This window comes from Zea mays, chromosome 1 (genome assembly GCF_902167145.1).
Source record: "Zea mays cultivar B73 chromosome 1, Zm-B73-REFERENCE-NAM-5.0, whole genome shotgun sequence".
Classification (NCBI taxonomy): domain Eukaryota; kingdom Viridiplantae; phylum Streptophyta; class Magnoliopsida; order Poales; family Poaceae; genus Zea; species Zea mays.
In genome coordinates, this window is record NC_050096.1 from 200,061,366 (window position 1) to 200,204,944 (window position 143,579).

The window sequence follows — 143,579 nt, forward strand, 5'->3', positions numbered from 1 at the left end:
TATATAACTAGCTCCATTAACATAATAGATAAACCAAAATGCAGGGGATACCCACACTCTGGTGACAGTCATTACAAAGATCCAAACCAAACATAGTTCATCATGACAAACATAAATGCACAGGATATAGCAAACTACCCTGTCTAACTAAGACTAACTAAGACCGAGACTAACGCTAAGACTGAAGCTTCTACGTATATATTTCGTATTAATTACAAGATCCAACTCTAACGATCTATGGCTCTAGAGTTATCTTGGTCTTGCAGTCGGGATTGCCATAAGACTGGTGTCCACGCTGAGGTGAGCGGTACGGGTGCTGAGTCCCGACGGGAGCGGGGGAACCACCGTCCAGGTGACGACGTTCCGCGCGCTCAGCCCGCAACAGGGCGATCTCAGCACGAGCCCTACTCAGCTCGTCTAATGCATGGTCCAGCTCCGTGTTTAGCACGGCGGCTAGGTTGACTGTGCTGCTCAACCTAGGATTGCCCTCACCGATAGGTGAGACAATCACGCCTCCTGTGCTGCCAGATGGACGGCGGGGGTAATACTTCAGGTCAAGACCATCAGCTGCCCCACCGAAAACTGAGCAGTAGTGCGAAAGCGCACGCCGTGCAGCATCTTGCATGGCTGCCTCAGCTGAGTCCCGTTCAGAGATAGAATAGTGCTCTGAGCAGGCCTCCGCACCCTGGAGACTGTTCTCCGGGCAGCACACCAAGCAAGTTGCCTCCCAGCGGTCCGGGTAGACCCCGCGACTGTGCTGGTAGACCACACAGCGATACTCGACGGACCAAGTATGCCGGTTAAATGCCCGACGTAGCAGGGTGTCGAGCGCATCGTGGAAGTGACACCCGCGAGCAGCGTCGCGAGTGATGGGTCGAGCAACCCATCCTTCTGGCTCAGGGTTAGCAGAGAAGTCGGTGTCGTGGCTCGAGCTGTCGTCGCCATCTCCGTCGTCTGGGTCTCCTCCAGCAACTACTCCAGAAGCTGGGGCGCCCAGTGGTGATGCAGGGGGCGCCTCCAGAGGAAGCACAGGGGAGCAGCTCCTCACAGACTCTATCTCCTGGTGGAGCGAGAAGGAAGAGCTCTGCTGCTCCTGTCGTCGACGTTCCTGCTCCTCATGCAGGCGGTGGTGCAGTCTCTCCAAGTGGCTGGACTGTCCGGCCACGGGACGGCGAAGCGGACGCTCAGCAAGGCGGGAGGGTAAGAAGGGGATGACTGACTTTCGTGCAGTGTGTCTAAGTCGAGCCATCTACAAAAAGACATCGCAAGCAAAAGGGTGAGAACAGAATTAATATGACCAGCAAATAATGAATCATAAGTAAATGAAGGATTAGAATAAAACATGATTTTCAGCAAGGTATTATATATAGTAGAACATAGGTTTGGTCGGTATGACCAACTTTTGAAGGGATATCAAAGTCAAGGCAGAGACAGAGGTCTATAGTCCTTAGAACGACCATTCTATTCTAGGTTAGCGGTCCTACAGTCAGCACGGCTTTGATACCACTTATGTCACACCCGGTTTTAGAAGGCAAACCGAATGCGAACCATGTACGTGCCAGGATCAGTTATTCACGTACACAGCAGTTACATAATATGGACATCATCACACAGTGCTCAAAATAGTATTAATAAGGGAAATAGTCGATTACATCATACGTCTGAGACGTCCATATAGTTCTTACAATAAATCAAAGTGCGGAAAAGAAACGTAGATAACCGCGGCCTTCACAGGCAGCCGACTGGGGGTTGTCGCTAACCCACACCTAGAACTCGTCGTAATCTTGGAACTCCTGGAAGTCTCCTTCCACAGCTTCATCTTCGCCTGAGCAGTGGTTGCAATGCTGACAACCTGGGGATGGGGGGGTTTGGTGTGTAGAGCAAGGGTGAGTACACATCAACATACTCAGCAAGTATCCTGTTTGGCTGTAGTGGACTAGCTTTATGTGGGGATAAGTCAAGCAGTTGCTTTTAGTTGGTCAGATTATTACTTACTAGTAGAAAGCCAAGTTTTAGCATTAACCCAAGTTATTAACCCGATGTACCCTTTCCAAACGGAAAGAATACCACTTACCAGCACCATAGTCATAACCAGAACCATCGATCTCATAGCCACCTGTACCAAAGTATCTCTGATCAAGTACCACTAATCACTGGAGCTCCCTTGGCCGCTCATAACCGCGAGCACGGCTGATATATCAGTTTTCAAACACTCTACAGAGGTTGTGCACTTTACCCACAAGCCGTGATTCCCATTCTGCCCGGAGATCATGACTCTCCATTGATCACTACCAAGGTGACCCAGCAGGGCATCACTACGTAGCCTTTACAAAGATTCCCCGGGGCTGTAGCCACCCGTTAGGTTTCCTAAATGCACCGCACTCCTCCCCAAGGGGCGAACCCAAACTTGGCAGAGCGAGCCGCATACACCGAGCCCCATTGACGGCACGACGGCTAAGTGAACTACACCCCGGATCCTCTAATTATTCAGCTAAGGGCACCCCATTCCACCCTCATGGTTGCACTGTTTTCCCGGGCGGTCATCCATAGAACAGGTCCTTACGGAGAGGCACTCGAGAAACCGCTCGAGCCCCCTTGATGACCACAAGTACCACATCATAATAAGAGAGGGGAAAACAGCGTATCATAGATAATCTCATCATGTTCATTGATTAGAGTTTGAGCAATAGCATAAAGCTAAACAGTAATAATCCAACCCAAATAGGTAAACAAGGACATGGATAACAAAAGCTAGTCAATCCTTAGGCATAAATGTGTAAAGCGGGAGGTGAATTAAATAATGAATAGGACATAGATAGGTCAAGGGACACTTGCCTCCACCAACCGACTGCTGCTCAGGGGCTTCTCCTGCGGGTTCCTCGGGCTCTTCAACTGGATCGTTCTCTATGCGAGCGCAAACATACATACATCCACATATTTAATACCAAAGAACAGTACACCATACAATAGAATGCAATAAGTAAACAGACGTTCTACGCAGGCTCGCGAGTACGGTTAAGAGAGAAAGAGAAAAAGACAGTCGAGAAACGATCACGTTACATGATTATAAATTAACCACTCGCTTAATAGAAGGAAATTTAATGTAGACACTATGTTTAGCGTAAAGTAAAGTCATGTTTCATGTCTAATTATTATAAGCAGGTGGAGATAAATAATAGGATGGTCGCACGGCGAGACGCGCGACCAAGCTCTCTAAAACAAATTAAGAAGCTAATGACTCGTCGCACGACCGGGCACGCAACGAGACACTTCGCCTTAGTTACGAGGAGACGTTAAGCGTCGCGCAACGAAGCGCACGACGGCATACGTCGACTAAACTGAGTCCAAAGTGGAACGTCGCGTGAATACACACGTGGCGTTACACCTTAAACAACCTGAAACAAAAATGGATCGTCGCGCGACGAAGCGCACGACGCAACACAAGATAGAATCTGAATTTAGACAAATCCGTCGCGCGGCGAAGCGCGCGACGCAACACGCTAATTAACGAATAATCACCGCGAGCGCGGGCGAGCGGGGACACGGTCGGGCGAGGCCGGGACGGGGAACGGGCGGCCGAGCCGAGGCCGGGGCGGTTGAACCGGCCAGGGGGGCGGTTGAACCGGCCAGGGGCGGCCGAGCCGGGGGCGGGGGCGCGCGGGCGAGCGGGGCTCGCCGCGCCGCGGGAGGGCGCCGGGCCACCACGGCCGGCCGAGCCGAGGGGCGGGGCCGCGCGCAGGGGCCGGGGACGGGGCAGGGGGCGAGGCCGAGCGCCGCCGGGGGCCGGGGACGGGGCAGGGGGCGAGGGGAGGCCGGGGACGGGCGCCGCCGCGCCGAGGAGGCCGAGCGAGGGCCGCGCCGCCGGGGAGGCCGGGCGGGGCCGCGCCGAGGGGCCGAGGTGGGGGGGCCGAACGCCGCCGCGGGGAAGGAGGCCGGGCGGGCGAGGCCGAGCGCCGCCGCGGGCGAGCGCCGCCGGGGCGGGGACGGGGACGGGGTCGCCGCGCCGGGCAGGGGCGGGGACGGGCGGGCGGGGCCGCCGCGGGGAGGGGCGGGGGCGGGATCGCCGCGCCGGGCAGGGGAGGGGCCGAGCGGGCGGGGCCGCCGCGGGGAGGGGCGGGGGCGGGATCGCCGCGCCGGGCAGGGGAGGGGCCAAGCGGGCGGGGCCGCCGCGGGGAGGGGCGGGGGCAGGAGCCGCCGCGCCGGGGAGGCTGGGGAAGGGGTCGAGCGGGGGCGGGCGCCGAGCGGGCGGGCAGGGGCGCCGCCGCGGGAGGGGCCGAGTGGGCGGGCAGGGGCGCCGCCGCGCCGGGCAGGGACGGGGTCGCGCGCGGGCAGGGGGAAGAGGGAGGGCGCGCGCGCGGGGGAGAAGATGAGGGAGAGGGAGAGAGAGAGAAGAGAAGGGGAGGGGAGGGGAGCTCACCTCGGGGTCCAAAATCCGGTGATCGCCGTCTCCAAACCCTAGGGCACCACGGGGAGAGAGAGGTGGAAGAGGGAGAGGAGAGGTTGTTGCGCGGGAGATCCAAATGAGAGAGAGAGGGGGAGGGGGCGCATAGGGGGGGGGGGTTGGGCGCCAGGGGCGCGCAGGCCGGGGAGGGGGGCGGGGCCGGCTGGGCTGGGCTGGACTAGGTTGGGCCGGGCTACTTCGCGGATCGAAAACCCACGACGAGCGCGGACCACTAAACGGAATTAAATCGCGAACCGAAATCCGGAACGGAACGAGACGAACACTCAACATCAGACAAAGAAATGCGCTTCGGCATGATGCAACACCCATGACACTTAGGCTTTGGTTTATACATGACACGGACACCTGCCGCTATACTGGTTTGAAATTGGGAAGAAGGAGCAAACGGGGAAAGAGAAAAGAGAGTAACGCCCGAATTTGGTGAGAGAAAAGAAGAAAAAATTCTACCCCCAAATTCAGGGCGTTACAGCATATTCTTTCCTAAATAGCACGCAGCCCTTCGAACAAGCATGAATCTGCTCATACGTCATCTTGAGTGCACAAAGGAGTTTATGTGCCTCGTACATGCTCTTTGGCAGAACGTGATCATCCGGAAGCAGGCTCCTAATAACCATCAATAAGCCATCGAATGCGTCTCTACTCATGTTGTACTGCGACTTGAACGCCATTACACGCCCAATGGCATCCAGTTGAGAAACCTTTGTCTGGTTGTGAAGGGGCTTCTGTGCCGCGTCGAACATGTCGTAGAACGCCTTTGCAATCGGCTCTGGCTCATCATCCATACATCCTCCCGTGTACTGTGCCTCCTGATAGTCGTTCAACATATCCGCTACCCCTGCATCCGCGTCATAATCCTCGACACGTTGTCTCAGCACCTCCTCTCTCGTACGATGCGCTTCACCATAAATGATCCACCGAGTATAGCCCAGCGTAAATCCATTCTTCTAAATATGTTCTACCATGGCCTTCTTTGGTTTTCTTTTCTGGTTGGCACATTGAAAGTCGCCTAGAGGGGGGGGTAAATAGGGCGAACCTGAAAATTTATAAACTAAAGCACAACTACAAGTCGGGTTAGCGTTAGAAATATAAACGAGTCTGAGGGAGAGGGCGAAAAACAAATCGTGAGCAAATAAAGAGTGAGACATGATGATTTGTTTTACCGAGGTTCGGTTCTTGCAAACCTACTCCCCGTTGAGGTGGTCACAAAGACCGGGTCTCTTTCAACCCTTTCCCTCTCTCAAACGATCACTTAGACCGAGTGAGCTTCTCTTCTCAATAAAACGGGACACAAAGTCCCCGCAAGGACCACGACACAATTGGTGTCTCTTGCCTCGGTTACAATTGAGTTGATCACAAGAAAGAATGAGAAAAAGAAGCAATTCAAGCGCAAGAGCTCAAATGAACACAAGTCACTCTCTCACTAGTCACTATTTGATTTGGAATGAACTATGGACTTGGGAGAGGATTTGATCTCTTTGGTGTATCTTGTATTGAATGCTATAGCCCTTGTAAGGTGTAGGAAGTTGGAAAACTTGGATGCAATGAATGATGGGTGGTTGGGGGTATTTATAGCCCCAACCACCAAACTAGCCGTTTGGTGAAGGCTGCTGTCGTATGGCGCACCGGACAGTCCGGTGCGCCACTGGACACTGTCCGGTGCGCCTGCCACGTCACCTGGCCGTTGGATTCCGACCGTTGGAGCTTCTGTCTTCTAGGCCACCGGACAGTCCGGTGGTGCACCGGACAGGCACTGTTCACTGTCTGGTGTGCCATCTGTCTCTGCTCTGACTCTGGCGCGCACTGTAGCGCATTTAATGCCTTCTGCAGACTACCGTTGGCGCGAAGTAGCCGTTGCTCCGCTGGCACACCGGACAGTCTAGTGCGCCACCGGACACTGTCCGGTGCTCCACCGGACAGTCCGGTGAATTATAGCGGAGCGGCCTCCAGAATTCCCGAAGGTGAGCAGTTCGGAGTTGGAGTCCCTGGTGCACCGGACACTGTCTGGTGGCACACCGGACAGTCCGGTGTGCCAGACCAGGGCACACTTCGGCTGACTTTGGCTCTCTATATTTGAATCCTTTTTCGGTCTTTTTATTGGTTTGTTGTGAACCTTTGGCACCTGTAGAACTCATAATCTATAGCAAACTAGTTAGTCCAATTATTTGTGTTGGGCAATTCAACCACCAAAATCAATTGGGAAAAAAGGTGTAAGCCTAATTCCCTTTCAATCTCCCCTTTTTGGTGATTGATGCCAACACAACCAAAGCAAATATAGAAGTGCATAATTGAACTAGTTTGCATAATGTAAGTGCAAAGGATACTAAGAATTGAACCAATAAATTCTCATAAGATATGCATGGATTGTTTCTTTATTTTTAACATTTTGGACCACGCTTGCACCACATGTTTTGTTTTTGCAAATTCTTTTGTAAATTATTTTCAAAGTCCTTTTGCAAATAGTCAAAGGTAAATGAATAAGATTTTGAGAAGCATTTTGAAGATTTGAAATTTTCTCCCCCTATTTCAAATGCTTTTCTTTTGACTAAACAAAACTCCCCCTCAATGAAATCCTCCTCTTAGTGTTCAAGAGGGTTTTAGATATTAGTTTTGAAGAGGTTGTACCAATTTGAAATTCTATAAGATATCGATTGAAAAATCATCAATTGAAAAATCTTTTCTTAACTCAAAATTTTTGAAATTGGTGGTGGTGCGGTCCTTTTGCTTTGGGCTAATAATTTCTCCCCCTTTGGCATGAATCGCCAAAAACGGATACTTGAGTGAAATATAAGCCCTTTTAGTTTCTCTCCCTATGGTACATAACATAAGAGTGAAGATTATACCAAAGTTGGAGAGTTGCATGGAGCGACGGCGAAGGGTGAGTAATTTGATGGAGTGGAACCCTTTGTCTTCGCCGAAGACTCCAATTCCCTTTCAATCTATGACTTGGTTTGAAATACACTTGAAAACACATTAGTCATAGCATATAAAAGAGATATGATCAAGGTATATTAATGAGCTATGTGTGCAAGACATCAAAAGAAATTCCGAGAATCAAGAATATTTAGCTCATGCCTAAGTTTGTTAAATGTTTGTTCATCTAGTGGCTTGGTAAAGATATCGGCTAATTGTTCTTTGGTGTTAATATAAGCAATCTCGATATCCCCCTTTTGTTGGTGATCCCTTAAGAAATGATATCGAATGGCTATGTGTTTAGTGCGGCTATGTTCAACGGGATTATCCGCCATGCGGATTGCACTCTCATTATCACATAGAAGAGGAACTTCGATTAATTTGTAACCATAGTCCCTGAGGGTTTGCCTCATCCAAAGCAATTCTGCGCAACAATGGCCTGCGGCAATATACTCGGCTTCGGCGGTAGAAAGAGCTACATAATTTTTCTTCTTTGAAGCCCAAGACACCAGAGACCTTCCCAAGAACTGGCAAGTCCCTGATGTGCTCTTTCTATTTATCTTACACCCCGCCCAATCGGCATCCGAATAACCAATTAAATCAAATGTGGATCCCCTAGGGTACCAAAGGCCAAACTTAGGAGTATAAACTAAATATCTCAAGATTCGTTTTATGGCCCTAAGGTGACCTTCCTTAGGATCGGCTTGGAATCTTGCACACATGCATACGGAAAGCATAATATCCGGTCGAGATGCACATAAGTAAAGTAAAGATCCTATCATCGACTGGTATACCTTTTGATCTACGGATTTACCTCCCGTGTCGAGGTCGAGATGCCCATTAGTTCCCATGGGTGTCTTGATGGGCTTGGCATCCTTCATCCCAAACTTGTTTAGAATGTCTTGAATATACTTTGTTTGGCTAATGAAGGTGCCCTCTTGGAGTTGCTTCACTTGAAATCCTAAGAAGTACTTCAACTCCCCCATCATAGACATCTCGAATTTTTGTGTCATGATCCTACTAAATTCCTCACATGTAGATTCGTTAGTAGACCCAAATATAATATCATCAACATAAATTTGGCATACAAACAAATCATTTTCACGAGTTTTAGTAAATAAAGTAGGATCGGCCTTTCCGACTTTGAAGCCAGTAGTGATAAGAAAATCTTTTAGGCATTCATACCATGCTCTTGGGGCTTGCTTGAGCCCATAAAGCGCCTTAGAGAGTTTATAAACGTGATTAGGGTACTCACTATCTTCAAAGCCTGGAGGTTGCTCAACATAGACCTCCTCCTTGATTGGTCCGTTGAGGAAGGCACTTTTCACGTCCATTTGATAAAGCTTGAAGCCATGGTAAGTAGCATAGGCAAGTAAAATGCGAATTGATTCTAGCCTAGCTACGGGTGCATAGGTTTCACCGAAATCCAAACCTTCAACTTGTGAATATCCTTTGGCCACAAGTCAGGCTTTGTTCCTTGTCACCACACCATGCTCATCTTGCTTGTTATGGAAAACCCACTTGGTTCCTACAACATTTTGGTTAGGACGTGGAACTAAATGTCATACCTCATTTCTAGTGAAGTTGTTGAGCTCCTCTTGCATCGCCACCACCCAATCCGAATCTTGAAGTGCTTCCTCTATCCTGTGTGGTTCAATAGAGGAAACAAAAGAGTAATGTTCACAAAAGTGAGCAACATGAGATCGAGTAGTTACCCCCTTTTGAATATCGCCGAGGATGGTGTTCACGGGGTGATCTCGTTGAATTGCTTGGTGGACTCTTGGGTGTGGCGGTCTTGGAACTTGTTCATCTTCCTCTTCTTGATCATGGGCATCTCCCCCTTGATCATTGCTCTCCTCTTGAGGTGGCTCATCTTCTTGATCTTTTCCTTCATCATCTTGAGCCTCATCCTCATCTTGAGTTGGTGGAGATGCTTGCATGGAGGAAGATGGTTGATCTTGTGCTTGTGGAGGCTCTTCGGATTCCTTAGGACACACATCCCCAATGGACATGTTCCTTAGCGCGACGCATGGAGCCTCTTCATCATCTAGCTCATCAAGATCAATTTGCTCTACTTGAGAGCCGTTAGTCTCATCAAACACAATGTCACAAGAAACTTCAACTAGTCCAGAGGACTTGTTAAAGACTCTATATGCCCTTGTGTTTGAATCATATCCTAGTAAAAAGCATTCTACTGCCTTAGGAGCAAATTTAGATTTTCTACCTCTTTTAACAAGAATAAAGCATTTGCTACCAAAGACTCTAAAATATGAAACATTGGGCTTTTTATCGGTTAGGAGTTCATAAGATGTCTTCTTGAGGATTCGGTGTAGATACAACCGGTTGATGGCGTAGCAGGCGGTGTTGACCGCCTCGGCCCAAAACCGATCCGAGGTCTTGTATTCATCAAGCATGGTCCTTGCCATGTCCAATAGAGTTCTATTTTTCCTCTCCACTACACCATTTTGTTGTGGCGTGTAGGGAGAAGAGAACTCATGCTTGATGCCCTCCTCCTCAAGAAAGCCTTCAATTTAAGAGTTCTTGAACTCCGTCCCGTTGTCGCTTCTAATTTTCTTGATCCTTAAGCCGAACTCATTTTGAGTCCGTCTCAAGAATCCCTTTAAGGTCTCTTGGGTATGAGATTTTTCCTGCAAAAAGAACACCCAAGTGAAGCGAGAATAATCATCCACAATAACTAGACAGTACTTACTCCCGCCGATGCTTATGTAAGCAATCAGGCCGAATAGGTCCATGTGTAGGAGCTCGAGAGGCCTGTCAGTCATCATGATGTTCTTGTGTGGATGATGAACACCAACTTGCTTCCGTGCCTGACATGCGCTACAAATCCTGTCTTTCTCAAAATGAACATTTGTTAGTCCCAAAATGTGTTCTAGTCCACAAGGTTTGTGATGGTAGTCAAACACCAAAATCGATTATAGGAAATGTTGAGACTATTTCCCTTTCAATCTCCCCATTTTTGGTGATTGATGCCAACACAAATCAAAGCAAATACAAAGTGTATAAATGTAACTAGTTTGCATTTTGACAGATATGCATAAGTTATTTTGAAATGAAAGCATTTCTAAGCAGATAAGTTTGATATGATAATTTTTAACATTTTGGACCACATTTGCACCACTTGTTTTGTTTTTGCAAACTCTTTGGAAAAGTCTTTTCATAATCTTTTTGCAAATAGTCAAAGGTATAGGAATAAGATTTCAAGAAGCATTTTTAAGTTTTGAAATTTATCCCCCTGTTTCAAATGCTTTTCCTTTGACTTAACAAAACTCCCCCTGAATGAAATTCTCCTCTTTAGTGTTCAAAAGGATTTTACCATTTTTTGAAAACTTTCTCCCCTTTTGAAAATGCATTAAGATACCAATTTGAAAACTTCTTTTTAAAATATGGTGGTGGTGTGGTCCTTTTGCTTTGGGCTAATACTTTCTCCCCCTTTAGCATTAATCGCCAAAAACAGAGACATTGAGAGCCCTATACTTTCTCCCCCATTGGTACAAGTAAATAGGAGTGAAAGATTATACCAATGTGAGGTGTAGTGGAGTACGACGAAAGATGATACCGATAGAGTTGAGTGGAAGCCTTGTCTTCGTCGAGTACTCCATTTCCCTTCAATCTATGACTTAGTATAAAAATACACTTGGAAACACATTAGTCATAGCAAATGAAAGAAATATGATCAAGGGTATATAAATGAGCAATGTGTGCAATGTTTCAATCAAAATTCCGAGAATCAAGAATATTTAGCTCATTTCTAAGTTTGCTAAAGGTTTTCTCATCTAATGGCTTGGTGAAGATATCGGCTAATTGTTCTTTGGTGCTAACATAAGCAATTTGGATATCCCCCCTTGTTTGGTGATCCCTTAGAAAGTGATACTGAATGTCTATGTGCTTAGTGCGGCTGTGTTCAATGGGATTATCTGCCATGCAGATTGCACTCTCATTGTCACATAAGAGAGGGACTTTGCTCAATTTGTAGCCATAGTCCTTGAGGGTTTGCCTCATCCAAAGTAATTGTGCACAGCAATGGCCTGCGGCAATATACTCGGCTTCGGCGGTAGAAAGAGCTACTGAGTTTTGTTTCTTTGAAGCCCAAGACACCAGGGATCTTCCCAAGAACTGACAAGTCCCTGATGTGCTCTTCCTATCAATTTTACACCCTTCCCAATCAGCATCTGAATATCCTATTAAATCAAAAGTGGATCCCTTGGGGGTACCAAAGTCCAAACTTAGGTGTATAAACTAAATATCTCATGATTCTTTTCACGGCCCTAAGGTGAACTTCCTTAGGATCGGCTTGGAACCTTGCACACATGCATACATAAAGCATAATATCCGGTCGAGATACACATAAATAGAGCAAAGATCCTATCATCGACTGGTATACCTTTTGATCTACGGATTTACCTCCCGTGTTGAGGTCGAGATGCCCATTAGTTCCCATGGGTGTCTTGATGGGCTTGGCATCCTTCATTCCAAACTTGTTGAGTATGTCTTGAATATAATTGGTTTGGCTGATGAAGGTGCCCTCTTAGAGTTGCTTGACTTAAAATCCTAGGAAATACTTCAACTCCCCCATCATAGACATCTCGAATTTTTTAATCATGATCCTACTAAACTCTTCACAAGTAGATTTGTTAGTAGACCCAAATATGATATCATCAACATAAATTTTGCATACAAACAAATCTTTTGCAATAGTTTTAGTAAAGAGTGTAGGATCGGCTTTGCCGACTTTGATGCCATTAGTGATAAGGAAATCTCTTAGGCATTCATATCATGCTCTTGGGGCTTGCTTAAGCCCATAAAACGCCTTTGAGAGTTTATAAACATGGTTAGGGTACTCACTATCTTCAAAGCCAGGAGGTTGCTCAACATAGACCTCTTCCTTGATTGGTTCATTGAGGAAGACACTTTTCACATCCATTTGGTAAAGCTTAAAGCCATGGTAAGTAGCATAGGCAAGTAATATGCGAATTGATTCAAGCCTAGCTACGGGTGCATAGGTTTCACTGAAATCCAAACCTTCGACTTGTGAATAGCCCTTGGCCACAAGTCGGGCTTTGTTCCTTGTCACCACACCATGCTCATATTGCTTGTTGCGGAATACCCACTTGGTTCCTAAAACATTTTGGTTAGGACGTGGAACTAAATGCCATACCTCATTCCTCGTGAAGTTGTTGAGCTCCTCTTGCATTGCCAACACCCAATCCGAATCTCTTAATGTATTTTCCACCCTATATGGCTCAATAGAAGACACAAAAGAGTAATGTTCACAAAAATGTGCGACTCGAGATCGAGTTGTTACCCCCTTATGAATATCGCCGAGCATGGAGTTCACGGGGTGATCTCTTTGAATCGCTTGATGGACTCTTGGGTGTGGCGGTTTTTGACCCTGTACTTCTTGATCATCTTCCTTGTCTTGATCATTGTCATCTCCCCCCTTGATCATTGTCCTCCTCTTGAGGTTGCTCATCTTCTTGATCTTCTTCTTCATTGTCTTGAGCTTGATCCTCATCTTAGGTTGGTGGAGATGCTTGATTGGAAGATGATGGTTGATCTTGTGCTTGAGGAGGCTCTTCGGATTCCTTAGGACACACATCCCCAATAGACATGTTCCTTAGCGCGACACACGGAGCCTCTTCATCATCTAGCTCATCAAGATCAACTTGCTCCACTTGGGAGCCATTAGTCTCATCAAACACAATGTCACAAGAAACCTCAACTAATCTAGTGGATTTGTTGAAGACTCTATATGTCCTTGTGTTTGAGTCATAACCAAGTAAAAAACCTTCTACAGCCTTAGGAGCAAATTTTGATTTTCTACCTCTTTTAATAAGAATAAAGCATTTGCTACCAAAGACTCTAAAATATGAAACATTGGGCTTTTTACCGGTGAGGAGTTTGTATGATGTCTTCTTGAGGATTCGGTGAAGGTAGAGCCGGTTGATGGAGTAGCAGGCGGTGTTAATCGCCTCAGCCTAAAATCGGTCCAGAGTCTTGTACTCATCAAGCATGGTCCTTGCCATGTCCAGTAGAGTTCTATTCTTCCTCTCCACTACACCATTTTGTTGGGGTGTGTAGGGAGAAGAGAACTCATGCTTGATGCCCTCCTCCTCAAGAAAGCCTTCTATTTGAGAGTTCTTGAACTCCGTCCCGTTGTCGCTTCTTATCTTCTTGATTCTCAATCCGAACTCATTTTGAGCCCATCTCAAGAATCCCTTTAAGGTCTCTTGGGTTTGAGATTTTTCCTGCAAAAAGAATACCCAAGTGAAGCGAGAATAATCATCCACGATTACAAGACAATACTTACTCCCGCCGATGCTTATGTAAGCAATCGGGCCGAATAAATCCATGTGGAGTAGCTCAAGCGGCTTATCGGTCGTCATGATGTTCTTGTGTGGATGATGGGAGCCAACTTGCTTTCCTGCTTGACATGCGCTACAAACCCTGTCTTTCTCAAAATGAACATTGGTTAGTCCCAAAATGTGTTCTCCCTTTAAAAGCTTGTGAAGATTCTTCATCCCAACATGGGCTAGTCGGCGATGCCAGAGCCAGCCCATATTAGTCTTAGCAATTAGGCAAGTATCGAGTTCAGCTCTATTAAAATCAACTAAGTATAGCTGACCCTCTAATACTCCCTTAAATGCTACTGAATCATTACTTTTTCTAAAGACAGTAACACTTATATCCATAAAAAGACAGTTGTAACCCATTTTGCATAATTGAGATACAGAAAGCAAATTGTAATCTAAAGAATCTACAAGAAAAACATTGGAAATGGAATGGTCAGGTGATATAGCAATTTTACCAAGTCCTTTGACCAAACCTTGATTTCAAGCCCCGAAAGTGATAGCTCTTTGGGGATCATCGTTTTTCTCATAGGAGGAGAACATTCTTTTCTCCCCTGTCATGTGGTTTGTGCATCCGCTGTCTATTATCCAGCTTGAGCCCCCAGATGCATAAACCTGCAAAACAATTTAGGCCTTGTTCTTAGGTACCCAAACGGTCTTGGGTCCTTTCACATTAGAAACAAGCACCTTGGGTACCCAAACACAAGTCCTGGAGCCCTTGCGTTTGCCCCCAACATATTTGGCAACTACTTTGCCTGATTTGTTAGTGAGCACATAGGAAGCATCAAAAGTCTTAAATGAAACATTAGACTCATTTGATGCAATAGGAGATTTCTTTTTAGGCATTTTAACATGGGTAGAATGCCTAGAGTTAGATGTCTCATTCTTGTACATAAAAGCATGATGAGAAACAGAATGAGACTTTCTAGCATGAATTCTCCTAATCTTATGCTCAGGATAACCAGTAGGATATAAAATGTAACCCTCGTTATCCTGAGCCATGGGAGCTTTGCCCTTAACAAAATTATACAATCTTTTAGGGGCATTAAGCTTGACATTGCTTCCCTGTTGGAAACCAATGTCATCCTTAATGTCAGGGCGTCTCCCACTATAGAGCATGCTTCTAGCAAATTCAAATTTTCATTCTCTATCTCATGTTCATTAATTTTACTAGTTAGTTGTGCTATGTGATCATTTTGTTGTTTAATTAAAGCTAGGTGATCATGAATAGCATCAATATTAATATCTCTACATCTAGTACAGATAGAGACATGATCAACACTAGATGTAGAGGGTTTGCAAACATTTAATTCATCTATCTTAGATTTTAGCATGGCATTTTCATCTCTAAGATAGGAAATAGAATCATTGCAAACACTCAAGTCTTTAGCCTTAGAAATTAACTTATCATTCTCAGTCTTAAGGCTAGCAATTGATTCATTCAATTTATCAATCTTAGTAATCAAACTAGCATTATCATTTTTAAGATTGACAATTGAATCATGGCAAACATTTGATTTTTCAACCTTAGCAATTAAATTAACATTCTCAGTTCTAAGGTTGGAAATGGGGTCATGGCATATGCTGAGCTCTTTAGTCAATTTTTCATTTTTCTCTACTTCCTGAGCAAAAGCATTCTTTACCTTAACATGCTTTTTGTTTTCCTTAATAAGGAATTCCTCTTGGCTATCCAAGAGTTCATCCTTCTTATGAATAGCACCTATTAATTCATTTAATTTTTCCTTTTGTTGCATGTTAAGGTTGGCAAAAAGACTAAGCAAGTTTTCTTCATCATCACTAGAACTACCCTCATCACTAGATGTAGTATACTTGGGGTGGTTCTAGCTTGTACCTTCTTTTTCTTACCGTCCTTTGCCATGAGGCACTTGTGGCCGACGTTGGGGAATAGGAGTCCCTTGTTGACGGCGATGTTGGCGGCGTCCTCGTCGGAGGAGGAGTCGGTGGTGCTTTCGTTGGAGTCCCATTCCCGACACACGTGGGCATCGCCGCCCTTCTTCTTGTAGTATCTCTTCTTCTCCTTCTTCTTTCCTTTCTTGTCGTTGTCCCTGTCACTATCACTAGATATAGGGCATTTAGCAATAAAGTGACCGGGCTTACCACATTTGTAGCACACCTTCTTGGAGCGGGGTTTGTAATCCTTCCCCCTCCTTTGTTTGAGGATTTGGCGGAAGCTCTTGATGATGAGTGCCATTTCCTCGTTGTCGAGCTTGGAGGCATCGATGGGGATTCTACTTGGCGTAGATTCCTTCTTTTCTTCCTCCGTCGCCTTGAATGCGACGGGTTACACCTCGGATGTGGAGGTCCACCTTGCTCGACGATTTGTTTGGAGTCTTTGATCATCAACTCAAAGCTCACAAACTTTCCTATCACTTCCTCGGGAGACATTAGTTTATATCTAGGATCACCATGAATTAATTGAACTTGTGTAGGATTGCGAAAAACAAGAGGTCTTAGAATAACCTTGACCATTTCATGGTCATCCCATTTGGTGCTCCCATGGCTGCGCACTTGATTCACCAAGCTCTTGAGCCGGTTGTACATGGCTTGTGGCTCCTCTCCTTGGTTGAGGATGAATCGACCAAGCTTCCCCTCGATCGTCTCCCGTTTGGTGATCTTGGTCACCTCGTCCCCTTCGTGCGCCGTTTTGAGGACGTCCCAAATTTCGTTGGTCGTCTTTAACCCTTGCACCTTATTATACTCCTCCCGACACAAGGAGGCGAGGAGTATAGTTGTGGCTTGGGAGTTAAAGTGCCGAATTTGGTCGGCCTCGTCTGAATTGTAGTCCTTATCCCCTACCTTCGGTACCTGCGCTCCATACTCAATAATATCCCATATGCTTTTATGGAGTGAGGTTAGATGATGCCTCATTTTATCACTCCACATACAATAATCCTCACCATCAAAAAATGGTGGTTTGCCTAGGGGAACGAAAAGTAATGGAGTGTGTTTGGAAATGAGAGGATAGCGTAGGGGCATCTTACTATACTTCTTGTGCTCATGGCGCTTAGAAGTGACGGATGCCGATTCGGAGCCGGAGGTGGAGGGTGACGAAGAGTCGATCTCGTAGTAGACCACCTTCTTCATCTTCTTCTTCTTGTCACCTCTCCGTTGTGACTTGATGGAGGAAGAGGATTCCTCCTTATGCTTGTGGCTGGACTCCCTCGAATGAGTTCTTCCCGAGCTTGCGGACTTGTCACCGCCGGTCACGATCTCCCTCTTGGCGTGATCTCACGACATCACTTTGAGTGGTTAGACTCTAATGAAGTACCGACCTCTGATACCAATTGAAAGTCACCTAGAGGGGGGTGAATGGGCGGAATCTGAAAATTATAAACTTTAAGCACAATCTACAAGCCGGGTTAGTGTTAGAATAAAATCTGAGTCCGAAAGAGAGGGTGAAAACAAATCAACCAAGAAATAGAGCGGCTGACACGGTGATTTGTTTTACCGAGGTTCGGTTCTTGCGAACCTAGTCCCCGTTGAGGTGGTCACAAAGACCGGGTCTCTTTCAACCCTTTCCCTCTCTCAAACGATCACTTAGACCGAGTGAGCTTTCTCCTTAATCAAACGAGTCACTTAGACCCCTACAAGGACCACCACAACTTGGTGTCTCTTGCTTTGATTACAAGTGTCTTGAGAACAAGAAAGAGGAAGAGGAAAGCACGATTGCAAAAGCCAAGCAACAAGAGCTACAAATAATACACGGATCACTCTCTCTCTTAAGTCACTAATCACTAATGATCACTTGTCTTAATTGTGGAACTTGGAGAGATTGGAAGCTTTGATTGTGTCTTTGAATGGATTGCTAGCTCTTGTATTGAATGTAGAGGATTGGAATGCTTGGGTGTTGTGAATGGAGGTGGTTGGGGTTGTATTTATAGCCTCCAACCACTTCCTAGTCATTGCTCCTTTTCTGCCGACCGCGGACGGTCCGCGCCCTTGGTCCAGACGGTCCGCCCCTGCACATCAACGGCTGAAATCGCAACGGTCAACAGTAACGGCTATATCAACGGTTATATAGCATTTAATGTGTCATCAGATGTCAGATAAAGGCAGTCGCGGACGGTCCGGTCGTGCACCCCGGACGGTCCGCAAGGACGCTATAATTCATTTTACTGAACCCGTCACCTTCGGGTTTTTCGGTTCTTCACTGACCGGACGGTCCGTGTCTGAGGCCGGACGGTCCGCGCTTGGTCTCGGATGGTGCTTGCTTTTCCATCGGATGGTCCGTAGTGTAGACTTGTGTTTTTGCATTGGTTCTATCCAAGGGTCACCCTGGTGTCGCGGACGGTCCGCGCTTAGGTGATTTTCCAAAAACCTTCTCCTGTCCGGAATAATCTACTGTATTTCGGACAGTCGACTTTAGAATAGTTGTAGATGAACTTATGCACCTGTAGAATGATCAACTAGACAAATTGGTTAGTCCACAAGGTTTGTGATGGTCGTCAAACACCAAAATCGATTATAGGAAATGTTGAGACTATTTCCCTTTCAATCTTGCTAGAAATGTTTGGAGAATTTTTTGCCTTAAATTTTGAGAAACCCATCAATATTAATCATTTAATAGTGTCTTAGATTGCTAACAATAGAATGACATATAGACAAAAGCTCCTAATTAGAGTGGCGGCAATATTTTGGTCTATTTGACTTTGTCGTAACGATGTTATCTTTGCTTTTAAACCAAATCTATCAATTATGCAGGTCTTTTTCAGGAAAACATACTAGCTCAAATTCTGGAGATTGTTTCATAAAGACCAAACTTAACAAGAGGTCCTCACGGTATATCGATCTTTAGAGGTGGTAGTTATGGAAATCTTTGCAAGACACCGATGGAAGTCCAATGTCAGATTAGAGGGAGCTTAAGTCGTTGATGTGTTTCTTTTTTGGAGAATGTTTATGGTGGACGTTTGTTATTTTTCGATCTATAAAGCTGTATGCAAAAATTGCAAAAGGTCGAAACATTTTTATTTTCTAATAAAAAAGAGATAAGGTTGAGATCAAGCCCTTCAAAAACTAGCTTCTCCCTAGAAGCTATTTTTTCTAGCTAGCTCTTCTCACATGTAAAGAATCATCCAGGTAAAGCTGAAATAATTAGCTTCTCTCTACTATTCTTCCGAGAAGCTATATTTTACCGGCCCTGTTTGGCACAACTTATTTTTAATTTCTTCATAGATTTAAGTAGAAGTTGTACCAAACAGATAACTTATCAGTTCAGCTACTTCTCATAATGAACTAAAAGCAGTCGACAAGCAGAAGATGTTTTTTACCAACTTCTCAAATAAGATGTTTTTTCGACGCGCAGCAGCTATGCTAAACAGTGTCCAAATATTAAAAAAACAACTTTAGCTTTATCGGTGAAACTATTTTTATGAAGCCAAAGAAAAAAATGCTTCACTAGTACAACTGACTTGTACGTACCAAATAGACCAGAAGTCGCAGATTTTAGGATGTGGTGTAGTGATCATTAACCAGCAATCACTCAAGTACTCAACGTTTTACAAAGTTCAGCTTGCTACTCATGGTAGAAACTCTTCGATGCCGCTGTGTATGGGTGGGACAGGGGTTCGAGGGTTTTCTCGACCTGCGTGAGAAGGTCTTCTTCTTATTAAAATGCCCGGGGGCTGGGCAGGTCGAGTTTTTTTACTCATGGTAGAAACTCTTGAAGTCTTGATACAATGCACACATGGTTATTCTATTCATCCGGTCATCCCGTCAGAGGTTTTAACATTTAAGCATATACGCACAAAAACAAAATGAGATAAGTATGCAATACAATACGCACTCTGTACCAAACATCATAAACTCCCAACATCATATATATGGATGCTTTTGCAAAGTGCACATGGAGATCTTCTGCATCCCGGCAACTCGGAGATACGTCAACGAACAGAGGACGCAGTTGAAAATACCAGATACTGGCTACTCAAAATTTCCATGAAGATAACGGTGGGGTCTCGGAGTCCTTCCAAGTGTTGGCCAATTGATCGCCATACCGGTCACCCAAGACTTCACCAGCCGCGGCATACGACTCGAGTTCAGCCATCTCATCCGGTGTAAGCTTCACAGACAGTGCCCCCACGTTCTGGTTGAAGTTGTCGATTTTTGTTGTGCCAGGTATGGGGCAAACGTCGTTTCCTTGGTGGTGAACCCAGGCCAACGCGAGCTGTGATGGCGTGCATCCTTTCCGTGCTGCCATCGCGCTCACGCGCTCGAATATCTGAGCGTTCTTGTCGAGATTCTCTGGCTGAAATCTAGGCATATGCTGCACACGTATGAAATCCTCGTTAGACAGACCATATTTCTGATTCTTTTTCTTTGAGTATGTTATCATGTGATGAGACCATTCCATAAATTCGCCTCTACCTCGATATACATCTACACACTTTACCAACTGAGCTAGTTTAGCTTCCTATTCAAATAGATGACCAGAATCTAAAATTGTATGTAAGATCAAGGAAAGACACACATCAATGATAACCTAACCATGTATTATGCGTCTTATGAAGAGGTTGAACCAAAGGATAACAATAAATTATCAGTGTTCAATATGTAATAGTGTGAGTGTTCACCTTGCGGAAGTCCTGCTCAGATAGTGAGTCAACTAGTTTTGCTCCACTAGAGAAGAAACCTCTGCCTAGTGGACTGTAAGCCACGATTCCAATTCCAAGTTCTCTGGAATTGTCACAGAAAGGTGAGAATAAAGCTAATTCCTACTTGTTGGCTTCAAAACTCTAGCGTTCATGAAATTACCTGCAAGTGGGGATTATATCTTCTTCTGCATCTCTAGACCATAGCGACCATTCAAGCTGTACCGCGGTGATAGGATGGACTGCATGAGCTCTTCGGATTGTTGATGCAGATGCTTCGGATAACCCAATGTATTTTATCTTTCCTTCCTCCACTAGCTTCTTGAGTTCACCGATCTAGCAGCAGAAAAAGGAGGCAAACTCAATTGTCCAGAAGGAAATGGTTCATGTCTTACAAAGGTGAAGTATGGATTCGAAGAGAAAGTAACAGCACAAACAGGACTTTATAAAACAGGCTATAGCAGCGCTAGCCCCAAGCCCCCAAATAGAAGTATGCCATGTAGATAGGAAAGTAAGCAACCAATTTCCCCAGCAGAAGCCAGTGGTAGTATCTCCTGGTCATGCGAGTTTCCTGATCACACAGCAGAAAAGCTAATGTCGTCCTGATCATGCGAGTGGTAGGTTTGTGGGTGCCATGAGCCCATGACCCAAAAAAAAAGCATCATGAGGTTTTGCTGTTGCCCCAACACGCACCCTGGTGAGCGCTGAACCCTTTGTAGATAGAGAAGATAGAGCACTCAGCACCTCTACAAGCTGCTCTAACGCCCTGCAAGACTACTAATCGCCTGGTGAGCGCTTCAACCTTTCATCCTATAGAGCTCTCGGCCAGGGTTCTTCGGTTCGAAACGAATTTTGTGCTTCGAATGTCGAAAATTCAGTGTATTGCGTCCAAAATTTCATGAAATTTATCCATTTTGGTTGGGTTCTTCGGTTCGAAACGAATTTCGCTCTGGCGCCTCCGCTGGCTGCTCTGACTCCCTGCGTGACTACTGATCCGTGTGATCTGAACCCTGGCAGCCTGCATATGTGGGGTTCGAGACCACCAGCCACCCTCTTGTGTTGGGAATTGGGATACTCTAACATGAATGATCCAGAAAGCACAGTAACTAGTGCTTGCTGGGGCGCAGAATTCCGGATACAACTTCGGATCTGATTGATCCAATTGTTGTTGCCTTGGGCTATATGCAATGGTGCCTTAGAAAACCTCCTAGAAGTTAGTACTCCAGTAGTTCTTTGGGTTTGAGTTCTGCTATAAGGCTACTCTCACTCTCAATATGAGTTTCGTCTGAGTTTTATTTGCAACTATAAAACATCAGCAAAATTGATGACTTAGCAGGTTAATTATGGAGAGATAGAGAGAGTTTCATTAATTAGGATGAAACCCATCGGCAAAGTTACTAACACAAAAGCTGATGTGACAGTGTTAGTGCTGTGCTATAAGACTGGCCTAACATGAACGTTGGATTAAAAAGAATACGTTTCTTTTGTTTCTGGGTTAAATTCACGATGGTGATTGAGTTTATAGAAGAGAAAGCCTTGCATCATATAAATGCCATCAAACCACCATCGATCAGTCTCACAGTCGCTGTCATGCAAGAAAATTCCCCTCACTTATCCAGTTGTTAATAGAACACATCAAGCCTCCACAGCTACCAAACAAAGAAATCGACGGAGTGCACAAGGGCTACTCACCGTGACCTCGATGGGCACCCTCTTGTCGATGCGGTGCTGGTAATAGAGGTCGATGCAGTCAACACCGAGCCGCTTGAAGCTGCCCTCGCACGCTGCCCGCACGTAGGCTGGGTCGCCGTGGATCTCCCGCTTGCCATCGGCGAAGGAGACGCCGAATTTGGTGGCCAACTCGACCTTCTCCCGCACCCCGCCTTGCAGCGCCTGTTATTCAGAAGCATCACGTCGAACACCTTCAGTGCAAACTAGAAAAGAGGCCAAAAAGATACCCAAAAAATTCGAAAGGTCCGAGAAGACTGACCTTGCCCAGGAGGACCTCGTTGGTGTGCGGGCCGTAGACGTCGGAGGTGTCGAGGAAGGTGACCCCGGCGTCGACGGCGTGGTGGATAAGCTTGATCATCTCAGACTCGGGTTTTGGCGGGCCGTAGAAGGCGGACATGCCCATGCAGCCGAGGCCCTGCGCGGAGACCTCCAGCCCCTGCGAGCCCAACTTGATGCGAGGCACAGACACGAGAGCGGCAGCCATGGCAGGTGCAGGGAGTCGGGGTGGCACTGCCGGGGTGCTGATGAATGGTGATTGCTACTGACACCGGACAGAGCTATATATATAGGGTGAGCTATATCTGATAACGTCACTGCACATGTCGCATATAACCATGCACGTAAGAGGTGACGTCTTATATACAAAGTCTTACTATATGGTACGTAAATTTTATTACGTGTTTATACATTGACATATACGCCGGTCTGGCTAACAGTTACAAACAAAGTCGTGAAAGATTAGGCTCTCCCCCTGCGCACCATGTAGAGTACAACAGGTGGCAGAGCGAAGCCAGGATTCAAATTTGGGGGAACAAATCAGATTGAGAGGCTGCTAAAGTATACTATTTTAGATTTTTTTTAAGTTAGAGAAATTAGTAGTTCCTATAAAATTTGGGGAGGATTAGGGATGTTTGGTGACCAGGTAAATAGAGGGGATCCATGGAGAGGAATCCCTTCCTATTCAAATTGAGGACATATCTAGTGCATATGGTGCATATATTAAATTACAACTATCCATCTCAGATCTAACGTCTCTGGTTGATCATTGTAATTTACAAATAACACCTTCCATCACTAAAGCCCACCATGTCGGAGGGTGTCCTTAGCAAATATACCAAACAACTGCAGACGTTAGATCTAAAATGAGTGGTGATGATTTAATATGTGTATCATGTGCACTAAAATTCCATGTGCATTACATATGTTCTCATTCAAATTTGAATAGAAAAGGGTGGATCCTCTCCATTTCCCTGACCAGCCCTTACGGGGGACATTGCCCCGGCATCCTGATTGGTGGTTTAGATATTGTGTTTCGTAGACTAACAAGTATATTTGATAGTTTAGATATATTATGTCTCATAGATTGGTCTATATACTTATAGGTTGTCTTATCTCATAAGTCATGTATTCTATATAAACTGTCTAAACAATCAATGTAATACATTCATCCAATTACATCGTAGCTTCATTGCTCATGCTCTATGTAGTATATATTTAATATTAGTCTGTTGGGGGCCCACCTGTCGTTGTTGCTCAGCACCCTTGTAACGTGCCGCCCTTGGACTATAAAAGAGATGGCACATGCAATACAAGGGACAAGCTCTCTGACATCTTCACTTGGACCCATCTACTCCACGGTCCACACTCAGGCAATACAACTCATAGTGGATGTAGGGGTATTACGCTCTGGTGGGCCCAAACCACTCTAAACCTTATATGTCCTTGTGTTCTTGCATTCTGCTAAACCCTAGGCTATCCCCTTATTCTTAGGATTAGGAGGGTGCATTCCATCACCCGGCTGGAGTTTACCTCCAACGGGTATTCTATACTTGATGGGTACCCACACCCGTCTAGAGTGGAGCATGTGCCTTCCCGCCCGACTTGGTTTAGGGCGATGGCGAGCGCTGAGCGACAGTGTTCGACCTTCCGATTTCCAGGTGCGAGCATGTCGCGTACTCACATGCGGTATGGTCGTTTGGATTGTGCAGTAATAAAGAGTCATCGGCAGACGCTTAGAGGCTTGGACATGCTTTACTATTTAGGATGACTGTCTGTATATTGCTGTCGTGTGGCCAAAGACCTATGTAGCATGTAGTTGTACTTAGGATCTAGGAGTCTATGACCAATCATTGAGCTGGGCTAAAATTCTAGAGAATTATTGGCTATATTCTGGGTATTTTATACTCATGGGTATACGGATATAGGTTTACGAGTACATACCCTAACCCGCTCTACCTGTCAGATCCTCTTTTTCACTCATTAATAGACATCTGGCTATAAAATTGTAAACAAGTGGTACATGTAAATCGCTATCGAGTAACTTAGGGCCTTTTAATTTAACAAAAATGTGTAATAACCTCTTAGGATCATTCTCACCAAGTGGTTTAAGCAGATCCAACTCGAGCATGAAAATCTAACCTTTTGACCAATTTTGAGAAAATCTTGAGTTCAAAGCTTTTTTTCAATCTGTGGTTAAAGCTTTGATCTTCTGTAGCTTAAATTTTGTAGACACCTTTGATACTTCCATGTGAATATATGCATAAGATTTCAGCATTTCAGCTCAATCTAAGTTCGTTTAAATCGTTTTTGTCTTTTAAAGCTTTGGTTCAAACTGCTGGCAGTAGAGCGCGGCACTGATACGTGTGAAGCAGCACTGCGGCAGTGCCACGACAATACAATTTATTCTTCAAAATGCATATGAAAATATCCCTGCAACAATGCAATATATTCTGATTAAGCAAGCACAACTTTCGTATATACCATCCACACCATGCCAATATTTCATATATGCCACAACAGCACATCTCAATATGTACAACCATCTTTCATTAGAATGCCACATCTACTTCATGATAAAAGATGACTAGAAAATTAAGAGAAGCAACTCCATTTACAAGCTTACTATGCATCACCTGCAGCAAACAAAACCAAACCGTTTGCCAGATGACTAAATAAGGACCACTGATGCTAAACAAGCAAACGGCGGGGAAAGAAACAACATGCGCATCATGATACTGAAGCCCTAGAACGACATGTACATAGGTTGCTTTCATGCCATGAATTCGGATTGTCTGCACGACAAGCTAGGACCGAGCGGGGCTGGATCCCTGTTAGGTCTTGTTCGGTTATTCCCATTATACATGGATTGGATAGGATTGGAAAAAAATTAGAAGAACTTTGACTTGTTTGGGATTTGAACCCACCCAATCACACTCAATCCACATGGATTGAGAGCTAACCGAACAAGGTCTTAGTTGAGTTGACCACACCAAGAGAACCTCAATTTACTGAAGGTGTGGTTGCAAGATCATCTACTATGATCCTCTAACAATGCAAGAATGTCTTCGTCGCTTGTTCCACCATCGATTGCATACTGCAATGCTGTCCTACCATCTCGATCCATGGCTTGTGAATCAGCCCCTCTGCATACAAACAAAAAAAGAATATCAGACTTTGTATTCATTCCTGCCGCTTTGCTGGATCATAAGAAAAGCAGAAAGCACATTTCGCTAAACAAAACAGAGTTCTGACGATGATTACATAGTAATAATACTAGCAGTGATTTGAATAAACCTTGTTGACAAATCAAACATGTAGTTTAAGATCAAACTCCAGAATAATCAGGTTCTTGCATACCTGGAGAGGAGAAGCTTTGCATGCCGATGTCTTCCTTTCAAAATGCAGTGATGAAGGGGTGTCCGACCCCTAGAATCATTCATATTTACACTAGCACCATACTGCAAAAGTAATTCAACCATCCCAACGTCTGCAACACGGCATGCAAGATGGAGCAAGGAAAGACCTTCGCAACCGTCCTCCATGTCATCTGTGCGTGAACTCGTGCTAGCAGGGGAAAGGGGCTCCCGAGGAGAAATCTTGTCATGTGAATTGCAATCGAAAAATTTAGGACTTCCATCAGGCGGTGAAACCGGTTGCTCTTGCTGAAGTGCCTTTCCAAGAGTCAAAAATGGGCTAGAAGGCATCTCTCCGTAAACTAAATTTACATTGGCACGTGATCTCACAATGAGACTGTATGCTGTTTTCTTGTCATTTGCAGCTACACTATTCCACATCTGCTCAGCTAATTGATTCTCATCCATGCTACGCTTCCGTATAAACTCTTTGTCTACATACTGCAATATTTACACCGAAAAGATTAAAAAATGCAGCAACCAAATTGGGATACATGACACTAAATATATGTTCAAACTGAAGATCTTCAAATAGGCCAATAAAACATGCATTGGACCTATACGTCAAACATTATACGGATTCTAGTTCATGCAGTGTTGTTTTCTGATGGTTTCATGGGCATGTGATCACGAATGAGCATTGGGTAGATCCTAAAGTAATTTCTCATGAAACTTCAAGAATCTTGCCAAGAATGTAGCCCCTCCAATCACTGCTAAGTGTCATTTCAGAATGCATCATATCCAGACACATATTTTGCCACGAAATTCTACTGTAATATATTTTTCAAACCAAAAGAAACATTATAGAAAGCTAGTTTTGAGACAAGCTTATTTGTACTATTTCTGCATGGTCTATTAAATATATGAGTAAAATTCACGGTGGCCCTTAAACTTGTCAGGCTGTGCCATCGAGGTTCATTAACTTATCAAGTGCATTTTATGGACCCCTAATCTTGGAGGTGAACCGCTTAAAAAGGTTGTGACTAAAACTGCAATTCGTAAGTTGGTGGACCTGACAAGGGTCGATGGTTGGGACTGGAGTTCTCTATTTAGTTAGTAAACTGTTAAGGAGTCATATTTGCACAACCATTCTTTGCATGGAGATTCTTTGAGACAAATTGATTTTTTAACACTCCATCCATTGCTAAAGAACAAAGGAATACAAGCAGTTGTGATTTGTGAATGTAGTGAATACCTTGGCATGAATAAACTTCTCCTTGGCAGAGAATACATCTTTGTGTTTAGGCTTGCTAACAGAGAGGTACTGTGATGTGTCTGATCCATCAGCACTGCAAAAGAAACAATGTTACAAGTTTGTTACCTGGAGAGCAATAGAGAAAGACATTGAATTACTTCATAAAAAGATTCAAAACAGACATAATATATGACCTTGAATTATCATCTGGCAACATGTCTTCCCAAATATTGTTGACAAACATGTTGCCTAATGACTGAAAGAGATTGATTACTGATGGCTCCCAAACTCTGACATCAAGTGTCAGAGATCTAACCTGAAATAAGATGCATTTGTTTAGGGTACTATTCTATCAAAATAAATATATCATTATCCTAAATTAGAAATACAAAAATGATACTCAGCTATAAGAAACCCTATTTACAGAATTTGGGAAAAAATGTTTTGGTGAAAGGCTGATTTTTTAGATTCTTTAGCAATTTAAGTTTCAGAACTCTTTTTTTGGGCAAAAGTACAATCATGTTTCACTTCCTTCTCTATGCAAAACATGTTTTGTAGCTTTAGGTGTAGCTGTCGGTGTGATAGCACCACTGCACCAAAGCCCAATTTATTTGATATTATGCACACACTAAAACAACCTCTAGACTTCAAAGAATAAATGAATGCAGAAATCAATCTATGTGCATGACCATCAAGAGAAACTAGCATCTATTAAAAAGAATTAACAGTTAAAATTTTCGTGGTTACCTTTGATATATGCACTCCAAGATTTCGGTGCACCCCAGAACACTCTATGCATAGAAGTGCGCCAAGGTTTAATGATGCCCAATCAGGTTCCAAAGCACCACAGTCAGCACACATATTATTGCCATCAACTTTCCTAAGCAAGTCAATTGGTTTTTCAGGTTTCATGCTGGTTCTGTGATGATGTGTGCCTCTTATTACATCATGCTGCCCATTTCCAGAGTACTTCTCCAGTACTAAATCATCGATTACGGAAGGTTCAAATTCCACTGAACTTGTAAAGGAGCTTCCATCACTGGTACTCCTATCATGACCACTGCCCTTAGGGCTTGACATAAAACACTGAAACAGAACAGCCAAGTATTGTAAACTGAATATTCCAGAATACATGCAATCCAAACAGAGGCCATCCATTACTAACCTGTTCTGGCGATTGTGAGCTCAGTAAAGAGGCAATAACACCAGTTATCTTTTCAATCCAGTCCATCTGATCTACTGCACTCTCTGCCTGTATAAATAGCAGATATGTTCATGAAGTATGGAAGTCTTGATCATATTCAATATGACAGACCATAAACTTGTGCTATACCTGCAATGTGTAGATCTTTGTGGGTGAAATAATTCTGAAACAGAACCTCAAATCTGATTGCTCAGCATCAACTTTAATGGTCGATGTCAACAAATTTACAGTATGACGTGCGACAGACTTTTCATCATGTATATGGTAATGAGAAGAGAACAATCTGCTCAACAACCCAGAACCATGTTCAGGGGGGTTAACGTTTCTTTGCATGGAACAACCAGCCTATATGATCAAAGGCAAATGGTTGAGGAAAATATCTGAATTAAAATATATCATGCATCGTGGAACAAAATATTATGCCAACTTAATGAGCATTTCAACAACAAATGTTACATCGGAGACCTACAGGTGGCCGAGTAATTTGTTTTCGATAGTAGTACAGCATTCCTCGACTATCAAGTACGAAGAACCTTCTTTTCCAGTCGGCTCTCAAGTTTGAAGATCTTTTCGAAAGATAACCTTGACGGATGGTCTCTACCTGGAAGTAGTACATCACCATTTAACTTTTTTTTTTCAAACTGTAAACCTGCTTTGGATCTCCAGTGTATTGGACTATCGGTGTCTTACCTTGCCTTTTGAAGTTGACTGCATAACTGCCTCGATCTGTTTATGTGAACTTCTGCCAATTGTCTGCATTCGATCACCATTATAAGAATCATTCAAACCATTTATAGAAGACCGACTTTCCCGGTCTATCTGCCTTTTGTACTCATGCATCCTCTCTACGAGAGAAGCTTGTTCCTTGTTTGCTCTTTCTCGTGATTGCTGTGCATAAGCAAGAATCTGAAGAACAATTTAAAAAACAGGTCGAAGGAAAACTTTTTTGTCAATATTTATGAGTAGTTTAAGTAGAAGAAAAGAAACATTAAAGAAACAAGTAAAATTGTGCTGCATCTTCATGAAGTAAAGCAGGGTAGACCCAGTGCCCGAGGCTCCCACATGAGTGGGATCTGGGGAAGGGATAAAACGAGGTAAACCTTCCCCGCAAATGCGGAGAGGCTTCTTCAAACCCGTGACCTAGTGACTTAGGTGCTGTTTGGTTCAAAAAATGTAACGCAAATGGTAATGGTAATGGTTTCGGCTCGATTACTGACGGTAACAAATTTGAATAGGCTGGTATCAAATTTTAGTGTGGTATCTGATTACGGTTGGACTAAAACAAACATGATTTAACGTTATCCGTTACCCATTGCGTTACAAATATGTGAACCAAACGGCACCTTAGTGAGACAGTTCTCACTACTGCACCAGGCCTGTCCTTAATGAAGCAAGGCAGAAACAAACAAATCTCAGTGAGCATGGCTGGTTGACATAACAAAAAATTTGCTATAATGCCAGTAAAATATTAAGAAATTGCAAAATAAAGCGACAGAGTTGATCAATTAGGTAAATACTAGCCAGTAAGCCATCTAGATAATATTACTGTAAGCCGAAATCAACAGAGCCTTTTGTTATTGAACTGGTCCATGTACTAGAATTTCGTTTTATTTCAAAAATGAAGTGGCAATTCTTAGTTACATGGGGATAACCCAGTCCAATTATTTTCTTGTAATAATCAAGATCATCATCAGTATATATAGAAGTAACTGCAAAGTTGCACTGAGCACTGAGAACTAGACTCATGCAAAGATCACTTGTCCCAACTAGTGAATTGAAAGCAGAAATGCAAGGTGCTAATATTTACATGTTAAGATATCTAACTACAAGAGCAAAGCATTAACAGCATAATACAGAGGAAATGTTTAAAAGTAACCTGATTAATATATGGCTCCATTTGATGCAATAGTTCATATCCCTGACAAGTAGCAATTGACAGGATCAATCTCATTCATTCATAACATAGTTACACCAAGGTAAAATATGCAAGGAGGTACTTGTTTAAAATAACGAAGATGTGAATCCATTGTCGCACTAACAGCCTCCAAAAATTCAAATCTCTTCTTTGCCTCGACATGGGAAAGTGAAGTGACCTGAGAAATTAACATGGATATGACAAACAATGGCATGATAAGCATATAAGCTCAGAAACTAAGAAGCAAAGTAAGGGACGATGCAAATCATACCAGGTTGAAACGAGCTTGCTCAAATGAAGATCTAGCACTGTGAAGCTCCTGGTTATTATCAAATGCTATTTAGTTAAGGGGGAGGGAGAGATGCCTTAATTTGTGTTAACACTGTGAAATGTTGAATAAGAATGGTTTTTACATCTTCAATTGCTGTTGTTATGTCCGGTCGGGTACCTTTCTTCAATGATAGGTACTTTTCACGAATCTATAACCAAACCAATCAGATCACAAGTTTAGAGCATATCTCTTAGAAATTTAGCAAGCAATAATATTATAGTTATGCAGCAAAGCAAGTATGGCGGAAAATATGAAAGAATAACAATTTAGCAGAAAAATAACAGAAACATAGCGAAAACATTGAGGAATGAACAGTTCTAAATTTCGATCAGGTGTCTCGTTATCAATCATTAAACAGACAGCATAGGAATTGCATGTATAAAGGGCAGGCCTGGTGCAACGGTGAGACCTGTCTCACTGAGTCGCCGGATCACGGGTTCGAAGCAGCCTCTCTGCATTTGCGGAGAGAAGGCTTGCTTTGGTTTATCACTTTTCTAGACTCCACTCATGTGGGAGTCTCTGGCACTAGGTCTGCCCTTTTTTATATAGGAATCACATGTACACGTTATTTTTTTTTCTCGAACACACAGGAGACCTGTGTATCTTTATATTGAGAAGAGAGAAAAGAGGAAAGAACCCCAGGTACAAGAGACACAACCACCACCGCATCTCACATTCTCACACTTATCATCTAAGGAACCAAGGTCTGGAGTGCTGACAAGCCCTTAGCTCCAGCCATGGTCGCAGGGAGAAACTTTCAAAATCCACAAATATTGATGGGTGAGGAAAGATAAAAAATTTGTTGTTATATATGAAACGATGCAAAAAGAAAATACATCACACACGAGGAACAACATGATAAGATAGCTTACCTGGTCATATGAGAGGCTAGCCTTGTCAAAGCGCTTATGAGCATCCTGAAAATGTGTTGAACAGAACACTATATCATTCAATTATTCTCAGTGCAGATTTTCGTGACTTTTTGTTAATGGAAAATAATACCAGTACCTTCACATCATGCAAATCAATGTCAACAAAATTCAGTAATCTGTCATTTAACATGTGCTCAACCTGTCAGGAAACCGAATCAGAGATTAGAGCAGGTAAATTACTAAAAGTTAGATGTGTCATGGCATGATATAAATTTGTTAGAACTAGGGCGGAGATAGTACGAGTGGTAGGTTTGTGCGCCATCGGGCTGTTGGGTGGAGAAGGTGTGGTACTGTTCACGCAATGAACAGTGTTTACTTGAACAGTAGATAGGTTAGGGGGAAGCACGGACAAGATAATTGCCCGCTTGATTTCTTCCTTAACCAAAGGGATACAATATATAGGCTGTGATAGCAGCCCCTAACAAACTAACCAACTCTATCCGGGAGTTCCAAACTAATGCTTATCCATCTAAACAAAATAGTCGATACTTATCCATCTAAACAAACTAATTGATTTTATTAGGGCTAGGGCTGCTGGGTGCCGGTCATAACATCTCTCCCGACCTCCAAAAATAGCTTGGCCTCTAGCTGGAAGGCAAGATTACGGGGGTGGGGATCTTCTGCAGCAGCTACCCCGTCATCGTCGGTGGACACCTCAAGGTAGAAGAGGCGTTGCCAGTGATGGCCTCGCACAAACGGTTTGTCACAGTTGTAGCACAGACCCTGGCGGCGTCGCTCCGCCATCTCTGTTGGGGTGAGGCGCTTGAACGTTGGTGCTACCAGGGCGGAGGCCGCCGTCGCTGGCCCGGTCGACGTAGGGGATGGCGCAACCGGTAGACGCGGAGAGGGCTGGGGACACCCGTCGGAGAACTGGGTGCGCCGCTCGTACGCCCGAGCGAGCGCCATGTCCTGCTGAAGGTCGTCGGGCGCGCACAGTTCGACGTCCATTCGGAGATGCCCGAAAAGTCCAGTGGTGAAGAGTTGCGCTTGTTGGTGCGGTGGTGGCATAGGCTCAGTGTGGCATAGGAGAGCCAGGAATCGATTCTGGTCGGAACGGCAGGCGTGCCACCTCGCCCAACGTATTGCTGCGTAGGGGAGACCCAAAACGTTGTTGGCACAAAGCTTTGAAGCGCGGCCAGTACAATGTGGGATCGTCGCGCCGCAGCATAAAGGACCACTGTTGTGCAATGCCCGTGAGATGGTACGTAGCCAACCAGACTTTGTCCATCTTCGGTGTCCCCTGATTGTAGAAGAAGCTCTCACAGCGGGACAACCAGCCAACAGGATCTTCCTTGCCATCGAAGTTGGGAAGAAAAGGTTATGGTGGTGCAAGTTGTGAGGGTGCTGTTGTGGGAGGTATGCACTATGGTGGAGGTCGGGAAAGCCTGGGGTTGGGGATGGGGAGTGGGGGAAGGGAATTCGGTGGATGGGCAGGGGGCAGAAGGGTGGATTGACGCTGTGGAGACAAGGACAACGGTGGACGATGGGGCGGCGGCGGCGTGGGAGGTCGTGGGCACAAGGGCAGGGGTGGCGGATGGAGGCAGTGCCATGGGCAAGAAGGGCACCGGAGCGGGCGCGGTGGGGATGCCCCCATTGTCAGGAAGGCCGTAGGGGTAATCTTGCGCAGTAGAGGGGAAGACGTGGGATGACGATGAAGGATCGATCACGGACGAGGCCGACGCGAGTTGGACCTCGATCGCCACCAACTGGGCGGCCACCGCCGACAGGTGGTTGATGATCAATGTCTGGGAGTCCTGCACCTGCCGCTGGAACACCACGAAGGAGTCGTGCGACACGTGCGCAGTGGGCAACGTGTTGGTGGTGGCTGCTGCCCCGAAGGTCGCCGGGATGGGGCTCGTCGCCGAGGGAACAGAAGGCTAGGGAGGGTCGCCCGACATCCTAGGATCGACGAGGTCTCCCGATACCAGATTGTTAGAACTAAGGTTACAAAGGTAGTATGAGTGGTAGGTTTGGGGTCTAGGACCAGGACCATGACGCTTGTGCGTCGTCGGGCTGTTGGGTGGAGAAGGTGCGGTACTGTTCGCGCGATGAACAGTAATGGCAGATGACAAGTGCGCGCGTGAATAGTAGATGGGTTGGGGCAAGCACGGGCAAGATAATTGCCTTCTTGATTTGTTCCTTAACCAAAGGGGTACAATACATAGGCTGCGACAGCAGCCCCTAACAAACTAACCAACTCTATCCAAAAGTTCCAAACTAATGTTTATCCATCTAAACAAACTAACCGATACTTATCCATTTAAAGAAACTAACTAATACTTATCCATCTAAACAAACTAACTGATTTTATTAGGTCTAGGGCTGCTGGGCTGCCGGTCATAACAAAATTAGACTTTTAATAAGGGAACATCAAATATCACATTCCACCCTAATCATATGACTTGTAGTTTCAACATGAAATGATGCTTGGGAGATCAAATTCTTACATAAGGTGCACGTTCAGAAGAAAAGAGAAAAAGGTATAAAAAACGTCCTCGTCATAAAATATCATATGATAATTGGCATTGACACGTTGATATTTCAATAACAGACTATAAAGGGATGGTTCAAGGTGCAGTCACTTTCAGGCCTTCCTTCTATAAGCATCTCATTATGAGGGAAAACAAGAATTTGGCCCAGGTAATACATATAATCACATTTTAAAATGAAATGCACTACCTGGGAGCGCAGGACTTCCTTGTATGTTCCAATTTCTCTTAAGGCAATTGTAAATTTGGTCATTACAGGCCCTGGAAAGAAGATGAAAATTCAGTATGCTCAGTAGAGGAACTGACGACATTGAGCTCAACTCTACTCTTATGTGGGGAAAGAGTAATAAATAATGAGAAACAAATAATATAAGCAGGTTCAAAAAAGATAAAGAAACAGTATAATCCTAAAGAATTGAACATTACATATTTTTTCATGGATGATGACATGGTGGCAAGAAAATTAAGCAAAACAAAACAATAAAACAACGTGCTGCATACTTGCATGATATGTTTATAAATGTTGCTGGGAAAAGCAGACAAAGAAAATAACATGACTAACCACCAAAAGCGACACTCATTGGATCATTGTGGCCTCCTCCAAATGTTTCAAGTGAGCTGGCAAATGCAATATCTCCATCGTATGCTTCCCCTAGTCCTTCACTGAAACAAAAGGGCATATCAGCATATGGCGCAGGGAGTGACTTACAGCTCAACCATACTCCGGATTACAAAATAAATGCATGGGCAATGGATGGTTACTTACGTATACTTACGGCAACCTTTATGGAACTTCAAACATCTCTCTCTCAGCAATTCAGCACTCTCCTCAAGTGATTGTATCTTTTTCAAATGAACAAAAAGATGCATACAATTAGTCATCAATCCAAGAAAACAAAGTTTCATTCAAGACTGCAACCAGTAAGGAAATTCGTTTCTTCCACATTGATAAGTAAAGCTTGAATGTAAAACATACAAATCCTGCAAAGGCCTTCTAAATTGGACAGTTCATAAAATATCTACTTGAAGGAGCATTTTTTACACTGTTCAACCGAAAATTTCAGAAGTGCTGTGCAAGTTCATTAACGCACTCAAAAAAAACTACTGGGAGCGTTCTCATTTCATTTTAAAGCCGTCAAAACAAACAATGGGGAATATATGAAGCAAGGCTTGCCTACTTTTATGAAATGAAAAGAGAAGAGACCAAATTATTTAGGGAAAATAATGCAGGAACAGAAAACAGAAGATTCACCGACAAAACCATTGTGTTAGTTCCATGATTACTGAAAAGCTAAAATAATTGAGAAGTAAGCATGAACTTGGACTGAAACGGATAAACCAGCTGACCTACACCATAACTTATTCCAAGAAGCACATCTGCTTTAGTGAGAAATTGAAACCCAACTGCAGAAAATAAATTAAACTGCTTCAAACCTCATTCTTTTAATTGGTAAGTAGAATTCACATTGTGCGTCAAGTTAGTGTCAGTGTACGACAAAAGATATGCAGCAGACAGAGATGTGCCTACAGCCGCAGCACTATGCAGCATTAGTTCGTGATGCCCGTTCATAGAATGGGGAAAAAAGGCCAGCTTTGAAAATAAACCAAGCTAATTCCGGACCACTCGTTGTGGTGCCATGGGAAAAAGTCGCAAAAATAACGCCAAAGAAGAAACCAACCTGACTAATTGACAATTCAACAACATGGCCGTACGATGCAGACGCACATCACACATGCGCGCGCGCGCACGGTAAAAACTAGTACAGTAGATGCGACGATAGAGAGAGGTCGTAATAAAACACATGCCGATCCACGGGAGGGCAAAATCACGGCCACGGGGGAGGAATTACGCTTTCCACGTGCATTCACAAACCAAACGAGCAAACAAACGAGGAGATTCCGGGCACGCGCCGCGCATCAGCCGTGCAGAGAGGAGAAGCAGCGGCGTCGAGTCAGCGACGTTCCCCTTCCCGCAGCCCACCACGGGCCATGTGCAACACCGCCGCCAAGGAGGTAAAAAAAAATGGGGGCGGAGACACGCGCGCACGCATCAAACCTGCCCAGCTGGCCGGTACCCAGCGCGGCAGAATCCAGGAACCCGTACGAACGAATCCAGGCAAAAGGTGGCACGCGCCCACGCACGCGCGGGGACGCTAGGGGCGGAGATCCGCCGGGATCACGTACGACGGTGCGGCTCTCACCTGCGTCCGGAACATGGGCGAGTCATCGAGTTTGGCGAAATACATGGCTGCCGCCGCCGCCGCTAACACAGTCACCGCCGCCGCCGCCTCCTACCAGCCCATCCGCGGGCACGCTGCGGCGCTCTCTGGCCGCCGGCTGTGGCTTCCTCCGTCCGACCGACCGACCGCCAGCTGCGGGGAGGGGAGGACGACGGGAGGGAGAAGGTGCGGTGGCAGCGGGATCGTCGCGGCAGGGCGGGGAAGGGAATGGCGGCGATCTGGGCGCGCGGGGGGCGGGGGAATTGGTCGGGTGGCTCGGCGAGAAGCGAGGCGAGCGAGGAGGGGAGCGAAAGGGGGAGGGAAGGGAAGGAGAGGAGTGGAGCCTGGTGCGAGGTGGTGGAAATGCGCAAGAGGAGGGAGGGATGGATGGAAAACGCTGCATTGAGTCCCACTCTCTCTCTCTCTTAGTTCGGAGAGGGAAGACTGGTAGTAACTAACTGGCGAGTCCAAATTATAACGATTATTTACGGTGGGGCCGGGACGCAGACACTGCTAGAATCCAGCGAGATTGTTTTTTCTGCAAGGAGCCGGCAGAAAATGCGGAATTTTATTTTTTTTAAAACAAAAACAATTGAAACGCGCATGTTTAATTCCGTCGTCAGAAATGATGCCCTAATGATGGCGTTCTGTCGCCGTTAACTAAAGCGCGGTGGACCAGGAGTCAGTGGCAGCCTGACAAATGGACCGGTTGGTGATCTGCCAATTTCGTCGCTGCGTTTTGACGACTGCTGTTTTCAGAACAGAACAAGAAAGTGAGTGCGTCACTGTCGCGTCGACTGGGCGCTGGGCCGGCCCCGGACGAACCCGCACCACCGTGCACTGTGCGGTATATGTCTTGTTGGATGACTAAACTCTACTCGCCACTCGACAAGCTAAAAAGAGGCTCGGCTCAACTGGCTCTCGGTTGACTCAGTTTAAACTGAGCTACACCTTAAGGCTGAGTCCAGTGCACAGCCTCCCTCTCGCCCCTGCCACATCAGCTCTCGCCTTCACTCTCGCCCCTGCTGCTCCAGTGCACAGGCTGCAGCAGGCTACAGCCTCAGGCTATAGCCACATCAGCTTTTCTATTTCAGAATTAAGTAATTCACGCGGATTTATTTTAACGCTTAGAAATCACACAACATAATACTTTTTATTGAATTAAAAACTACAAAGTGCATAATAATTTATAGATGAAATTTGTGATTTTTTTGTATTTTTTTCAAATTTTTTGGAGTCCAAACGGTAAAAAACGGTTATCACACGTGGCGCTGATGTGGCCAGCAGAACCAATCGGAAGCCGCCACCTCGCTCTCGCCCCACACTCTCGCCCGCACGCCGCCCGCGCCAGTGCGTAGCCCGCCTCACCGCCTGCCTCTCGCCCGTCTCTCGCCCGGGCGCGCGCTCCAGCGCGGGCGAGAGCGAGGCGGTTTCGCCTGCTCTCGCCGAGCGCGAGCGGCGTCGCCCGGAAACGCTCTCTCACCTGGCTCTCGCCTTCGGTCGGGCGAGAGGAGCGCCGTGCCGCCCGTCTTGCAGCCTGCGTTGGCACCAGCCTAATAAGTACTTCCTCCAGTTCTAGTATACAAGACGTAACCCTTCTGCTTTAAAAAACAAGAAATATATTTAGTTCTCTCTATATCACTGCATCGATATAGGTATACATAAAGAAAACACGTCTTATATTATGGGACAAGAATAAAAAGTGGTTACGTCTTATATTATAAGACGGAGAGAGTAATATTGTATTGTACGGTAACCTAATAGTATATAAATATAAGATACATAGTCATCATTCAATATTATCAATAATCTAAATTTTAAATTGACATATATCCATCATCAAAGACTAAGATTAAGGAACAAGTCTGATATTTATAAAATTATTTAATATCTATTATTATTTTATAGGTTGATTAATTTAGCATAGCTCGTGAACCAACTCGGCTCGTTACACAACGAGCTCAAAAACTCTCGAAAACTTGGCTCGACTCGGCTCGATTTTTTTCAGCCCTAACCACAGCTACAGGCTACAGCTAGGTCTCATCTTCGTCGTGTTTTTTAACAACTGTGCGCATGATGTCCGTGAAGCCTTGTTCCCGCCTAGGGATGGCAACGGATCGGATTCGAATCGGATATTGCAAATATCCGTCTGCAACCATATCCACGGTTGTAACCAATATCTGCTCGTGTCCGTACCCGCGGGTAGAAATTTATATCCATGCCCATGCCCATCGGATTTCGGACAGGTTTCGGATATCCATCGGATATGACAGACACAATCATTTATTCAACAATTCAATAGCATAATTAGTCAAATTTCTTCTCAATTCGTCATCATACACAATTAAAAATTAATAAAAGAATTATTATGGGCATGTGGGCCTCAGTTAGGAACACTAGAGCTTGGAAGGGTCAGCTGTCTGTGTTGATATGGTCTATGAGACTTGGAAAGGGCCATGGGGCACAGCGCAGGAAGCCAGCAAGGCTATAAGGGGCAGCCAACAGTGAGAAATTGGGAGCGTTAGGTGTGGGGTTTATGGTGTTAGGATTTGTTCTTTGATATGTAATATGGGCTAGGCCAAAAATACATTATGGGTCGGTTTCGAATATCCAACGGATAACCCGCGGGTATAAAGTAATATCCTAATTCGTGCCCACCTGACTTCGGGTCGGATTCGAGTTTGACCCACGGGTCAAAACATGTATCCATACCCAGCTCCATCGGGTCGGATATCCGACGGATATTCAAATCCACGAGTCAAATTGTCATCCCTATTTCCGCCACCGCCGGTCCTAGTCCCCACACCCCTCCCACCACCATGATGACCCATCCCCCGCCACACCAAGATTTTGTTTGTGCTCGTCAGATTATGATTGTTTACCCGTACGCCACGCATAAAAATTGCGACTAATCAGCTACAAGGTTTCAAACAATTTGGCGCCATCTGCCTGCCACTTATTAACTCCCTCATCCTCTAATCCTTAACCAAAAAAAATTAGAACGCACGCATAAGACGCCTTCTTCCCCGGAGGAGGATTACATCATTCTTGCACAATTAGTTTGGTTTTCGTTGCTTGTGAGGAACTGAACTGCGTGGTCCGATCCAAGATTGGACGCCTCCTCCTCCTTGCTCATATGAACGAAGCATGACCGCTGTCTTCCGAGGATATGAACGAAGCACGATCGCTGTCTATCTATCTCCTTGCGAGTTGGATGGCGTGACACGGGGAACCTACCTAAGCAGCGAAAAGGGCCCAGAACGAAAAGAGACAGAGAGCAGCAGCACTCCAGCAACACCCAGCCGGCCAGCCACCCAACCACCCTGACTGTGGAAACAGAAAGATAGACCACCAAACGGAGTCGAAAATGTGCTTGCTTCTTTCAGGTGCCGGGAAGGCACAGCGTACTTGGCAGCTGACTAGCTGAGACCCGTTCTTCATTCTCGCCTCTGCTGAGCCCCAGACCAATCGCAAGGCCATGTCTTCGTCAAACTGATTGATCTGCTGCGTCTCTTTTTTTTTTTCTTTCTATCACAAAAAGTCTCGAGTACGGTAGAAAAAACTTTGGGTGACATGCTATGTCTCTAGCTGAAAGCTCATGTCCTTTAGAAGACAGGCTGGTTAGTATTCCAGACTAAAATAAACAAGTTGCAACTTAGTTAACTTTCCACATAAAAATCAGCATATCTGAGCCTCGAAGGATTGACAAGAAGCATGCACATGCACCACAGTAATCCAAACCAAACCTGTTCTACAGATACAGACTTCAGACAGCTTGTAAACCAATTCATCTATGCAAATACACAAAAAAATCATCTGGAAACGGTTGTGACAATTAAGTAGACAAACCCACAAACAGTAGATAATGTAGACAAATAAACTGGAAAGCCGCCCTAACAGAAAACGTATGACTCAGAGAAATACACAAAAAATAACCACTGAACAAACTTACCGCAAAGAAATCCTCAAAAGTGAACTCAATATATCCAAGAGACAGGAGTGTCTTCTTTCTTGCATTCCTCAATTTTTACCATGATGTGATCAACCTCAGCTTTGTCTTGTCTCTCTAGGATGTGTTCCTGTAAGCAAATATAAGAAAGGATCATAGCCTGAATTATGAACGATAATATTTGTGAAAAGTACACTGCAGATACTACCAGGTAGGAAAACATAAATAAAGCTTCGATAAAAGCAGTTTCCATCTCCACGTGCCCGTCTTAAAGCACCATATTGTTCGCCGAGCAACTACAGACAAAGTAGGAGACTAGTTGAACAAACTAGACAATGGCATGTTGCATAACCACATAAAAATGCAGTAATTACATATTAGATCAGCCTGACACACAAGAACCTTAATTTTCTCTTGTAAAATGGGGCTGCCAGACTGAAACTCGGCTGCTGAAGAGGAAAGAGGCTCCTGCAACATTTACACGATGTATAATAATTAGTATGGAAACCACCATGGTAACCAGAACATGTTAGCCTTCGTAATAACTCAGAAACGTTTTTCATCATTCAAAAAAGGTGTTTAACCATCATCACAATATGCACTTTTTTATATATAACCAGAAACAAGGCACTCTCCGATTTTATTGAAATGTGACATGAGAACAGCAGTTTCCATCCAGTTCAAACAGACCACCTACTAACTTGGTGCATCCTACAGATAACACCAACCAACAGGTGAGCATAAACAGCATAAGCAACACACAACCCAACTTAATCCTGGTACAAACAAGCTCAAATCAGAGTGTCGACTTAAATACCAGATCAATCTTAAGTTCTTAACATACTATTTCATATGCTAAAAAACTCCAAGATTAGCCACCTCCTCCTACAGATAACTGTATTTGACACTTTCTGAACTTAAAAAGGAATAGCATACTTTAGTGGGAACCCTGTGGTGTTTGGCCAACTTATGGGACAAATTCTTCAATTCACTTGTTACAAGAATATGGTGAACCAGTTTCACTGTCGAGTAGTTCCCTATCAACAAATATGCGAGTCCAATCTAAAGGAGAAGTAAATGCAAGGTTCTCACCCAAATCACACCTTTTGAGCAATAACCACCTTTTCGTCCTAGACTAGAACAAAACACTACCAATCATCTCCATATCCACATCATTCATGCTTACCAGCACAACTTGAACACCAAGTAACCAACACTCAACTGCGCCGCTGCACTGTCTGATCCCCCCAGAGCGGTACAGACGGCCACGACTAGAATTTGCACTAGATCAGTGCAAGTCTGTAAAAACAATAAAGTGCGATGGAGACCCGTTCCACCACAAGGCGGGCTAGCCAATAACCGATCGTAGACAAGTGAGAACCTCACCTTGTCCCCAACGCAGGGCAGCTTGGGCCCCTCGGGGATATCGGAGTCGGGCTCGCCGCAGCAGGCGCGGTAGTAGTCCCCGCCCATGGATAGCTCCACCAACACGGGGTCCGAGCAGCCGCCGAAGCTCGGGCTAGGGTCCAGCCCCGCCCCCATCCTCCTCGTCCCGCGGCGTGCGGCGCCTGGGGGCACGCCATGACCGCGTCCTCTCCAGGGGCGAGAAATTTGCTATTTTGCCACTCTCAATTTTGGCTGCTTGTTATTATGCCATCCCGTGTCTATGACTGGTGGGACCGTCTGTGTCTATGATTTGTGGGTCCGATGGCATATTGACGAAGCCCACAAATGATAATGGCAAAATTGCCAATGGCTCCTCCAGGGGCCGGCACCACGACCCATGGCGAACCTACGTGTCGTTTGGTATTGGTAACCGATAATATTAAGGTAACGTTTCGTTCACAAAATATAATATAAATGATAATGGTAACTATTTACACTTAAATAATGGAGCGATAACAAATTTAAATAAGGTGTTATCTATTTATATTATAGTATCGATTATAGTTAGACTTAAACAAACATGATTTAATGTTATCGGTTACCCATTACATTACCAATATGTGAACCAAACGACTGTTTAGGTTCAATCATAATCGATACTATATTAAAAATGGATATCAGCTTATTTAAAATTGTTACGCTGGTATTCGAGGTATTCGAGTGTGAATCATTATCATTTACGTTATATTTTATGAACCAAACAGCACCCTAGTGGTGTTTTGATATGCCTCCTCCGGCTACTCGAATTACAAACTACTCCTTAGCATTTATCTAAAAGAAATAAATCTATGTAACTGGTAACCTAGTTTAATGGTAATATATTATATGTAGGGGTGGATATCGAGCTGGCTCGACTCGAGTTGGCTCGTTAAGATAACGAGCTGGATCGGCTTGACTCGTTATGTTAACGAGCTGAAGATCCAACTCGCATCGACTCGTTTGCCAACTTGAGCTGGCTCGTTTAGCTCGCGAGCCAGCTCGATAATACCATGTCTAGTGTCTACGAACGGATGTAAAAACATGAAGCAAAAGAAATGAAGGAGATCTATTAAGAAAAAATAGAGTTTGCAACTTAAGATTCCACACTCAACAAAGAACAAGATTAACTATAGTAGAGTACAAGATTAACTATTTTGGATCTGAGATTATTGTAATTCGATTAATTACTCCAACTCGTTTGGCTCGCGAGCCAGCTCGAGCTAGCTCGCTATCGTAACGAGTTGAAATACAAGCTCAACTCGTTATAAATTATAAACGAGTCGAATCGAGTCGAGCCACTATTGAGTCGAGTCGAGCGAGTTAACGAGCTACGAGTTTTTCGTCCGGCCCTAATTATATGATATTTTTTCTCAGTTTTAGTTGTGTGCTCACATATATCTTTAGTCGTGTTTTTTTCTCAGCTGTGCCTTTCCAGTGTTATAGAACAGAGAGGCACAACTGAGAAAAAACACGATTAATGGTACAACACACCACTAAAACCGAGGGCAACAATTTAAAAAACTATTTTTTTTATTTTCTAATCATATATCGCGGCTTCGGGTTTGGGTTGGGGTGGGGCCGGGCCGGCGGGGGCTTGGCGGCTTGGATTCGAGCGGGGCCGGGGAAGTAGCAGCGGCCAGCGGGAGCCTCTTCTGATCCTACGCTACGGTGCGTCTCTTCCGAGATCTCGGCGCAGGTGGAAGCGAAACACTGTCACTGCCGTGTATGACACGTGGGGCCCGCATGGGCCTGGAACCCATTTTTTTAATTTGCCAAAGGGGCCTGGTGCGACTCGTCGAATTTCTCACTCCGATGTGCTAACCTAGTGGGATTTCTTTCTCCTCAAATCACACGCTGCCGCCGGCTGATCAGATCCAGCGCCTAACCCGGCGGCTCCGGCGACGGTGAGTCGCCGGCGTCCATGACACCGGCCGCGGCGTGGTGCGCGCAGCACCGCCTCCGGTTCCTCCTACCGTCCCTCTTCCTCGCGCCCGTCCTCTTCTTCCTCCTGTCGCCGCCGTCCTCTCCGCCCTTCGTCAGCCTCCCCGCCTCCGGGTACGCGCTTCGCCCCTCCCGTACTCCTAGATCGTTCTGGCACATTCCTTAGTCCCGCGTTCGGTTTCTGGCAGAGAGCTGCCTCCTTTAAGCTCGCGGCTCATATGGGCGCAGCGGTGGTTGGTGGAGTGGCGCCCGTGCGGGTGGTGGCGGACGGCGCCATTGCAAGGTAATGCCTCGCAGTTTGTGTGTGGAATCTGGAACTGGATGCGCTGATGATCGACGCTTGCCCTCTGTGTGCAGCTCCGTCCAGGAGGAACGGGTACATCCGAATAGATTGCTACGGCGGTCTCAACCAGCTGCGACGTGATGTACGTTAAGAGACCTCGGTTAGAGTTTTCTCCTTCCTGTACATTTAGCTCTGGTTGTCAGTATCGCAGCAGCACTGCATGGAGTAGTGAGTAGTGAGACTCGAGGCTGAGAGCGCTGAACTTTCAGTCTGAAGCTCTTGATAATCTTGATGTTCCATAAAGAAATTGTGCTTTCTTCTGCTCATAACTTCATATCTTGTGCTTCTGGGTTCTGGATGGGCCATCAATTGATCCCACTGTGATGGATCTGCAGTTATGTGACGGAATTGGGGTTGCACGACTTCTGAACGCAACAATGGTTCTACCCAAGTTTGAGGTTGCCGCCTATTGGAATGAATCTAGGTATGCTGATTGAAGGTTTTGTAATTCAGTCCTGTTTGAAATAAGATTACAGTAGTTCTTATTGTATTGTTCTGTCAGTGGCTTTGCAGATGTTTTTGATGTTGATTACTTCATTGAGCAGACTAGAGGATATGTGGAAGTTGTTAAGGACTTGCCTGCAGAGATAGCGTCCAGAGAACCATTTAAGGTTGACTGCAGTAAACGGAAAGGACATTTTGATTACGTTGAAACGGTACTTCCAGCTCTCTTGGAGCATCAATACATCTCATTGACACCTGCCATGAATCAAAGAAGGGATAGGTAGTGCTCCTTATCTCATAGATCCTTAGCATTCACCGTCCATTTCTATAATACTATTGCTCTTATTCATTCTTACAAGCAATTTGTCTCACAAAATATATTGAGCTTTGCATGACGTCGAATAGAATATGTTATTTTATGTTCATTGTATTAGTATGTTGGAAGGGGTGATAATAAATCAGTTAGCAATAAAGTTCTGTAGGGCTACAAGATTGGCATCTTTGGTGCACTATATTATAGTGTATATGAAGTTTATATTTCCTACCAAAGGAAAATTAGTTTATGAAATATAATAGTTTTATCACTGCTGAATTCCTGAGTGGTATATGTGAAAGTACTACAACTAAGCCGTGATGAAGTATGAATCAGTATTTTTTTTGTCATTTATGCTTTAGACTTTAACATTTGATATGACCAAGCAGTTGGTAATTGCTACTTTCCATGGACGGGTGTGTTCATTGATTTCATTATTTAAATATAACTTTCTTACTTCTAATCAGCATAGAATATTTTTGTAAACCTTCAAAATTTGTTAGCTACTGGATTTCCTTAATTTCACAAGTTACTGTAAAAAGCTGTGGTGATCTGCATTCTGCATTTGTACTCTCTTTATCCCTCTGCAGTAAGGCACTAAGGCCATCTCCAGCGGAGCATATATATGGACGTGCAAAACAATGTTTTGCACTGTAGACTGCACTGTTTACAGAGTGAAATTTGAAATAGGTAGTGAGATAGGGAGTGATATAGGGAGGTTGCTCGAAAAGCCTAAGTGAACCTGATCTTTATTAGGCCCCCTTTAGTTGGGTTTTTTTTCAAACTGGTTTGGCTTCCCAAAATGCCAAAAGACAACAAAGGGTTGACTTTCCCAATGCAGCTTTTGTCTAGTACAAATTTTACAGCACCCTAGCTCATGATTTTACCTGTTGTTCTTCTAAATTTTCGCGAAAATTACCTACCTGTCACTGATTATGTTGGAGTTGTATTGGTCTTTTAAGACCACCCCTTTTTCTGTTTAAATATATAATGGGGCGCAGTTCTCCTGCGCGTTCGAGAAAAAAAAAATTATGTTGGAGCCAACCCTTCTTTCCCGTCCACAACTTTAGTTTGACTGTACACACTTAGTTTTGATGGCAATGATGCCTGCCTATATGTTATGAGAATTTGGGTACCATTTATTTGTTGGTTATATTTTTTTCCGTAACAGCGACCACTTCAATTTACCTAATATTAGTTTCCTATTATCTTCTAAACATTGTCATCGTCGCAATAGTCCTTTATGCCCAACCGTAACGTCAAAGATGTAGGTTGAGTGAGACAAGATATTTAGGCAACGAGTTGTTTAGTCCTTCCAGCTTATGTATGTACCAAAAAATTTGCATGATTAACTATTCTAGGCTTCACGATTGTGGCAATAACAATGTATATCCTAGAAATCATATTATTAACTCTTATATTCTTCATATTTGTATCATCAGTCGTATTAGGATCTTTGGTGATAAATATTTATTTGCAATGTTATTTATTCATCTCGAGGCTGATTCGGTGCCAAACTGATATATGTCTGCGTGTTTTCAGAAACCCCGCATATGCAAAAGCTTCATACTGTCAAGGCTGTTACAGCGCTCTCAGGTTGAATAAGAATGTGGAATCCAAAGCTGTTGAGCTCCTCCAAGCCATACCAAAACCCTTCTTATCCCTTCACCTGAGATTCGAACCAGATATGGTCGCTTACAGTCGGTGTTCATACACTGGCCTTTCTTCCAAATCAATGGACTCCATTGAAGCTGCACGCAGGGAGGGTAGGAAGGTATTGACCGGTGACGCTGCCCGCCTGTGGAGGAACCGTGGCAAGTGCCCTCTGACACCAAGCGAAACAGCATTCATCCTCCAGGCGCTAGGCATTCCTACAAACACAAACATTTATTTAGCTGCTGGTGACGGGCTAATGGAACTCGAGGGTTTCACGTCCGTTTACAAGAACACGTACACCAAATCGTCTCTCCTGACCCATGAAGCTTTCGAGAACATGCATGGCAACACAAAGGCTGCTCTCGACTACTATGTTTCGGTCAACAGCGACGCCTATGTCGCCACATTCTTTGGAAATATGGACAAGATGGTAACTGCGATGAGAACAATGCAAGGTCTCCAGAGGACACTGGTCTTGAGCAGGAGGGCCTTCGCAAACTACACTGCCGCTGGGCTAGCAGGGCAGCAACTGGCTAAGGCTATGTGGGACGCTCATCGAGAGGAGTATGTCAGAGGCAGGGGGTCGGCTCTGCCCGAGTACTGCTTTTGTGAGTTCAAATTGTAGCGCTAGTGGCTAAGTGATATGAGGTTTACCTAGACGGACACCTGTTGGCTTGGCGCAACTGTTAGATCTCGCTGTGATTGTGTAGACATGAATGAGCTGTTACTGCAAACGAGATTTCAGTCAGATGAGCTTCAACTGGGTACAGCTGAGAGACATTGATGTGTTATGACCTGGCCTTCTGTGCGAGTCAGCTGCGCTGTAGTATCTAGACCAAGTGGAAATGCTCTTGTCATATCCCATAACAGAGATGCAGTTCAGGTGCTGCCGGACGTGAAACAGTAGTGTGTGTCTGTGAGCTACAACACGCGGGAAGGTTCGAGTATGATGATCCATCAGCCGAGCTAAGAGGAAAGGGGTACTTAACTGGTTTGGAGGACAAGCGGGCGACAGTTTTGGAAATTCTGTTACTCTTCTCTAACAAACTGTATTCTTCTCCCTTCCAGTCTCTTCATCTGTTTTCGTTGTAATTCTGTATGCTGTTGAACTTGTGGAGAAAGAAGAGGAACAATTTTCTTCTGAGATTTGTGTGTGCGTTTGCACCGTTTTATCACTGGTGATCCTGTCAGAGCTCTCTGGTTGGCTTCATTGGAATTGGCTGCCTTTGGGTTTGGGGGACATGTTCTGCCGCACACACCGGCCAGAACATTTTCCGACGTCTGGGTTTTTGCCAAACTCTTTGATTTTTTTTTATTTTAGCTCATCCCTCCATCCTAAAATAGTTGACATTTCTCTGTTCTGAAATAGTTTTTAATCTTACCTTCTAACGACTTTTTTTTTTAATATACCTTTTCTTGTGCTAATCTCTCTCTATCTCTATTTTTTCTATGTTTTTATTTATTTTCTGTGTACTATATCTTTTTACTACTACTAAATTTCCGTGTATAAACTTGAAACGTCAACGGAGGGAGGAGGAATTTAAGCACATGATTTGCACAAACTAATGTGCCAGACCGAGCTCCAGCTAATCTAGTGATACGTGATGATGGGATTGTTTTCTCAACCGCCACGTTGGTGATGTGTTTGTACAGGTTTTGCGTGATGTGCCAATTCAAAATTATGGTTTGGGAGATATTTAAGAAATATCGCCTTTCCCATACCACTAGATTCGGTGTTAGTGGTGTGAAATGGCTAATACCTGATATCCAGGAGCAAAATCTGTCTTTCTTTTTTCCTACCGAAGACAATTTGTTCCAGCAGACTATGGAAAAGGTCTCTTGATTGGTCTATTTATTAAAAACTATAATCTAGTTATCTAGATTATATAATCCACCTAATAATTGGTGTTGTTTGTTTGTCTCTTAAAAACTGGATTATATAGGGCATGTTTGGTTCGTGACTAACGTGTTTTGTTTAAGATTAGTCGTTTGAATTAAATAATTAACCTTAAATAGAAAAATTAGGTAAAGTGTGGTAAATTAGGCAGCGATCCAAACAACTCTATAATATTTTAGGTAAACAAACAGGGTCTCAGAGCATGCGAAGTTGCGACAAAAAAGTATAAGCATGCTTCGTCCTTTATTATGACATGTTCTTGTTTGATATTAATCATATTGACCCTTTGAATCGACCGAGTATATTTTAATCTCCCTTCCTCTCGGCACCTTTAAAGGGAAGGACTTAAATCAATAACCATGTTGGCATGTTGTGCTTCTTGAAATCCCGATAGGTCCACAATATAGTAGCTTTGGTATTCAGTGCTATGATAATGCATATCTATCGGATACGTCCGGTGAGTATACCTCTTAAGGTGCGGAGTTGTAGACTTCTGAGTGTCGTGTCTGATATCGTATCTGGTGCCTTACTGAACATGTTCAGTGAGTGTTTTGTCTTGCACACTTATCTGTAACCCTCTCTATGTGCCCAATATAATATCACTAGTCGGTTGTCCGTGCGTTACGACGGTTTACAATAATATCAACGTAAACTATCTAAAAAAATCAAGATTTTTTATTAATTGTCTTCGCTCTCCGTATAATATTTTTTTATTTGGCTAACTAATGTTATTGTTTACTCCATGCAATATGTTTTGGTACAACACGACCAATGAAGTGAGCGATTAGAAGAGAGTTCACAATAACTGACTGAATGAACAGAGATTATAAAATGACATAATTCCACCATACAGAGACCAAATAAGAGAAAGTTTGTGAGCTCAAGTTTCTAACATAAGTCACATGAACTCAAACTTATAAAATAGATATATCAAAATATGGAGTGATTGCTAAAGCTAGGCATCAATAAAAGTTGGCTGCGCTCCATATAAATTATGCTACTTCGTAGCAATTACTAACGTTTAAAACCAACAAATAACTTTTTATTTACTGTTAGTGTGACAAATCATTGTTGTTCCATCCAATTCAGCGACCTTAAACAACATGGAGTCTATTGCACAATGTGGTTTCAAAAATGTCGGTGTTTCGAGACAGGGGGGTCCCTAAGCCGACGAGTGAGTGTGCTGCGTGCCCCAGCCCAGATGGGTCGAGCGCGGGGGCGAGCGCGAAGGGGGGAGAGGCGAGGTGGCCGGAGCCGAGCGTGAGAGAGGTGGAAGTCCCGTGGCCTTCGTGTTCGTCCCGCGCCCAGGTCAGGTGCGCTTGCAGTAGGGGGGTTACAAGCGTCCACGCGGGTGAGGGAAGCGAGCGGCCCCAAGAGAGCGCCTGTCCCGTCCTCGGTCCCGCGCGGCCAACCTCCTCTGAGAAGGCCCTGGTCCTTCCTTTTATAGTCGTAAGGAGAGGATCCAGGTGTACAATGGGGATGTAGCAGAGTGCTACGTGTCTAGCGGAGGGAGAGCTAGCGCCCTAGGTACATGCCAATGTGGCAGCCGGAGAGATCTGGGCACCCTGCTGGCGTGATGTCGTGGCTGTCGGAGGTGCGGCGGAGCCTGATGGAGGGACAGCTGTTGGAGCGGTCGAGTCCCTGCTGACGTTGTCCTGCTTCCGTAAGAGAGATGGGGGCCGCCGTCGTCATAGAGCTTGTGGAGCGCCATCATTGCCTCTCTGGCGGAGCTGGCCGGATGAGACGTCGGTCTTGTTCTCCGTGACCCGAGTCGATTCGGGGTGGGATGATGATGGCGCCTCCTGTTGACGTGGCGGTCTGTGCCCTAGGCAGGGCGACGTGGGGTTTCCTCCGAAGCCGAGGTTGAGTCTGCCTTCTGTTGCCGTGGCCGAGCCCGAGCCAAGGGGTCGGGCGAGGCGGAAGTCGTTCGGCCGAGGCCAGGGCGGAGTCCGAGCCCTGGGGTCGGGCGAGGCGGAGTTTCGTCGTCTTCCGGGTCTTAGCCCGAGTCCGAGCCCTGGGGTCGGGCGGAGCGGAGTTCGCCGTCTTCCGGGTCTTAGCCCGAGTCCGAGCCCTGGGGTCGGGTGGAGCGGAGTTCGCCGTCTTCCGGGTCTTAGCCCGAGTCCGAGCCCTGGGGTCGGGCGGAGCGGAGTTCGCCGTCTTCCGGGTCTTAGCCCGAGTCCGAGCCCTGGGGTCGGGCGGAGCGGAGTTCGCCGTCTTCCGGGTCTTAGCCCGAGTCCGAGCCCTGGGGTCGGGCGGAGCGGAGTTCGCCGTCTTCCGGGTCTTGCCCGAGTCCGAGCCCTGGGGTCGGGCGGAGCGGAGTTTCGTCGTGGCGCCTTTGGCAAGGCCTGACTGCCTGTCAGACTCACTCTGTCGAGTGGCACTGCAGTCGGAGTGGCGCAGGCGGCGTTGTCCTTCTGTCAGACTGGCCAGTGGAGCGGTGGAGTGACGGCGGTCACCTCGGCTCTGCCGGGGGCGCGTGTCAGGATAGAGGTGTCAGGCCACCTTTGCGTTAAATGCCCCTGCAATTTGGTCAGTCGGTGTGGTGATTTAGTCAAGGTTGCTTCTGAGCGAAGCCAAGGCCTTGGGCGAGCCGGTGATGTGTCCGCCATAAAAAGGGGGCCTCGGGCGAGACGGAAGTCTCTCGAGGCCGGCTGCCTTTGGCCGAGGCTAGGCTCGGGTGAAGCGTGATCGAGTCACTCGTGTGGACTGATCCCTGACTTAATCGTGCCCATCAGGCCTTTGCAGCTTTATGCTGATGGGGGTTACCAGCTGAGAATTAGGCGCCTTGAGGGTACCCCTAATTATGGTCCCCGACAGTAGCCCCCGAGCCTCGAAGGGAGTGTTAGCACTCGCTTGGAGGCTTTTGTCGCACTTTTTTGCAAGGGGACCAGCCTTTCTCGGTTGCATTTCGTTCCGGTGGGTGCGCGCGAGCGCACCCGCCGGGTGTAGCCCCCGAGGCCTCGGAGGAGTGGTTACACTCCTTCGAGGTCTTAATACTTCGCTTAACGCTTCGGCTGGTCTGGTCGTTCCCTCATGCGAACTGGCCGTAGCCCGGGTGCACGGTCGGGGCCCAAGCTCTCGGGCTGGTATGTTGACGCTGTCAACGATTTGGCCGGAGCCGGTTTTTGCGAGAGCAGCCCCCGAGCCTCTGCACAGGGCGAGAGGACGATCAGGGACAGACTCGACTTTTTACATACGCCCCTACGTCGCCTTTCCGCAAGGAGGAGGGGGGGAGTGCGCCATGTTACCCTCGATGGGCACCGAACATGGTGTCTCCGGTGAGCTGCAAGCGGGTAATCCGAGTGGACGTCCGTGCCCCGTTCGTTGGGGGTCGGCTAGGGGCCCAGAGGCACGCCCAAAAGTACCTGCGGGTGATTTGCCGGACCCGGTCCCCTGGCGACGGGGTCCGAGGGCTCGATGCCTCCCTCCGATGGGATTCTGTTACAAGATCGTTCCCGCTGGTCTCGGAAATGTCCTAGGGTACCTCGGGAGCGCAGCCCGAGCCTCGGTTATGTATCGAACGTACCCCTGGTCATCCCTCGCTCGGTGTCTGAGGCGACTGTGAACCCTTCGGGGGCCAGCCTTCGAACCCCTGATCAGTAATGGGCGCGGATCCCGAGTAGCCTGAGGCGGCCATGGAGCCCTTCGGGGGGCTGGCCTTCGAACCCCTGACCAGTAGTGGGTGTCGGGCCCACGCGATCTGAGGCGACTGTTGAACCCTCGGGGGGCCAGCCTTCGAACCCCTGATCAGTAATGGGGGGCTCGGAGCCCGGTTCCTTCGCGGAGAAGGATCCCTTTCGGGGTATCCCCCTTTCCCGGTCCCTGTTGCAAGAGATAGAGAAAGAGGAAAACGGAAAAGGATACGAAATCGGACGACGTGGCGTACCTTTTCTGACGCGGTTATTGCGGCGAAGGTGAAGCGTCGCGCGCTCCTCCTACCAGAGGCGTCGCGTGTCCCGCCGCGGAGTTAATGCGACGGGGCGAGTGGTTGGCGGGGCGGCCGTTGCGCGCGTGCGATCCGTTTGAGGAACGGGTCACGGGTGCACCGTCTTCACGCCGTGAGAGGAGGCTCTCTTGCTGTCTCAGGATGGGACGTGTGCCTGGCTGACGACGTGACCGCTGCGCCCGCCCGCCTGCCACCGCTATTACTGCCGGCCCACTTTCGGTCGCTTTGACCGACGCGCCAGTCTGGCGCTGTTGGGTCGCCTCGAGTCGTGGCATAGGCTTCGCAACCGAAGAGGCGCGATGGTGGCACAAGTGGCGGTGCGGTTGCTTGCATGCAGCAACTGGCGCGCCGATTGCTCGACGCGTGGGCCTGGGTTCCAAGCTGGCGTGTCAGAAGTCGGAGAAGCGCGTCCATCTGGCACGGTTGCATGCCGCCTGCATGGCTGCCCGCTCCTTCTGCCCGTTGGTCTGGGCGAAAATGGGGGGTCGCCTGTAACCGCTGGACGGTCGTGCGCACCATGCACGGCGGTTTGGCTTCTTCTGCCCTGAGCCGGCTTGCATGACATGCGGGACCCAGCCCCCGAGTCGCAGGGGAGGGCCTTGGAGCGTGTTGGAGAAGACTCGGCCCGCGGTGCCTGGGGGCGCACGTAGGGGGAGTTGCCTTTAAAAGGAGGGGGGCTCCTTTCGTAAGGCAACCATGTTTTCTTCCTCCCTTAAGCGTCGGGTCTTCCTGTCTTGCAAGCCCCCGGATGGGGGGTATCCGCCGCCTTTCTGCCTCCTCGTTGGAGGAACGCAACTCCATGGGAGTTGGTACCTCTCAGCCATCGTTCGGCTTCAAGGATTTTCATCACGCAGCCTGGCCACACCCCGCCACCGGCGGTCACCCAAGATGGTGACCTCTAGTTCGACGGTGGGGAAAACGGGCCAGGCCGCGGCCTCTACTCCTCCCTCGGCCTCAAGGATTTTCGTCATCCGGGCCAAGATGGAAGATGAGGCGAGTCGGGGGGCCGCCTCCGCGTGGGTCGGCTGCCCCCTTCTTCCCCCTGCGCCCGGGGGTGAAGGGCGTCCTTGAGCCCCACGGAGACTTCCTCCAGCCATGCCAGGATATGCAGGGCGCTAGGGGCCCTGGGTCCCCGTCTCCCTGCCTGAATGGCTGGTTCTCGTCCTCAGCGGGGGGGGGGAGCCCTTCTGCCGTGACACCTCCCCCAAAGCTGCTGCTTACGCTGCTTCGCTGTCTGGGGCAGGGGTGGTGGCCGTCGCGGTTGGAATGGGCGGCAGCGAGCCGCCCATCGTTCTTCAGTTACTCCGCAGGCCTTCCCCTTCGGAGGGGGGTTGTTCGTACCTGCGGAGGAGGGAACCGGAGTTCCGTTGGTAGTGGCATCTCGTATGCCAGTGAGTTCGTTCATTGTGGCTGTCGAGGCCTGAACGTGTATGTAATTTTGGCACGGAGCCGTGTTTTTTCCTCATTTTCGAGCACTAAGTCTCGCCTGTTTGATTATCTGAACCGCTTTACCAAGCATGAGTTGCCCCGTGTCAAGGTGACGGGTGAGGTATCCGTATCCCGGAGGCGTAGGAATCCCTCGGCCCGTTCGGCCTTGTTATGTGAGGCTCCTCTAGCTTAGTTGAAGAGACCCCTCGGCCGCCCTTCGGTGGATCGAGGCCGGGGGTAGCGATATCAGTATGAACAGAGGCGGAGTTGGCTCGAGAATGGGGAACCTGGTTGGCTGGAGCCTAGCCGTGTTGTCCGTCAGCAGAGCCGACGCCAAAGTCAGTCAGTCGAGGCCTCGGATCGGGCTGGTGCCCTTGGAAGCCGGTTGACCGAGGCCCCAGGGGTAACCGGTTGAGCCGCCTGCTCAGGCCGGATTCCCGGAGGAGCCCCTGGACCGCGGCGCCGCCCGAGGCTGGGTCGGGTTTTGCTGAAGACGTCGTCGATGCCGAGGGTGCTACGGCTCCCTTCGGCGTGAAGACCCGAGCCTGCAGGATCAGATCATCTTGTAGCGTATGCTTTCTACGGCCGCCGAGGCCAGAAGAAAACGCCCTCGCCGCGCTTGCGAAGCTGCGTCTTTTTTCCTCCTGTTTCAAGCATCTGGACTCTGTCGGTAACAGGGATGTTTGTGTGAGCGAGAGTTGCTTTTCGCGGAAGGGACGAGTGAGGTATCCGTATCCCAGAGGCGTGGGAATCCCTCGGCTCGGTCGGCCTTGCCGCTTACGCGTACTTTCACCCGTCCATGAGGCCCTGTCCCCGACTTAGTCGAGAAAGCTTGAAGGACTGCTTCGGCAGGAGAGCTTCCGAACGTGATGACTCGTTCGGTCCATGGAGTCGCTTTACCCGAGCGCAAGTTACTTATCGCAGAAAGGGACGAGTGAGGTATCCGTATCCCGGAGGCGTAGGAGTCCCTCGGCTCGGTCAGCCTTGGCTGCTTACGTGTACCTCGTCGTTTCCAGGATCCGCTTTCCGAAGTAGTCAAGAAGCACGAAAGAAATCCTGCTAAAAAGAGATCCTTTTTCGAGGAAAAATTCGACGCAGAGGGGGTCTCCCCCCTTTTAGCCCCCGAGGGAGGGTCGGGCTTTGCCGAGGCTAGGCCGACCCTTCCTTGACAACTAAACTTTGCGTAGGTGCGAGGTATATGAACAACTTGAAAACATCTTAAGGGTAGAAGCGACGTAGCTGTTTGATGTTCCAAGCGTTGCCATAGATCTCGCCTTGATTGCTGGCCAGCTTGTATGTTCCGGGCTTCAGAACTTTGGCGATGACGAATGGCCCTTCCCAGGGGGGCGTGAGCTTGTGCCTCCCTCGGGCGTCTTGTCGCAGCCGAAGCACCAGGTCGCCCACCTGGAGTTCTCGGGACCGGACCCCTCGGGCGTGGTAGCGTCGCAGGGACTGTTGGTACCGCGCCGAGTGTAGCAAGGCCCTGTCCCGAGCTTCCTCCAGCTGGTCCAGCGATTCCTCTCGGCTGGCTTGGTTGCTTTGTTCGGTGTAGGCCCTCGCCCTCGGGGAGCCATATTCCAGGTCAGTGGGCAAGATAGCTTCAGCCCCGTAGACCAGGAAAAACGGCGTGAAGCCCGTGGCACGACTCGGCGTCGTCCTTAGGCTCCAGACCACCGAGGGGAGTTCCTTCATCCATCGCCTGCCGAACTTGTTGAGGTCGTTGTAGATCCGAGGCTTGAGCCCTTGTAGAATCATGCCGTTGGCACGCTCTACCTGCCCATTCGACATGGGATGAGCCACGGCGGCCCAGTCCACCCGGATATGGTGATCTTCGCAAAAATCCAAGAATTTTTTGCCGGTGAACTGGGTGCCGTTGTCGGTGATGATGGAGTTCGGGACCCCGAAGCGATGGATGATGTTGGTGAAGAATGCCACCGCCTGCTCGGACCTGATGCTGTTCAGAGGTCGGACCTCGATCCACTTGGAGAATTTGTCGATGGCGACTAGCAGGTGCGTGTAGCCCCCGGGCGCCTTCTGCAAGGGACCGACGAGGTCCAGACCCCATACAGCAAAGGGCCAGGTGATGGGTATTGTCTGCAGAGCCTGAGCGGGCAGGTGTGTTCGCTTCGCATAGAATTGGCACCCTTCGCAGGTGCGGACAATTCTAGTGGCGTCAGCCACCGCCGTTGGCCAGTAGAAGCCTTGCCGGAAAGCATTTCCAACAAGGGCTCGGGGTGCTGCGTGGTGGCCGCAAGCCCCCGAGTGTACTTCTTGCAGCAGTTCCCGACCTTCGGCGATGGAGATGCATCGCTGGAGGATGCCCGAGGGGCTGCGATGGTAGAGCTCCTCTTCGTCGCCCAGCAAGATGAATGACTTGGCGCGTCGCGCTACCCGCCGAGCCTCGACTTGGTCGAGGGGTAGCTCTCCTCGACGGAGATATTGCAGGTACGGGGCCTGCCAATCTTGGTCTGGCGTGGCCCCGCTCTGCCCTTCCTCGACGTTCAATGCCCCGCCCTCGGGGGCCGAGGGTACCTCGGGCTGGGCCGAGGGTGCCTCGGGCTGAACCGAGGGTACCTCGGGCTGAGCCGAGGGTACCTCGGGCTGAGCCGAGGGTACCTCGGGCTGAGCCGAGGGTACCTCGGGCTCGGGCGCGTTGTCGAGCTTGACAGAGGGTTGATGCAGATCCCGGGAGAAGACGTCCGGGGGGACTGTCGTTCGCCCCGAGGCTATCTTAGCCAGCTCGTCTGCGGTTTCGTTGTAGCGCCGAGCGATGTGGTTGAGCTCGAGCCCGAAGAACTTGTCTTCTAGGCGCCGAACCTCGTCGCAGTAGGCCTCCATCTTCGGGTCGCGGCAGTGGGAGTTCTTCATGACTTGGTCGATGACGAGCTGCGAATCACCGCGGGCGTCGAGGCGTCTGACCCCTAGCTCGATGGCGATCCGCAATCCGTTGACCAGAGCTTCGTACTCGGCCACATTGTTGGACGCCGGGAAGTGGAGGCGCAGCACGTAGCGCAAGTGCTTACCGAGGGGCGAGATGAAGAGCAGGCCCGCGCCGGCCCCCGTCTTCATCAGCGACCCGTCGAAAAACATGGTCCAGAGCTCCGGTTGGATCGGAGTCGTTGGCAGTTGGGTGTCGACCCATTCGGCCACGAAATCCGCCAATACTTGGGACTTGATGGCCTTCCGAGGGGCGAACGAGATCGTTTCGCCCATGATCTCCACCGCCCACTTTGCGATCCTGCCCGAGGCCTCTCGGCACTGGATGATCTCCCCCAGGGGGAAGGATGACACCACAGTTACCGGATGGGACTCGAAGTAGTGTCGTAGCTTCCGCCTTGTCAGGATCACAGCATACAGCAGCTTTTGAACTTGTGGGTAGCGGATCTTAGTCTCGGACAGCACTTCGCTGATGAAGTAGACCGGCCTCTGAACGGGCAATGTATGCCCTTCCTCCTGCCTTTCGACCACAATCGCGGCGCTAACCACCTGAGTGGTCGCGGCGACGTAGACCAAGAGGGTTTCCCCGTCCGCCGGCGGCACCAAGACTGGCGCCTTTGTAAGGAGCGCCTTCAGGTTGCCGAGGGCTTCCTCGGCCTCAGGGGTCCAAACGAAACATTCGGCCTTCCTTAAGAGGCGGTACAGAGGCAGACCTCTTTCGCCGAGGCGTGAGATGAAACGGCTCAGGGCCGCGAGGCATCCCATGACCCTCTGTACCCCTTTTAAGTCCTTGATGGGTCCCATGCTGGTGATGGCCGCAATCTTCTCCGGGTTGGCTTCGATGCCTCGCTCAGAGACGATGAACCCTAGGAGCATGCCTCGGGGTACCCCGAAGACACACTTCTCAGGATTAAGCTTGACTCCTTTCGCCTTGAGACACCGGAATGTCACTTCAAGGTCGGAGAGGAGGTCGGAAGCCTTCCGTGTCTTGACTACGATGTCATCGACGTAGGCCTCGACTGTGCGACCGATGTGTTCGCCGAACACATGGTTCATGCACCGCTGGTACGTCGCGCCTGCATTCCTCAAGCCGAACGGCATGGTGACATAGCAGTACATGCCGAACGGCGTGATGAAAGAAGTCGCGAGCTGGTCGGACTCTTTCATCCGGATCTGGTGATACCCCGAGTAGGCATCGAGGAAGGACAGGGTTTCGCACCCAGCAGTGGAATCCACGATTTGGTCGATGCGAGGCAGAGGGTAGGGAACCTTCGGACATGCTTTGTTGAGACCAGTGTAGTCTACACACATCCGCCATTTCCCCCCTTTCTTCCTCACAAGCACAGGGTTGGCAAGCCATTCGGGATGGAATACCTCTTTGATGAACCCTGCCGCCATTAGCTTGTGGATCTCTTCGCCAATCGCTCTGCGCTTCTCCTTGTCGAATCGGCGCAGAGGCTGCCTGACGGGTCGGGCTCCGGCCCGAATATCCAGCGAGTGCTCGGCGACATCCCTCGGTATGCCGGGCATGTCCGAGGGACTCCACGCAAAGACGTCGGCGTTTGCGCGGAGAAAGTCGACGAGCACTGCTTCCTATTTGGGGTCGAGCCCGGAACCGATCCGGATCTGCTTGGTGGTGTCGCCACTGGGGTCGAGGGGGACGGCCTTGACCGTCTCCGCTGGCTCGAAGTTGCCGGCATGGCGCTTCACGTCTGGGACCTCCTTGGAGAGGTTCTCCAGGTCGGCGATGAGGGCCTCGGACTCGGCGAGGGCCTCGGCGTATTCCACGCACTCCACGTCGCATTCGAACACGTGTTTGTACGTGGGGCCGATGGTGATGACCCCGTTGGGGCCCGGCATCTTGAGCTTCAGGTAGGTGTAGTTGGGGACGGCCATGAACTTCGCGTAGCATGGCCTCCCTAGCACGGCGTGGTAGGTTCCTCGGAACCCGACCACTTCGAACGTCAGGGTCTCCCTTCGGAAGTTGGAGGGTGTCCCGAAGCAGACTGGGAGGTCGAGTCGCCCGAGGGGCTGGACGCGCTTCCCAGGGATGATCCCGTGGAAGGGCGCAGCGCCTGCTCGGACGGAGGACGGATCGACGCGCAGAAGCTTGAGGGTCTCGGCGTAGATGATGTTGAGGCAGCTGCCCCCGTCCATCAGGACCTTGGTGAGCCTGACATCGCCGACAACGGGGTCGACGACGAGCGGGTATTTCCCCGGGCTCGGCACATGGTCGGGGTGGTCGGCCCGGTCGAAAGTGATGGGCTTGTCGGACCAGTCTAGGTAGACTGGCGCCGCCACCTTCACCGAGAAGACCTCCCGGCGCTCTTGCTTGCGGTGCCGAGCCAAGGTATTCGCCGCATGCCCTCCATAGATCATGAAGCAGTCGCGGACCTCGGGGAACCCCCCTGCTGGGTGATCTTCGTTCTTGTCGTCGTCGTGGGCCCTGCCACCCTCGGCGGGTGGCCCGGCCCTGTGGAAATGACGCCGAAGCATAACGCACTCCTCGAGGGTGTGCTTGACGGGCCCCTGATGGTAGGGGCACGGCTCCTTGAGCATCTTGTCGAAGAGGTTTGCACCTCCGGGGGGCTTCCGAGGGTTCTTATACTCGGCGGCGGCGACAAGGTCCGCGTCGGCGGCGTCGCGTTTCGATTGCGACTTCTTCTTGCCTTTCTTCTTGGCGCCGCGCGGAGCAGACGCCTCGGGAGCTTCTTCCGATGGGCGGCCCTGGGGCTGCTTGTCCTTTCGGAAGATAGCCTCGACCGCCTCCTGGCCGGAGGCGAACTTGGTGGCGATGTCCATCAGCTCGCTCGCCCTGGTGGGGGTTTTGCGACCCAGCTTGCTCACCAGGTCGCGGCAAGTGGTGCCGGCGAGGAACGCGCCGATGACATCCGAGTCGGTGATGTTGGGCAGCTCGGTGCGCTGCTTCGAGAATCGCCGGATGTAGTCCCGGAGCGACTCCCCCGGCTGTTGCCGGCAGCTTCGAAGGTCCCAGGAATTCCCGGGGCGCACGTATGTGCCCTGGAAATTGCCAGCGAAGGCTTGGACCAAGTCGTCCCAGTTGGAAATCTGCCCCGGAGGCAGGTGCTCCAACCAGGCGCGAGCAGTGTCGGAGAGGAACAGGGGGAGGTTGCGGATGATGAGGTTGTCGTCGTCCGTTCCACCCAGTTGGCAGGCAAGGCGGTAGTCCGCGAGCCACAGTTCCGGTCTCGTTTCCCCCGAGTACTTTGTGATAGTAGTCGGGGGTCGGAACCGGGTCGGGAATGGCGCCCGTCGGATGGCCCGACTGAAGGCCTGCGGGCCGGGTGGTTCGGGCGAGGGACTTCGATCCTCCCCGCTATCGTAGCGCCCCCCACGCCTGGGGTGGTAGCCTCGGCGCACCCTTTCGTCGAGGCGAGCCCGGCGGTCGCGTCGATGGTGCTCGTTGCCGAGGTGGCCCGGGGCCGCAGGCGCGGTGTTGCGCGTGCGCCCGGTGTAGACCGAGGCTTCCCGCATGAATCGGGAAGTCGCGACATGAGGTTCCGAGGGATATCCTTGCCTCCGGGATGCAGTGCTCTCGGCCCGCCGGGCCGCAGCGCCTTCCAGGAGATTCTTGAGTTCTCCCTGGATTCGCCGACCCTTGGTGGTTGACGGCTCCGGCATCGCGCGGATGAGCATTGCTGCGGTTGCCAGGTTCTGACCGACCCCGCTGGATGCGGGCGGCGGCCTGATCCTGACATCGTTGGCGACGCGGTGCTGGAGACCTTGGGGCAGATGACGTATTTCTCCGGCCAGGGGTTGGCCCACCCATGCCTGTCCGACGTCCCGACGGATCGGCTCAAGCGCTCCTGTTTCCTCGTTGAGCCTGGCCTGCGCCTCGCGGACTTGCTCGAGTTGTGGGTCGTAACCCCCCGCCGGAGCGGGGACCACAGCTAGCTCCCGTGGGATGTCGGCGCGAGGCACCGGCCTGGGGAGGTCACCATCCTCCGACATGCCAAGATGGTTGCCTTCGGTGGGATCCCCTAGCTCGATGTGGAAACATTCGCGGCTTGGGCCGCAGCTCTCGTCGCCAAGGCTGCGGCTTCCATCGGAACAGTCGGATAGACAGTAGTCACATGCGGTCATGAAGTCCCGCACGGCACTGGGGCTGCCAAGTCCGGAGAAATCCCAACCGATGCTGGGATCGTCATCTTCCTCGGACCCAGAGGGCCCGCAGGTCGAGACGTCCGTCAGTCGGTCCCAAGGCGACCGCATACAGGACCTCAGTGGGGTTGCACTCGCCTCAATGAGAGCGCCCGCCAAAACGAGGTCGTTTGGCGGGTTGAGGCCGAGTCGAAATGACGCAAGATGGGAGTTAGTCGTTACCTTTTGGTCGACGAGGAGCGACGTAGTCACACCGGGGACTGGTTGCGCCGTCATCCCTGGTTTGAGGGCGACGTCCTGCAGGCTTTCCGCGAGCGCGCCGGCGTCGTCTTCTTGCTCAAGGTCAGCGTGCCGCGGGGGGACGGCGCTCGCCTCCGTCTCGAACGCGAGGTCGACGTCCGGCGTGCCTTCCGTCGGGGCGTCGGGGGGCGTCGATTCGCTCGACGACCGACGAAGCGCGGCCTCCCGTCTGGCCTTGACGGCTCCGCCTCCTCCTCCGTTGGCGGGGGAGAGAACGGAGCGAGCCCGAATATTGTTCTTCCACCACGCGGGGAAGACGTCGTCGATTCCGCCGCCGGCGGGCGGGTTGTCGGCCGCCATTGTCGTAGTCGCGCGGCGGTGGAAGAAGTGTCATGTCGTAGCTGCCGTCGAAGGACATGAACTCGAGAGTCCCGAAACGAAGCACCGTCCCGGGCCGGAGATGTTGCTGGAGACTGCCCATCTGGAGCTTGACGGGGAGCTGTTCGTCAGCACGCAGCAGGCCCCTACCTGGCGCGCCAACTGTCGGCGTTTCGAGACAGGGGGGTCCCTAAGCCGACGAGTGAGTGTGCTGCGTGCCCCAGCCCAGATGGGTCGAGCGCGGGGGCGAGCGCGAAGGGGGGAGAGGCGAGGTGGCCGGAGCCGAGCGTGAGAGAGGTGGAAGTCCCGCGGCCTTCGTGTTCGTCCCGCGCCCAGGTCAGGTGCGCTTGCAGTAGGGGGGTTACAAGCGTCCACGCGGGTGAGGGAAGCGAGCGGCCCCAAGAGAGCGCCTGTCCCGTCCTCGGTCCCGCGCGGCCAACCTCCTCTGAGAAGGCCCTGGTCCTTCCTTTTATAGTCGTAAGGAGAGGATCCAGGTGTACAATGGGGATGTAGCAGAGTGCTACGTGTCTAGCGGAGGGAGAGCTAGCGCCCTAGGTACATGCCAATGTGGCAGCCGGAGAGATCTGGGCACCCTGCTGGCGTGATGTCGTGGCTGTCGGAGGTGCGGCGGAGCCTGATGGAGGGACAGCTGTTGGAGCGGTCGAGTCCCTGCTGACGTTGTCCTGCTTCCGTAAGAGAGATGGGGGCCGCCGTCGTCATAGAGCTTGTGGAGCGCCATCATTGCCTCTCTGGCGGAGCTGGCCGGATGAGACGTCGGTCTTGTTCTCCGTGACCCGAGTCGATTCGGGGTGGGATGATGATGGCGCCTCCTGTTGACGTGGCGGTCTGTGCCCTAGGCAGGGCGACGTGGGGTTTCCTCCGAAGCCGAGGTTGAGTCTGCCTTCTGTTGCCGTGGCCAAGCCCGAGCCAAGGGGTCGGGCGAGGCGGAAGTCGTTCGGCCGAGGCCAGGGCGGAGTCCGAGCCCTGGGGTCGGGCGAGGCGGAGTTTCGTCGTCTTCCGGGTCTTAGCCCGAGTCCGAGCCCTGGGGTCGGGCGGAGCGGAGTTCGCCGTCTTCCGGGTCTTAGCCCGAGTCCGAGCCCTGAGGTCGGGTGGAGCGGAGTTCGCCGTCTTCCGGGTCTTAGCCCGAGTCCGAGCCCTGGGGTCGGGCGGAGCGGAGTTCGCCGTCTTCCGGGTCTTAGCCCGAGTCCGAGCCCTGGGGTCGGGCGGAGCGGAGTTCGCCGTCTTCCGGGTCTTAGCCCGAGTCCGAGCCCTGGGGTCGGGCGGAGCGGAGTTCGCCGTCTTCCGGGTCTTGCCCGAGTCCGAGCCCTGGGGTCGGGCGGAGCGGAGTTTCGTCGTGGCGCCTTTGGCAAGGCCTGACTGCCTGTCAGACTCACTCTGTCGAGTGGCACTGCAGTCGGAGTGGCGCAGGCGGCGCTGTCCTTCTGTCAGACTGGCCAGTGGAGCGGTGGAGTGACGGCGGTCACCTCGGCTCTGCCGGGGGCGCGTGTCAGGATAGAGGTGTCAGGCCACCTTTGCGTTAAATGCCCCTGCAATTTGGTCAGTCGGTGTGGTGATTTAGTCAAGGTTGCTTCTGAGCGAAGCCAAGGCCTTGGGCGAGCCGGTGATGTGTCCGCCATAAAAAGGGGGCCTCGGGCGAGACGGAAGTCTCTCGAGGTCGGCTGCCTTTGGCCGAGGCTAGGCTCGGGTGAAGCGTGATCGAGTCACTCGTGTGGACTGATCCCTGACTTAATCGTGCCCATCAGGCCTTTGCAGCTTTATGCTGATGGGGGTTACCAGCTGAGAATTAGGCGCCTTGAGGGTACCCCTAATTATGGTCCCCGACAAAAAACGACCTAATGCTTACAAGAGCCAAAAACGTCGTGTCGTGCTTAGGCTGTAGCTTCGGCCCATAGTACTGGCCCGACACGATTATATTTTTTTATTTTACAAAAAACATATATACATATATACAATTTATATTCTATGGTCTCAGAAACGACCTAATGCTTGCAAGAGCCAAGAATGCCGTGTCGTGCTTGGGTTGTAGCCTCGGCTCGTAGTGCTGATCCGATCCGACACGATTATATTTTTTATTTTAAAAAATGTATATACATATATACAATTTATATTCGATATTAAAAATATCCGAGCATGATGTTCTACTGGTTAGACAACTTCACCTAGTGTCTTTCATCCTTCTTCCATCAGGATATAGGTTCGAACCCCACCTCCTTCACTGTTTTTTAACATTTTACGTTGATTTAATCAAATGGGCCGACGAGCTAACGGGTTGGCCCGGCATAGTCAGCAGGTCGGCATGACATGTCTAGGCTAGAGTTGTGGCCTGTGGGCGTCTGGCTTGTGTCGGACCGTTGTTTGGCCATCTATAGGCGTGCAGCGGATTAATTTGAAATAGCTGTGAGGAGGTATTTGTAAAAAAAATGGCGCGAGACGACCGTTAAAACTGGTGCTTTAAGTATAATATAGATATATATGTGCTGTGAAGCGTCTGGCCCGTACTGGGCCGTTGTGGCAGAGCCAGGATTACGATATAAGGGGGCCGATCAATTCATCAATACTATATGATAAAAATATTATATAATGTTATTAAGTTTAAGCACTCGACATGGAATAAGAATTTTAGATCTTTATAAATTATCTTAGTCCATGAGACCATTTTCTAGCTAATTGATATATTGAACTAAAGTTGTGACGCAAGAACAATACTAAAATAATAAAGACGACATAACGATGAATATCTGATTGATGAGATTTAACTTTTATACAGTGACTAGTATTCATGAGACAGCTAACAAATTTTTGAGAGAATTCAAAAATCCAACTAGCCTCGAGGATCCATAAAAATTCGTCAAACTACTCAAGTACATGTTAAATTTGTCGTGTACACACCAACTATCAGGTGACAACATTAGTTGAAATTTGTAGATTTTATTATCCACGATATCTAATATAGTATGTATATAAGTTGTTGGCGCTCATTCTGCTAATTCACATGATCACCTTCTTTGGACATTGGTTGTGGGGCTATGGCAGAGGCGAGTCAAGTGGTCAGCTAAAATCGGCAACTGCCTAGCCAGACGATAGGATGAATCATAAAGGGGTGAGGTTCAGATATCACCGTCTGCAAACGAATTAGGATTGATGTTTCATGTATCGATTGGTCATTCAATGAATATTTTATCTTATATGCTTTATCTCTTTTAGACTTTGGTTGACATACTATAACAGAGTTATGGATCATTCATTATCAACCACTATATTAAACCTTTGGTTAATTGTAATGTACAAAATTTAGAGTATATATATTTAGACACACAAAATTTAGACTATATATATATATTTTTTTTTTCTTGTACGTGTGTCAAAGCCTTGGGAGGGGTCATGGCCCCTGCCGGCCCCCCTGGCTCCGCCCCTGACTGTAAGTCTCTAGCGTGAGCAACTTGTCTCTTTTCAACATCTTTTAAGTTGAATTTGCTTCAAACTTCTCTTAGACTTCTATAAGATTATCTAGTACTAGATTTCATAAATGTACATCACCACTTACCACTAAACTTAGCTAGATGAAGCTACCCATCCATATCCCCATTTATAGTATGTTCAAATAAAAAAAACAAAAGGTCGTATCGTTAATCTATGTATCCATCAAATCTATTAACACTTAGAACTAGTCGATTGTTAACCTTATTGATCGTTCTTTGAAAACTGAGAATTAAATACCATCAACAACGGCACGAAAACCATGTAAACCCAATCAATCATCGTTGTTGTGTTCCAACTTAAATTGTTCCGGTAAAACAAAAACATATATCAATTATAATAATCAAGTGTTATTATTAATCGTTGAAACTCAACTAGTGACCTACTAGATGCTTTTATTACCAACCAGCACTAAATGTCATCTGATACCTATAAAATTTAGACCCGGGACTACTCACGTTACTCATGGTTTTAGCTCTAGTCAAGACTGAATCAAAATCTGTTGTGTGCTGGCGTCATCACTCGTCTTTACCAACAAATATTCTCAGTCGCCTCATGCAGTTCAGCAAATGGATTGATTCGCTTTACTCGTCTGACCACCTGTCTGTCCCATCCGGAATCGTTGCTCCTGATGAGCTCTCAACTGCTGACTTACCTAGAGAGGCTCTCGGATGGCATCATCTGCACAGAATAACCACAGATAGATGCCTATGCTTCTCTGTAGCTTCACACTCTTTGTTATGCATATCTTGATCTTGATAAGGGAGTTGTTTGGTCGTCTCTAGAAGGAGAATCAGGTCCCAGCAACTACTGTTTAAACTGGTTACAAATCAAGAAACATCCACGCTATAGCTGGTAAAGTGCGTGTTCAACAATAATCACCCATGATGTGCTGAGACTGTGAAACCATTATTCTGCAGAGATTTGGTCCATGTGCTCACAGTCACAGAATACCATTCAGTTATCAAAATTATATATTCAACCGCACTAACAAAAAAAACGAAAGTCGAACGCATTAGAGTGATGCATGCAAGAGTAGTTGAGAGTCGAGCAAGTGAAGCTTTATTTGGAGAGTCGAGCAAGTGAAGCTTTATTTGCATTGACCCCTCCAATGCCAGGTTAACCATAAAGGGTTGTTCGGCACAGCGAGACACGGACGGAAGTACCATAAAGGTTAGCCATTTGATTTGAGGCACTTGTATTTGTTACCGCTATCAAGAAATCCCTTGTCATTAGATATTTTCCTTTAGAAAAAAGATTGTCATTAGATATTTTTCTTTAGAAAAACAGATACTTCTTTTTACCTTGCACCAAGAAGGCTTGTAGTTGTAGTAAAATAAAATTTGAATACGAGTGTGAACATAAAGGACTACAAGTCAATTACTTGACCTCAATTGCCGTGCTGCAGCTTCCAACAGAGCTGCACTGTTGCCTAGTACCAAACCTTATCTTTGCATGCTTCAAACTACAGGAGATTGACATTAACAAGGAAATTAGGTGATTATGGCCATGTTTGTTTCGGCTTCTGGCAGCTTCTGCCCACCAAAAGCTGCTGCGGACTGCCAAACGTTTAGCTTTTTAGACAGCTTATATAAAATTGGTTGGAACAAAAACTATTCAAAATCAACATAAACACATAATCGGTTGAGTCGTTGTAATAGTAGGAATCCGTCACTTTTTAGATCCTGAGCTCTATGAACAACTTTATCTTCCTCCACACGTAATCGTAATGATACTCAGATTCTCTCCACAGCCAGATTCTCCCCACAGCCAGATTTTCAGAAAAGCTGGTCAGAAAAAAGCGAAAAGAAGCCAGACTAGATAAGTATCATTCCGAAGGAAATCGATAAGAGGTTATCTTGCGAAAATAAGCTGTGGCCCTTGGTTACATGTGGGTAGGCCTAGTAAAATAAATCGAAACCGAAAAACCAAACCGAATTAACTATAACCAAAACCGATTTAACCATTAGAAATTTTGGTTCCATGTTTTAGAATACCGAAAGAACCGAGGTAATTTTCGTTCTAGTTCTCAGAAAACCGAATAAAAAACCGAAATGTAATAGAAGCACAATAGATCAATATAATTTTAGGCATATCTCAATATGTCCTTCCCAAATCCTAAGTATATAAGCACACGACCCTTCCAAATCAATACATCCCTAACCCCAATCCTCCATCCGGCCATCTATGCACTTTTGCTAAACTCTAAAATTGTGTTGTTTTGCTATTTTTGCTAAACTTCGGTCTATTCGGTTAGGAACCGAAACCAAACCGAAAAAACTGAAACCGAATTTTTTGGTTCCACCTGTCCTGAATACATATTTTGGTTCCCATTTTTTGAAAAACCGAGGAATCAAACCGAATGCCCACGCCTACAGGTGGGTGTACTAGCAGTGTGATTGGTTACGGGACAGAACAACTGAGGATGGGATGTACTCTAGTATAAGGGGTGAAATAATCTCTAGTTTTTTGGTTGAAAGGCTAAACGATCAGTGTTTTCTGTTTGGTTTGAGGGATTGATCTCGTCCTTTGTTTGGTTGGAGAGATAAAACGGGACGTGAGGAAGAAATATTGGGATGGAGATATGTGGATAGCCTCATCCGTCGGTGCCCTCTTTCGTTCGTCCAGTTCCGAGGACACCTAGTGACGACATCAAATAAGAATATTCTTTTAGAAACAGTTCTGTCTTATCTCCGACTCTAAACCAAAACAACTTTATCCGAGGGATCTTTCATGTGTCGTCATTGCAACCAAACACATGCTAGATGAATACCCCTATGTTGCTACGACTACGAGAGTTTAGAAAATGGTGTCTTATGAATGAAAAAATGAATTAATCATGTAAGAAACTACTTTAGAATTTCATGAAAGCAGAAGGTCGAATGCATTATCAACTTGCACAAAAGGGAAACAAAACTTATAATATTAAGGTTTAGTTGATCCATCCACCAAAGTAGTATATATGCATGAAGGGGGAAAATGTGGCTTAAGCTAACTGTCGGCGTTTCGGACCCGGGGGACCCTCAACCGGATCGACTAGTGAATTTTGTGCCGCGTGCCCCTGTCCAGATGGGTTGATGCAAGATGTAACACAAGAGGAGGGATGATGCTTATATTATCTTGCACCAGGGGTGCTTGCAGTAGGGGTTACAAGCTTCACGAGAGAGCGAACGGGCCCTAGGCCTCCTATGGGGGTCTAGTGTTGCGGAGTGGAGCTCGATGTTTGGGTGAGTCCGTCTCCGTTGGTCTTGCTGCCCGTGTTTCCCCCCTTTTCTCCTTCGAAGGCCCTGGGCATCCCCTTTTATAGACACAAGGGGATGGTCCAGCTGTACATACGGGGGTGTAGCAATGTGCTAACGCGTCCGGCGGAGAGGTGCTTGAGCCCTGTATGAAGCGTAGCTGGCGGTGCGGCCCCGGGTCCTGCTGATGTTTCTTTGCCTTCGTAGAGAGCTTGTGGACTATTGACGTCATGGACGCATGCGGGGAACCATCATTACCTGTTGCCGGAGTAATCTAGATGTGACTCCGGTCTTGTTCCTTCGTAGCCTGAGGCGGCTAGCTAGAGGTAGGGTAATGATGTATCCCCTGTAGCGTAGTCGGTCCGAGGCTGAGGTCGGGCGAGGCGGAGACTCCTCCCGAGGCCGAGGCTGAGGTCGGGCGCGGACGTGACTCCTCCCAAGGCCGAGGTCGGGCGAGGCGGAAAACTTCCCCCGAGGCCGAGGCTAAGACCGAGGGCTGGGGTCGGGCGAGGCGGAGCTCCCTGTTGTGTCCGAGGCTGAACTCGGGAGAGGCCGTGACTTACTGTTGTTAGTCTTACCCTGGTGGTTGGCACAGTAGCTAGAGCGGGGCGAACAGTGCTGTTTTCCTGTCAGAACGGTTAGTGAAAGGGTGAAGTGACTGCGGTCACTTCGACCTTGCCGACTGAGGCGCGTGTGTCAGGATAAGGTGTCAGGCGATCTCCGCATTAAATGCGCATGCGATACGGTCGGTTGGTAAGGCGATTTGGCTGAGGTCGCTGCACAACAAAGTTTGCCCGAGCTTGGCTTCGGGCGAGCCGAGGGTGCGCCCACTGCCTGTGGAGGCCCTCGGGCGAGGCGTGAATCCGCCCGGGACTACTGTTCCCGCCTGAGGCCGAGCTCGGGCGAGGCGAGATCGCGTCCCTTGGCAGACGAGGCCTTGACTTGAATCGTGCTTATCAGTCTTTATGGTTTGTTCTGAAGACGTTTTCCAGCCGTGTTTAGGAGTGTTGGGGGTACCCCTAATTACGGTACCCAACAGTAGCCCCGAGCCTCGAAGGGAGTGTAGGTACTCGCTTGGAGGTTCTGCCGGATTTTTTGCAAGGGGACCAGCCTTTCTCGGTTATATTTTGTTCCGATGGGTGCGCGCGAGCGCACCCGTCGGGTGTAGCCCCCAAGGCCTCGGAGGAGTGGTTTGACTCCTCTAAGGTCTTAATTCTTTTTGTGATGCCTTGGTCGGCCTTGTTGTTTCCTCATGCGGCCTGGCCGCAGCCCGGGTGCATGGTTGGGCTCCGAGTTTTCAAGCTGTTTTGTCGACGTGGTCGATAATTTGGTCGTAGCCTGGTGCGAGAGCAGCCTCCGAGCCTCTGCACAGAGCGACAGGATGAACAAGGACCGTCTCGACTTTTATTGTACGCCCCTTCGTCGCCTTTCTGCAAGGAGGAAGGGGGAAAGCGCCATGTTACCCTCGGAGGGCACCGAACACGGTGTTTCCAGTGAGTTGCTATCGGGTGATCCGAGTGGACGCCCGAGCCCCGTTTGATAAGGGTCGGCTAGTGGCCTAGAGGCGCGCTCCAAAAGTACCTGCAGGTGATTTGCTGGACCCGGACCCATTTGATAGGGTCCGAGGGCTCGGTGCCTCCCTCTGGTGGGATTCCATTACAAATCGTTCCCGCTGGTCTCGAAAATGTCCTAGGGTACCTCAGGAGCATAGCCCGAGCCTCGGCCATGTAACAGATGTACCCAAGGTCATCCCTGACTCTGCGTGCTCTGGGCGGCTGTCGAACCCTTCCTAGGGGCCATCCTTCGAACCCCTGATCAGTAAAGGACTCGAAGCCTGAGTGCTCTGGGCGGTTGCCGAACCCCGCAGGGCGCAACCTTCGAACCCCTGATCAGTAGGAGGGCTCGGGACCCGTTTCCTTCGCTGAGAAGGATCCTTTTTCGAAATATCCCCTTTCCCAATCCTTGTGGCAAGAGAGAGAGAGGAAAAGGAAAAGGATATGAATTTAAATAATGTGGCGCACCTTTTTTGACGCGGTCATCATGATGGAGGTGAAACGGCGCCCGCTTCGCCTGCCAGAGGTGTCGCTTGCCCTGCCAGGGAGTTAATGCGACAGGACGGGCGATTCACAGGGCATCTGTTGCACGTGTGCGAGTCGTTCGAGGAACGGAACACGGGTGCGTCGTCTTTATGCCGTGGGAGAGGGCTCCCCTGCCGCTTCAGGAGAGGATGCGAGCCTGTAGGTCATTGGACCGCCCGCTTCCGCCCGTCTATTGCTGCAATTACTGCCGGTCTGCCTTTGGTCATATCAACTGTCGCGCCTATTGAAAGTCGCCTAGAGGGGGGGTGAATAGGGCGAATCTGAAATTTAACAACTTAAACACAACTACAAGCCGGGTTAGTGTTAGAAATAGAAACGAGTCCGAGAGAGAGGGCGCAAAACAAATCGTGAGCAAATAAGAAGTGAGACACGATGATTTGTTTTACCAAGGTTCGGTTCTCTCAAACCTACTCCCCGTTGAGGAGGCCACAAAGGCCGGGTCTTTTTCAACCCTTTCCCTCTCTCAAACGGTCCCCCGGACCGAGTGAGCTTCTCTTCTCAAATCAAACCGGGAACAAAACTTCCCCGCAAGGACCACCACACAATTGGTGTCTCTTGCCTCGGTTACAAGTGAGTTTTGATCGCAAGAACAAATGAGAAAGAAAGAAGCAATCCAAGTGCAAGAGCTCAAAAGAACACAACAAATCTCTCTCACTAATCACTAAAGCCTTGTGTGGAATTGGAGAGGATTTTATCACTTGGGTGTGTCTTGTATTGAATGCCTAGCTCTTGTAAGTGGTTGAGAGGTGGAAAACTTGGATGCCATTGAATGTGGGGTGGTTGGGGTATTTATAGCCCCAACCACCAAACTAGCCGTTGGGGTGGAGGCTGTCTGTCGCATGGTGCACCGGACAGTCTGGTGCACACCGGACATGTCCCGTGCGCCAGCCACGTCACCCGATCGTTAGGGTTCTGGCCGTTGGAGCTCTGACTGTTGGGCCCGCCTGGATGTCCGGTGGCGCACCGAACATGTACTGTAGAGTGCCCGGTGTGCCAACCCGCGCGTGCCTGACTTCTGCGCGCTCTGGCGCACATTTAATGCGCCTGCAGGTGACCGTTGGCGCCGAAGTAGCCATTTCTCCGTCGTTACACCGGACAGTCCGGTGTACACCGGACATGTCCGGTGAATTATAGTGGAGCGAATTCCCGAAGCTAGCGAGTTCAGAGTCGCTTCATTCCTGGAGCACCAGACACTGTCCGGTGTACACCGGACAGTCCGGTGAATTATAGCGGAGCGACTCTGCGTTTTCCCGAAGGTGAGGAGTTCAACGCGTGGAGAACCCTGGTGCACTGGACATGTCCGGTGGAGCACCAGACAGTCCGGTGTGCCAGACCAGGGTGCCTTCGGTTGTCCCTTTGCTCTTTTTGTTGAACCCTTTTCTTGGTCTTTTTATTGGCCTTTTATGAACCTTTGGCACCTGTATAACTTATAGACTAGAGCAAACTAGTTAGTCCAATTATTTGTGTTGGGCAATTCAACCACCAAAATTAGTTTAGGAAATAGGTGTAAGTCTAATTCCCTTTCAATCTCCCCCTTTTTGGTGATTGATGCCAACACAAACCAAAGCAAGTAGAGAAGTGCATAATTGAACTAGTTTGCAAAATGTAAGTGCAAAGGTTACTTAGAATTGAGCCAATAAATATTACTTACTAGATATGCATGGATTGTTTCTTTATTTTTAATATTTTGGACCACGCTTGCACCACATGTTTTGTTTTTGCAAATTCTTTTTGTAACTCCTTTTCAAAGTTCTTTTGCAAATAGTCAAAGGTAAATGAGTAAGATTTTGAGAGCATTTTCAAGATTTGAAATTTTCTCCCCTTGATTCAAATGCTTTTCCTTTGACTAAGCAAAACTCCCCCTCAATAAATTATCCTCTTAGTGTTCAAGAGGGTTTTAAGATATCAATTTTGAAAATACTACTTTCTCCCCCTTTAGAACACAAAGAGATACCAATTTGAAATTTACCAATTTAAAATCATTAACTTTAAAATTAGGGTGGTGGTGCGATCCTTTTGCTTTGGGCTCATACTTTCTCCCCCTTTGGCATGAATCGCCAAAAACGGAATCATTAGAGCCCTTGTGAAACTACTCCCCTTTGGCAAATAAAAACATATGAGTGAAGATTATATCAAAGACAGAGAGTGATGCGGAGCGATGGCGAAGGATGAGTAATAGAGTGGAGTGGAAGCCTTTGTCTTTGCCGAAGACTCCAATTCCCTTTCAATACACCTATGACTTGGTTTGAAATTCACTTGAAAACACATTAGTCATAGCATATATAAAAGAGACATGATCAAAGGTATATTTATGAGCTATGTGTGCAAATTAGCAAAAGAAATTCCTAGAATCAAGAATATTGAGCTCATGCCTAAGTTTGGTAAAAGTTTGTTCATCTAGTGGCTTGGTAAAGATATCGGCTAATTGATCTTTAGTATTAATGTATGCAATCTCGATATCCCCCTTTTGTTGATGATCCCTAAGAAAATGATACCGAATGGCTATGTGTTTAGTGCGGCTATGCTCAACGGGATTATCCGCCATGCAGATTGCACTCTCATTATCACATAGAAGAGGAACTTTGGTTAATTTGTAACCATAGTCCCGCAGGGTTTGCCTCATCCAAAGCAATTGCGCGCAACAATGGCCTGTGGCAATGTACTCGGCTTCGGCGGTAGAAAGAGCGACCGAATTTTGCTTCTTTGAAGCCCAAGACACCAAGGATCTTCCCAAGAACTGGCAAGTCCCCGATGTGCTCTTTCTATTAATCTTACACCCCGCCCAATCGGCATCTGAATAACCAATCAAATCAAATGTGGATCCCCGAGGGTACCAAAGCCCAAACTTAGGAGTATAAGCCAAATATCTCAAGATTCGTTTTATGGCCATAAGGTGAGATTCCTTAGGGTCGGCTTGGAATCTTGCACACATGCATATGGAAAGCATAATGTCCGGTCGAGATGCACATAAATAGAGTAAAGAACCAATCATCGACCGGTATACCTTTTGATCGACGGATTTACCTCCCGTGTCAAGGTCGAGATGCCCATTGGTTCCCATGGGTGTCTTGATGGGCTTGGCATCCTTCATTCCAAACTTGGTTAGAATGTCTTGAGTATACTTCGTTTGGCTAATGAAGGTGCCCTCTTGGAGTTGCTTCACTTGAAATCCTAAGAAATACTTCAACTCCCCCATCATAGACATCTCGAATTTTTGTGTCATGATCCTACTAAATTCTTCACATATAGATTCGTTAGTAGACCCAAATATAATATCATCAACATAAATTTGGCATACAAACAAATCATTGTCAAGAGTTTTAGTGAATAGAGTAGGATCGGCCTTGCCGACTTTGAAGCCATTAGCAATAAGGAAATCTCTTAGGCATTCATACCATGCTCTTGGGGCTTGCTTGAGCCCATAAAGCGCCTTAGAGAGCCTATAGACATGGTTAGGATACTCACTGTCTTCAAAGCCAGGAGGTTGCTCAACGTAGACCTCTTCCTTGATTGGTCCGTTGAGGAAGGCACTCTTCACATCCATTTGGTAAAGCTTGAAGCCATGGTAAGTAGCATAGGCCAATAATATGCAAATTGACTCAAGCCTAGCTACGGGTGCATAGGTTTCACCAAAATCCAAACCTTCGACTTGGGAGTATCCCTTGGCCACAAGTCGAGCTTTGTTCCTTGTCACCACACCATGCTCATCTTGCTTGTTGCGGAAGACCCACTTGGTTCCTACAACATTTTGGTTAGGACGTGGAACTAAATGCCATACCCCGTTCCTAGTGAAGTTGTTGAGCTCCTCTTGCATCGCCATCACCCAATCCGAATCTTGTAGTGCTTCCTCTATCCTGTGTGGCTCAATAGAGGAAACAAAAGAGTAATGCTCACAAAAATGTGCAACACGAAATCTAGTGGTTACCCCCTTATGAATGTCGCCGAGGATGGTGTCGACGGGGTGATCTCGTTGGATTGCTTGGTGGACTCTTGGGTGTGGCGGCCTTGGTTCTTCATCCTCCTTGTCTTGATCATTTGCATCTCCCCCTTGATCATTGCCGTCATCTTGAGGTGGCTCATCTCTTTGATCTTCTCCTTCATCAACTTGAGCCTCGTCCTCAATTTGAGTTGGTGGAGATGCTTGCGTGGAGGAGGATGGTTGATCTTGTGCATTTGGAGGCTCTTCGAATTCCTTAGAACACACATCCCCTATGGACATGTTCCTTAGCGCGATGCACGGAGCCTCTTCCTCACCTATCTCATCAAGATCAACTTGCTCTACTTGAGAGCCGTTAGTTTCATCAAACACAACATCACAAGAAACTTCAACTAGTCCGGAGGGCTTGTTAAAGACTCTATATGCCCTTGTGTTTGAATCATATCCTAGTAAAAAGCCTTCTACAGTCTTAGGAGCAAATTTAGATTTTCTGCCTCTTTTAATAAGAATAAAGCATTTGCTACCAAAGACTCTAAAATATGAAATGTTGGGCTTTTTACCGGTAAGGAGTTCGTATGATGTCTTCTTGAGGATTCGGTGTAGATATAACTGGTTGATGGCGTAGCAAGCGGTGTTAACCGCCTCGGCCCAAAACCGATCCGGTGTCTTGTACTCATCAAGCATGGTCCTTGCCATGTCCAATAGAGTTCGATTCTTCCTCTCCACTACACCATTTTGTTGTGGCGTGTAGGGAGAAGAAAACTCATGCTTGATGCCCTCCTCCTCAAGGAAGCCTTCAATTTGTGAGTTCTTGAACTCCGTCCCGTTGTCGCTTCTAATTTTCTTGATCCTCAAGCCGAACTCATTTTGAGCCCGTCTCAAGAATCCCTTTAAAGTTTCTTGGGTTTGTGATTTTTCCTGCAAAAAGAACACCCAAGTGAAGCAAGAATAATCATCCACAATAACTAGACAGTACTTACTCCCGCCGATGCTTATGTAAGCGATCGGGCCGAAAAGGTCCATGTGTAGGAGCTCCAGTGGCCTGTCAGTCGTCATGATGTTCTTGTGTGGATGATGAACACCAACTTGCTTCCCGGCTTGGCATGCGCTACAAATCCTGTCTTTCTCAAAATGAACATTTGTTAATCCTAAAATGTGTTCTCCCTTTAGAAGCTTATGAAGATTCTTCATTCCAACATGGGCTAGTCGGCGGTGCCAGAGCCATCCCATGTTAGTCTTAGCAATTAAGCAAGTGTCGAGTTCAGCTCTATCAAAATCTACCAAGTATAGCTGACCCTCTAATACTCCCTTAAATGCTATTGAATCATCACTTCTTCTAAAGACAGTGACACCTACATCAGTAAATAGACAGTTGTAGCCCATTTGACATAATTGAGATACGGAAAGCAAATTGTAATCTAGTGAATCAACAAGAAAAACATTGGAAATGGAATGGTCAGGAGATATAGCTATTTTACCCAAACCTTTGACCAAACCTTGATTTCCATCCCCGAATGTGATAGCTCGTTGGGGATCTTGGTTTTTCTCGTATGAGGAGAACATTTTCTTCTCCCCGGTCATGTGGTTTGTGCACCCGCTATCGATGATCCAACTTGTGCCCCCGGATGCATAAACCTACAAAACAAGTTTAGTTCTTGACTTTAGGTACCCAAACGATTTTGGGTCCTTTGACATTAGAAACAAGAACTTTGGGTACCCAAACACAAGTCTTTGACCCCTTGTGTTTGCCCCCAACAAACTTGGCAACTACCTTGCCGGATTTGTTAGTTAAAACATATGATGCATCAAAAGTTTTAAATGAAATGCTATGATCATTTGATGCACTAGGAGTTTTCTTCTTAGGCAACTTAGCACAGGTTGGTTGCCTAGAGCTAGATGTCTCACCCTTATACATAAAAGCATGGTTAGGGCCAGAGTGAGACTTCCTAGAATGAATTTTCCTAATTTTGCTCTCGGGATAACCGGCAGGGTACAAAATGTAACCCTCGTTATCCTGAGGCATGGGAGCCTTGCCCTTAACAAAGTTAGACAATTTTTAGGAGGGGCATTAAGTTTGACATTGTCTCCCCTTTGGAAGCCAATGCCATCCTTGATGCCAGGGCGTCTCCCATTATAGAGCATACTTCTAGCAAATTTAAATTTTTCATTTTCTAAGTTATGCTCGGCAATTTTAGCATCTAATATTGCTATATGATCATTTTGTTGTTTAATTAAAGCCATGTGATCATGAATAACATCAACATCAATATCTCTACATCTAGTACAAATAGTGACATGCTCAATGGTAGATGTAGAGGGTTTGCAAGAATTAAGTTCAACAATCTTAGCACGTAATATATCATTTTTATCTCTAAGATCAGAAATTGTAACATTGCAAATATCAAAATCTTTAGCCTTAGCAATCAATTTCTCATTCTCATTTCTAAGGCTATCAAGAGAAACATTCAACTCATCAATCTTAGCAAGTAAATCAACATTATCATCTCTAAGATTGGGAATTGAAATATTAGCATCAACCTTAGCAATAAGTTTAGCATTTTCATTTCTAAGGTTGGCAATAGTGTCATGGCAAGTGCTTAGCTCACTAGACAATTTTTTACATTTTTCAATTTCTAGAGCATAAGCATTTTTTACTTTAACATGCTTTTTGTTCTCCATGATTAGGAAGTTCTCTTGGGAGTCCAAGAGATCATCCTTCTCATGGATGGCACTAATTAGCTCATTTAGTTTTTCCTTTTGTTGCATGTTGAGGTCGGCAAAAAGGGTACGCAAATTATCCTCCTCATCACTAGCATTATCATCACTAGAGGACTCATATTTAGTGGAGGATTTGGATTTAACCTTCTTCCTTTTGCCGTCCTTTGCCATGAGGCACTTGTGGCCGACGTTGGGGAAGAGAAGTCCCTTGGTGACGGCGATGTTGGCGGCGTCCTCGTCGGAGGAGGAGTTGGTGGAGCTCTCGTCCGAGTCCCACTCCCGGCAAACATGGGCATCGCCGCCCCTCTTCTTGTAGTGTCTCTTCTTCTCCTTTCTTCTTCCCTTCTTGTCGTCGCCCCTGTCACTATCACTAGATAATGGACATTTAGCAATGAAATGACCGGGCTTACCACATTTGTAGCATACTTTCTTGGAGCAGGGCTTGTAATCTTTCCCCCTCCTTTGCTTGAGGATTTGACGGAAGCTCTTGATGATGAGCGCCATCTCCTCGTTGTCGAGCTTGGAGGCGTCGATGGGTGTTCGACTTGGAGTAGCTTCCTCCTTCTTTTCCTCCGTCGCCTTGAATGCGACCGGTTGTGCTTCAGACGTGGAAGGACCATCAAGCTCGTTGATCTTCTTTGAGCCTTTTATCATCAACTCAAAGCTCACAAAATTACCTATAACTTCCTCGGGGTCATTTGTGTATATCTAGGATTGCCACGAATTAATTGAACTTGAGTAGGGTTAAGGAAAACAAGTGATCTTAGAATAACCTTAACCACTTTGTGGTCATCCCATTTTTTGCTCCCGAGGTTGCGCACTTGGTTCACCAAGGTTTTGAGCCGGTTGTACATGTCTTGTGGCTCCTCCCCTTAGCGAAGACGGAAGCGACCGAGCTCCCCCTCGATCGTTTCCCGTTTGGTGATCTTGGTCACCTCATCTCCTTCGTGTGCGGTCTTTAGCACGTCCCAAATCTCCTTGGCGCTCTTCAACCCTTGCACCTTGTTATACTCCTCTCGACTTAGAGAGGTGAGGAGTATAGTGGTGGCTTGGGAGTTGAAGTGCTCGATTTGGGCCACTTCGTCCTCATCATAATCTTCATCCCCTACGGATGGTACTTGTACACCAAACTCAACAACATCCCATATACTTTTGTGGAGTGAGGTTAGGTGATATCGCATCATATCACTCCACCTAGCATAATCTTCACCATCAAACGTTTGTGGTTTGCCTAATGGGATGGAAAGTAAAGGTGTATGTTTAGGAATGCGAGGGTAGCGTAGGGGGATCTTACTAAACTTCTTGTGCTCATGGCGCTTAGAAGTGACGGACGGCGCATCGGAGTCGGAGGTCGATGGTGATGAAGAGTCGGTCTCGTAGTAGACCACTTTCCTCATCCTCTTGTGCTTGTCGCCTCTCCGATGCGACTTGTGGGAATAGGATTTCTTCTCCTTCCTCTTCCCTTTGGAGGAGTCTTTCTTTTCCTTCCTCTTGTTGTGGGACTCCTCCGATGAAGTCGACCCGTGGCTTGTAGTGGGCTTGTCGCCGGTCTCCATCTCCTTCTTGGCGTGATCTCCCGACATCACTTCGAGCGGTTAGGCTCTAATGAAGCACCGGGCTCTGATACCAATTGAAAGTCGCCTAGAGGGGGGTGAATAGGGCGAATCTGAAATTTAACAACTTAAACACAACTACAAGTCGGGTTAGCGTTAGAAATAGAAACGAGTCCGAGAGAGAGGGCGCAAAACAAATCATGAGCAAATAAGAAGTGAGACACGATGATTTGTTTTACCGAGGTTCGGTTCTCTCAAACCTACTCCCCGTTGAGGAGGCCACAAAGGCCGGGTCTTTTTCAACCCTTTCCCTCTCTCAAACGGTCCCCCCGGACCGAGTGAGCTTCTCTTCTCAAATCAAACCGGGAACAAAACTTCCCCGCAAGGACCACCACACAATTGGTGTCTCTTGCCTCGGTTACAAGTGAGTTTTGATCGCAAGAACAAATGAGAAAGAAAGAAGCAATCCAAGCGCAAGAGCTCAAAAGAACACAACAAATCTCTCTCACTAATCACTAAAACCTTGTGTGGAATTGGAGAGGATTTGATAACTTGGGTGTGTCTTGTATTGAATGCCTAGCTCTTGTAAGTCGTTGAGAGGTGGAAAACTTGGATGCCATTGAATGTGGGGTGGTTGGGGTATTTATAGCCCCAACTACCAAACTAGCCGTTGGGGTGGAGGCTGTCTGTCGCATGGTGCACCGGACAGTCCGGTGCACACCGGACATGTCCGGTGCGCCAGCCACGTCACCCGACCGTTAGGGTTCTGACCATTGGAGCTCTGACTGCTGGGCCCGCCTGGATGTCTGGTGGCGCACCGGACATGTACTGTAGAGTGTCCGGTGCGCCAACCCACGCGTGCCTGACTTCTGCGCGCTCTGGCGCGCATTTAATGCACATGCAGGTGACCGTTGGCGCCGAAGTAGCCGTTGCTCCGCCGTTACACCGGACAGTCCGGTGTACATCGGACATGTCCGGTGAATTATAGCGGAGCGAATTCCCGAAGCTGGTGAGTTCAGAGTCGCTTCATTCCTGGAGCACCGGACACTGTCCGGTGTACACCGGACAGTCCGGTGAATTATAGCGGAGCGACTCTGCGTTTTCCCGAAGGTGAGGAGTTCAGCGCGTGGAGAACCCCGGTGCACCGGACATGTCCGGTGGAGCACCGGACAGTCCGGTGCGCCAGACCAGGGTGCCTTCGGTTGTCCCTTTGCTCTTTTTGTTGAACCCTTTTCTTGGTCTTTTTATTGGCCTTTTGTGAACCTTTGGCACCTGTATAACTTATAGACTAGAGCAAACTAGTTAGTCCAATTATTTGTGTTGGGCAATTCAACCACCAAAATTAGTTTAGGAAATAGGTGTAAGCCTAATTCCCTTTCACCTATCCCTGCGGCTGACTGACTCGTGATCATCGCACTTAATTGGCACTGTTGGGTCAAGCGCGGGGCTGCCTCGAGTCGCTGCACTGGTTCTGCAGCCGAGGAGACGCGCTATTGGGCGCAAGTGGCAGTGCGGTTTCTTTGCACGTAGTAACCGGTGCGCCGGTTACGTGACATGTGGGACCTAGCCCCCATGCTGGACCATCGGTTGCAACGAAGCTGAAAGGGTGCACGACCGCGATGCGGTTGCACGCTTCTTGCATGGCGGTCCGCCTTTTTGACCGCTGGTTTCGGCGAGGACATGCTTCGTGTGCGGCGGTTTGCCTTCTCCGCGTTTCGGGTCAGCTCGTATGACATGTGGGACCCAGCCCCCGTGTCGTAGGGTGGGAACCCTGGAGCACGTCGGTGGAGACTTTGCCCATGACGCTTGGGGGTGCGAGTGGGGAGATCCGTCTTTAAAAAGGGATTGATCTCCCGGGCAGTAGCCATGCCTTCGCACTCCTCGCATTCATCGCGTCTTTCCACCTTCCGAGCCCCCAGATGGGGTGCACCTGTGTTGCCTTCTTCTTGTTGCTGTTGGAGGAGCGCGACCTCGTGGGGGTTGGCGCTCTTCAGTCATCACTCGGCTTCAAGGATTTTCATCATGCAGCCCGGCTGCAGTCCCCCGCCGGCGGTCACCCAGGATGATGATCGCCAGCCTTGTGGTGGGGAAGAGCGAGCCGGGCCGTGGCCTCTCCCTTGCCCTCAGCTTCAAGGATGTTCATCATCCGTGCTGGGGGCCAGGGTGAGCCGAGTTGGGTCCCGCCTTCACGTGGGCAGCGACCCGCTTCTTCCCTCAGTGTTCGGGGGAGAAGGGTGTTCGTCGTCCGTAGCGCTGTCAGCCGCCGCGTGTTTGGCTCCTCGGCATGGGCGGCTCTGGCGCTGCTTCCGGTGCCGCCTCCTATCGCTGGGGCGGAGCGTGGCTGCCCGTCCACCGCATGGGTGTCGGTCGCACAACACGTCGTACGTCGCGAGGGCGGTGTTCTTGTTCTGGGACAGTCTCGTCCTTGCTCCTGTGGTGAGCACGGGAGTGAGGACCTACCGGTGCGCACTGGGGCGGCCGCCATTCGCTGGTGTGGTGTTGGCGCGCAGGTGGCCGCTGTCGTCGGTGCTGAGGTGGTGGTCGCCATAGGTGAGGCTTCCCCCTGCAGAAGTGGTTGCCTCCACCGATGAGACCGTCAGCGTCACCTGTGGCCAGACCTCCGGCTCTTTGGCTTTAATGGCTTGTCCTCGCCCCTCGTGTGGGGGATGGGGACGAGGGCCTTTTCACAGTAGCGTTTGCCCTGAGGCAATCGTTGCTGCTGTCTAGCCGCCCGAGGCGGAGGTCGTTGTCGCTGCTGGTGCAGTGGTCGCCGGTGAGCCGCTTGGAGCTCGTTACCTTGTAGCCCCTCCGGTGTGGAGGTAGTTCATTCCTGCGGGAATGGAGCTGGGTCCCGTTTGTAAGGGAATGTAAGAGCAAAATTTAATTGCTCCAAGTACCAAGATATCTGCCGCAGGTCGGGAAAGCCGTCGAGGGTGCTGCCGACATCTACGTAGCATAGTTATCCCAAGTACATGTGTTTGTTTTCTGTGGCTGCCGAGGCCTGAACAATTGGGTATTTGTGTGTAAAGCCGTGTTTCTTTCCTCTTATTTCGAGCATTAAGACTTGTTCGTCGGTAGCAGAATCACTTATCCGAGCGTGAGTTACTGAAAGTCGCCTAGAGGGGGGGGTGAATAGGGCGAAACTGAAATTTACAAATATAAACACAACTACAAGCCGGGTTAGCGTTACAAATATAAACGAGTCCGCGAGAGAGGGCGCAAAACAAATCCCAAGCGAATAAGCAAGTGAGACACGGAGATTTGTTTTACCGAGGTTCGGTTCTTGCAAACCTACTCCCCGTTGAGGAGGCCACAAAGGCCGGGTCTCTTTCAACCCTTCCCTCTCTCAAACGGTCCCTCGGACCGAGTGAGTTTCTCTTCTCAAATCAAAGCCGGGAACAAAACTTCCCCGCAAGGGCCACCACACAATTGGTGCCTCTTGCCTTGATTACAATGGAGTTTTGATCTCAAGAACAAGTGAGAAAGAAAAGAAGCAATCCAAGCGCAAGAGCTCAAATGAACACGGCAAATCACTCTCACTAGTCACTAGGGCTTTGTGTGGAATTGGAGAGGATTTGATCTCTTTGGTGTGTCTAGAATTGAATGCTAGAGCTCTTGTAGTAGTTGAGAAGTGGAAAACTTGGATGCAATGAATGGTGGGGTGGTTGGGGTATTTATAGCCCCAACCACCAAAAGTGGCCGTTGGAAGGCTGTCTGTTCGATGGCGCACCGGACAGTCCGGTGCACACCGGACAGTCCGGTGCCCCCTGCCACGTCATCACTGCCGTTGGATTCTGACCGTTGGAGCTTCTGACTTGTGGGCCCGCCTGGGTGTCCGGTGCACACCGGACAGGAACTGTTTGATGTCCGGTGTGCCAGCATGGGCGATTCTGACTTCTGCGCGCGCAGAGCGTGCATTAAATGCGCGGCAGAGAGCCGTTGGCGCGGAGATGACCGTTGCTTCGGAGTCACACCGGACAGTCCGGTGCACACCGGACAGTCCGGTGAATTATAGCGGACTAGCCGTTGGCGTTTCCCGAAGCTGGCGAGTTCCTGAGGCCGACCTCCCTTGGCGCACCGGACACTGTCCGGTGTACACCGGACAGTCCGGTGAATTATAGCCGAGTCGCCCTGGAAATTCCCGAAGGTGGCGAGTTTGAGTCTGAGTCCCCTGGTGCACCGGACAGGTACTGTTTACTGTCCGGTGGCACACCGGACAGTCCGGTGCGCCAGACCAGGGGTGCCTTCGGTTGCCCCTTTGCTCCTTTATTGAATCCAAAACTTGGTCTTTTTATTGGCTGAGGGTGAACCTTTTACACCTGTATAATCTACACACTTGGGCAAACTAGTTAGTCCAATTATTTGTGTTGGGCAATTCAACCACCAAAATTATTTAGGAACTAGGTGTAAGCCTAATTCCCTTTCAATCTCCCCCTTTTTGGTGATTGATGCCAACACAAACCAAAGCAAACAGAGATGTGCATAATTGAACTAGTTTGCATAATGTAAGTGTAAAGGTTGCTTGGAATTGAGCCAATATAACTACTTACAAGATATGCATGGAATGTTTCTTTCTTATTTAGTATTTTGGACCACGTTTGCACCACATGTTTTGTTTTTGCAAATTTTTTGTAAATTCATTTCAAAGATCTTTTGCAAATAGTCAAAGGTAAATGAATAAGAGTTTGCAAAGCATTTTCAAGATTTGAAATTTTCTCCCTCTGTTTCAAATGCTTTTCCTTTGACTAGACAAAACTCCCCCTAAATTAAATCCTCCTCTTAGTGTTCAAGAGGGTTTTGATGTAAGATTTTTGAAATCCCCCTTTTGAACATAATAGGATATCAATTGATAAATACTTTTGGAAAACACTAAGTTTTTGAATTTGGTGGTGGTGGTGCGGTCCTTTTGCTTTGGGCTCATTTCTCCCCCTTTTTGGCATGAATCGCCAAAAACAGAATCATTAGAGCCCTTAGGTACTATCTTCCCCTTTGGTCATAAGTAAATGAGTTAAGATTATACCAAAGACGAAGTCCTTTTGCTTTGAAGTCTCATTTCTCCCCAAAGAATAGAGAGATGCTTGGAGTGATGGCGAAGTATGAGTTACGGAGTGGAAGCCTTTGTCTTCGCCGAAGACTCCAATTCCCTTTCAATATACCTATGACTTGGTTTGAAATAGACTTGAAGACACATTAGTCATAGCATAGAAAAGAGATATGATCAAAGGTATTCATATGAGCTATGTGTGCAAGCTAGCAAAAGAAATTTCTAGAATCAAGAATATTGAGCTCATGCCTAAGTCTGGTAAAAGATTGTTCATCAAGAGGCTTGGTAAAGATATCGGCTAATTGATCTTTAGTGTTAATGTAAGAAATCTCGATATCTCCCTTTTGTTGGTGATCCCTAAGAAAATGATACCGAATGGCTATGTGCTTAGTGCGGCTATGCTCGACGGGGTTGTCGGCCATTTTGATTGCACTCTCATTATCACATAGCAAAGGGACTTTGGTTAATTTGTAACCGTAGTCCCGCAGGGTTTGCCTCATCCAAAGCAATTGCGCGCAACAATGGCCTGCGGCAATGTACTCGGCTTCGGCGGTGGAAAGAGCGACCGAATTTTGCTTCTTTGAAGCCCAAGACACCAAGGATCTTCCCAAGAACTGGCAAGTCCCCGATGTGCTCTTCCTATTAATCTTACACCCTGCCCAATCGGCATCCGAATAACCAATCAAATCAAAAGTGGATCCCCGAGGGTACCAAAGCCCAAACTTAGGAGTATAAGCCAAATATCTCAAGATTCGTTTTACGGCCGTAAGGTGGGATTCCTTAGGGTCGGATTGGAATCTTGCACACATGCAAACGGAAAGCATAATGTCCGGTCGAGATGCACATAAATAAAGCAATGAACCAATCATTGACCGGTATACCTTTTGATCGACGGATTTACCTCCCGTGTCGAGGTCGAGATGCCCATTGGTTCCCATGGGTGTCTTGATGGGCTTGGCATCCTTCATTCCAAACTTGGTTAGAATGTCTTGAGTGTACTTCGTTTGGCTGATGAAGGTGCCCTCTTGGAGTTGTTTGACTTGGAATCCTAGAAAATACTTCAACTCCCCCATCATCGACATCTCAAATTTCTGTGTCATGATCCTACTAAACTCTTCACATGTAGACTCGTTAGTAGACCCAAATACAATATCATCAACATAAATTTGGCATACAAACAAGTCATTTTCAAGAGTTTTAGTAAAGAGTGTAGGATCGGCCTTGCCGACTTTGAAGCCATTAGCAATAAGGAAATCTCTTAGGCATTCATACCATGCTCTTGGGGCTTGCTTGAGCCCATAAAGCGCCTTAGAGAGCCTATAGACATGGTTAGGGTACTCACTGTCTTCAAAGCCGGGAGGTTGCTCAACATAGACCTCTTCCTTGATTGGTCCGTTGAGGAAGGCACTTTTCACGTCCATTTGATAGAGCTTAAAGCCATGGTAAGTAGCATAGGCCAATAATATGCGAATTGACTCAAGCCTAGCTACGGGTGCATAGGTTTCACCGAAATCCAAACCTTCGACTTGTGAATACCCTTTGGCCACGAGTCGAGCTTTGTTCCTTGTCACCACACCATGCTCATCTTGCTTGTTGCGGAAGACCCATTTGGTTCCTACAACATTTTGGTTAGGACGTGGAACCAAATGCCATACCTCATTCCTCGTGAAGTTGTTGAGCTCCTCTTGCATCGCCATCACCCAATCCGAATCTTGAAGTGCTTCCTCTACCCTGTGTGGCTCAATAGAGGAAACAAAAGAGTAATGTTCACAAAAATGTGCAACACGAGATCGAGTGGTTACCCCCTTATGAATGTCGCCGAGGATGGTGTCGACGGGGTGATCTCGTTGGATTGCTTGGTGGACTCTTGGGTGTGGCGGCCTTGGTTCTTCGTCATTTGCATCTCCCTCTTGATCATTTGCATCTCCCCCTTGATCATTGCCATCATCTTGAGGTGGCTCATCTTCTTGATTTTGCCCTTCATCAACTTGAGCCTCATCCTCATTTTGAGTTGGTGGAGATGCTTGCGTGGTGGAGGATGGTTGATCTTGTGCACTTGGAGGCTCTTCGGATTCCTTAGGACACACATCCCCAATGGACATGTTCCTTAGCGCTATGCATGGAGCCTCTTCATTACCTATCTCATCAAGATCAACTTGCTCTACTTGAGAGCCGTTAGTTTCATCAAACACAACGTCACATGAGACTTCAACTAGTCCAGTGGACTTGTTAAAGACCCTATATGCCCTTGTGTTTGAGTCATAACCAAGTAAAAAGCCTTCTACAGTTTTAGGAGCAAATTTAGATTTTCTACCTCTTTTAACAAGAATAAAGCATTTGCTACCAAAAACTCTAAAGTATGAAATGTTGGGCTTTTTATCGGTTAGGAGTTCATATGATGTCTTCTTGAGGATTCGGTGAAGATATAACCGGTTGATGGCGTAGCAGGCGGTGTTGACCGCTTCGGCCCAAAACCGGTCTGGTGTCTTGTACTCATCAAGCATGGTTCTTGCCATGTCCAATAGAGTTCGATTCTTCCTCTCCACTACACCATTTTGTTGAGGGGTGTAGGGAGAAGAGAACTCATGCTTGATGCCCTCCTCCTCAAGGAAGCCTTCAATTTGTGAGTTCTTGAACTCCGTCCCGTTGTCGCTTCTTATTTTCTTGATCCTTAAGCCGAACTCATTTTGAGCCCGTCTCAAGAATCCCTTTAAGGTCTCTTGGGTTTGAGATTTTTCCTGTAAAAAGAATACCCAAGTGAAGCGAGAATAATCATCCACTATTACAAGACAATACTTACTCCCGCCGATGCTTATGTAAGCAATCGGGCCGAAAAGATCCATGTGGAGTAGCTCAAGCGGCCTGTCGGTCGTCATGATGTTCTTGTGTGGATGATGGACTCCAACTTGCTTCCCCGCCTGGCATGCGCTACAAATCCTGTCTTTCTCAAAATGAACATTTGTTAATCCTAAAATGTGCTCTCCCTTTAGAAGCTTATGAAGATTCTTCATCCCAACATGGGCTAGTCGGCGGTGCCAGAGCCAACCCATGTTAGTCTTAGCAATTAAGCATGTGTCAAGTTCAGCTCTATCAAAATCTACTAAGTATAGCTGACCCTCTAACACACCCTTGAATGCTATTGAATCATCACTTCTTCTAAAGACAGTGACACCTGCATCAGTAAAAAGACAGTTGTAGCCCATTTGACATAATTGGGAAACAGAAAACAAGTTGTAATCTAAAGAATCAACAAGAAAAACATTGGAAATAGAATGGTCAGGAGATATAGCAATTTTACCAAGTCCTTTGACCAAACCTTGATTTCCATCCCCGAATGTGATAGCTCATTGGGGATCTTGGTTTTTCTCATATGAGGAGAACATCCTTTTCTCCCCGGTCATGTGGTTTGTGCACCCGCTGTCGAGTATCCAACTTGAGCCCCCGGATGCATAAACTTACAAAACAATTTTAGTTCTTGACTTTAGGTACCCAAACGGTTTTGGGTCCTTTGGCATTAGACACAAGAACTTTGGGTACCCAAACACAAGTTTTTGACCCCTTGTGTTTGCCCCCAACAAACTTGGCAACGACCTTGCCGGATTTGTTAGTCAAAACATAAGATGCATCAAGAGTCTTAAATGAAATGCTATGTTCATTTGATGCATTAGGAGTTTTCTTTCTAGGCAACTTGGCACGGGTTGGTTGCCTAGAGCTAGATGTCTCACCCTTATACATAAAAGCATGATTAGGGCCAGAGTGAAACTTCCTAGAATGAATTTTCCTAATTTTGCTCTCAGGATAGCCGGCAGGGTACAAAATGTAGCCCTCGTTATCTTGAGGCATGGGTGCCTTGCCCTTAACAAAGTTAGACAAGTTCTTAGGAGGGGCATTAATTTTGACATTGTCTCCCCTTTGGAAGCCAATGCCATCCTTAATGCCAGGGCGTCTCCCATTATAAAGCATGCTACGAGCAAATTTAAATTTCTCATTTTCTAAGTTGTGCTCGGCAATTTTAGCATCTAGTTTTGCTATATGATCATTTTGTTGTTTAATTAAAGCCATGTGATCATGAATAGCATTAACATCAATATCTCTACATCTATCACAAATAGACACATGCTCAATAGTAGATGTAGACGGTTTGCAGGAATTAAGTTCAACAATCTTAGCATGAAGAATATCATTTTTATCTCTAAGATCGGCAATTGTAACTTTGCAAACATCAAAATCTTTAGCCTTAGCAGTCAAATTTTCATTCTCTATTCTAAGGCTAGCAAGAGAAATGTTTAATTCTTCAATCCTAGCAAGCAAATCATCATTATTATCTCTAGGATTGGGAATAGAAACATTACAAACATGAGAATCAACCTTAGCATTTAAACTAGCATTTTCATTTCTAAGGTTGTCAATCATCTCACGGCAAGTGCTTAGCTCACTAGATAATTTTTCACATTTCTCAATTTCAAGAGCATAAGCCTTTTTAACCTTAACATGTTTTTTGTTTTCTTTAATTAGACAATCCTCTTGGGAATCCAAAAGGTCATCCTTTTCATGAATAGCACTAACCAATTCATTTAATTTTTCCTTTTGAGCTATGTTAAGGTTGGCAAAAAGGGAACGCAAATTATCCTCCTCATCACTAGCATTATCATCACTAGAAGATTCATATTTAGTGGAGGAGTTGGATTTAACCTTCTTCCGTTTGCCATCCTTTGCCATGAGGCACTTGTGGCCGACGTTGGGGAAGAGGAGTCCCTTGGTGACGGCGATGTTGGCGGCGTCCTCGTCGTCGGAGGAGTCGCTTGAGCTTTCATCGGAATCCCACTCCCGACAAATATGGGCATCGCCGCCCTTCTTCTTGTAGTACCTCTTCTTCTCCTTTCTTCTCCTCTTCTTGTCGTCGCCTCGGTCACTGTCACTAGATATGGGACATTTAGCAATAAAATGACCGGGCTTACCACATTTGTAGCAAACCTTCTTGGAGCGGGACTTGTAGTCCTTCCCCTTCCTTTGCTTGAGGATTTGGCGGAAGCTCTTGATGACGAGCGCCATTTCCTCATTGTCGAGCTTGGAGGCGTCTATTGGTTGTCGACTTGGTGTAGACTCCTCCTTCTTCTCCTCCGTTGCTTTGAATGCAACGGGTTGAGCTTCGGATGTGGTGGCATCATCAAGCTCGTTGATCTTCCTCGAGCCTTCGATCATGCATTCAAAACTCACAAAATTCCCGATAACTTCCTCGGGGGTCATTTTAGTATATCTTGGATTACCACAGATTAATTGAACTTGAGTAGGGTTAAGGAAAATAAGTGATCTTAGAATAACCTTAACCACCTCGTGGTCATCCCACTTTATGCTCCCGAGGTTGCGCGCTTGGTTCACCAAGGTCTTGAGCCGATTGTACATGTGTTGTGGCTCCTCCCCTTTGCGAAGCCGGAACCGACCGAGCTCCCCCTCAATCGTTTCCCGCTTGGTGATCTTGGTGAGCTCATCACCTTCATGCGCGGTCTTGAGTAAATCCCAAATTTCCTTCGCGTTCTTCAACCCTTGAACTTTGTTATACTCCTCTCTACTTAAAGAGGCTAGGAGTATTGTTGTTGCTTGAGAGTTGAAGTGCTCGATTTGGGCCACCTCATCCTCATCATAGTTCTCATCCCCTACGGATGGTACCTGCACACCAAACTCAACAACATCCCATATGCTTTTGTGGAGCGAGGTTAGATGAAATCGCATTAAATCGCTCCACCTAGCGTAATCTTCACCATCAAAAGTTGGTGGTTTGCCTAATGGGACGGAAAGTAAAGGTGTATGTTTGGAAATGCGAGGGTAGCGTAGGGGGATCTTACTATACTTCTTGCGCTCTTGGCGCTTAGAAGTGACGGACGGCGCATCGGAGTCGGAGGTAGATGTTGATGAAGTGTCGGTCTCGTAGTAGACCACCTTCCTCATCCTCTTGTGCTTGTCGCCTCTCCGATGCGGCTTGTGGGAAGAAGATTTTTCCCTCTTCTCTTTGTGATGCGAAGAGGAAGACTTTTTCTCCCTCCGCTTGGAGGAGTCCTTCTTCTTCTCCTTCTTCTTGGTGCGGGACTCTTCCGATGAAGTGCTCCTGTGGCTTGTAGTGGGGTTTTCGCCGGTCTCCATCTCCTTCTTGGCGTGATCTCCCGACATCACTTCGAGCGGTTAGGCTCTAATGAAGTACCGGGCTCCGATACCAATTGAAAGTCGCCTAGAGGGGGGGGTGAATAGGGCGAAACTGAAATTTACAAATATAAACACAACTACAAGCCGGGTTAGCGTTAGAAATATAAACGAGTCCGCGAGAGAGGGCGCAAAACAAATCCCAAGCGAATAAGCAAGTGAGACACAGAGATTTGTTTTACCGAGGTTCGGTTCTTGCAAACCTACTCCCCGTTGAGGAGGCCACAAAGGCCGGGTCTCTTTCAACCCTTCCCTCTTTCAAACGGTCCCTCGGACCGAGTGAGTTTCTCTTCTCAAATCAAAGCCGGGAACAAAACTTCCCCGCAAGGGCCACCACACAATTGGTGCCTCTTGCCTTGATTACAATGGAGTTTTGATCTCAAGAACAAGTGAGAAAGAAAAGAAGCAATCCAAGCGCAAGAGCTCAAATGAACACGGCAAATCACTCTCACTAGTCACTAGGGCTTTGTGTGGAATTGGAGAGGATTTGATCTCTTTGGTGTGTCTAGAATTGAATGCTAGAGCTCTTGTAGTAGTTGAGAAGTGGAAAACTTGGATGCAATGAATGGTGGGGTGGTTGGGGTATTTATAGCCCCAACCACCAAAAGTGGCCGTTGGAAGGCTGTCTGTTCGATGGCGCACCGGACAGTCCGGTGCACACCGGACAGTCCGGTGCCCCCTGCCACGTCATCACTGTCGTTGGATTCTGACCGTTGGAGCTTCTGACTTGTGGGCCCGCCTGGGTGTCCGGTGCACACCGGACAGGAACTGTTTGATGTCCGGTGTGCCAGCATGGGCGATTCTGACTTCTGCGCGCGCAGAGCGCGCATTAAATGCGCGGCAGAGAGCCGTTGGCGCGGAGATGACCGTTGCTTCGGAGTCACACCGGACAGTCCGGTGCACACCGGACAGTCCGGTGAATTATAGCGGACTAGCCGTTGGCGTTTCCCGAAGCTGGTGAGTTCCTGAGGCCGACCTCCCTTGGCGCACCGGACACTGTCCGGTGTACACCGGACAGTCCGGTGAATTATAGCCGAGTCGCCCTGGAAATTCCCGAAGGTGGCGAGTTTGAGTCTGAGTCCCCTGGTGCACCGGACAGGTACTGTTTACTGTCCGGTGGCACACCGGACAGTCCGGTGCGCCAGACCAGGGGTGCCTTCGGTTGCCCCTTTGCTCCTTTATTGAATCCAAAACTTGGTCTTTTTATTGGCTGAGGGTGAACCTTTTACACCTGTATAATCTACACACTTGGGCAAACTAGTTAGTCCAATTATTTGTGTTGGGCAATTCAACCACCAAAATTATTTAGGAACTAGGTGTAAGCCTAATTCCCTTTCAGTTACCTTTCGTGGAAGGTGACGAGTAAGGTATCCGTATCCCGGTGGCGTAGGAGTCCCTTGGCTCGGTCGGCCTTGCCGTTCAAGGTCTCTCTTGTCATTTTTAGGATTCCTCCATCGATGCAGTCGAAAAGCACGAAAGTCGTTTTGGTAGAAAAACTTTTCCGAGGAAAGTTTTGGCGCAGAGGGGGTTCCCCCTTTCTAGACCCCGAGGCGACCGCTCGGGCCGGGACCCTCGCGGAGGGCCTGGCCATGGCCGTTGGGTCTGCTTGGTCCGCCTAAGCTAAGGCCTCGCAGCAGCGTGTCTGGGCCAAAGGTACGTTTCGCCTGCTTTGCGACTTTGGTTTAGCTTCGTCCTTCTCTTCGTGTTTGAAGAACATTGTCTGGCTATCTGCAGGGTTTGAGACGGCTCTTAACGAGTCCGTCAAGAACTGCAAGGCGCTTGCCCAGGCGGCTGAGCAGAAGGAGGTCGACCGCGTGGCCATGTTCGAGGCTATCTCGGCCTTTTGCCGGGCCTTTGGCCTCGACGACGTCCCCTCAGGTAGCTCCCCCAGAGTCACCTGTGGGCCTTGGGCGGCCATGTGCGTAGCAGACTCCGCGGGGCGCTGCACCACTGTAGGGTCGAGATGGCGGACTAGAGGGGGGGTGAATAGTCCTTTCTAAAACTAATTACAATGGCTAACACAAATAAATACGGAATTAAAACTATTTTGGTTTAGCCAAGACTACACTCCTCTAACTATTACAAACACCTGACAAAAGATTCTAATTGAAACAACTAAGGTGCCAAGATAGTGAAAGAGCTCTCCCATACAAATCTAGTTAGCAACGACATATAAATTATGCAAATGTAATTTTAAGCATAACGATAGCTCCTAAACATACTAGTAAGCAAAGAGCACAAAGCACAAGCACTACTAGAGAGAAACAACTACTTAGCTACACAAGCTAAGTAAAACAGATTAGCTACACAAGCTAACAACAAGTGAGCAACTATTTTATTATAGTTATGACTAGATATACAAGAGCAAACACGAGCAACAAATACTCACTAGCATAAGTATATGAACAAGTAAATACAAGCTAGTGAGGAAAGTTGCAAACCAACGGGAAGATGATGACACGTGGCACAATGATTTTTTCCCGTGGTGTCGATGACTTGCCGGTCACCCCTAGTCCACGTTGAGGTAGATTCAAAGCTCCCAACCGCTCCTCTATCAAGTCTCCACTTGATCTCTTGAGCCGGATTGGTCAATGAACCCTCAAACCTCGATTCCACTAGAGTTGCTTTTCACCGCTCCGGCGAGGCAAGCACAACGCTTCTCACAATCACCACCGTGGCCTCTTCACAATCTCCTTTGAAGAGCTCACAGGGAACCACCACCAAGCCGTCTAGGAGGCGGCAACCTCCAAGAGTAACAAGCCAACGACCTCACTTGATGATCTCCCTAGTGCCTCAAAGATCAACAACTTTATGCAATGCACTAGATGGCTCTCAATCTCACTAGAATGCAATCCCAACCAATATGAGTGAGAGAGAGGGAGAGGAAGGGCTCCAATATGCTCACAAGTGTTCCAAATGGCCTCCTACCCTCTATCAACCCGGGCAACACAAGGATATATAGCCTCCTCTCCAAAACTAGTCGTTATGGGTCAATTGCCCCTTTTCTGTGCACATGCGGACGGTCTGCAATACAAGCCCGGACTGTCCGCACAAGAACCCTAACGGCTATAAACGGTTATAAAAATGTCAGAGCATTCAAAAATGGCTTGCGGACGGTCTGCCCCTCAAGGTCGGACGGTCCGCGATACATAAAACTGAGCCAAAACGAAGTTTTGCTCACTCTGCACATTTGCTGAAATTTGTACTGCGGACGGTCCGCACCTGGACCCCGGACGGTCCGCAATACAAAATATTTGTACTGTGGACGGTCCGCACCTGGACCCTGGACGGTCCGCAATACAAAATATTTGTAGTGTGGACGGTCCGCACTCAGGCCCCGGACGGTCCGCAGTTCAAAAAATAAAACCAAGACAGAACTACTCGAGTTCTGTCCAAACACCAGTCCTTCAACTACGGACGGTCCGCCACCTGGGACCAGACGGTCCGCAGTACAAAAACTTCATGAAACACAGAAACTCCGCGTTTCTAACCATCATCTCAAGTTAGACCTGCGGACGGTCCGCCATGCTGGCCCGGACGGTCCGCGGTACCTCAATTCAACCCACATTCAAGAAATCGCTTTTGAATAAGTTTTTATTTCACGAACCAAAGCGTTGTTAGCCCTCATGCAAATGCACCAACTATATGAGCAATGAGGCACTAAAGACATGTCAAGTAAGATAATTGACCCCTCTTGATAGTACGGCTATCTAGCCTACTAACCCGGTCAATTATCAACCTCTAAGCACCTTTTGACCGGTAAAACAAAAAACCTATTGTTATACCTTTGCCTTGAGCATTCAATTCCATCTCCTTAAATGATGAACAATGGGCATCCATAAGTGTAGCCAACCATGATACCTTTTACCATTTGTCCATATCATGAAGTTCCTCCACCATCATCATCAAGCCACTTGATCAAAAGCCCAGATCAACACATGTCTTGATAATTCTATAATGATATGATCCACTCCATGTTATCACATGGCCTTCTTGGTTCATCAATCTCAACATAGCTTGCTCTTCACCATTGCTTTATGTCCATCGGTGCTAAGTCCTTGCTCTTGCTTCACCGCCACGCGGTCCCTCACACATGAGCCTTTGACTTGCCCTTCACACTAGCCACTTGGTCCATCGAAGCCAAGCCATATCTCTGGGTCTTCTCCATAAAGCCACATGACACCATGTCATGTCTTCATATGCAATGAGCTCCTTTATCACACTAGTTGAGCATCTCAATATCACCAAGCCACATCACCACCATGGCTAAAATAACTCACACTAGTGTACCTGTGGACTAATCACCTGTGTATCTCAACATAAACACTTATTAGTCCATATAAGTTGTCAATCAATTACCAAAACCAAACAGGGTCTCACAATCTCCCCCTTTTTGGTAATTGATGACAACTCTACAAAGATTTGTCGTTTTTGTTCTTTTCCAAGCTAGCTTTTCACACAAGTGTAAATTGCTAGTTTGGCAAAGTTCTTATGTTCCTTATCCAACCTTAAGCTCATTTGTTATGATTTGGATAAGCGCCATAAAAACGGTTTGGTAGTGATATCCTCGCCTACATGTGTGCTTGGATGGTTTGGTTTCAAGCTTACACACATGCAAAGATATGAAAATTGAGGGGACATTATCACTACCACATGATGCTAAAGTATACAAAATAGAGATGTACCTTTGTAGCGTGTTTACTACTTTTCATTTCTTCCTTAGCATCATCTTGCTAGAAACAAGTGAAACTAGATACCACATGAGATCATAATAAATAGGATTCTAGTTACTCCTTTCACACTAAGACTAGTCTTATAAATATCACTAAATCAATCATCATCCAAGTCTTAGTTCTAGCAAACACTTACACACAAGTATGTAGGAATATAAGACAAATGTGATGCAAGCAAGAAATGTAGTGCACAAACAAATGCATCAAACATATATTCACGAGCTTGCTCCCCCTACTTGTGTGCATCTCTTGTTCAATAAAATATCATACCATTATACTTTGCTCTTGATCCATTCGTATTCATTCTAACTCAATTGATCAATAGCTCCCCCTGAGTTCATGTCCAATTTTCTCTTGTGCATATTTCCATATCTTTGTTCCAACTTGCACATTTACATATCTTTGTTCCAACTTCTCCCCCTTTGTCATTAATTACCATAAAAAGGGTTGTTCTAAGGCTCTGGGAAAATGTACTTGTGAATATTATACCAACTTGAAAGTACTCAATAAGTTTTTGATGGACACCATATGCATGATAAAAATCCTTGACATCACTTGCATGAACTTATTTTAGGAGAGAGTTGCTCTCTTGAGTTGATGATCACTTAAGGTTGTGGATCACTTGAAGTCTTGTACCACTCAAAGGATATCAATTGTATGATTGATCTAGACACCACTTAGTGAATACCATTTGAAGGAATAATATTGCTTGGACATTTCTCTATAGATATTGATGCCACTTGAAGGTTTTGATATTCATTTGCATTGGTATCTTCTTCATAAGTCATCCTCATGAGCAGCTCAATATGTGACTTAACCAAATAGATTTGCTTAAGCTTCCAAGTTCGGGTTTAACCCTCTTTAAGCTTCTTCACACGCATTAAGCGGTTATCTTATCGAGGTTGTTCTTGTAGCTTGTTGCAATCCAAAATAAATTAAGTACATGAGTTCACTTTGCTCATGTACAAACTCATATGCTACCACTAGTTTCAATCAACAAAAATAACCAATAGTGGTAGAACATGAATTTAAATCTTTCATTTAATATGCATGATACTATTAAGTATGTACTATATGCACTAACCGCATACTAGTAGGGATGATATGATCATGCACATCACAATGATACCTTTGCTATGTTGGAGTAGAGAATAGTCAAGATTCTTTCGATTTAGTTCTCCAATAGCAATGTGAAGTCCAATTGAATAGCTTGGTGAAGACCAATTATCAATAAGAAATCCATTCTTCACCAGTATGAAGTTGAGAACCCATTTAAGATCAAGTGCACAATTGAACGTTGTAGTTCACATGCATTTGTTCCACCAATACCACTTGTATGTGAAAGAATTATGAATTTGCATGAAATATAGGAATATCACTTGTAAGGATGATACCACTTGTTGAGATATTGGTCCAGAAAATTCCTTTGTTTATGCAAGACTGCTACTCACGGACGGTCCGCAGTGGGAGCTCGGACGGTCCGTGTCCTGATCTCTCGGACTGTTCGTGGCCTAGGACCGGACGGTCCGAGACCTGGAACTTGCACTCCATTGAGCTGACTGTTAATTTCTCAATAGTTGAATTTTAAAATAGGATCATTGCTCATTTATGAACTTTATGACTGCACCAAGCATTAGCATTCAACCATATATAAATAATTTGCATGAAAGCACATGATTTGATTATAAGTGATCATGAATTGATGTCAAACCAAAAAATACTTGGAAAATACTCAAAATCAATCCATGTTTGAAACATCAATCATATATGCTTGATTTGCCTTTGAATGTGTTGCTTGTTCTCTTTCCTGATCAATCTTTTGATTGCTCCAATTAAGTACCACTTTGCCTCTAGAAATTCTTTTCTTACTTTTTGGTGAGGAGTAACCAATTTGAACATATGGAATCTCTTTTCACAGAATTTCATGAACAAGCTCAAAAGAGATGTCGTTAGTAATACAAGTACTAAATTCTCTTTTATAACACTTTGAATACATAAAGTAGGCAAATACTTAAACAAGAAAACCTTATTATATGAACTAAAATTCTCTTAGTCTTCAATGCTTAATTTTAACAAATTAAACATACATGATAAATTGATTAAGTTCAAAGGCTAATTTTAAATCATATCATGGTGAGTATTTAATGTAGAAGAAATAAATCCAAATGAACAAGAGAGAATACATCACATAGTTTTGGATTGTTCTTCTTTATACGTTTAATTGCATAATCCATTGAGAAACTCATTCTCATGATGTGAAACTACATAGACCACTTAGATAAAAACATTAGTTTCACAACTCTAGTCATATAGAGAATTCTCTTTTTGATAAGTGCTTTAAGAATTTGAATTTCTTACTTAGCACCTTATTCATTCACGAACACGGGGTTTTTCTCTTTTATGTCTAGATCATGGCAATAATAGAGTAATCAAATTGAAATGTGCCAAGAAATACTTACAACCAATTTAAGTATTTGGATTGCCATATGTAAGAAAGAAGATTATGTAATCTGTTATATGATAACCTCAATTTTGATCATCTTTGGTCTTGATCTTCAACTTGGAGTACCAAGATAAGTGCCAAAATATTTCTCAACAAATATCCTTGTACCCCTTCACTTTCCATGATTATAGATCAATTCAAAACCAAACTATGGTCTCTCAAACAACTTATGTGATTTATCCTATATGAGAGCCTTCCAATCAAAGTGACTTTCAATATTTCAAATACTTGTCACTAATGACAGATTCTGTATACTCCAAAGAAACATTCATAAATTTTGATGTACAGATCCTATGACCACGACAATTGGTGGAGATGTGCTTTAATAAGTCTGCTAACAGCTGTAAAAAGTTGAGACTCATTTGACTTCATATGTGCTGTCAGCCATAACATCTCCCACGGTAGGTACATGCTGAAAACTGCTGTGTTTGTGCTGACAAGATTGACTTAATCAAGAAGTTTCACTTATCCAATGATTATGAAATTTTTACAGACTTTGCTATCATATGCATAGAGCAAGTAAACTGAATTTTCAAGCCAATCCAAATAGATTTGATCACTCAAACATGGTTATGAGCACAGCCTTGTCAGATTTTCAATATTGGCCAGATTTCAGTATATTGAGGGTCTGTTTGGTTGGGCTGTGGCTGTGAAAAAAGTTGTTGTGGGCTGTGAGCTGTGGAAAAAGCTGCTGTAGGCTGTAAGTTGTTAAAAAGCTAAAAACCGTTTGGTAGAAACCACTAAAAGTCGTTAAAAATCCTTCGATATATGTTTTCATAGTTCCATCCGAAAAGCCACTAAAAGCAGGTCCAGAGGTGCTTTCAGATTTTCACTACAAGAAAGTCGGCTTTTAGAAAAAGCTGCTTCCTGGATCCAGCCCTTTGGTTGGCTTTTGGCTTTTAGGGGGGCAAAAGCCAAAGCCAAAAGTTAAACCAAACACACCCTGAGTTATTCTTCTTCAAGTTGAATCAAATCTGAAATGAACTACTTTCAAAAGACAAGTATCCATTCAAACCACTTACTAAATGAAGTCTCTTGAATTTATTCAACACAAATCAATCCAAACTTGATTATTTAGCAAGTTGTCCATTCAATCATCTTATAACAAGCAACATATGCATATATATCCAATTCAATCAACTCATATGCATTCAAATGAATTTGATCAACAAATATTATACTTTATATACCTCATGATCATCCAATAGCAAGTTTGAACTTAACTTATTTGCAATCCATTCATAATTTAACCAACTTGAATAAAGCACTTGTATTTGGTAGAATTTGGACTTCACTTATTATTGACTTGCCATTGGGATAGAATTTTATTAGTCTTCAACACTTAATTCAACATATGATGATTAAATGAATATTATCGAATCAAGCCTCCAACGCCCAAGGTACCTGTTCATGATCATCCACGTTTTGATGGTACCCAAACTAAGTTGGGTCCTCTTAAGTTAGGAGCAACATACTTAGGCATTGCCTTAGTATGAATAGCGGGATGTTTTGCAATTGCAACAAATGAGGTGCCATTGCCATCCTTTCTAAGCATAATATTCTTATGAATTAAAATAGGCTTCGAATTGTTACCTAAGGGACATGAATTTGCCATGTGTCCCCTTTCCCGACATGTGTAGCAAGTTCTCTTTGTTTGAGCCTTCTCTTTCTTTCTCAAATTTTGCTTCACATTGTCTTGCCTCTTCTCATTTGCTTGAGCCTTCTTCTCAAGATTGTTGGGACACCTTGAGGCAAAGTGACCCATATCATCACACATGTAGCACTTGATTTGAGCCAAATCATCCTTCTTCTTTTGATTTGTGATCATCATGTCATATTGATTATATATTGAATGCCTTCTTCTTTCTCTTCTTGTTTTCCCCACATCACCATTATATTCATGGTTAATCTTGATTTGCTTTTGGGGATTCTTCTTTTGCTCAACTCGTGACTTTGGTTGAGGCTTCACTTGTGGATTCACTAGTTTCTTGGTTGGGCACATTGAGGTGAGGTGACCCCAAGTGTGGCACTTGAAGCACTTGTCATGCTTTAGCCTCCATTCTTCCTTCTTCAACTTGAGCTTCCTTTTATTGGGGCATGCCTTTGCAAGATGACCCATCTCATGGCATTTATAACACATGAAGTGAAATATCTTATTTCCTTTTAATTTCAATTGCCTGCCTTTGATATTGCTCTTGTTGAAACCAAGGCCACTCTTGTCATCATATCTTATTTGATTTTTCATTATAAGATCATGACTAACTTTTGATTTATGCCACCTCTCAAACATGTTGCTTGAATTCTTCACTTTGTTTTTGAGCTTATTATTTTCCTTCAAAAGGTTAGTTCCACAAGACAAGGAAGAATAATAATAATCTATAGTTGAAGAACATGACATAGCTAATAAATCATCACAAGAGGTGGATACATTCTTCTTATCTTCATCACATGGATTAGCAGCATTTTGCAATTGATCATATAAATCATGTGATGAGTTCTCACTAGTTTTAATTTCTTCACTATAAATCTTGTTAGTGAGAAAAACGTGATTTTGTACCAAATTTTCATGAGCAACACTAAGTTCCTCATGACTCAATTTTAGTTCCTCATGTGAACAAGTAATAACATAAAGTAGATGTTTTTGTTGTTCACATGAATTCTTTAGAAATAAGTTTTCGCTTTCCAAATTTCTTGTTTTATCTTTCTCATTTTCTAAGTCAATGTTCATGCTAGCAAGTCTAACAACAAGCTCATCATATGAATATGAATGATTAGTCACATTAGCATCATATACCTTCGTATTACCTTGTGACATCAAGCAATGTGGTGTAATGGATGGGCTTGTAGTAGCAATATCATCATCCGAGCATGAACAATCACCATAATCATCAAGTATGCTTGAGATAGAACAATCATTTGCATTACTTGAGTTTGAGGCAACACAATCATGATTATCAAGTGAACTTGTGGTATGTTTTTCATCTTTATCACTTGACCATGAGGTGGAGCAATCTTCCACAACCACAGTGTTGAGGATGTGCTCCACATTCTCGCTAGAGATCCTCCCATATATGCCGTCAAGATATGTCCAAATATCATGGGCGGTCTCCATATACATAATTTCCTTAAACACCTTATCATTTATCCATTGATATAAAATGTTAGTAGCTTGGTGTTCAAGATGTAAGCATTTCTCTTTTTCTTGGGTGAGATCTTTTGTGTTCTCATCAAAGGGTTTATAAAAGCCTACACTTATGATCCACCACAATTTTGCATCAATTGTATGAAAATAATGACTCATGCAAGTTTTCCACTGTGCAAAATGTGTGCCATCAAAAATGTGTGGTTCACAAGCAACCTCTATCCCTTTAGACGCCATCCAGCTTACTCTCGGGTCGGTTAAGACCACCAAATGAGAGAACCAGGCTCTGATACCACTTGTAGGGTCGAGATGGCGGACTAGAGGGGGGGTGAATAGTCCTTTCTAAAACTAATTACAATGGCTAACACAAATAAATACGGAATTAAAACTATTTTGGTTTAGCCAAGACTACACTCCTCTAACTATTACAAACACCTGACAAAAGATTCTAATTGAAACAACTAAGGTGCCAAGATAGTGAAAGAGCTCTCCCATACAAATCTAGTTAGCAACGACATATAAATTATGCAAATGTAATTTTAAGCATAACGATAGCTCCTAAACATACTAGTAAGCAAAGAGCACAAAGCACAAGCACTACTAGAGAGAAACAACTACTTAGCTACACAAGCTAAGTAAAACAGATTAGCTACACAAGCTAACAACAAGTGAGCAACTATTTTATTATAGTTATGACTAGATATACAAGAGCAAACACGAGCAACAAATACTCACTAGCATAAGTATATGAACAAGTAAATACAAGCTAGTGAGGAAAGTTGCAAACCAACGGGAAGATGATGACACGTGGCACAATGATTTTTTCCCGTGGTGTCGATGACTTGCCGGTCACCCCTAGTCCACGTTGAGGTAGATTCAAAGCTCCCAACCGCTCCTCTATCAAGTCTCCACTTGATCTCTTGAGTCGGATTGGTCAATGAACCCTCAAACCTCGATTCCACTAGAGTTGCTTTTCACCGCTCCGGCGAGGCAAGCACAACGCCTCTCACAATCACCACCGTGGCCTCTTCACAATCTCCTTTGAAGAGCTCACAGGGAACCACCACCAAGCCGTCTAGGAGGCGGCAACCTCCAAGAGTAACAAGCCAATGACCTCACTTGATGATCTCCCTAGTGCCTCAAAGATCAACAACTTTATGCAATGCACTAGATGCTCTCAATCTCACTAGAATGCAATCCCAACCAATATGAGTGAGAGAGAGGGAGAGGAAGGGCTCCAATATGCTCACAAGTGTTCCAAATGGCCTCCTACCCTCTATCAACCCGGGCAACACAAGGATATATAGCCTCCTCTCCAAAACTAGCCGTTATGGGTCAATTGCCCCTTTTCTGCGCACATGCGGACGGTCTGCAATACAAGCCCGGACTGTCCACACAAGAACCCTAACGGCTATAAACGGTTATAAAAATGTCAGAGCATTCAAAAATGACTTGCGGACGGTCTGCCCCTCAAGGTCGGACGGTCCGCGATACATAAAACTGAGCCAAAACGAAGTTTTGCTCACTCTGCACATTTGCTGAAATTTGTACTGCGGACGGTCCGCACCTGGACCCCGGACGGTCCGCAATACAAAATATTTGTACTATGGACGGTCCGCACCTGGACCCTGGACGGTCCGCAATACAAAATATTTGTAGTGTGGACGGTCCGCACTCAGGCCCCGAACGGTCCGCAGTTCAAAAAATAAAACCAAGACAGAACTACTCGAATTCTGTCCAAACACCAGTCCTTCAACTACGGACGGTCCGCCACCTGGGACCAGACGGTCCGCAGTACAAAAACTTCACGAAACACAGAAACTCCGCGTTTCTAACCATCATCTCAAGTTAGACCTGCGGACGGTCCGCCATGCTGGCCCGGACGGTCCGCGGTACCTCAATTCAACCCACATTCAAGAAATCGCTTTTGAATAAGTTTTTATTTCACGAACCAAAGCGTTGTTAGCCCTCATGCAAATGCACCAACTATATGAGCAATGAGGCACTAAAGACATGTCAAGTAAGATAATTGACCCCTCTTGATAGTACGACTATCTAGCCTACTAACCCGGTCAATTATCAACCTCTAAGCACCTTTTGACCGGTAAAACAAAAAACCTATTGTTATACCTTTGCCTTGAGCATTCAATTCCATCTCCTTAAATGATGAACAATGGGCATCCATAAGTGTAGCCAACCATGATACCTTTTACCATTTGTCCATATCATGAAGTTCCTCCACCATCATCATCAAGCCACTTGATCAAAAGCCCAGATCAACACATGTCTTGATAATTCTATAATGATATGATCCACTCCATGTTATCACATGGCCTTCTTGGTTCATCAATCTCAACATAGCTTGCTCTTCACCATTGCTTTATGTCCATCGGTGCTAAGTCCTTGCTCTTGCTTCACCGCCACGCGGTCCCTCACACATGAGCCTTTGACTTGCCCTTCACACTAGCCACTTGGTCCATCGAAGCCAAGCCATATCTCTGGGTCTTCTCCATAAAGCCACATGACACCATGTCATGTCTTCATATGCAATGAGCTCCTTTATCACACTAGTTGAGCATCTCAATATCACCAAGCCACATCACCACCATGGCTAAAATAACTCACACTAGTGTACCTGTGGACTAATCACCTGTGTATCTCAACATAAACACTTATTAGTCCATATAAGTTGTCAATCAATTACCAAAACCAAACAGGGTCTCACAACCACGGCGTTAGGCGGGCCTTCGCCGTCCTCGCCTCCCACTACGACGTGGATCTGGAGCGGGTCAGCGAGGGGTACTGCTTACCCGACGAAGAGGAGGCCGCCTTAGCCGAGGTCCAGAGGCTTGACGCGGCTGTCGAGGGCCCAAGCGTGGTGCTGGCTTCCTCCTTCGAGGTGGAGGTCCTTTCGCCCATGTCGTCGTCTGAGGCCGGGCCAGATTCTGCCGAGGGCGGAAACGACGCCGAGGGTGCTGCTCCTCCCCCTGCCGATACCTGAGCCTGTAGGAACAATTTGTTTTAAGTATGCATATGTTTCTTGCGGCCATTGAGGCATAAACATTTTCAATGTTGGAGTTTAAAGCTGCGTTTCCTTTCCTCTTATTTCGAGCATTAGGACTTGTTCGGTAGCAGAGTCACTTATCCGAGCGTGAGCTACCCTTCGTGGAAGGTGACGAGTGAGGTATCCGTATCCCGGAGGCGTAGGAGTCCCTCGGCTCAGTCGGCCTTGCCGTTCAAGGTCTCTCTCGCTCGTTTTTAGGATTCTGTTATCGATATAGTCGAAATGGTACGAAAGTCGTTTTCTACCTGAGCGTTAGGACTTGTTCGGTAGCAGAATCACTTATCCGAGCGTGAGCGTGAGCTGCCTTTCATAGAAGGTGATGAGTGAGGTATCCATATCCCGGAGGCGTAGGAGTCCCTCGGCTCGGTCGACCTTGCCGTTCAAGGTCTCACTCACTCGTTTTTGGGATTCCGCTATCGACATAGTCGAAAGGCACGAAAGACGTTTTGGTAGAAAACTTTTCTGAGGAAAATTTTGACGCAGAGGCCCCCCCCTTCTATCCCCCGAGGGAGGGTCGGTTTTTGCTGAGGCAAGGCCGATCCTCCCTTGACAGCTAGACTTTTTATTTGTACATGTAAAGGGACCAAGATACATAAACGACTTGAAACATTTTAAGGGTAAAAGCGACGTAGTTGTTCGATGTTCCAAGCGTTGTTGTAGACCTCGCCTTGATCGTTGGCTAGCTTGTATGTCCCGGGCTTCAAAATTTTGGCAATGATGAACGACCCTTCCCAGGGAGGAGTAAGCTTGTGGCGCCCTCGGGCGTCTTGTCGTAGCCGAAGCACCAGATCTCTCATCTGCAAACCTCAGGGCCGAATCCTTCGGGCATGGTAGCGTCGCAGGGACTGCTGATACCGCGCCGAGTGTAGCAAGGCTATGTCCCGAGCCTCTTCTAGCTGGTCCAATGAATCTTCTCGGCTGGTTTGGTTGTTTTGGTCGTCGTAAGCCTTTGTCCTTGGGGAACCGTATTCCAAGTCCGTGGGTAAGATGGCCTCGGCCCCATAGACTAGCAAAAACGGTGAGAAGCCCGTGGCCCGGCTCGGCGTCGTCCTCAGACTCCAAACCACTGAGGGCAGTTCTTTTATCCACCGCTTGCAAAACTTGTTCAGTTCATTGTAGATCCTTGGTTTTAGCCCCTGCAAAATCATGCCATTGGCGCGCTCCACTTGCCCATTTGTCATTGGGTGAGCTACGCCGGCCTAGTCCACACGGATGTGGTGGTCTTCGCAGAAGTCTAGGAACTTTTTCCCAGTGAACTGCGTGTCGTTGTCGATGATGATAGAGTTTGGGATCCCAAAGCGGTGGATGATATTTGTAAAGAACGCCACCGCCTGCTCAGACCTGATGCTGGTCAAGGGTCTGACTTCGATCCACTTGGAGAATTTGTCGATGGCGACCAGCAGGTGCGTGAAGCCCCCGGGTGCCTTCTGCAAGGGACCGACGAGGTCCAGACCCCACACAGTAAACGACCAAGTGATATGTATTGTTTGTAGAGCCTGAGCAGGTAGGTGTGTTTGTCTCGCGTAGAATTGACACCCTCGGCAGGAGCGTACAATCCTAGTGGCGTCGGCCACTGCAGTCGACCAATAGAAACCTTGTCGGAAAGCGTTTCCCACGAGGGTCCGAGGCGCCACATGGTGACCGCAAGCCCTCGAGTGTATTTCTTGCAACATCTCCTGTCCTTGGGTGATGGATATGCATCGTTGGAGAATGCCCGAGGGGCTGCGGTGATACAGCTCCTTTTCATCTCCCAGTAAAATGAACGACTTGGCGCGCCGAGCCAGTCGCCGAGCTTCGGCCTTGTCGAGGGGCAGCTCTCCCCGGAGGAGATATTCCAGGTACGGGGTCTGCCAGTTTGGGACTGGTGTGACCCCATTCCGCTCCACCTCGGCACGCAGGGCCTCATCTTCGGCGACCGAGGGTACCTCGGGCTGGGCCGAGGTCTCCTCGGTTTCGGGCACGTCGTTGAGTTTGACGGATGGTTGATATATGTCCCTGGAGAAGACATTCGGGGGAACCATTGTTCGTCCCAAGGCTATCTTAGCTAGCTCATCTGCAGTCTCGTTGTACCGTCGAGCAACATGGTTGAGTTCTAGCCCATAGAACTTATCTTCCAAGCGCCAAACTTCGTCACAGTAGGCCTCCATTTTTTGGTCGCGGCAGTGAGAGTTCTTCATGACTTGGTCAATAACGAGCTGCGGGTCACCACGAGCGTCGAGGCGCCGAACCCCTAGCTCAATGGCGATGTGCAACCCATTAACCAAGGCCTCGTATTCGGCCACGTTGTTTGACGCCGGAAAATGGAGGCGTATTACGTAACGCACATGTTCTCCAAGGGGTGAGATGAAGAGCAAGCCCGCGCCTGCTCCGGTTTCATCAACGACCCGTTGAAGTACATGGTCCAAAGTTTGGCTTGGATTGGGGCCGTTGGCAATTGGGTGTCAACCCATTCAGCCAGGAAGTCGGCCAAGACTTGGGATTTTATGGCCTTCCGAGGTGCAAATGAAAGTGTTTCGCCCATGAGTTCCACTTCCCATTTTGCTATCCTACCCGAGGCCTCTCGGCACTGGATGATCTCTCCCAGGAGGAAAGATGACACCACAGTAACCGGATGAGACTCGAAGTAGTGTCGCAGCTTCCGCCGTGTCAGAATCACTGCGTACAACAGCTTCTGGATTTGCGGGTAGCGGATTTTGGTCTCGGATAGCACTTCGCTGATGAAGTAGACTGACCTCTGGATGAGCAGTGCATGCCCTTCTTCTCGTCTCTCGACTATGACCACAGCGCTGACCACCTGAGTGGTTGCGGCGACGTAAATCAAGAGGGCTTCTTCCACAGCGGGGGCACCAAGATGGGCGCATTAGTAAGGAGTGCCTTTAAGTTTCCGAGGGCTTCTTCAGCCTCGGGAGTCCAAGTGAAGCGCTCGGCCTTCCTTAAGAGGCGGTACAATGGCAATCCTTTCTCGCCAAGGCGCGAGATGAAGCGGCTCAGAGCCGCAAGGCATCCCATGACCCTTTGTACTCCTTTTAAATCTTTGATGGGTCCCATCTTGGTGATGGCCGCGATTTTCTCTGGGTTGGCCTCGATGCCTCGTTCGGAGACGATGAACCCTAGGAGCATGCCTCGGGGGACTCCGAAGACACACTTCTCAGGATTGAGTTTTACGCTCTTCGCTTTTAGGCACCTGAATGTTACCTCAAGGTCAGAGATGAGGTCGGAGGCTTTCCTTGTTTTGACGACGATGTCATCAACGTAAGCCTCGACCGTTCTGCCGATGTGCTCTCCGAACATGTGGTTCATGCACCTTTGTTATGTTGCACCTGCATTCCTCAAGCCAAATGGCATAGTAGTATAACAATACATGCCAAAAGGTGTGATAAAAGAAGTCGCGAGCTGGTCGGACTCTTTCATCTTGATTTGGTGATAGCCTGAATAGGCGTCGAGGAAAGACAGGGTTTTGCACCCAGCAGTGGAGTCCACAATTTGATCGATGCGGGGATGAGGGTAGGGAACCTTTGGACATGCTTTGTTTAACCCAGTGTAGTCTATGCACATCCTCCATTTCCCACCTTTTTTCTTTACAAGCACAGGGTTAGCTAACCATTCTGGATGGAATACCTCTTTGATGAACCCTGCAACCATTAGCTTGTGGACCTCCTCGCCTATGGCCCTGCGCTTTTCTTCATCAAAACAGCGCAGGTGCTGTTTCACGGGTCGAGCTCCGGCTCGGATGTCCAGTGAGTGCTCGGCGACATCCCTCAGTATGCCCGGCATGTCCGAGGGAATCCATGCAAAAACTTCGGCGTTTGCGCGGAGAAAGTCGACGAGCATTGCTTCCTATTTGAGGTCGAGCTCGGAGCCGATCCTGACTTTCTTGCTGGCGTCGTTGCTGGGGTCGAGAGAGACAGATTTGACTGCTTCGGCTGGCTCGAATTTGCCGGCGTGCCGCTTCACGTCGGGCGCCTCTTTGGAGAGGCAATCTAGGTCGGCGATGAGGGCTTCGGACTCGGCGAGAGCTTCGGCGTACTCCACGCATTCCATGTTGCACTCGTAAGCGTGGCGGTACGTGGGTCCAACGATGATGACTCCCTTGGGGCCAGACATCTTGAGCTTGAGGTAAGTGTAGTTGGGGATGGCCATGAACTTGGCGTAGCACGGTCTTCCCAGCACCGCGTGATAGGTCCCTCGGAACCCGACTACCTCAAAGGTGAGGGTTTTCTTTCGGAAGTTGGAGGGAGTTCCGAAGCAGACGGGCAAGTCAATCTGTCCGAGGGGCAGGATACGCTTTCCGGGTGCAATCCCGTGGAAGGGTGTTGCACCAGCCCGGATCTTAGACCGATCAACCCCCAAGAGCTTTAGGGTCTCGGCGTAGATGATGTTGAGGCTGCTGCCTCCGTCCATGAGGACCTTGGAGAGCCTATTGCCGATGATTGGGTCGACGACGAGCAGGTATCTTCCTAGGCTCGGCACGTAGTCGGGTGGTCGCCTTGGTTGAAGGTGATGGGCTTGTCGGACCAGTCTAGGTAGACTGGCGTTGCTACCTTCACCGAGCAGACCTCCCGGCGCTCCTGCTTGCGGTGTCGAGCCGAGGCATCCGCCATTTGCCCACCGTAGATCATGAAGCAGTTATGGACCTCTGGGAACTCTTCTTCCCCGTCGCCTCCTTTCTTGTTGTTGTTGTGGTCCTTGCCATCCTCCACCGAGGGTCCAGCTTTATTGAAGTAACGCCGGAGCATGTCGCACTCTTCCAGGGTGTGCTTGATGGGACCCCTGTGATAGGGGCATGACTCCTTGAGCATTTTGTCGAACACGTTGGCCCTTCCGGGAGGCTTCCGAGGATTCCTGTGCTCAGCAGCGGCGACGAGGTCCGCGTCGACGGCGTTGCGCTTCGCTTGCGCCTTCTTCCTGGTCTTCTTCTTCGTGCCACGCTGAACGGACGCCTCAGGGTCGTCTTCCTTCTGCCTTCCCTGAGGCTGCTTGTCCTTCCGGAAGATGGCTTCGACCGCCTCCTGGCCAGAGGCGAACTTGGTGGCTATGTCCATCAATTCGCTTGCCTTGGTGGGTGTCTTGCGCCCCAGTTTGCTTACCAGGTCCCGGCAAGTGGTGCCAGCGAGGAATGCCTCGATGACGTCCGAGTCAGTGATGTTAGGCAACTCGGTGCACTGCTTTGAAAACCGTTGGATGTACTATCGCAGGGATTCCCTGGGCTGCTGGCGGTAGCTCCGGAGGTCCCATGAGTTCCCAGGGCGCACATACGTACCTTGGAAATTTCCAGCGAAGGCCTTGACTAGGTCGTCCTAGTCGAAGATCTACGCAGGGGGCAGATGCTCCAGCTAGGCCCGGGCAGCGTCAGAGAGGAAAAGGGGAAGGTTGCGGATGATGAGGTTGTCATCGTCCGTCCCTCCCAACTGGCATGCCAGCCGGTAATCTGCGAGCCACAACTATGGCCTTGTCTCCCCTGAGTACTTGGTGATGGTAGTTGGGGCTCGGAACCGGGCCGGGAACGACGCTCGTCGTATGGCTTGGCTAAAGACCCGCGGGCCTCGTGGTTCGGGTGAGGGGCTCCGATCCTTCTCACTGTCGTAGCATCCCTCGCACCTGGGGTGGTAGCCTCGGCACACCTTTTCCTCGAGGCGGGCTCAACGGTCGTGGTGGCGCTGATCGTCGCCGAGGCGATCCCTGGTTGTAGGTGTGTTGTCTCTTGTAGGCTCGGTGTGGACCGAGGCCTCGCGCGTGTGTCGGGAGGACGCTACGTGATGCACCGAGGGGCACCCTCGCCTTCGAGAGGCGGAGCTCTCGGCTCGTCGGGCTGCGGCGTTTTCCAGGAGGTTCTTGAGTTCGCCCTGGATACGTCGCCCTTCGGTGGTGGATGGCTTCGGCATCGTTCGAAGCAATACCGCCGCTACAGCCAGGTCCTGGACGGCCCTGTTGATGGCCGGGGCAGCATTGCCCTGACATCGTTAATAATATGGCACTGGACGTCCCGGGCCCAATGACGCGCTCCTCCGGCGAGCGCTCGGCCTGCCCACTCTTGCTCGAGGTTTTGCCGGAGCTGCACAAGTCGCCCCGTTTCCTCATCGAGCTTGGCCTGCATCTCACGAAGTTGCTCGAGCTGTGAGCCCTGACCCCCTGTGGGGACCTGGGCCACAGCTAGCTCCCGCGGGATCTCAACGCGAGACGCAGGCGCAAGGGCGCCGTCGCCCCCTGGCATGCTGGGGTGATTGTCTCCGTCGTGATCTTCCTGATCGATGTGGAAGCACGCGCGAATTAGGTTGCAACCCTCGTCGTTGAGGCTGTGGCCATCATCAGAGCAGCCAGAGAGGCAGTGGTCACATGCGGACATGAAGTCACGCATGGCACCGGGATCACGGAGTCCAGAGAAATCCCAACTGACGTCGGGGTCGTCCTCTTCCTCAAAACCCACGGGCCCAGAGGTTGAGACGGCCGTCAGTCGGTCCCAAGTTGACCACATATGGTACCCCGGAAGGTCAGGATATGCCCTTACGAAAGCGCTTACCGAAGCGGGGTCGCTTGGTGGGTCGAAGCTGAACCTAAAGGAAACAGAATGAAAAACTGAAGGTACCTGCTGGTTGGTAGACGACGGTGAAGTTGCATCGAAGATGGAATGTGTCGTTATCTCAGGCGCGAGACTGATGCCCGACAAGTCCCTCGCAAAGGTGTCGGCGTCATCAGTTCGCCTGGGGTTGGCGTTTTGCTAGGAAGCGACACCCGTCGTTGTCTCAGGTGTGAGGATAACGCCCGACATATCCCCCGCAGGGGTGCCGGCGTCGTCGACTCGCTCTGGTCCGACAGCCGTCGAGGTGCTGCCCCCTGCCTGGCCATGGTTGCCCCGTCTCCGTCTCCTCTGGCGAGGAGGGTGGCGGGGTTGACTCGGGTGTTCCTCTTCTGCCACGTGGAGATGTCGTCGTCGAGTTCGTCTCCGCCGGGCGAGCCGACGACCGTCGTTGTTGTCGTGCTGCGAGGGGAGGAGTACCATGTCATAGCTGCCGTCGCGGGACATGAACTCGAGACTCCCGGGCTAAAGAGGCTGCCGAAGATTGTCCATCTAGAACTCAACAGGAAAGTATTTGTCAACTGAAAGGGAATTAGGCTTACACCTAGTTCCTAATTAATTTTGGTGGTTGAATTGCCCAACACAAATCTTTGGACTAACTAGTTTGCTCTAGTGTATAAGTTATACAGGTGCCAAAGGTTCACACTTAGCCAATAAAAAGACCAAGTGTTGGGTTCAACAAAAGAGCAAAGGAGCAACCGAAGGTTCCTCTGGTCTGGCGCACCGGACTGTCCGGTGTGCCACCGGACATGTCCGGTGCACCAGAGGACTCCGACCTCATAGTCTTCGCTCTCGGAAATTTCCAGAGGCCACTCCGCTATAATTCACCGGACTGTCTGGTGTGCACCGGACATGTCCGGTGCTCCAAGAAAGAACGGCCTCAGGAACTCGCCAGCCTCGGGTTTTCACGCCAGTCGCTCCGCCATAATTCACCGGACTGTCCGGTGTGCACCGGACTGTCCGGTGCATCTACGGGGCAACGGCTACTTCAGGCGCCAACGGCTACCTGCGGCGCATTTATTGCGCGCCAGCGCGCGCAGAGGTCAGGCACGCCCATGATGGCGCACCGGACACTCTACAGTACATGTCTGGTGCGCCACCAGATATCAAGGCGGGCCCAGAAGTCAGAACTCCAACGGTCGATCCAATGGCCATTTGGTGACGTGGCTGTCGCACCGGACATGTCCGGTGTGCACCGGACTGTCCGGTGCGCCATCGAACAGACAGCTCCACCAACGGTCAAGTTTGGTGGTTGGGGCTATAAATACCCCAACCACCCCACCATTCATGGCATCCAAGTTTTCCAGCTTCCAACCACTATACAAGAGCTAGCATTCATTGCAAAGCACAACAAAAGAGATCAAATCCTCTCCCAACTCCATACAAAGCCCTAGTGACTAGAGAGAGTGATTTGTAGTGTTCATTTGAGCTCTTGCGCTTGGATCGCTTCTTTTTCTTTGGCTTTCTTTCTTGTGATCAAACACTCACTTGTAATTGAGGCAAGAGACACCAATCGTGTGGTGGTCCTTGCGGGAAGTTTTGATTCCCAAGTGATTTGAGAAAGAGAAGCTCACTCAGTCCGAGGGACCGTTTGAGAGAGGGAAGGGTTGAAAGAGACCCGGCCTTTGTGGCCTCCTCAACGGGGAGTAGGTTTGAGAGAACCGAACCTCGGTAAAACAAATCCGCGTGTCTCACTTCATTATTCGCTTGCGATTTGTTTTGCGCCCTCTCTCGCGGACTCGTTTATATTTCTAGCGCTAACCCGGCTTGTAGTTGTGTTTATATTTGTAAATTTCAGTTTCGCCCTATTCACCCCCCCTCTAGGCGACTATCAATTGGTATCAGAGCCCGGTGCTTCATTAGAGCCTAACCGCTCGAAGTGATGTCGGGAGATCACGCCAAGAGGGAGATGGAGACCGGCGACAAGCCCACTACAAGCCAAGGGAGCACTTCATCGGAAGAGTCCCGCACCAAGAGGAAGGAGAAGAAGAAGGACTCCTCCAAACGGAAGGAGAAAAGATCTTCTTCCTCACATCACAAAGAGAAGAAGGGATCTTCTTCTCACAAGTCGCATCGGAAAGGCGACAAGCACAAGAGGATGAGGAAAGTGGTCTACTACGAGACCGACACTTCATCAACTTCGACCTCCGACTCCGATGCGCCCTCCGTAACTTCTAAGCGCCAAGAGCGCAAGAAGTTTAGTAAGATCCCCTTACACTATCCTCGTACATCTAGACATACTCCTTTACTTTCCGTTCCATTAGGCAAACCGCCAACGTTTGATGGCGAAGATTATGCTAGGTGGAGTGATTTAATGAAATTTCATCTAACCTCACTCCACAAAAGTATATGGAATGTTGTTGAGTTTGGAGCACAGGTACCATCCGTAGGGGATGAAGACTATGATACGGACGAAGTGGCCCAAATCGAGCACTTCAACTCACAAGCTACAACCATACTCCTCGCCTCTCTAAGCAAGGAGGAATACAACAAGGTGCAAGGGTTGAAGAATGCAAAGGAGATTTGGGACCTACTCAAGACCGCGCACGAGGGTGATGAACTCACCAAGATCACCAAGCGGGAAACGATCGAGGGGGAGCTCGGTCGCTTCCGTCTTCACCAAGGGGAGGAGCCACAAGATATGTACAACCGGCTCAAAACCTTGGTGAACCAAGTGCGCAACCTCGGGAGCAAGAAATGGGATGACCACGAAGTGGTTAAGGTTATTTTGAGATCACTTATTTTCCTTAACCCTACTCAAGTTCAACTAATTCGTGGTAATCCTAGATACACACTAATGACTCCTGAGGAAGTTATCGGGAATTTTGTGAGCTTTGAATGCATGATCAAAGGCTCCAAGAAGATCAACGAGCTTGATGAACCCTCCACGTCCGAAGCACAACCGGTGGCATTTAAGGCGACGGAGGAGAAGAAGGAGGAGTCTACACCAAGTAGACAACCAATTAACGCCTCCAAGCTCGACAATGAGGAGATGGCTTTAATCATCAAAAGCTTTCGCCAAATCCTCAAGCAACGGAAGGGGAAGGATTACAAATCCCGTTCCAAGAAGGTTTGCTACAAATGTGGTAAGCCCGGTCACTTTATCGCTAAATGTCCATTATCTAGTGACAGTGACAGGGATAACGACAAGAAGGGAAAGAGGAACGAAAAGAAGAGGCACCACAAGAGGAGGGACGGTGATGCCCACGTATGCCGCGAGTGGGACTCCGACGAGAGCTCCACCGAGTCCTCCTCCGACGAGGACGCCGCCAACATCGCCGTCACCAAGGGACTTGTTGGGGCCATGCTTCGTTGCGCCGAAGGTCTTGCGTGAAGAAGCAGCTTCGGCTGAAATCGTCCCCAGGAAATGGCCGAAGGTTCCTTTTTATAGAGCTTCGGCGTTGCAAACCGACATAAAGATAGAATGACCTTTTTATCCATAGAGGTCTAAGATAATGTTGTAAACTTTTGTAAAGGGCATAATTGTAATTCGTCACAGGCTGCGTCCTGTGTCTATAAATAGATGAACAGTACCCCCGTACTGGACACACGAACTTGGCATTTGCCTTTGCGTCACGCTTGTACTTTTTATCTTCTCTCAGGACCGAAGGTACATTTGTAATTTGAAATCATTTCTATTTTTCCATGTTAATAAAATAGAAATGATTCTATGATGATGCTTATATTATATTTCATGCTTTATATGAATCCTTCGTCATTACTTGTTATGTTTACGAAGGTATGTCTCTTATGAACTTCGTCCGAAACTCATTATTTCCCGAAGGGACATAATGCTTCGAAGGACGAAGGACTTTAACACTTAACACTTTTTATGTTGCCTTGTTCTTAACTCTTAGCATTTGAGAACAAGTCCCCAACATTGGCGCCCACCTCCGGTGAACTCACTTCCACTTCGAGTTTTTTGAACACCTTCGGAAGCTATAGACCCTCGCTATGGCGCCGAAGAAAGCTTCAGCGACTGGGGCTGCAGCACTGCAACCGCTGGACCCCAACCAGCTCAATACTTTGCTAGGAAGCCTCCTCAGACCCTGGAGAAGCTGCTCCAAAAGATGGACGAGTACATTCGTGCTGACAATGACTTTCGCCAAAGAAGGGAGGAGGCCTTCAGATTTTCTGAAATGACCAGGGGCTTTGGAGGAAGATCCTATCCGAGGCATGTCAGGTCCATCCACAACTCTACTCAGAATGATGATAAGGGGAGTCAGCAGAACAGACCGCAGTGCTCCTCACAGGCTTCGGGGCAACAACAAACTTTCTTCCGGCCACCAGCTCCAAGAGGCAGAGGCGCCAGGGGCTTCGGCGGAAGATTCGGAGATCAACCAAGGAAACTGTTTTGCTTGTTCTGTGGAGAAAGCAAGGGCCATACCACCAGGACGTGCCATATTACAATCCAGAAGCAAAAGGAAATAGCCGAAGCTGCATCTCAACAAGCTCAGCCGAAGCAGGTCATGCATACTGCTTCGTATCATCCACCTTACATCCCACAATACATAGACAACCACCCTGCAGCTTCTGTAGCTTCGGCAAGTCAACCTCAAGTTTCCTGGCAGCAGCCTCCGCCTCCACCTCCACTGCAACAGGGTCAACAGCCAGAAGGGAGTCAATATGCCCCACACCAAAGGGACTTCAGAGAACAATCCGAAGCTCGCACAGTCAACAGCACTGTGCCAGAGTCGAAGCACATTTATTGACACATATCCTACCTTTGATAGCAGTCTTTTCTATTCAGTTTTATTTTCTGTGAAACAAAGAACATTGTTAGTTTTCATGTAATAATTTCGTTGTTTCCCACGAGGAAAACCCATTTTCTTCACAGGCTTTACCCCATTCAAGTTATTATTCGGAGACGAAGCAATAACCCCGGAAGAAGCCAAAGCTGGATCAATAAGAGTAGTAGCTTCGGCAGAATCAGGTCCCGAAGATGCTTGCCTTGTGGAAAAGGATGCTTTAGAAGGGATCAGGCTTCAGGCCGTGGAGAATATCAATAAATATCAGGCTGAAACAGTTAAATGGCGAGATAGAAAAGTCCGGTTAAAAAATATTGAGCCGGGACACTTGGTGCTTCGGAGAGTGGCTAACCCAGATACAGTGGGTAAGCTACAGTTGAAATGGGAAGGACCATTCTTAGTAGTATCTTCGTCAAGGCCTGGATCGTACAGATTGAAGGACATGGATGGCAACGAAATTCCAAGGTCTTGGAATGCGGATGAGCTTCGGCGATACTATGTATAACATGATGTAATTTTTTATGTTTTTTCTTTTCTTTTTCATGGCACCCTTTTCCTTTCCGAAGGGGGAGAAAGGTTTTTAATGGGGCCATCATGTGTAATTTCCTTTTTTAGTCTTATAAGAGCAAAATCCCCCAAAAAATGTAAATGTAACAGCTGAGAACGCACCATCGAGTGCAGGAACTGAAAAAGAAAAAAGAGAAGAAGCTCCAAAGACGTTCCTAAGGGAATGCAGAGCTTATACCGCCTAAGTAAAAGGCGAAGAAACTCCAAAGACGTTCCTAAGGGAATGCAGAGTTTATACCGTCTAAGTAAAAGACGAAGAAGCTCCAAAGACGTTCCTAAGGGAATGCAGAGCTTATACCGCCTAAGTAAAAGGCGAAGAAACTCCAAAGACGTTCCTAAGGGAATGCAGAGTTTATACCGTCTAAGTAAAAGACGAGGAAGCTCCAAAGTCGTTCCTAAGGGAATGCAGAGCTGATGTGTGGTTGATTCCAAGGAAATAATGGTTGAGTGTGGCTTCGGTTATATGTTTTGGACATTCATTCGCACATCACATTACATCATAGCATTTGCATTCATAAGCATTCATTCATGGCATCTGTGTTACTAAGTGGTTGCTTCGGCAAAAAGGAGAAGTATTCTTTTATGTTTTGGAGTGTACAAAAAAAGAAAAGCTTCGGCAGAAAGATGAAGTAGTCTTTTATGTTTTGTACAAAAAAGCAAAGCTTCCGCAGAAAGAAGAAGCAGTCTTTAATGCTTCGTTGTGCACGAAAAGAAGGGAAGGTGTTTTTCGCCTTCGGCTCAAAATATTGATTTCGTCCACATCAAAGCGTCTTAATAAAAGGGTAAGGATATATTACAAGGTATGTACAAAGTTCCTTGAGAACGGTTTAATTGTATTTACAACAAGTTGTTACAAATTTTCTAGCCTACTACTACTAATCTTCTTCAGGCTTCCGCTTCGGCGGCATATTCTTTAATCACCTTCAGCTTCGTCATCCTACATGAATCCAGGTATCCAGAGTAAAAATCAAGTATGAAGGAGAAGGTAAGTACAAAGTAGGATTTCTTACTGGTTCAAGATGACTTCGAGCTTCGTCTCCAGCCTTCTCCCGCCCGCCTTTTGTCCATATCATTTTTATAAATCTATTTGAGATACTTCGGGCGAGGTCAGGTATATCGTCCAGGATTGATGGAGACAGGGTGAAGTTGGGCCTGTTGACGATCTTTCCATGCTCGCAGCCAGCCTTCAGGAATGCTGCAGCAGTACCCCGAGAAGCTACCCAGGCACAGAAGTCACCGTGCCCAGCTATAACTTCGTCAAGTTCTTCAATTTCAGCTTCGATATGATCGAAGGCTTTTGGTAAATCTTCATCCGAAGGGGTAAATTTCCCGCTGCTGGCTCCAACTGAGTAAAAGATCTTCTTTAGTTGTTGGATACAATTGTTGCTAAAATTCAAACATTTATCCTGAAGGCTTGTTAATGATTTCTTCAAATTTGAGTTGGCTTGGACTTCGGCTTCAAGTTTAGAATTAAGCTCTAGCTTTTCTTGTTCAAATTGTTTTGATTGACCGATAAGCTTCGAATTCAATTCTGATATTTTAGCTTCGGTCTCTGCCAGCAAGCCTTCGGTTGATTGAAGTTCGAAGTCTTTCTTTTCAATGATGACTGATTGTTCTTTTATTTTGCTCTCCAAATTTCCAATTATAGCTTCGTGTTTTTTGTCCTCTAAATCCTGCTGCATCTTCAGAGCTTTGCTCAGTAGCATGCTCTGCACAAAAACAGTTTTCGTTAGTAACATTTTCATTATCCAAAGCAATAAGGAACAGAGAAAAGATTGTTTACCTTGAAATTGGAATAAAATAAGCTGCCGACGATATGCTGTCGTCGGTAGCGGCTGATATCTATCTCTAGCTTCGGAAAACCGATACTCTTTGACAGAGTACCGATGACCTTAGCTCCGGTTTGGTCTCGAATGCAGCCTAATTTTTCATCGTCCACACCTCCGAATAGAAGAGCTCCTGGCCTGTATCCGCAAGATTTGGCATAGTCTTTTAGCTCTTCTATTTCGTCCTCCGAAAGTTTTTGCCCAATTAAATTTTGAAATGTGTAGGCTTCGTCGTCCGAAGCGACTTCGGCTAGTTCTTTCCCCTTCTCAGGCACTGCGGCCATGACTTTTTTAGCAGCAGCGGCAGCTTCTTCTGCAGCCATGTCTTCTAAAATTTTGTCGATATTCTCAATGGTAGTCTCTAAGTTCACATCTTCGGCTGTAGCGGCTTCGGTAGCCGTGACCTCCGAAGGTGCGACTTCGACGTTTGTTGTGTCTTCAGCAGCTGCTGTTTTCTGAATTGATGCTCTCGGTGGCGTCTTGTCAATAACTTCTGTTACGGCAATAATTCTTTGCCTTTTTGCTTTGGTTATCTTCGTTTTTTCCGGCTCCGCCACCTTTTGAAAAAGCTTCGTCAGTCGAGGCCCTAATGGACTTAGCTTCGTGGGCATGGGTTCAGTCATTACCTTTAGAATTTCCTCCACGTCGCTGGTAGAAGGTGGTGTGGGGGTCCCCTCTCCTTCGGATAGTTTTCGCTTTGGAGTTGATATTTTTCTCTTGACAATTTTCTTTTTTTTGGTGGTTGTTCTTCATCCTTGTTTAAAGCTTCGGCCTCTCTTTTTCTTCTCTGGCCCTCAGCATCCTTGTTCAGTTGCGCATAGTCAGGATATTCGAAGCCCAGTGCATCGAGCACTCGGTTCAGCCTTCGCTTCGGACGGGTACCGAAGGCTGCTGTCATCAGTTGATCTTCTTTTTTCGAATAATTTCCAAGAATTTCATTACACATCACCTCAACTGTGTCCAGCCACTCTAGGCAGGGCTTCTTAAAATATTTCTTGAATTTGAAGTGGTAAGGAAGCCGGACAAGATCCCCTTCCTTCTTCTCCCCCTTTAACTTTGGCATTTCCCATTTTTTCAGAGTAGGGAAGACTTTGAATGCTAAGAATTCTTGAACCAGATCCCTGGTACCAATATGCTCTGCAATGATTCTGAATTCATCCATTGCCCGTTGAGTTTGACCCTCTGGTGTCATGTTGCAGTGGGGTCGGGTTTCTCCGAAAGTTAGCTCGAGTGGACTTTGCACAAGCTTCTCCTTGTCCTTATCAACCTTGACATAGAACCATTCTGATTTCCAGCCTGCCGGCCATTTGCTTCGGTAGCTAATTACAGGAAACTTTGCGGTTTTCCGGTAGGCAAAATTGTAGCAACCGAAGTTTTCATGAAGCCCATCTTTTCTGGCCTTTGTTTGATAATGCAATTCATGAACTCGACAGAAACTGTCAGCAAAAGGCTCCACTGCTTGGCTTCGGAGGGCCCAAATATAAACGCTAAGCCTAACGATAGCGTTAGGAGTTAACTGGTGAAGGTAGATGCCAAACCTCTTCAATATCTCCGCAACAATCTCGTGAACAGGGAATCTTAGCCCAGCCTTTAAAAAGCTTTTGAAGATGACAACCTCGTCCTTCTCTGGCTTCGGGGTGGTCTCTTCTCCCCCGAAGCGAAGTAGCTTCTTCTGATCTTCACTGAAAAAACCTGCTTTCACCATCTTGGCGAGATCAACCTTTGAAACAGTCGATTTTCCGAAGTCTAGGTGGCTGGGTTTGCTGGGCATGGCAATACGGTAGTCATCTTCGGAGTCGGTTTCTTCAATGTTCCCTTCTCCTTCGGCAGCTGTCGGGTTTGCTCCGGCAGCAGCCATTTCTTCCGTAGTCACCAGTCCGGAGCGCTGCATCGCTTCGGAGATGGGCACAGTCTCCGAAGCTTCAGTTTCGTCCCCCTCACGCTCAACCCTAGCTGTAGAGCGAACTCTGGCCATTTAATTATGAACTTGTGAAACTTTAATACTTTTTTCTCCGATGCAGGCTTCAAGATGGAGCTTCGTTCAAACCTGACAAACAAGCTTCGGTGATGGTTAAAAATTTTGGCAGCAAAACAGTGCAAATAGCAGTAAATGCTGTGGTAACTTCACACCTACTCGTCTGTTTATATAGTGCTGCAGGTAAGAAGGCGAAGCGGCAGGGTTTTTACACCAGGCGGGCAGTAACTTGTACTCGCTGCGCAGTGGACCGCAAAGACCAAACAGTGACTCTGCAAGGTGGGACCGACACGATCTCGGGAAATGAATCGTTTCTCGGCAACAAGCTCAGGGAAGGTGTTTTTCGGACCTTCGGCTTCCCGAAGCTTGAGAGGATTTTTTCACGGTTCAAGCTCGTTACGAAAAACGATCTAGCGCCGCGAAAGGGGCTACTGTTGGGGCCATGCTTCGTTGCGCCGAAGGTCTTGCGTGAAGAAGCAGCTTCGGCTGAAATCGTCCCCAGGAAATGGCCGAAGGTTCCTTTTTATAGAGCTTCGGCGTTGCAAACCGACATAAAGATAGAATGACCTTTTTATCCATAGAGGTCTAAGATAATGTTGTAAACTTTTGTAAAGGGCATAATTGTAATTCGTCACAGGCTGCGTCCTGTGTCTATAAATAGATGAACAGTACCCCCGTACTGGACACACGAACTTGGCATTTGCCTTTGCGTCACGCTTGTACTTTTTATCTTCTCTCAGGACCGAAGGTACATTTGTAATTTGAAATCATTTCTATTTTTCCATGTTAATAAAATAGAAATGATTCTATGATGATGCTTATATTATATTTCATGCTTTATATGAATCCTTCGTCATTACTTGTTATGTTTACGAAGGTATGTCTCTTATGAACTTCGTCCGAAACTCATTATTTCCCGAAGGGACATAATGCTTCGAAGGACGAAGGACTTTAACACTTAACACTTTTTATGTTGCCTTGTTCTTAACTCTTAGCATTTGAGAACAAGTCCCCAACAGGACTCCTCTTCCCCAACGTCGGCCACAAGTGCCTCATGGCAAAGGACGGCAAAAGGAAGAAGGTAAAATCAAGATCCTCCACTAAATATGAAACCTCTAGTGATGAGGATGATGCTAGCAATAAGGAGGATAACTTGCGCGTTCTTTTTGCCAACCTTAACATGGAACAAAAGGAGAAACTAAATGAGCTAATTAGTGCCATCCATGAAAAGGATGACCTCTTGGACTCCCAAGAGGACTTCCTAATCAAGGAAAATAAAAAGCATGTTAAGGTTAAAAATGCTTACGCTCTAGAAGTAGAAAAATGTGAAAAACTTTCTAGTGAGCTAAGCTCTTGCCATGAAACTATTGACAACCTTAGGAATAAAAATGCAAATTTGTTAGCTAAGGTTGATTCAAATACTTGTAATGTTTCAATTCCCAATCCTAGAGATAATAATGATGATTTGCTTGCTAGGATTGAAGAATTAAACATTTCTCTTGCTAGCCTTAGGAATGAAAATGAAAAATTACTTGCTAAGGCTAAAGATCTTGATGTTTGCAATGCTACTATTTCTGACCTTAGAAGTAAAAATGAAATATTGCATGCTAAGGTTGTAGAGCTAAAATCTTGCAAACCCTCTACATCTACCGTTGAGCACACTTCTATTTGTACTAGATGTAGAGATGTTAACATTGATGCTATACATGATCACATAACTTTAATTAAACAACAAAATGATCATATAGCAAAATTAGATGCTAAAATTGCCGAGCATAACTTAGAAAATGAAAAATTTAAATTTGCTAGAAGTATGCTCTATAGTGGGAGACGCCCTGGCATCAAGGATGGCATTGGCTTCCAAAGGGGAGACAATGTCAAACTTAATGCCCCTCCTAAGAATTTGTCTAACTTTGTTAAGGGCAAGGCTCCCATGCCTCAGGATAACGAGGGTTACATTTTGTACCCTGCCGGCTATCCTGAGAACAAAATTAAGAAAGTTCATTCTAGGAAGTCTCACTCTGGCCCTAACCATGCTTTTTTGTATAAGGGTGAGACATCTAGCTCTAGGCAACCAACCCGTGCTAAGTTGCCTAAGAAGAAAACTCCTTGTGCATCAAATGAACATAGCATTTCATTTAAAACTTTTGATGCATCTTATGTGTTGACTAACAAATCCGGCAAAGTAGTTGCCAAATTTGTTGGGGGCAAACACAAGGGATCAAAGACTTGTGTTTGGGTACCCAAAGTTCTTGTTTCTAATGCCAAAGGACCCAAAACCGTTTGGGTACCTAAAGTCAAGAACTAAAATTGTTTTGTAGGTTTATGCATCCGGAGGCTCAAGTTGGATACTCGATAGCGGGTGCACAAACCACATGACAGGGGAGAAGAAGATGTTCTCCTCATATGAGAAAAACCAAGATCCCCAACGAGCTATCACATTCGGGGATGGAAATCAAGGTTTGGTCAAAGGATTGGGTAAAATTGCTATATCACCTGACCATACTATTTCCAATGTTTTTCTTGTAGATTCTTTAGATTACAATTTGCTTTCCGTATCCCAATTATGTCAAATGGGCTACAACTGTCTATTTACTGATGTAGGTGTTACTGTCTTTAGAAGAAGTGATGATTCAATAGCATTCAAGGGAGTGTTAGAGGGTCAGCTATACTTGGTAGATTTTGATAGAGCTGAACTCGACACTTGCTTGGTTGCTAAGACTAACTTGGGTTGGCTTTGGCACCGTCGTCTAGCCCATGTTGGAATGAAGAATCTTCATAAGCTTCTAAAGGGAGAGCACATTTTAGGACTAACAAATGTTTATTTTGAGAAAGACAGGATTTGTAGCGCATGCCAAGCCGGGAAGCAAGTTGGCACCCATCATCCACACAAGAACATCATGACTAGTGATAGGCCACTGGAGCTCCTTCACATGGACCTATTCGGCCCGATCGCTTACATAAGCATCGGCGGGAGTAAGTACTGTCTAGTTATTGTGGATGATTATTCTCGCTTCACTTGGGTGTTCTTTTTGCAGGAAAAATCTCAAACCCATGAGACCTTAAAGGGATTCTCGAGACGGGCTCAAAATGAGTTCGGCTTAAGGATCAAGAAAATTAGAAGCGACAACGGAACGGAGTTCAAGAACTCTCAAATTGAAGGCTTCCTTGAGGAGGAGGGCATCAAGCATGAGTTCTCTTCTCCCTACACCCCACAACAAAATGGTGTAGTGGAGAGGAAGAATCGAACTCTATTGGACATGGCAAGAACCATGCTTGATGAGTACAAGACACCTGATCGGTTTTGGGCCGAGGCGGTTAACACCGCTTGCTACGCCATCAACCGGTTATATCTACACCGAATCCTCAAGAAGACATCATATGAACTCCTAACCGGTAAAAAGCCAAATATTTCATATTTTAGAGTTTTTGGTAGCAAATGCTTTATTCTGGTTAAAAGAGGTAGAAAATCAAAATTTGCTCCTAAAACTGTAGAAGGCTTTTTACTAGGATATGACTCAAACACAAGGGCATACAGAGTCTTTAACAAGTCCTCAGGACTTGTTGAAGTTTCTTGTGACGTTGTGTTTGATGAAACTAACGGCTCTCAAGTAGAGCAAGTTGATCTTGATGAGATAGGTAATGAAGAGGCTCCGTGCATCGCGCTAAGGAACATGTCCATTGGAGATGTATGTCCTAAGGAATCCGAAGAGCCTCCAAATGCACAAGATCAACCATCCTCCTCCACGCAAGCATCTCCACCAACTCAAATTGAGGATGAGGCTCAAGATGTTGAACAAGAAGATCAAGAAGATGAGCCACCTCAAAATAACGGCAACAATCAAGGGGGAGATGCAAATGTTGAAGACAAGGAGGATGAAGAACCAAGGCCGCCACACCCAAGAGTCCACCAAGCAATTCAACGAGATCACCCCGTCGACACCATCCTCGGCGACATTCATAAGGGGGTAACTACTAGATCTCGTGTTGCACATTTTTGTGAGCATTACTCTTTTGTTTCCTCTATTGAGCCACACAGGGTAGAGGAAGCACTTCAAGATTCGGATTGGGTGGTGGCGATGCAAGAGGAGCTCAACAACTTCACTAGAAATGAGGTATGGCATTTAGTTCCACGTCCTAATCAAAATGTTGTAGGAACCAAATGGGTCTTCCGCAACAAGCAAGATGAGCATGGTGTGGTGACAAGGAACAAAGCACGACTTGTGGCCAAGGGATACTCTCAAGTCGAAGGTTTGGATTTCGGTGAAACTTATGCACCCGTAGCTAGGCTTGAATCAATTCGTATATTATTGGCCTATGCTACTTACCATGGCTTCAAGCTATATCAAATGGACGTGAAGAGTGCCTTCCTCAATGGACCAATCAAGGAAGAGGTCTATGTTGAGCAACCTCCCGGCTTTGAAGATAGTGAGTATCCTAACCATGTTTATAAACTCTCTAAGGCGCTTTATGGGCTCAAGCAAGCCCCAAGAGCATGGTATGAATGCCTTAGAGATTTCCTTATCACTAATGGCTTCAAAGTCGGAAAAGCCGATCCTACTTTGTTCACTAAAACTCTTGCAAATGATTTGTTTGTATGCCAAATTTATGTTGATGATATTATATTTGGGTCTACTAATGAATCTACATGTGAGGAATTTAGTAGGATCATGACACAAAAGTTCGAGATGTCTATGATGGGAGAGTTGAAATATTTCTTAGGATTTCAAGTCAAGCAACTCCAAGAAGGCACCTTCATTAGCCAAACAAAGTACACTCAAGACATTCTAACCAAGTTTGGAATGAAAGATGCCAAACCCATCAAGACACCCATGGGAACCAATGGGCATCTCGACCTCGACACGGGAGGTAAGTCCGTGGATCAAAAGGTATACCGGTCGATGATAGGTTCCTTACTCTATTTATGTGCTTCTCGACCGGACATTATGCTTTCCGTTTGCATGTGTGCAAGATTCCAATCCGACCCTAAGGAATCTCACCTTACGGCCGTAAAACGAATCTTGAGATATTTGGCTTATACTCCTAAGTTTGGGCTTTGGTACCCTCGGGGATCCACATTTGATTTAATTGGCTATTCGGATGCCGATTGGGCGGGGTGTAAGATTAATAGAAAGAGCACATCGGGGACTTGCCAGTTCTTGGGAAGATCCTTGGTGTCTTGGGCTTCAAAGAAGCAAAATTCGGTCGCTCTTTCCACCGCCGAAGCCGAGTACATTGCCGCAGGCCATTGTTGCGCGCAATTGCTTTGGATGAGGCAAACCCTGCGGGACTACGGTTACAAATTAACCAAAGTCCCTTTGCTATGTGATAATGAGAGTGCAATCAAAATGGCCGACAATCCTGTCGAGCATAGCCGCACTAAGCACATAGCCATTCGGTATCATTTTCTTAGGGATCACCAACAAAAGGGAGATATCGAGATTGCTTACATTAATACTAAAGATCAATTAGCCGATATTTTTACCAAGCCACTTGATGAACAATCTTTTACCAAACTTAGGCATGAGCTCAATATTCTTGATTCTAGAAATTTCTTTTGCTAACTTGCACACATAGCTCATAAATATACTTTTGATCATGTCTCTTTCATATGCTATGAATAATGTGTTTTCAAGTCTATTTCAAACCAAGTCATAGGTGTATTGAAAGGGAATTGGAGTCTTCGGTGAAGACAAAAGGCTTCCACTCCGTAACTCATCATTCGCCGTCCATCCGAGCCGCTCTCTAACCTTGGGGGAGAGAGCAGAGCAAAAGGACTCCTACTTTGGTATAATCTTCATTCTTTTATTTATGCCCAAAGGAGGAGAAACAAATTCAAAGGGCTCTAATGATTCCGTTTTTGGCGATTCATGCCAAAGGGGGAGAAAGGTTGAGCCCAAAGCAAAAGGACCGCACCACCACCTAATTTCAAAATATAATTTTCAATTGTCAATTTGGTATCTTCTTGTGTTCAAAAGAGGGCGAAAGTAGTATTTCAAAATTGATTCATCAAAACCCTCTTGAACACTAAGAGGAGGACTTCACTTAGGGGGAGTTTTGTTTAGTCAAAGGAAAAGCATTTGAAACAAGGGGAGAAAATTTCAAATCTCGAAAATGCTTTGAAAACTCTTATTCATTTACCTTTGACTATTTGCAAAAGAACTTTGAAAATATTTACAAAAAGATTTTGCAAAAACAAAACATGTGGTGCAAGCGTGGTCCAAAATGTTAAAAATGAAGAAACAATCCATGCGCATCATGTAAGTATTTATATTGGCTCAATACCAAGCAACCTTTACACTTACATTATGCAAACTAGTTCAATTATGCACTTTTATATTTGCTTTGGTTTGTGTTGGCATCAATCACCAAAAAGGGGGAGATTGAAAGGGAATTAGGCTTACACCTAGTTCCTAATTAATTTTGGTGGTTGAATTGCCCAACACAAATCTTTGGACTAACTAGTTTGCTCTAGTGTATAAGTTATACAGGTGCCAAAGGTTCACACTTAGCCAATAAAAAGACCAAGTGTTGGGTTCAACAAAAGAGCAAAGGAGCAACCGAAGGTTCCTCTGGTCTGGCGCACCGGACTGTCCGGTGTGCCACCGGACATGTCCGGTGCACCAGAGGACTCCGACCTCATAGTCTTCGCTCTCGGAAATTTCCAGAGGCCACTCCGCTATAATTCACCGGACTGTCCGGTGTGCACCGGACATGTCCGGTGCTCCAAGAAAGAACGGCCTCAGGAACTCGCCAGCCTCGGGTTTTCACGCCAGCCGCTCCGCTATAATTCACCGGACTGTCCGGTGTGCACCGGACTGTCCGGTGCATCTGCGGGGCAACGGCTACTTCAGGCGCCAACGGCTACCTGCGGCGCATTTATTGCGCGCCAGCGCGCGCAGAGGTCAGGCACGCCCATGATGGCGCACCGGACACTCTACAGTACATGTCCGGTGCGCCACCGGACATCAAGGCGGGCCCAGAAGTCAGAACTCCAACGGTCGATCCAACGGCCATTTGGTGACGTGGCTGTCGCACCGGACATGTCCGGTGTGCACCGGACTGTCCGGTGCGCCATCGAACAGACAGCTCCACCAACGGTCAAGTTTGGTGGTTGGGGCTATAAATACCCCAACCACCCCACCATTCATGGCATCCAAGTTTTCCAGCTTCCAACCACTATACAAGAGCTAGCATTCATTGCAAAGCACAACAAAAGAGATCAAATCCTCTCCCAACTCCATACAAAGCCCTAGTGACTAGAGAGAGTGATTTGTAGTGTTCATTTGAGCTCTTGCGCTTGGATCGCTTCTTTTTCTTTGGCTTTCTTTCTTGTGATCAAACACTCACTTGTAATTGAGGCAAGAGACACCAATCGTGTGGTGGTCCTTGCGGGAAGTTTTGATTCCCAAGTGATTTGAGAAAGAGAAGCTCACTCGGTCCGAGGGACCGTTTGAGAGAGGGAAGGGTTGAAAGAGACCCGCCCTTTGTGGCCTCCTCAACGGGGAGTAGGTTTGAGAGAACCGAACCTCGGTAAAACAAATCCGCGTGTCTCACTTCATTATTCGCTTGCGATTTGTTTTGCGCCCTCTCTCGCGGACTCGTTTATATTTCTAACGCTAACCCGGCTTGTAGTTGTGTTTATATTTGTAAATTTCAGTTTCGCCCTATTCACCCCCCCTCTAGGCGACTATCATCAACACGCAGCAGGCCCCTACCTGGCGCGCCAACTGTCGGCGTTTCGGACCCAGGGGATCCTCAACCGGACCGACTAGTGAATTTTGTGCCGCGTGCCCCTGTCCAGATGGGTTGATGCAAGATGTAACACAAGAGGAGGGATAAGGCTTATATTATCTTGCACCGGGGGTGCTTGCAGTAGGGGTTACAAGCTTCGCGAGAGAGGGAACGGGCCCTAGGCCTCCTAGGGGGGTCTAGTGTTGCGGAGTGGAGCTCGATGTTTGGGTGAGTCCGTCTCCGTTGCTCTTGCTGCCCGTGTTTCCCCCTTTTCTCCTTCGAAGGCCCTGGGCATCCCCTTTTATAGACACAAGGGGATGGTCCAGCTGTACATACGGGGGTATAGCAATGTGCTAACGTGTCTGGCGGAGAGGTGCTTGAGCCCTGTATGAAGCGTAGCTGGTGGTGCGGCCCCAGGTCCTGCTGGCATTTCTTTGCCTTCGTAGAGAGCTTGTGGACTATTGACGTCATGGATGCATGCGGGGAACCATCATTTCTTGTTGCCGGAGTAATCTAGATGTGACTCCGGTCTTGTTCCTTCGTAGCCTGAGGCGGCTAGCTAGAGGTAGGGTAATGATGTATCCCCTGTAGCGTAGTCGGTCCGAGGCCGAGGTCCGGCGAGGCGGCGACTCCTCTCGAGGCCGAGGCTGAGGTCGGGCGCGGATGTGACTCCTCCCGAGGCCGAGGTTGGATGAGGCGGAGAACTTCCCCTGAGGCCGAGGCTGAGACCGAGGCCTAGGGTCGGGCGAGGGAGAGCTCCCTGTTGTGTCCGAGGCTGAACTCGGGAGAGGCCGTGACTTACTGTTGTTAGTCTTACCCTGGTAGTTGGCACAGTAGCCGGAGCAGGGCGAACAGTGCTGTTTTCCTGTCAGAACGGTCAGTGAAAGGGCAAAGTGACTGCAGTCACTTCGACCTTGCCATCTGAGGCGCGCGTGTCAGGATAAGGTGTCAGGCGATCCCCGCATTAAATGCGCATGTGATACGGTCGGTTGGTAAGGCGATTTGGCCGAGGTCGTTGCACGACAAAGTTTGCCGAGCTTGGCTTCGGGCGAGCTGAGGGTGCGCTGAAAGGGAATTAGGCTTACACCTAGTTCCTAAATAATTTTGGTGGTTGAATTGCCCAACACAAATCTTTGGACTAACTAGTTTGCCCAAGTGTATAGATTATACAGGTGTAAAAGGTTCACACTCAGCCAATAAAAAGACCAAGTTTTGGATTCAATAAAGGAGCAAAGGGGCAACCGAGGGCCCCCTGGTCTGGCGCACCGGACTGTCCGGTGTGCCACCGGACAGTGAACAGTACCTGTCCGGTGCACCAGGGGACTCAGACTCAAACTCTTCGCCTTCGGGAATTCTCGGAAGCCGGCGCGCTATAATTCACCGGACTGTCCGGTGTGCACCGGACATGTCCGGTGCTCCAAGGAAGCGCGACCTCCTGAACTCGCCAGCCTCGGGTTCGCGCGGCAGCCGCTCCGCTATAATTCACCGGACTGTCCGGTGTGCACCGGACTGTCCGGTGTGCCAGCGGAGCAACGGCTCCCTGCGGCGCCAACGGCTCCCTGCGGTGCATTAAATGCGCGCGCAGCGCGCGCAGAAGTCAGAATTGCCCATACCGGTGCACCGGACATCAAACAGTACATGTCCGGTGTGCACCGGACACCCAGGCGGGCCCACAAGTCAGAAGCTCCAACGGTCAGAATCCAACGGCAGTGATGACGTGGCAGGGGCACCGGACTGTCCGGTGTGCACCGGACTGTCCGGTGCGCCATCGAGCAGAAGCCTCCAGCCAACGGTCAAGTTTGGTGGTTGGGACTATAAATACCCCAACCACCCCACCATTCATTGCATCCAAGTTTTCCACTTCTCAACTACTACAAGAGCTCTAGCATTCAATTCTAGACACACTAAAGAGATCAAATCCTCTCCAATTCCACACAAAACCCTAGTGACTAGTGAGAGTGATTTGCCGTGTTCATTTGAGCTCTTGCGCTTGGATTGCTTCTTTTCTTTCTCACTTGTTCTTGAGATCACAACTCCATTGTAATCAAGGCAAGAGGCACCAATTGTGTGGTGGCCCTTGCGGGGAAGTTTTGTTCCCGGCTTTGATTTGAGAAGAGAAGCTCACTCGGTCCGAGGGACCGTTTGAGAGAGGGAAGGGTTGAAAGAGACCCGGCCTTTGTGGCCTCCTCAACGGGGAGTAGGTTTGCAAGAACCGAACCTCGGTAAAACAAATCTCCGTGTCTCACTTGTTTATTCGCTTGGGATTTGTTTTGCGCCCTCTCTCGCGGACTCGTTTATATTTCTAACGCTAACCCGGCTTGTAGTTGTGTTTATATTTGTAAATTTCAGTTTCGCCCTATTCACCCCCCCCCCCTCTAGGCGACTATCAATTGGTATCAGAGCCCGGTGCTTCATTAGAGCCAAACCGCTCGAAGTGATGTCGGGAGATCACGCCAAGAAGGAGATGGAGACCGGCGAAAAGCCCACTACAAGCCACGGGAGCACTTCATCGGAAGAGTCCCGCACCAAAAGGAGGGAGAAGAAGAAGAGCTCCTCCAACAAAGGGAAGGAGAAGAAATCTTCTTCTCATCACAAAGAGAAGAAGGAAAAATCTTCTTCCCACAAGCCGCATCGGAAAGGCGACAAGCACAAGAGGATGAGGAAGGTGGTCTACTACGAGACCGACACTTCATCAACTTCTACCTCCGACTCCGATGCGCCCTCCGTCACTTCTAAGCGCCAAGAGCGCAAGAAGTATAGTAAGATCCCCCTACGCTACCCTCGCATTTCCAAACATACACCTTTACTTTCCGTCCCACTAGGCAAACCACCAACCTTTGATGGTGAAGATTACGCTAGGTGGAGCGATTTAATGCGATTTCATCTAATCTCGCTCCACAAAAGCATATGGGATGTTGTTGAGTTTGGTGCGCAGGTACCATCTATAGGGGATGAGAACTATGATGAGGATGAGGTAGCCCAAATCGAGCACTTCAACTCACAAGCCACAACAATTCTCCTCGCCTCACTAAGTAAAGAGGAATATAACAAAGTACAAGGATTGAAGAACGCCAAGGAGGTTTGGGATGTACTCAAAACCGCGCACGAGGGAGATGAGCTCACCAAGATCACCAAGCGGGAAACGATCGAGGGGGAGCTCGGTCGGTTCCGGCTTAACAAAGGGGAGGAGCCACAACACATGTACAACCGGCTCAAGACTTTGGTAAACCAAGTGCGCAACCTCGGGAGCAAGAAGTGGGACGACCACGAAGTGGTAAATGTTATTTTAAGATCTCTCATTTTTCTAAATCCCACTCAAGTTCAATTGATTCGTGGTAATCCTAGATATACTAAAATGACCCCCGAGGAAGTTATCGGGCATTTTGTAAGTTTTGAGTGCATGATAGAAGGCTCGAGGAAAATCAACGAGCTTGGCGAGCCATCCGAAGCTCAACCCGTTGCATTCAAGGCGACGGAAGAAAAGAAGGAGGAGTCTACACCAAGTCGACAACCAATAGACGCCTCCAAGCTTGACAATGAGGAGATGGCGCTCGTCATCAAGAGCTTCCGCCAAATCCTCAAACAAAGGAGGGGGAAAGACTACAAGTCCCGCTCCAAGAAGGTTTGCTACAAATGTGGTAAGCCCGGTCATTTTATTGCTAAATGTCCTATGTCTAGTGACAGTGACCGAGGCGACGACAAGAAGGGGAGAAGAAAGGAGAAGAAAAGGTACTACAAGAAGAAGGGCGGCGATGCCCATGTTTGTCGGGAATGGGATTCCGACGAAAGCTCAAGCGACTCCTCCGACGACGAGGACGCCGCCAACATCGCCGTCACCAAGGGACTCCTCTTCCCCAACGTCGACCACAAGTGCCTCATGGCAAAGGACGGCAAACGGAAAAAGGTTAAATCTAACTCCTCCACTAAATATGAATCTTCTAGTGATGATAATGCTAGTGATGAGGAGGATAATTTGCGTATTCTTTTTGCCAATCTTAACATGGAGCAAAAAGAAAAACTAAATGAATTGATTAGTGCTATTCATGAAAAGGATGACCTTTTGGACTCCCAAGAGGATTGTCTAATTAGAGAAAACAAGAAACATGTTAAGGTTAAAAAGGCTTATGCTCTAGAAGTAGAAAAATGTGAAAAATTGTCTAGTGAGCTAAGCACTTGCCGTGAGATGATTGACAACCTTAGAAATGAAAATGCTATTTTAAATGCTAAGGTTGATTCACATGTTTGTAATGTTTCAATTCCCAATCTTAGAGATGATAACATTGACTTACTTGCTAAGATTGATGAATTGAATGCATCTCTTGCTAGCCTTAGATTAGAGAATGAAAATTTAATTGCTAAGGCTAAAGATTTTGATGTTTGCAATGCTACTATTTCCGACCTTAGAACTAAGAATGAAATGTTGCATGCTAAGGTTGTAGAACTTAAATCTTGCAAACCCTCTACATCTAATGTTGAGCATGTTTCTATTTGCACTAGATGTAGAGATATTGATGTTAATGCTATTCTTGATCATATGGCTTTAATTAAACAACAAAATGATCATATAGCAAAATTAGATGCTAAAATTGCCAAGCACAACCTAGAAAATGAGAAATTTAAATTTGCTCGTAGCATGCTTTATAATGGGAGACGCCCTGGCATTAAGGATGGCATTGGCTTCCAAAGGGGAGACAATGTCAAACTTAATGCTCCTCCAAAGAACTTATCTAACTTTGTTAAGGGCAAGGCTCCCATGCCTCAGGATAACGAGGGTTACATTTTGTACCCTGCCGGTTATCCTGAGAGTAAAATTAGGAGAATTCACTCTAGGAAGTCTCACTCTGGCCCTAACCATGCTTTTATGTATAAGGGTGAGACATCTAGCTCTAGGCAACCAACCCATGCCAAGTTGCCCAGAAAGAAAACTCCTAGTGCATCAAATGATCACACTATTTCATTTAAAACTTTTGATGCTTCTTATGTTTTGACTAACAAATCCGGCAAGGTAGTTGCCAAGTTTGTTGGGGGCAAGCACAAGGGATCAAAGACTTGTGTTTGGGTACCCAAAGTTCTTGTTTCTAATGCCAAAGGACCCAAAACAGTTTGGGTACCTAAAGTCAAGAACTAAATTTGTTTTGTAGGTTTATGCATCCGGGGGCTCAAGTTGGATACTCGACAGCGGGTGCACAAACCATATGACTGGGGAGAAAAGAATGTTCTCCTCATATGAGAAAAACCAAGATCCCCAACGAGCTATCACATTCGGGGATGGAAATCAAGGTTTGGTCAAAGGACTTGGTAAAATTGCTATATCTCCTGACCATTCTATTTCCAATGTTTTTCTTGTTGATTCCTTAGATTACAACTTGCTTTCTGTTTCTCAATTATGTCAAATGGGCTACAACTGTCTATTCACTGATGTAGGTGTCACTGTCTTTAGAAGAAGTGATGATTCAATAGCATTTAAGGGAGTATTAGAGGGTCAGCTATACTTGGTAGATTTTGATAGAGCTGAACTCGACACTTGCTTAATTGCTAAGACTAACATGGGTTGGCTCTGGCATCACCGACTAGCCCATGTTGGAATGAAGAATCTTCATAAGCTTCTAAAGGGAGAGCACATTTTAGGATTAACAAATGTTCATTTTGAGAAAGACAGGATTTGTAGCGCATGCCAGGCGGGAAAGCAAGTTGGAGTCCATCATCCACACAAGAACATCATGACGACCGACAGGCCGCTTGAGCTACTCCACATGGATCTATTCGGCCCGATTGCTTACATAAGCATCGGCGGGAGTAAGTATTGTCTTGTAATAGTGGATGATTATTCTCGCTTCACTTGGGTATTCTTTTTGCAGGAAAAATCTCAAACCCAAGAGACCTTAAAGGGATTCTTGAGACGGGCTCAAAATGAGTTTGGCTTGAGGATCAAGAAAATTAGAAGCGACAACGGGACGGAGTTCAAGAACTCTCAAATTGAAGGCTTCCTTGAGGAGGAGGGCATCAAGCATGAGTTCTCTTCTCCCTACACTCCACAACAAAATGGTGTAGTGGAGAGGAAGAATCGAACTCTTTTGGACATGGCAAGAACCATGCTTGATGAGTACAAGACACCGGACCGGTTTTGGGCCGAAGCGGTCAACACCGCCTGCTACGCCATCAACCGGTTATATCTTCACCGAATCCTCAAGAAGACATCATATGAACTCCTAACCGGTAAAAAGCCCAACATTTCATACTTTAGAGTTTTTGGTAGCAAATGCTTTATTCTTGTTAAAAGAGGTAGAAAATCTAAATTTGCTCCTAAAACTGTAGAAGGCTTTTTACTTGGTTATGACTCAAACACAAGGGCATATAGGGTCTTTAACAAGTCCACTGGACTAGTTGAAGTCTCATGTGACGTTGTGTTTGATGAAACTAACGGCTCTCAAGTAGAGCAAGTTGATCTTGATGAGATAGGTAATGAAGAGGCTCCATGCATCGCGCTAAGGAACATGTCCATTGGGGATGTGTGTCCTAAGGAATCCGAAGAGCCTCCAAATGCACAAGATCAACCATCCTCCTCCATGCAAGCATCTCCACCAACTCAAATTGAGGATGAGGCTCAAAATGATGAAGAGCAAAATCAAGAAGATGAGCCACCTCAAGATGATGGCAATGATCAAGGGGGAGATGCAAATGATCAAGAAAAGGAGGATGAGGAAGAACCAAAACCGCCACACCCAAGAGTCCACCAAGCAATCCAACGAGATCACCCCGTCGACACCAGCCTCGGCGACATTCATAAGGGGGTAACTACTCGATCTCGGGTTGCTCATTTTTGTGAACATTACTCTTTTGTTTCCTCTATTGAGCCACACAAGGTAGAGGAAGCACTTCAAGATTCGGATTGGGTGGTGGCAATGCAAGAGGAGCTCAACAATTTCACGAGAAACGAGGTATGGCACTTGGTTCCACGTCCTAACCAAAATGTTGTAGGAACCAAATGGGTCTTCCGCAACAAGCAAGATGAGCATGGTGTGGTGACAAGGAACAAAGCTCGACTCGTGGCCAAAGGGTATTCACAAGTCGAAGGTTTGGATTTCGGTGAAACCTATGCACCCGTAGCTAGGCTTGAGTCAATTCGCATATTATTAGCCTATGCTACTTACCATTGCTTTAAGCTTTATCAAATGGACGTGAAAAGTGCCTTCCTAAACGGACCGATCAAGGAAGAGGTCTATGTTGAGCAACCTCCCGGCTTTGAAGACAGTGAGTATCCTAATCATGTCTATAGGCTCTCTAAGGCGCTTTATGGGCTCAAGCAAGCCCCAAGAGCATGGTATGAATGCCTAAGAGATTTCCTTATTGCTAATGGCTTCAAAGTCGGCAAGGCCGATCCTACACTCTTTACTAAAACTCTTGAAAATGACTTGTTTGTATGCCAAATTTATGTTGATGATATTATATTTGGGTCTACTAACGAGTCTACATGTGAAGAATTTAGTAGGATCATGACACAGAAATTCGAGATGTCGATGATGGGGGAGTTGAAGTATTTTCTAGGATTCCAAGTCAAGCAACTCCAAGAGGGCACCTTCATTAGCCAAACGAAGTACACTCAAGACATTCTAACCAAGTTTGGGATGAAGGATGCCAAACCCATCAAGACACCCATGGGAACAAATGGGCATCTCGACCTCGACACGGGAGGTAAGTCCGTGGATCAAAAGGTATACCGGTCGATGATTGGTTCATTGCTTTATTTATGTGCATCTCGACCGGACATTATGCTTTCCGTTTGCATGTGTGCAAGATTCCAATCCGACCCTAAGGAATCACACCTTACGGCCGTAAAATGAATCTTGAGATATTTGGCTTATACTCCTAAGTTTGGGCTTTGGTACCCTCGGGGATCCACATTTGATTTACTTGGTTATTCGGATGCCGATTGGGCGGGGTGCAAAATTAATAGGAAGAGCACATCGGGGACTTGCCAGTTCTTGGGAAGATCCTTGGTGTCTTGGGCTTCAAAGAAGCAAAATTCGGTCGCTCTTTCAACCGCCGAAGCCGAGTACATTGCCGCAGGTCATTGTTGCGCGCAATTGCTTTGGATGAGGCAAACCCTGCGGGACTACGGTTACAAATTAACCAAAGTCCCTTTGCTATGTGATAATGAGAGTGCAATCAAAATGGCCGACAATCCCGTCGAGCATAGCCGCACTAAGCACATAGCCATTCGGTATCATTTTCTTAGGGATCACCAACAAAAGGGGGATATCGAGATTTCTTACATTAATACTAAAGATCAATTAGCCGATATCTTTACCAAGCCACTTGATGAACAATCTTTTACCAGACTTAGGCATGAGCTCAATATTCTTGATTCTAGAAATTTCTTTTGCTAGCTTGCACACATAGCTCATTTGAATACCTTTGATCATATCTCTTTTATATGCTATGACTAATGTGTTTTCAAGTCTATTTCACACCAAGTCATAGGTATATTGAAAGGAAATTGGAGTCTTCGGCGAAGAAAAAGGCTTCCACTCCGTAACTCATGCTTCGCCATCACTCCGAGCAACTCTCTATTCCTTGGGGAGAAATGAGCATCAAAGAAAAGGACTTCATCCTTGGGGGAGAGAGTAAAAGCTCAAAAGCAAAAGGACCGGACTTCTTCTTTGGTATAATCTTAACTCATTTACTTATGACCAAAGGGGAAGAAATTACACCAAGGGCTCTAATGATTCCGTTTTTGGCGATTCATGCCAAAAAGGGGGAGAAATGAGCCCAAAGCAAAAGGACCGCACCACCACCACCAAATTCAAAAACTTAGTGTTTTTCCAAAAGTATTTATCAATTGTTATCCTATTATGTTCAAAAAGGGGATTTCAAAATCTTACTTCAAAACCCTCTTGAACACTAAGAGGAGGATTTATTTTAGGGGGGGTTTTGTTTAGTCAAAGGAAAAGCATTTGAAACAGGGGGAGAAAATTTCAAATCTTGAAAATGCTCTACAAACTCTTATTCATTTACCTTTGACTATTTGCAAAAGAACTTTGAAAAGGATTTACAAAAGAATTTGCAAAAACAAAACTCGTGGTGCAAACGTGGTCCAAAATGTTACATAAGAAAGAAACATTCCATGCATATCTTGTAAGTAGTTATATTGGCTCAATTCCAAGCAACCTTTACACTTACATTATGCAAACTAGTTCAATTATGCACATCTCTATTTGCTTTGGTTTGTGTTGGCATCAATCACCAAAAAGGGGGAGATTGAAAGGGAATTAGGCTTACACCTAGTTCCTAAATAATTTTGGTGGTTGAATTGCCCAACACAAATCTTTGGACTAACTAGTTTGCCCAAGTGTATAGATTATACAGGTGTAAAAGGTTCACACTCAGCCAATAAAAAGACCAAGTTTTGGATTCAATAAAGGAGCAAAGGGGCAACCGAGGGCCCCCTGGTCTGGCGCACCGGACTGTCCGGTGTGCCACCGGACAGTGAACAGTACCTGTCCGGTGCACCAGGGGACTCAGACTCAAACTCTTCGCCTTCGGGAATTCTCGGAAGCCGGCGCGCTATAATTCACCGGACTGCCCGGTGTGCACCGGACATGTCCGGTGCTCCAAGGAAGCGCGGCCTCCTGAACTCGCCAGCCTCGGGTTCGCGCGGCAGCCGCTCCGCTATAATTCACCGGACTGTCCGGTGTGCACCGGACTGTCCGGTGTGCCAGCGGAGCAACGGCTCCCTGCGGCGCCAACGGCTCCCTGCGGTGCATTAAATGCGTGCGCAGCGCGCGCAGAAGTCAGAATTGCCCATACCGGTGCACCGGACATCAAATAGTACATGTCCGGTGTGCACCGGACACCCAGGCGGGCCCACAAGTCAGAAGCTCCAACGGTCAGAATCCAACGGCAGTGATGACGTGGCAGGGGCACCGGACTGTCCGGTGTGCACCGGACTGTCCGGTGCGCCATCGAGCAGAAGCCTCCAGCCAACGGTCAAGTTTGGTGGTTGGGACTATAAATACCCCAACCACCCCACCATTCATTGCATCCAAGTTTTCCACTTCTCAACTACTACAAGAGCTCTAGCATTCAATTCTAGACACACTAAAGAGATCAAATCCTCTCCAATTCCACACAAAACCCTAGTGACTAGTGAGAGTGATTTGCCGTGTTCATTTGAGCTCTTGCGCTTGGATTGCTTCTTTTCTTTCTCACTTGTTCTTGAGATCACAACTCCATTGTAATCAAGGCAAGAGGCACCAATTGTGTGGTGGCCCTTGCGGGGAAGTTTTGTTCCCGGCTTTGATTTGAGAAGAGAAGCTCACTCGGTCCGAGGGACCGTTTGAGAGAGGGAAGGGTTGAAAGAGACCCGGCCTTTGTGGCCTCCTCAACGGGGAGTAGGTTTGCAAGAACCGAACCTCGGTAAAACAAATCTCCGTGTCTCACTTGTTTATTCGCTTGGGATTTGTTTTGCGCCCTCTCTCGCGGACTCGTTTATATTTCTAACGCTAACCTGGCTTGTAGTTGTGTTTATATTTGTAAATTTCAGTTTCGCCCTATTCACCCCCCCCCCCCCCTCTAGGCGACTATCATGCGCCCACTGCCTGTGGAGGCCCTCGGTCGAGGCGTGAATCCGCCCGGGACTACTGTTCCCGCCCGAGGCCGGACTCGGGCGAGGCGAGATCGCGTCCCTTGGCAGACGAGGCCTTGACTTGAACCGTGCTTATCAGTCTTTATGGTTTGTTCTGAAGACGTTTTCCAGCCGTGTTTAGGAGTGTTAGGGGTACCCCTAATTACGGTACCCGACACTAACTATAACTATGAAACAATGTCCTAACAAGATTGAGACAAAAAAATGATGTACAAGGAACAGTAAGTGTTGAACTCTTACAAACTTATCTATCATAATCTTCCTGACTTGTTGCACCATGTTTAGGCATTGGTGCTTCTCCTTGTGCTAATTTTGTCCCTCGGAAACAACGATGAAAAAAAGATACACTCAACAAAATACTACGAGCAAGTACTCCGCTACTTTATCGGATGTTTTTGTTTTTGTTGTTGGAGAACGAACTGGGTGCTGGAATCGCTAAATTTAGTATACAAAAGGCTATATCGAACCTTGTTGGAGAGAGCTTTAGAGAGATATACCAAGAGAATATTCCATGTGATAGCTCTTTCAATAGAGATATACAAATTGAAGTTAGGACTTGGGAGGAACTCTTGAAATTGCTCTTGACAAATCTAAACAAAGGCCTCGGTCCTCTACCTCTTCACCTCTCCCCCACAAAGAGAGAAAAAAATGATCATGTTGTTGTTATTGTCTCAACCAACAGAAGGTATAGGAATCCAAAAATAATAGTACTCCCTTAGTTCCACAATAGTGTTTGTTTTGGCTCCTTATTTTTTGGTCTATATCTATATGGATAACAATAAATCTAGATACATATATAAAATATATACACCAAATATAGTACGAATCCAGACACTTTAAAACAAATACTCTCTTTGTTTCAAAATAAAAGTCGTTTTAGGCTTTTAACAAGTTCATTTGATAATTGATGTATATGTTCACATTCATTGTCATTTATTTGAATATAGACATAAAAATGAAAAAACTAAAATAACTACTGACAGAGAGGGAGTATTATTTAGAAACGGGCGGAGTAACAAAATTCTGACACTCAAACAAAACATAACAAAACTTCATTTTATTTAACGAAATGTTTATGACTCGACGACGGCACCAAATCGAAGATTTGGTCGTATTACTTTATACATACTTTGGACCTGTGAGCAAAAAGAATTATTGGCACAACGTGTCAGCCGTTCTGAAATAAAATGTCTTTGTGATAATAACAAGCACAAGTAAAGATATAGCCGCTTTAATCGGTGACAGTAACTAGCCTAGGCGCGTGCTGTCGGGAGGCAGTTGGTTATAAAGGGATGGAGCCTGATCGAGTCAGTCCCGTCCTTATCGCCTCTCTCTGTTCGCACGCGACTAACAGCCAGCCCCCGACACGTGAACAAGCACAAGGGCGTCGCCTCGCCTCGCGCGCGCTGGCGCCGCGCACAGACACGCAAGCGTGGATCGCGCCGCCGCTCATCGGGGCATCGTCCGTCGCGACAGGGGTCCGTCGCCGCCGCCGCCGGCCGGTAGTAGCGGCGTGCCACAGGCGGCGGGAGGCGGCGGTGTCTCTTGGGGCGGCCCCCGGTTGCGCGCCGAGGACGAGCACGCCGTCATCGTCGCGGCGCTGGCTCACGTCGTCGGCGCCGGGACGCGGAGCTCGCCACCGGCCGGGCTCGGCCAGCAAGGTACGTGCCCACGTGCTCGTGGTGCACGGGCCCACGTGCAGTGCTCCACACTTTTTACCTACAGCGGGGTGGATATGGATGAACCGGTTTTACTCCCTGTTACATTTGTGTGACGACGACCTGACAGGCCGACACGCTCCCCTCTCCTGCGTGGATTCAGTGACGCACCGCAGGGCCGTCCACGCGCCGGCGACGGAGCCACAGCGGCGGCCTCGGTACCGCGGCGTGCGGCAGCGGCCGTGGGGCAAGTGGGCGGCGGAGATCCGGGACCCGGTGAAGGCGGCGCGCGTGTGGCTCGGCACCTTCGCCACCGCCGAGGACGCCGCGCGCGCCTACGACGACGCCGCGCTCCGCTTCCGGGGCGCCAAGGCCAAACTCAACTTCCCCGCTAACGCGGGCCACGGCACCGCTGCCGCCTTCCAGCCCCGCTACCGCGGCCAGCATCGGCCGGGGACGCCGAGCGCTGCTGCTGCTCCTGTTGGCTGTCACGAGGAGCCGTCGTCGTCGTTCCCCGACCTCGGCCAGTACGCGCGCATCCTGCAGAGCGGCGGCGGCGACTTGGACCTGCAGGCCGCCTTCGCGGGCGGGGTGGCGCCGGCGGGGCGGTCCTCGACTTCCGCGGCGTCGGCGTCGGCGTCGTCGCCGTGGCAAGGTGCTACTTGACATTGTATCGCGCGACGATCAGCACACATGTATAGTTAGCTAGGTAGTATCTTTCAGTCCTTCGAAACCATGGAATATATAATCCTATAGTAGCTACGTTTCATCATGTGTAGGAATTTAAAGTTGACAAGTTTTGCAAGTGATCGGCTTTGCATGTGAATGGAAACGATACTTAAATGGAAACGATACTTAATAACAATATAATACTACGTCGGCCAAAAATATAGAGAGGAATTGTTAAGCCATGCTGTTTGATTGACTTTAATTCGTATCGGTTTATACTGGTTATACAGTGTTTTTTATCTCTATAATAGGAGCGACACCTATTACTCCAAGTAGGTTTACTATGAAAAAACATATTTGGTGGCAAATTTAATGGTATACGTATAGCATAATTGACAGCTATTACTCCAAGGAGGAGTACCCCTCAATGCCAGTGGCTTTCCGTATCCGAAACGTGGAACTGTGAGAGTAGTGGTACGTGCAATTTGCGCAACGTGGGTGGGGTGACCGAAATTGAGTACCCGGGACCGTCCACGTCATTTTATTCTTATCTGATTTCTCAAGCCGAGTTGACACACCCACACCACACTGATCAGCAAGCTGATAGCTCCGGCTCTATCTTGTTAGAAAGTTATGCATTTTTAGTTTTAATTTAATCCAGAAAATCAGTGCGATATATGTGAAGACATGTATGTGCATGTGTGTATAACTACTCGCATAAGCAGTAAACAGCAATGAAACATGCACAAATACGAAGAACAGAGTGTACCCAGCGGAGGGACCGATGCTCAAGGCACCAGTGGCTCCATTCACACGAGACATCTCGTGTGTTTGTTCGATGTAGCCGTACGAAGTCGGTGCAGGAAGATGTACGCTGTGCAGTCCCTCGAACGGTCGCCGGGAAGAAGAACAGCAGCACGCGTCAACTCGGGAAGGCGACGAACAGCAAGCTGTGAACGAAGCAGCTGGACAAACAGATCACGCGAGCAGTCGCGAAGACACTCCCCAAAAATCTGATCGCCCGCACACCCGTGCAAGTGTATCTCTGCGGTCGGTGATTTCGGAGGCCTGCTCTCCCACTCTCTCTGTGCTCGCAGAAGATGGGACGGGAATGTGTTGTTTGCAATTCGCGTGAGATAATTCGCGTGACTGGAAGAGCCCTCCCTCTCCATTCTTATAGGCGGTCAGAAGAAGGGAGAAGAACAACGGACAGAAACGGTTGCGCATTAGAACTGGAAACTGACGACAGTAACTGACGTCCGTTACTAGCCATAAGACAGGAAACGGACGGTTATCATGACGGTCATCACTCCAGGCAAAATGTGCAACCGTTTGAAAGGAATATTCGGACCAAGGTCCGATCTACCACGAGCCACGAGCCACGAGCCACGGCCCGGCCGGCGGCGGCGGCGCGCGCGCGCGCGCGTGTGGCAGCCCTTCATCCTTTTCTCAACTTCTCAATAGATGCACCAATGGTCCACCTATTTAAGTTGATTGATTTGTCCTTTGAACTTCCAATATGGTACTAAATAATTAGTACACCATAGCATTAAAGTGGGCCATTAGCATTGACTATTATTGAATATTAATTTGGGCCAAGCCCACATTAATCCAACAATCCCCACCAAATGCTAAGTCACACAAAAAAGCTCTCATCATCTCAAACGTTTGATATACTGGTGTTTCGATGGAGACTGTTAAGTTGAACATCCACCTAGAACTTAGACTACACTTGACCACAACTGCACAATGGACTAGGCCTTGAATTGGCAGTTTTGCGTGGAATGAGTTTCATCTAAACTCTTTACCAGTACTAGATTGCTGAACGCATCCCCTCTGGTTGGAGCATATAAATCAAACTTCATAGCCTTTCATGGGTATCTAGAAACCACCCAGATCTCATAAACTGTGACTAGCAGTTAACCCATATAGGTATGTTCCTCTAAAGATGTTCTGTAGGACAACATCTTTGCTTCACAAAGCCACTTGGAACATATTAAGGTGTAAACACCAACCTACCTTACAGTAAGGAAAGATATGCATCTGAAATGAGCCTTATTAAGGGTCTTTCCTCTCAGTCTACCACTAGCTTGTTTCACCATTCTAATTCACGGGATCTCCGATCACATAGAACAGGTTACCACTATGATAAACTTTAGGTGGGTCTCATGCCCATCTCACTTGATGCACTATCTATCACACTACGTGATAGCCCCTTAGTAAATTGATCTGCCAGATTTTTAGACGTATGGACATAATCCAACGCTATTACTCCGGAGTTTCTCAATTTCCTGACAGATTTCAAACGCCTCTTTATGTGCCTTGTCGACTTCATATTATCCTTAGAACTGTTTATCTTAATTATCACAGTCTGATTATCACAGTTCATGGAAATAGCCGGCACAGGTTTTTCAACCACCGGTAAATCCATAAGGAGTTCACGAAGCCACTCAGCCTCAACTGAAGCGGTATCTAATGCTGTGAGTTCTGCTTCCATAGTCGACCTCGTTAAGATGGTCTGCTTGCAAGACTTCCATGAAACAGCACCACCTCCAAGTGAAAACACATATCCACTTGTGGCATATATCTCATCAGCATCAGATATCCAGTTTGCATCACAATAACCCTCCAGAACTGTTGGGTACCCGGTATAATGGATGCCTAAACTCATAGTACCCTTTAGATAGCGCAAAACTCTCTCAAGAGCACGCCAGTGATCATCTCCCGGATTTGAAACAAATCGACTAAGTTTGCTCACAGCAAATGAGATGTCAGGCCTCGTAGCGCTAGCTAAATACATGAGTGAACCAATTATTTGGGAATATCTCAATTGATCCCTAGCTATCCTTCGATTTTTCTTTAATAGCTTACTAGGATCATAAGGCGTTGGAGCAGGTTCACATTCGCTAAAACCAAAGCGACTCAAAACCTTTTCCACATAATGGGATTGCACAAGTGTGATCCCACCAATGCCTTCTCTCAGTAGCTTAATGTTAAGAATAACATCAGCTTCTCCCAAATCTTTCATTTCAAAATTATTAGACAGAAAGTCTTTTGTCTCTTTAATCACATCAAGACTCGTCCCCAAGATTAGAATGTCATCAACATATAGGCATAAAATTACTCCCTCGCCCCCACCATACCGATAGTATACACACTTGTCTGCTTCGTTCACAACAAAACTGGCAGATGTCAAAGTTTTATCGAACTTTTCATGCCATTGCTTAGGTGCTTGTTTTAGGCCATATAAAGATTTCAATAATTTACACACCATGCCTTCTTGACCGTTTGCTACAAACCCAGCTGGCTGCTCCATGTAAATTTCCTCATCTAGCTCTCCATTTAGGAATGCTGTCTTAACATCCATTTGATGGACGAGTAGACCATGAGAGGCAGCCAAAGAAAGTAGCACACGAATTGTGGTCAATCGAGCCACAGGTGAATAAGTATCAAAGAAATCCTCACCTTCCTTCTGTGAATAGCCTTTAATTACAAGCCTCGCCTTGTACCTTTCAATAGTACCATCAGGCCTAAGTTTTTTTTTGAACACCCATTTACTTCCAATGGGCTTACACCCATAAGGACGCTCAACTACCTCCCAAGTTGCATTAGACATAATAGAATCCATCTCACTCCTTATTGCTTCCTTCCAAAAGTCAGCATCAGGAGAGGAATATGCCTCTTCAATGGTACTTGGTGTGTCATCCACAAGATATACAATGTAATCATCACCAAAGGACTTTGCAATCCTTGGTCTCTTACTCTTTCGAGTTGATACATTGTCATTTTCCACATGATTATGTATATGGGATTCCTCAGTGTGTTCTACCGGAATAAAATGCTCATGGGGTATCGTTGGTTCATCATTAGACGTATCATGTGTAGCTTTCATGGGAAATTCGTCCTCAAAAAACGTAGCATCTCTGGACTCCATAATTGTACCAACCAACATGTCCGGTACTCCAGAGTTTATAATTAAAAACCTATATCCAATGCTGTGGAAAGCATACCCAAGGAAAACACAATCAACAGTTTTCGGTCCTAATTTGCGCTTCTTGTTAATTGGCACATTCACTTTAGCCAAACAACCCCAGGTGCGCAAATAGGAGATATTTAATTTCTTCTTTTCCCATTCCTCGAATGGTGTGATTTCTTTGTTCTTTGTGGGAACTTTATTCAGGACATGACACGCCGTCAAGATCGCCTCACCCCACCATTCCTTAGATAGCCCTGAAGTCTCTAACATGGCGTTAACCAAATCAGTTAGAGTACGGTTCTTTCTTTCAGCAACCCCATTGGATTGTGGTGAGTATGGTGGTGTCCTCTCATGAATAATACCATGTTCCACACAAAAATCAGAAAAATCACCCGAAAAATATTCTC

General features: G+C 47.2%; 4 protein-coding genes across 5 annotated transcripts; 2 read left to right on the forward strand and 2 right to left on the reverse strand.

The window, feature by feature from the left end:
• Positions 1-19,450: 19,450 nt before the first annotated feature.
• Positions 19,451-22,594, reverse strand: LOC100273138 (putative oxidoreductase, aldo/keto reductase family protein). Its single transcript, NM_001147585.1, has 5 exons — positions 22,339-22,594; positions 22,041-22,241; positions 20,512-20,684; positions 20,331-20,433; positions 19,451-20,023 (listed from the first exon to the last, which is right to left on the reverse strand). The coding sequence occupies exons 1-5, from the start codon at positions 22,561-22,563 to the stop codon at positions 19,685-19,687; spliced, it is 1,041 nt and encodes a 346-aa protein (NP_001141057.1). The 5' UTR covers positions 22,564-22,594; the 3' UTR covers positions 19,451-19,684.
• Positions 22,595-25,089: 2,495 nt separating this feature from the next.
• LOC100383138 (putative ARF GTPase activating domain protein with ankyrin repeat-containing protein) lies at positions 25,090-36,411 on the reverse strand. Its single transcript, NM_001175804.1, has 19 exons — positions 36,039-36,411; positions 34,604-34,680; positions 34,400-34,500; positions 34,028-34,098; positions 31,425-31,487; positions 31,289-31,333; positions 30,499-30,564; positions 30,357-30,404; positions 30,168-30,263; positions 30,047-30,088; positions 28,861-29,076; positions 28,640-28,771; positions 28,300-28,515; positions 28,132-28,218; positions 27,714-28,052; positions 27,161-27,282; positions 26,967-27,060; positions 25,716-26,212; positions 25,090-25,501 (listed from the first exon to the last, which is right to left on the reverse strand). Exons 1-19 carry the CDS (start codon positions 36,081-36,083, stop codon positions 25,387-25,389), a joined length of 2,472 nt encoding a protein of 823 aa, NP_001169275.1. The 5' UTR covers positions 36,084-36,411; the 3' UTR covers positions 25,090-25,386.
• A 6,758-nt stretch (positions 36,412-43,169) lies between these two features.
• Positions 43,170-47,317, forward strand: LOC100279791 (uncharacterized). 2 transcript variants are annotated; one of them, XM_008674648.3, is made up of 6 exons: positions 43,170-43,485; positions 43,560-43,654; positions 43,729-43,796; positions 44,050-44,138; positions 44,217-44,438; positions 46,014-47,317. In XM_008674648.3, the coding sequence occupies exons 1-6, from the start codon at positions 43,352-43,354 to the stop codon at positions 46,750-46,752; spliced, it is 1,347 nt and encodes a 448-aa protein (XP_008672870.1). In that variant the 5' UTR covers positions 43,170-43,351; the 3' UTR covers positions 46,753-47,317.
• Positions 47,318-137,076: 89,759 nt separating this feature from the next.
• On the forward strand, positions 137,077-139,417 carry LOC103645181 (ethylene-responsive transcription factor ERF113). Its single transcript, XM_023301320.2, has 3 exons — positions 137,077-137,090; positions 138,247-138,530; positions 138,658-139,417. The coding sequence occupies exons 1-3, from the start codon at positions 137,077-137,079 to the stop codon at positions 139,191-139,193; spliced, it is 834 nt and encodes a 277-aa protein (XP_023157088.2). The 3' UTR covers positions 139,194-139,417.
• Positions 139,418-143,579: the final 4,162 nt, after the last annotated feature.

Excerpts from the sequence above, each read along its gene's own strand:
- LOC100273138 (NM_001147585.1), bottom strand. The coding sequence starts at position 22,563 with ATGGCTGCCGCTCTCGTGTCTGTGCCTCGCATCAAGTTGGGCTCGCAG. Across the intron at positions 20,685-22,040 it reads GGGTGCCCATCGAGGTCACG|ATCGGTGAACTCAAGAAGCT; the intron begins GTGAGTAGCCCT and ends TTCTGCTGCTAG. Across the intron at positions 20,434-20,511 it reads GATATAATCCCCACTTGCAG|AGAACTTGGAATTGGAATCG; the intron begins GTAATTTCATGA and ends TGACAATTCCAG.
- LOC100383138 (NM_001175804.1), bottom strand. The coding sequence starts at position 36,083 with ATGTATTTCGCCAAACTCGATGACTCGCCCATGTTCCGGACGCAG. Across the intron at positions 34,501-34,603 it reads AAAGGTTGCCGTAAGTATAC|TGAAGGACTAGGGGAAGCAT; the intron begins GTAAGTAACCAT and ends CTTTTGTTTCAG. Across the intron at positions 31,488-34,027 it reads AGGAAGTCCTGCGCTCCCAG|GTTGAGCACATGTTAAATGA; the intron begins GTAGTGCATTTC and ends GTTTCCTGACAG.
- LOC100279791 (XM_008674648.3), top strand. The coding sequence starts at position 43,352 with ATGACACCGGCCGCGGCGTGGTGCGCGCAGCACCGCCTCCGGTTCCTC. Across the intron at positions 43,797-44,049 it reads TCAACCAGCTGCGACGTGAT|TTATGTGACGGAATTGGGGT; the intron begins GTACGTTAAGAG and ends ATGGATCTGCAG. Across the intron at positions 44,439-46,013 it reads ATGAATCAAAGAAGGGATAG|AAACCCCGCATATGCAAAAG; the intron begins GTAGTGCTCCTT and ends GCGTGTTTTCAG.
- LOC103645181 (XM_023301320.2), top strand. Across the intron at positions 138,531-138,657 it reads GGCCGGGCTCGGCCAGCAAG|GCCGACACGCTCCCCTCTCC; the intron begins GTACGTGCCCAC and ends ACGACCTGACAG.